At 36.3% G+C, this 144,179-nt stretch overlaps 1 pseudogene; it reads right to left on the reverse strand.

Annotated features, from left to right (window-relative positions):
- Nucleotides 1-45,005: 45,005 nt before the first annotated feature.
- On the reverse strand, nucleotides 45,006-117,558 carry LOC131873621 (1-phosphatidylinositol-3-phosphate 5-kinase FAB1B-like; annotated as a pseudogene).
- Nucleotides 117,559-144,179: the final 26,621 nt, after the last annotated feature.

A 144,179-nucleotide genomic window follows, 5' to 3' on the forward strand; every position in this document is an offset into this window, starting at 1 on the left:
AGTCAGACACACTATCAACTACTTCAAGTCTGTGTTAGGTCTTAAGGGTTTAGGGTTTTAATTTTAAGTTGCTCACTGTCTGAAAAAAAAAAAAAAAAAACCCTATGGTTTCTATTCTTGCGTTACTTTATCCACTTAAGTAATGGGTCTTGGGGTCGTTTGAGGTGTTCCCCCATGTAATTTTTCTAGGTGGTTGTTGAATTAATTGTAAAAATCTATGCCCTATGTCTTTTCTTCCTAATGTTGTCGGGCCCAGTAAGTTGCACGCAGCTCTCAGAGGGATCTATGGTTTTCGCTATTTCATTAGGCAAAGTTGCGCGTGGTTTAAGACTCACGAAATGGCGAAAGGGAAAAGTGTTCTCAATGGTGTGCATTTGGTCCGGTTTAAAAGGGTTCCATCTCATTCAAAATCTAACGGCTGGCGTTATTTCACAGCCGAAACTTGCAAGTGAAATACCTTTCTCGAAATGGTGAAAGCATTTGGTGGGACCCTGCAGCGAAGACTTTCCAAGTGACTAAAAGGTGATCAAGTCCAATTTGATTCGATGGTTCGCATTGTTTCATGGCCGATAGATGCCCGAAGGTTATACCCCGCGAAATAGCAAAAAGGTTTTTCAGCCTACGAAAAGGGAGTTTTAATAAGAGCATAACAGATGCGCAAGTCTCATTTGATCTGATGGTTAGCGCAGCTTCGCAGGATGAAGATGCTCGACAGTTAGCTTTTGCAAAGTAGCAAAATGACATGGCGCTCCAAGTAGGAAGTCTAGTTGGTCGAGATGGCGAGTAAGATGATGGCACGTGGCAAAAGATCAAAATAGTCAACAAGTCGGGTCTAAGGATTAAAAGGTGGGTCCTAGAGGTGAGTCATGTCGCAGGTTAAGAAGTGACCTGGCAGATGTAGGTGGTAAAGGATAAGGTGGAATCCAATGTGTCCTCTTAGTGAATAAAAGGTGAACATGTCAGTTTAAAGGTGACTAGATGCCAAGTGGATGGAGTTGAGTCAGAGGGCCCACGTCTGCCGAATTCAGTTAAGTTGTTAAGCATCGAGCAAGTCAAATATAATCTAATGGCCTGCGTGAATTCGCAATGGTAAAGTGCTTGTGTTTTATGCCCTGCAAAATAGCGAAAAGGTTTTTTGACCCCGAAGACAGATAAAGCATGAAGTTAAAAGGGGATCAACTCCATTTTGATCCAAGGGCTCACATTGTTTCATGGTTGCGAACCAACCGAAGGATACGCTTCGCGAAATAGCGAAAGGAAGAGAAGGTTCATCCAGGTGTAATGCTAGATGGTGATGTGTCAATTGACACATGGTTTTAGAAGAAGGAAAGGGCCCACCAAGGTGTAACTGGCGGTTATAAGGGAAAGACACGTGGCTGATGTTGAACTAAACTCAAAGAGTTTTCCAAAGCTAATAGTTGAATGCCACATGGTATTCGATAACCAATGAAAGAGTGGTGTAAGTGAAGCAAGCATAAAGGTATCCCTTAAAGTATGGTTATCTCTGATTTGATCCAATGCTTTGCATTGTTTCATGGTCTGAAGTTGAAAGCAGTTTAAGCTATGCAAAATAGTGAAAGATCGCTAGCCGTCGAGATAAAGGCGCGGTTAGCGAAGAAGCTAACGGTCCCAGTGAGAATTAAACTCTAAGCAGTTAAAGTTCCATCCAACGCCCGGTGCAGCTTCATGAAGGAAAAGTGCTCGGAAGATAAAGCCCGCGAAATGGCGAAAAGGAGGTAGGGCCCGGTGCTAAGGAAAAGTTGTTAAGTTAGTGTAAATGTCGATCAAGTTTCATTTGATCGGACAATTGGCGTGATTTTGTTTAACGAATTTGCCCGAAGGTTATGCTATGCAAAATAGTGAAAGAGCGAAAGGGAAAAATGTGCAGGTATGTTGTGACCCGTTGGAGCGAAAAATTCAAATTCTCTCATGAATTCAATTCTAAAGGGATGGCCAAAGCATGCAGTATCAATGTCGCAGTTAAGAGCCTGAGTACCATATATGATCTCGTATCAATTAAGTGAAGGTATCATTCCAAAGAATTGTTGCAGAGGAGTGGTTGCAGAGCTATTTTCTTCAGATACAGAGCAAATTCATTCAGTTGCAAAGCAGATTCCTGCAAGCTAAAAATAGGTTTTCTTGCACTCTTGTTTGGCAATTTCTTACCAGTGTGTTTTAATTGAGGTCTTGATTTGTCACAGAACTAGTTGGGGGTAATAGTGTAATTGCTTGCATATCTTAAGATGGCACCTAAGAGAGAGTTCTCAGGGAAAGTTAATTACCAGGAAAAGGCCATTTGTGATGATTTTCTTGAATAGTTGACATTGTCAACTAATCAGGCATCGAAAGTGAAAGAATTAGTGCCAAGAGCTCCTCGTTTGAAAATAGGAGGGGTTATATGATAAGGGTAATTGGTTGAGAGATCCATAGGTTGGGTTGTCTAGGTTGGGGTTGTTCAAAGTTGGATTTGGCATGAGAAATTTCCCTGCCCCATAGAATAGCATCTGGGAGTTAGATGTGGGAAAATTGGTAGTTCCAGGAGTATTCATGGATATGGATCTCCTGACTCAGATTGCACATAATTATGATCTAGTCACAAGGAGCATTAGGGATATAAATGGGAAAGCCCTCATTGAAATAAATAATGAGGAATTCAGAAGTGCTTTTGGGCTTAATGAGTTTACCAATTTCCTAGAGCCTATTAATTTCAAATCACTAGCTCAAGTATATAGTGCACAGAGGAACCACCTTAGAAATGGGCCTCTTAAGGAATTTTTTGTGAAGATAGGTGGGTTGACAATTGTAGGACCCAACACTAAAGAGCCCTTCTCATTGAATCTGTTCACCCTTAGGGCTAAGGGATTGTACTGGTCACTTTGCTATATTTTAGGAGAGGATGCTGAGGCAAATATGTCCAATCATTACATGCTAATGATTGCTCAGATTTTGAATCCTTCTCTTGCAGTAACCTTTGATTATGCTTCCTTTATTACTGATGCTATCCATGAAGGGTTGATAGGAATAAAGAATGGGAAGGTTGATAGGCCTTTTGGATGGTATTCCCTCCTCATGCATCTATTTTCATTCAAAGGTGGTGATTATTTTGCAAGTGGAATGGACCTTATAAAAGAGAAAGATGGAGAAAAGATGCCAGTGCAATTATGGAGTACAGTTTTGTCATGGGACAGAGATGATGCTAGTTTTTAAAATTTGATAAGTGTTTTGCATCAAAGATTGGGACTCTCCTCTGTTCAGAAAATCCAAGAGTCCCCAAGGTTCTTTTGGAATTCATTAGACCAAAAGAATTTACAGAAAATATAAAAATTATCCATAATTGGGGTGATATTTACTTGTACCCTATCTCCACAGTTTTTAGAGTATTTGGTTTCAGAGGCACTCCATTTTTATTGCCCTATCAGGTCCCTCTGAAAGTAGGAACTGCAGAAATCCTCAGACAAATTGGTAGTGTGCAGGAAGTAGAGCTAACAAGTAGGGGTAAAGGGACTATTTTCCCTATGGTTACCATAGCCCACCAATTTGTAATAACCAAGGGAGGTTGGAATTGTTTTGAGGATTTTCTTAAACCTTATCAATTGTCAACTATAGTGTCTAGGTGTGCTAATCCTAAAGATTTCTTTAATGGCATATTTAGAAAGAGAGCAGTGTGCAGAGGTAGACCCCATCAGTTCCAGTTTCCTAAAGACCTCATTAGAAATGAGTTTGATCTAAATGGGTGGCTTATAAAAAGGCCTTAGATTTTGTACATCAATTTGATACCAGCTATGACCCATTGTCTAGCTTTTTCCCTTTTGAGGAGAAAATAAAATTCCTAATTCTTTGCTTTGAGGATGTAATGCACACTCTGAAAGAAAAGAGGGAGGTTGTGGTTAAAAACAACCCTGAAAAGGCAAGAATGGTTCTAATTAGGTTTGCCCCCACTAGAGTAATCCCTCCTAGTGACTACACGTTGCACAAGAAGTCTAATTATAGTGTGTTGATGCCTACAACAGGGGAGCCCTCTACCTCCAAAGGAAAGAGGAAGATACAAGATGTCATTGACATCCAAGAGAGCCCAAAGAAGCAGAGAGTAGGAAAAGAAATACAATCTGATACACCCTTGTACTCTCCATCCCAATCCCCTATTCATATAGGAGATGAACAGGCAGCAGCTGAGCAGTTGATACAGTTAGGTAGCCTAGGAGAAATAGCCTACACATATGATGAAGTAGAAGAGGGAATGCCAGAAGAGCCCCTTGCTGCTGAGATGAACATCACTACCAATGAGTTAAAGGGCCAGAAGTGGGATCCTAAGATCAAACAGGCCAGTGAGGACTTCTTGGCTGACAATAACTTTGTTACATCAAGATCATTCATGCAGTTTGTATGGAAGCAAAACATTGACAAATACAATGCAAGATGTGAGAAGAGAAAAGGTGAGCAGCCTCATAAAGATCTAGCTGTGGTTGAGGAGGAAATAAAGAAAGAAATGATGGATGAGTTTAAGACCATCAATCCTGAGCAAGGAAGAGATATGGTGGCACAAGTTGGAGTACTCATTCTCCCTGAGTGGGAAATAGCAGATGCCTTGGTATTGGAGGCAGTGAGAAAAGAAACTAAACCCATGGAGGGAATCACTTTTAGCAAAGGAAATGCTGCATTGGTCATGTGGTCCCTCAAAAGAGATGAAAATAGGAGAAATAAGGACACTCCAGGGTCAAGTTACCTTGGTGGAATGATAGTAAAAAGAGTGCAAAACATAGGGGTGGTGGAAGCTCCTAGCACTATGCTAGAAACTACAAAGTTTAGTGTTGCAGTAGTAGAGAGGGAAGCTAAGGAAAAAGCAGACCTCCAAGTCAAGTTGGAGATAATTCTGAAGGCTTACAATAGTGTTAAAGAAGAGGTAAGGGGTAAAGATAGCATCATTGCTAAGCTGCAAAGCCAGTTGATAGGACAGTACCATCAAGGTGAGTCTTCAACACTGATGATCTCCTCTTCTCCTGCGAGACCTCCACCTACCAGTCCCATTATTGATTTCTCACCATCTCCAGTACCTTCTAGTTCTCAGATGGTTGAAATCACTCCCCAAGAATTAGAGAATTTAAAACAGGCTCGGGCCTTGTATGCCAAGAAGTATGAAGAAAGAGTAAGGGCTATCATTTCAAGTTTTGCAGACACCATGAGTGTCTCACTATTGTACAACAACATAAGCAAGATTTTAGATATGTGGAATGAGCTTAATGGAGATAAGGCCATTTTTTATGCCTATTTTTGACAAGTGGAAGCCTCGAGAGAAGGATTTGGAGCTTATTTGTGTATCTTATGATGAAGCAGGGGTCGATCCTATCATCAAATCCACTTGTGACATCACAAAGGATCTGATAAAATTAGCAGAAGGGATAGACAATGCTAACAGGAAGATCAACTTGTACAAAAAGGAGTACATTGATCAGGTTTTTGAATTGCTCCCAGGAGTTTTTGTCAGCCCGAATTAATTAAAGGACAAACAAGTGTGGCTTAAGGAATTAGAGGCCAAATTGTCAGCCAGAATAAAAGGAATTGTTGACTTAGATGATGCTTCCTTTTTGTTGTAACAATTCAGGAGATAGAGAGAATCAAATCTCATTATGGTTTTCTCAATTCAAAGGTCAACAAGATGAGAAATTCCTGGAAAAGTTTAACCAAGGCTAAAGAAAAAGTGATTAATTTCACATGGCCAGCTGATGATGTATACAACGCATGGATGAGAAAATATGCCATCCAGGATGTAGAGCAGTTAGAAGGTGCTCCTGAACAGTTAGAAGAGGTTGCAACCAGACAACAAGTAGAAGATGCTGTGGAGGTCAAAAAGGACTTGTAACCATTTTTGTAAAAGATCTTTGTAACTTCTTCTTGAGAAGAAATGATTGTAATAAATTCTCCTAGGAAAGTCCAAAGCTTTGTGCATCCATATTGTTATAAATGGATACCAGGACTAGTAGAAAAAGGATCGCAAAGAATTGTAAGAAAACGCTGCAAAAATTTATCTGAGCTTTTCCAAGTTTTAATGGAGAATATTCAAAGGTTTCTTGTAATGATTTTTTCAAGAAAATATCAATAAACAGACCATTGGTTTTGAGTAAAAACTTTGTGTTGTCTTCATATGTGTTTGCATGTGTTTATTGTTTCACTCTAAATAATCCAGGGTTATTTCGTTTGAAATGGGGGTTGTAAGGCATCTTTCAGTAGGTGTGTTTCTTAGCTTTTCTCTTCAGGAGGGAAATTAAATATGTGGGGATCACTTCTTCGAGTAAATTCCTTGTGAGATATTTTGAATCTTGATGAGCATAGTTTACTTTGGTATGCATAAATTCTTATATGTGTTAGGCATATATAGGGATCTACAGAAGCCAAACTAATGGGATACGTATAGATATTTGACTGTGAGAGTGTTGTTTGAAACTTAGATGACTTTGTGACCTTGGATAAGGCACTGGTATAGATCGAGGTTGTCTATTACATGTTTTGTAGGTCAAATACTGAATATGAGTATAGTTTTCATTCCTTTGTTTCAGTAAGTTTTAAGGTGATTAGATCCACTGGTTTTCTGGACTGGTTTGCTATGGATTTATCTTTTTAAAGTGTGAATTTAGTTCACAAAGGTATACCTGCCTGGACTCTGAGTAGGTCCGAAGTGTAGAAGGTTAAATCAAACCTTGTCATATGTTGTCCTAAGAGTTTCCTTCCCTTTAATATCTCTTTTGCACAGAGTTATCATATTATTATAAGGATATTGAAGTGAATCAAATTTCGAGAACAGCAAAACGATCATCATATAGAGTCCATGTCTACATATAGATCATAATAAAACATTAAAAGTCCAAGTATACAATGATATCAGATAAACAATACAAATGCCTCATCAAATCAAGTCATGGTTGTCCTATACCACTACCACCTAACTATGTCTGTCTCTATGGCTGTGGGCGAGAAGATCCTCCAGATGCCTATCTCCTCTGATCACCACTCCTCTTAGGAGGTCCCATGACCCCACCACTGCTTGTATCCATCAACACGGTGGTATGATAACTACCTTCTCTCTGGCTCTCTGCAACTACCTCCATATATCATCGTCACCAGTGAGAAGTCTCCTTCCCAGCCCGAACTAATGCTCTAATAGTATCAGCTAAGAGAGTACCTGATCCAACCTACTCAATATGATCAAGAAGGCCCTAAGTATCCTATTGTCTCCTAACAGCCCTATCCCACTCAGTAATAAGAGTCTACATCTGTGCTCGAAGCTGATCAATCTGTGCTCTCAGACTATTAATGGTAACCTACTCTATCACATCATGCTTTGGTATAACCACATCCGGCATATCATGCACTGGTGCAACCTACTCTGGTACATCCTGTTGTGGTGCATGAACCCCAATCTCCTCACCACCGACTTGTCCAACTGCTGGAATCTCAGTATGAGTAACTCTCTGAATCAATCATCTAATCAGGGGAACATGATCCTCAGGATCCTCATCATCACCACCATGCGCTGCAATAACCCTAGGATCTAGCAAAATTTGTCCAAAATCAATGCCTCTCTTGCAACCCCCATCTAGTCCAATCACTCTACCTCCTGTCAATGGTAATCCTCTCGATGATCTCATGCCTACCCTACCATGATCTCTCCCAATCCGTCCAACATCCCTCCCACCCATAGGACGTGCTCTCTCAATCCTGCCAGCCGATCCAAACGGTCCTCCATAGACTCTCAATCAACCTCCCCTCCATCCAGGTCTCCTCCCATCCCCACCATCATCTCCACCTCCCCCAGCCTCCTGAGCAGCTCTAAGATCTCATCTTTGTCTCCGTCTCCTAGAAACTAGATCAGCTAAATCATCATCCTCATCTCCTAAGCTGGGTGGAGGGTCTACTAGATCAGTAATACAAGGAAATGGATGAGCTAATATTTACTGAGCATAATATGCAGTAACCCCGAGATCAAGAATATGTAATCTCATATCATATGCCACTCTCGGAGTAGCAACAAACTCTGCATGAGCAATCTTAAAAGACAACGAAGGTCCCCAATCTCGCCTATCTCTATACCACTGAGCATATATTGCCACACCAGTAGGCATAGGCTGAGTGATACCAAACTGTCTCAAAATATGACCAATCAACTGTCGCTCAATAATGAAAGGTGTCTAACCAATGGGATATCTACTCTGCATGATACATGGTAAAGTCTGTGCATCATCCATCCATGGCTCACAATCAAGATATGGTCTCCAAGTCACGTTATCCAATGAATCTAATACCCAATGCCAATACTCCATCTTACCCAGCTTATGCTGAGTAAGGATACCTGCATAGAAATATACATATGGCTCTCTCTCTCCACGAACTCTATGATGGATAGGCCGAGTAACAGCAATGTACTCCTAGCACCAGATCTACAATAAAGTACATCCTGTAGATAAACTTGCACTCTCATCATACACTACCTGATGAAGATCATGGTATAAATGTGCCAGCATACAAACACCCCAAGCATATCGAGTATGATGTTGAATCATATTAAGGAGAATCTCACCCCATCCAACAGAAAAACTTCATGATCTCCTATCAGGACATATGAATCCTCCAATCAAACTAGCAAGAATCACAGGAAGAGCCTCATAATACATCACCATATCAACCCATCTGATCTCTCCTCTACCGATCCTCTCATCAGCAAATACAACTCTGCAAGACTTTGTACCAACTCGATCCTAAAAATCATACTGTACAAGCTCACCAGTCACTGGGATATGCAGAATCCTATACACATCCTCAAGAGTCACACTAATTTCACCCATCAGTAGGTGGAAAGTGTTATGCTCGTTGTGCCATCTCTCAGCCAATGTTGTCAACAAACCTCTGTTATGCGTAATCTCAGGCATATACAATAAATGACATAAACCACAGGCATCTATGTGTCTAATCTCTGTCTGTGTCAGCTCTAGCACTAAATGATGCACTGCTGGTAATCTCTCCCGACACTGGAGAACATCAATTTTCTCCTATTTTGTCAAGAGAAATCAATCAAAACTAAATCAATCATCAAATCTATCTATCTATCAAATCAAATTGAAGCAACTTACGCTATCAAATCATCTTAAAACCTATCAATCATGGTTTCTATCAATTACCGAGTTTACTCAAAACTCTGCTAAGCTCTTACATCAGAAACTAAATCGGTTTCTTAGAGATAATCAATCAAATCAAGCTAATCAAAGCTATCTATCAAATCTATCAAAGCAATCTATCAAATCTATCAAATCATGCTAATCAAAGCTATCTATCCAATCTATCAAATCAAGCTAATCAAAGCTATCTATCAATCAATCAATCACGTAATCATGCAAATCAAGCCCTTATTTTCATCATCACTATGTATTAAACACGTTAAATCTAATCATCAAAGTTATTTTTAACTTTTGCACTTATCAAAAATATCAAATTTAAGCAAAAGCGCTAATCTATTGAGCATTTGCGCTAAAACACAACAAAAGCGCTAAATCTAAATGCAAATGCGCTAACTTAGTGCATATACGCTATCCTTTTTAACAAATGCACTAAAACTACAAGCATACACGCTAATCCATGCAAAAGCGCTACCTTTCTGGACATATGCGCTAACAAACAACATATTTGCTCTACCCTATGCATATGCGCTAACATTTTGAACATAAGCACTAGCATACCGAGCATATGCACTAAACTAAGCATTTGCACTAAACCTAGTTGCAAAAGCGCTAAAACAAACTACAAAAGCACTAAAATAATGCCAAAAAAATAAAAAAAATTCAAAAAACCAAAAAAGCACCTAAAAACATGAAAATTTGAACGAAAACTTGAAAACAAGGCTCAGGATAAGCTACATACCGGATACCCATACTCGATAGGCCGCTGATAACGCCGAACTCACTCAAAACGATGGTTCTCCACTGGAATCACCATTTTGCCACCTCAACAAGAATATTTCTCCACAAAGCTGACAAGGATAACAAAGAAGTTAAAATTAGCCTTGGTTAATTTTATATTTACTATTTGAAGAGTTATTAATTTCAAATGGGGCAATTTAATTTGTTTTTTACAAATGAATTTAATTGACTGAATTTTTATCAAATTATCACGAGATTAATCGTTCAAACTAGAATTTTCAACAATTTCACAATTAATCTCCTGAGGGGGCACACAATCAGGATTTTTCAATCTTCATCAGGCATTATCGAGACTTGATTTAATCTTTGAAACAATGTTGTCTCGACATCATTTCAAAGAGGGGCAAAATGTATACACCTAAAATTGGCTATGAGCGATTAAATAAATATTTTATATTTATTTAATGATTTTTCTTCTATTAAATAGTTAATTTGAAAATATTAATTTATTTAATTCATTTTCATGTCTTTCTATTAATTAATATTTTATTAATTAATTCATCTATCTTATTCTTCTAATTAATTAAATATCTAATATTTAATTAATCCTCTAAATAATTAAATATCTAATATTTAATTAATCCTCCAAACAATTAAATATCTAATATTTAATAGTTATTCTCCTATCCTATAGTCTCAAATATTAAATAATTTCCTAAATTATTTAATCTCTTTTCCAACTCACCTTCCATCTCCACTTCATCTTCCCTTTGCCAACTCGTCCAACATGTGGCTAAGGAAATTAATATTTCTTAAATATTAATTCATCATTTATCTTCAACTACCAAAACTTAATGAATATTGTGTACGTACACATATTTCATAACCTCCTTCTATATTCTCTCCAACACCCCCTACATCTTAGGAAGGACTTGAGTCCACTTGTCCTCTCATACCTAAATTTCATCTAACCATCCCTAGATTCCCTCAGTCAGCAACCCAGTCAAGGTGAGATGAGTGACACTTGTCTTCTCCTTCCCCCTTTCTCCCAACCTTCATCTTTGCTCATAGCCATCCAAATCTATAGATCTGATCAGGACTGTTGATCTGAGCCACATCATCTCATCCTCTCAAAGTCTATAAAATCAAGAGCTTCAGTTGAGAGAGAGTTAGACTTCAAGAGACTACAAGTACATTTTGCAAGTCAATCATATGTATCTGTGAGTTTTTGAAGCAAATAGCAAATAGAAATTAGCAATATAGCATTATCATATAAGCATTATCATATAGCCTAATCATGTAGTATTGCATATCATAGTATCAGTTAACTACAAGTTATCAGTCCATTCTTCATATGGCATCTTGGAAGCCAACAGTGCATTGTCTGAGAGCACACCATCTGCAACCAGGGACAGTGGAGTTAGGACACAATGGGACATAATCTATGAAGGTAAAAATAATGTTTTATTTTAATATGTATTTCATGCAGTTTCATTGGTTGAATTTGGATTTCCTATAGTATTTCCATTTGTATTTTGTGAAACTAACTTATTTCAGGTAACATTCTGAGGATGAAATTCAAGCTCACATAGAACTCATATTTGATTTCTACAATAGAACCCAAAAAAAGTTAAGGAAGCACTAAAGGATGATGATTGGGTGGATGCAATGAATGAATAATTAGATCAAATTGAGAAGAATCAGACATGGTCACTTGTTCCTAGACTGGAGGATAAGAATGTAATTGGAACAAAATGGGTCTTTAGGAATAAATTGGATGAAGAAGGAAAAACTGTAAGAAACAAGGTGAGGTTAGTCTGTAAAGGGTATGCTCAAGAAGAAGGTGAGGGTTATGGTGAAACATTTGCATCGGTTGCTAGATTAGAAGGAGTAAGGATGTTGTTGGCGTTTGCTACATATAAGGGATTCAAAGTTTATCAAATGGATGTCAAATCAACCTTTCTGAATGGAATTCTAGAAGAAGAAGTATGCATTGAACAACCAGATGGATTTTCCTTGACTGATGATAAGGACATGGTGTGTAAATTGCATAAATCACTATATGGTCTAAAGCAGGCATCGAGAGCATGGTATGAGAGATTACATGCACACTTGATCAAAATTGGATTCCAATGTACCAGTGAGGACAACAACATTTGTTTGAAGACTGATTGAGACAAGATGTTGATAGCAAAAGTGTTTGTAGATGACATAATTTTTGGTGGAAATGATGATATGTGTATGGAATTTATTGATATAATGTAAAAGGAATTTGAAATATCTCTAATCAATGAAATAAAGTTCTTTATTGGCTTACAGGTCCATAACTAGATGGTGATATTTTTATTTGTCAGACCAAGTATATCAAAGAGGTGTTGAAGACTTTTAGTATGGAAGACTTCAAACCAATAGAAACACCTATGGTGGTAGGCTACAAGTTGTCCAAGCAAGATGATTCCCCTGTTATTAGTGAAAAACAGTATAAATCTATGATTGGCAAGCTACACTATGTTGTTCATAGCAGACCAGACATTTCTCATGATGTTAGATTAGTGGCTAGATTTCAAAAAGAGCCTAAGGAGAGTCACATGGTGGTTGTGAAGAGAATTATTTGATATCTCAAAGGAACAATAGACTATGGTTTATGGTATCCCTATAAAGGAGATTTTACTTTGGATGTCTTTACTGATGTTGATTGGGCAGGTAATGTGGATGATCAAAAAAGCACAACCAGTGCAGCTTTTCTACTTGGTGGAAGATTAGTGGCATGGACGAGAAAGAAACAAGCATGTGTTTCTCAATCTACATATGAAGTAGAGTATGTAGCTACATCCATTAATTGCACATGGGCAATATGGATGAGTCATGTACTAGAAGGATTCAAGATGGATATGTTTGAACCGGTGACTATCTATTATGATAATACAAGTGCAATAAATATTTCTAAGAATCTTGTACTTCATCCTAGAACCAAGAACATTGAACTGAAGTATCATTTCTTAAGGGAAAGAGTTCAAGAAAAATAGGTGAAAATGGAAAATGTGAAGAGTAAAGGTCAGTTATCTGATATCTTTACTAAGACATTACCAAAGGATACCTTTGAGTTTCTTAGAGGTAAACTATGGGTTAGCTCCCTACACCGAAAGAACTAGACTGATGGAGATGCATCAATCCTATGGATTTCATGTTTATCTTTCACTAAGGATTGATGAAGGTGCAGGCTACTCCTTTGAGGGAGCAACTCTGATGTAAAGCTCTGATTTGATTAGCATAGATGATGGAAGAGGCAACAACAGAATTAAAGACAAGTGATGCATTTACACCTTTGGCATTATTTTCAAAGGGGGAGAAGAAAACAAATCATATTTGGGAGAAGTTGAAGATCAGATTGAGAGAAATATTAGTTAAGGGGGAGAAGACAAAAGAAGGAGAACTGAAAGATGATGTGATATCGGCAAGCAAGTTGCAGATGATGATGTTACTCTAATTATATATCTGATTGGTGTTACCATCAATACCAGAGGGGGAGAATGTTGGCATTTGGCATAACTAATGCAGAATGAGATGATGCAAGTGATGCAGTTGAAGGTGGATGACTGCAACGGTGGAGGATAGAAGACTATTTGTGATGAAGAGATAGAGATTTTGCGATTAGATGACTTGATCAGTTATTCATGTTTTCATTGATTGCAACTGATGTCAAATGATGATTACTAATGATCCTAATGTTTTTCTTTGTCATCTAAGTGATTTGGTTTATCGGAAGACAAGGTTTACCGGCAAAGACCTAAAGTCTGTGAAATAGGACTTTAACCAGTAAAGCAGACATGTTTTGATTGAATTGGACGATTGGAAATGATTGGTGATTTGTGGTGTGGAATGTGAGCTTGTATCATGGAAAGGAGTATCCAATAGGAACCAAAAATTGTGATGACTACCGAAAGGCTTGTTTCAATTTTTTTGATGAATTTTTGCTAAGGTTTTAGTAGGGTTTAAGGACCCATGAAGAAATCATCAAACCGGTAATGATTTTTGTTATGGTGGTGATCAACGGCGAGTCTACATGAAGGTGGTAACACAACACAACCCGCGTGAATGATTTGATTATTGTTTTGGCATGATTCAAGGAAGAATTTCTTGGGAAACAATGAAATGCAAAGTGGAGTGTTTTGAGGTTTTGACTTTGGTACAGATCGGATTTTTGTGATGGGTTTCGATCAACCAATGGCTGATATTGCATTGTAATTTTATGTAATGATCTGAGATGATATCTTATAATTTGTATTATAATTTCATGATGTAATTAGGGTTTAGTGGCCGACCTAGTTAAGATGGCTATTTAGGATAGCATAGTTGATGTTTATGGTGTCAGTGGTCTTAAGATAATGTGTTGAGCCATCCAAGAGAAGTGTGAGATCTTCCTGAGAGTTGCAGAGTGTGGAGCATAACTAGATCTGATCTAGCAAGCTGAGAAGTGCAAGTAATAGATCACTTTTTCATTGGTGTTCCCTAAAAGTTACAGCAGGTTAAATCCCTTAACTGAGTAGGTCCTAACAGGCCTTAAACATATAAGTCCCCTAATAGGGAAGCTCTCGAAAGAGTGGTAAATCCTCACATGAGGTTGATCCTAACAGATCATCAAGCTCCTAACTGGGCTGCTAGGCAAATCCCTTAATCGGGTGACTCCTAACAGGGTCTTCTCCTAACTAGGCATATTGTAAGCTCCTAACATGGTGTACTTAAAAGGAGTACAAATTTTTGTGGGTGCCAACTCCCACCATGGTTTTTTCCTATTTGGGTTTTGAAGGTGGTGGTCTAGGTCTTAGAGGAGAAGGCATTTGGTACCCACTTGAGGTACAACTTCCATCAGATTCAAAATCAAAAGCTCCTGTTAAACCAGTCATTGGACTTGATTCTTTAGATTCATCATGGAAAGGTACTACTCATTACCCTTAGGGTCCACCTGCATTTGTTTCAAGTTAAAATCTACAACCACCACCGCATCATGGTATTACCATTGGTGATGAATCAAGTGCCACTGCCACTAGTGGGGAATCTGAGGATAGTATTCCTATTAGTGTTTAGTCAAGTGCCACTGCGATTGGTAGGGTTGTCATGGATACTACTACTGATACTAGTTGTCTTAGTGTTGGACAAGTGTAACAACAAAATATGTCTCACAAGAGGCCACTAGTGGTAGATACTCATACTATTTAGAATCCTATATCAAGTGTCATTGACACTACAAATCTATCATTTGCAGCTTCAGATCAGACCCCTCAAAAGATTATAAAAATTACACATGAAAGTGATAGTGGGATAGGATTAGGAATGGTTGTTGGTACTCCTCATAATGCATTAGTTAAAACCATAGGCATAGGTGAAACAAGAGCCTCTGCTATTTCACCTTTCAAACATTCAATTGCTTCAACAAGCCCATATTTTCAATTTCATGATTACTATGAAAAATTTGAACACACAACAAATGCAAATAAAGAAAAAAAGAGAGCATTGCATAGGGTTGCCCTGACTAAAGTTTTAGATGAACAACCTGCAAGGAACAGGGTATTTCCAACATATGAACCACACAAAGATATGATGGAGTTCATGGTTGTTATGCCCCCAACTAAAGATAAAAATCCACCACACAGTCAAATAGATCCCTCTGAATTTCAAGTTAGCACCCTCCAAATGGATTTTTCCAAAGTACAAAATGTGGACAAAATTAGTGTATCAAAAAGGACTAATGAAGTGGTCTACACTTCACTGCTAAAGGTGGAGAGAGAAAAAAAAAACTGGAGAAAAAAATTGAAAAGTTAAAGGCAGACCTGGCAAACGAAAAATCAAAGAGGAAAGCAGCAGATAACAAGTGCAATGATTTAAGGATAAAAAATCTGGGCTCTGCAATAGAAATTGCATAGCAGGAAAAGATGGATGCAGAATTGAAGGACCTAAGTGAAAAACTGGCTAAAAGCAGTAAAATAATTGATGAGGAAAGAGCAAGTTTTCAAAAATTATGCAAAAGTTATGAGACTGTTGTTTCCGAAATAAGAAAAATATAGGACCTATTAGATCATGAAAAGGAAAAAGTAAAACATTTGGAAGTGGAAGTAGAGGAAGAAAGAAAAAAATGTGCACAAATGAAAGAAGACCTGCACAATGCAAATGATAAAATTAAAACTTTGAAGGATAGATTGAAAAATAATATGAAAAATACAATGAAGTATATACAAGAAAATATTTGGGCGAAAATAATGCAGACGAGTGACAAGTTGTGTGAATGGTTTGAATTGAATGAAAGTCTGATATTAATTTATATGAAAATCAAAGGGCACATTGAGAAGAGCATACATGTTTATTCAAAAGAGGATATGGCAAAATAGATTTTGCAAGTAGTCTACAGTACCAATGACGGCTATTTGGCATCCAAGGTAATTAACAGCCACATTGATGCCACAATTAAGACATCATCTATCCTTCAAAAATGCCAAAAACTAAGGGAAACATCAGAAGTTATGGATAAATGTGGCAAAAAGATATTGAAGCTACAAGAAAAGACAACTACTTTGATTAAACTTGGTTTGCCTAAGATTGTTGACCCATCAAATAAATTCATTGGAAAAGAAGCTTACAAAAAAAACATGGAGATAAAAATGAATTTTTGATTTAGACTTGCTTCCTAAGAACACAACTCCCCAAATCTTTCTGGAATTCATCCAACCATTTACAACTCTAAATGCGGTATTGGGTGAAACAGTGACGTCAAGTCACTCTTCTAAATATGGATTGTTGACGAAGTTGCAGTTGATTTTCCATAGTTTAAAGAATATTGACCTTCCATCAGACAAAGAGTGGAGCACCCTACAAAAACTGGCATAGAAATCTTAAGAATCATAGTATGTATTGCACAGTTTTCTGCTTTTACTCTTAATTTCAAGGTTTTATGTTTTTTCTATTTGGAATTTGGCATCTCTTGAAATAACTCTATTTTATGAACAGGAAAAAACCAGCACTCACTATTGCTAATCCAACCTATGAATCTATGATGCACAGTGCAAACCTTCAACCTATAAATTTGTATTCTCAAATTCTCCCAATTTTTAACATTTCTGCATTTCTCTATTTCTGATCACTAGGTTTTGGGCACTGCTATTATTTATATTTAATTTGTCATGGTAGTTATTAAATTGCTAATTCAACCTGTGATGGCCATGTAAATTTGTGTTGAGTTTGTGATTTTGATGTTGAGTCTTCACATGTTGCAAATCGACCTAAAGCTGTTGTTGCTCCCTTGTTTTTATAAAACGGAATTCAGGGTCATTTGCAAAGGGTTCTGAAACTTTGTATTGACTTTTGCATGGAGAATCACAGAGAGTGGTGTATTGAATGAATTGTATTATATGGCTACATTTTGAAAGAATTAATGAAAATCTAAGTTCTCAACATGTCTAAATAAACATCTTTGTATCAATAAACACATTATGGTCTTTTATTATGCTAATTTAAATCTGGAAATAGAAAGTTAAAAAATACAATTATAAATCAATATTAAATTCTAATTGCAAAAAGTTGATAGACTCATAAAATATCATCAAGTTATCAACCATAATAATATGCTTTTGTAGTATGAATGATGAGATACAGTAATAAGATTAATAAATACCAATCTCTTACAGTTGCCATTCATCCTCATCAAATTCAGAGCTTTCTTGATTGTTGTCAGTTTTTTCTTCACTCTGAGTTTGCATACCTCCGTTGAACTACATCTCAATGCTACCAGTAGGTCCAGTACATGAGTCAACAGTCCCACTGGCACTTTGGTTTGAAGTGTTTCCCAAACCTCTTCTTTCACATTTGGACCTCCCGATTTGCAGTGCCCTATCGTAACGAAAAGTGTGGACATCATACCTAGATGTATAGAGCCTCAAGAAATTTTCCAAATTTTTGTCTAGTTTGTTTCTTAGCTTTTATTTTTGGAACCCCAAAGCACTAAAAAACTCTTTCATCTTCCACCGAAACAAATATCATGGTAAGACATAAATCAGCAAGCTTCAAATATTCTGGCATTGAATCACGCAATGCTTCGTTCTCGGCTATATATTTCCAAAGCCTTTGTTACTGATCCCTCTTCACGGTGGTTCTCCATTTTTCCATATTGTTCCCTCATAGTGTATGCAAAACAAGATGATTACTCTCTAAGATGATTTTCGTCTAATATTCCATTTATAGTTACTCCATTCAATTCTCTGGCTATGCAAAATTGTTTTATCAAAGTCAGTAGCTTACTTCGAAAATCAGCTGCATTGTTGAGGCTCCAATATTGAGGAAACACAATAGACATGGATTTGAGTAGGTTGTAAGGAGGGAATCTTCTTCTAATTTGTGAGGAAAGATCATAGGCAATTTTCTTCATAGAAGTAGTTACAAACTCAACAATCTTGTCGAAATCTTCCCTTGTAACTCTTGCTAGTTGCTTCCTGCAGCACTTTCCTGGTTCCTTGGGGTCGACCATAGCATATTAGTGCATTGATATCTCAACTCCCCATACATTGGCACATACCTACCCGTTTGCACTGATTTGTAAAAAGTTAACAGGATTGTTCAAATCTGTGAGTGTTTGCCACTTAGCAAATTTTTCATTAAATAGTGTTAGTTGATTTTGATAGAGATTTTCGAGGGTCATGCATGTCATCTTACGCAGCGTAGCATATTCTACAATATACATAGCTCTTTTTTGGGCAGCCTTCATAATATTTCTCATTTCCTCTAGCATGGGCAAAAGAGCTACTAAAGTTAAGAGTGTCTCTAGATTAGTTAACCTCCAAAGAAGGTCAGGAAATTTTGGATGCTCTGATTCGTCACGAGTTGTGTGAAATAGTCCAATCTGTAGACACCTAAAAATGTCTCATTGATCATGTACTAATTATTCGTCTAATTAGTTAAATAATTATTTAATTATTTAATTAATTTAATTAACTATTTCTTCTAATTTCATATTTCCTCATAATCTTACTAATTATTCTATTTTTAATTCTATCATCATTTAATCATTTTAACCATTTTCTAAATATTAATTAAATATTTATTATTTAATTAATTTTGATTAATTCCCCAATTTCGATAATCTTTATTATTTAAATAATTCTATTCTTAATTTCTATCTCTGATCATCTAATCATTTAACCATTTTCTAAATATTAATTAAATATTTATTATTTAATTAATTGTGATTTAATTCCTTTAATTTAAATAATCTTCATTATTTATTTAAATTCCATTTCTACATAATTAAATAGTTTCTTTATATTATTTAATTAACTAATTAATTCTTCATTTCCAAATCCCCAAATTCTAATTTCATTTAATTTCTTATTTCTTCTAATTTCTTCCAGATTCAATTACATGTGCATGATTTCAAAAACCAAATTGAAAATCAAAGTCAAGTTCTAAATATATTCGAATGCTAAATTGAATTAAAATAAATTCAATTATTTGAATAAATTTCATGCAAAGATTAAATTAAAAATCTAAGTCTAAATGCAAGCACATGCTGAATTAATTAATTAAATCATTTTATCTCTCCAATCTCAATTTCCATCTTCTAGTTCTCTTTGTCATCCTCTTTATTTCCTCCAAACATTCTTTTTCTTCTTTCAATTAGCTTTTTCTCAATCAGTTGACTCAATTAATCTATTCAATCTATTTTGTTTCACTCCTACAATCAGCAGTTCAACTATCAATCAGCATGTGAGCTCACCTGAGTTTCACCTCTTGATCAATTTGTTCCACCTTTCAATCAATCTTCTCCAAAAATCTATAAATTGAGCATTCAATCTCCATTTTCAATCCTCCTCCTCCTCAATCTTGGACAATTTATTCAAAAAATCATGAACTTCAAATATTTGTGTCACTTGCAGGTTACCAGCGCAATATCTAAGAGCCATCATACCACAAAGAAGAAAAGAGCAATGGAATCTATATGCGATCTTGGAATAGGGAGTTTTATTGAATGATTTTAACTCCTATCTGTTTGATATTGCATTATTTCATTGTCTGTTTGTTAGAATTCTTTGATTAGATAGGGATTCGTGATTTCCCCTTTCTTCTAATTGATATTTGAATAAGATGAATTTTACTTGCACACATTTTGGTGAACCCGACATGAAGAACAACTAATTTACCTTCTCTCTTCTCTGTGTAATTTTTTGAGGTCGTACGGATCTTTCATTTTTTTTACAGATTTTGCATGGATTTTGAGAACATATTTTTCATCATGCAATCGCACTTACATCATCACAAAATCGCATAGATAGTGCTATGCATGCAACCCCTCGGGGTCACGCATTCGATCTGACAGGGTCACGTAATCGCCCTTTCCAGGTCACGCAATTGCCCTTTCCTTATCACTCATTCGCAGGGAAAATTGTTGTTTGTTTTTTATTTTCATATCCTTTTTGTTCTTTGATCTATTTAATTCTGTCTAAAATTGAGTTAATCTGGAAACAGATTACTTCTATTGCATGATTTGACTATAACACTTTATGGCACAAAAGGTACAATTCAGGATTTCAAGTGCAAGAAGGACAAAGGAACAAAGAAGATAGACCAAACGCTATCAAAGGGTTCTCCCAACAGGAAATCAGCTAAAAGATTCAGAAGATCAACTAGCCTTTGATAGATATAACAACTTAGTGCTTTCATATCAAGTTAAATATGATCTAATCAATATTGAATGGATGATGAGAGATTTGGCTAGGGCCTCACAATTGGTTTTGCAGGTTTCTGATTCGGTTTAGCTTTATTTTATTTTTTATTTTGTTGTCTGCCTATCTGTCATGTAATAGCCCTGTTAGTATTATGCAATTGATTTGTTATCATCATGCATTCAGGTTTTCAGGATTACGCATACAATATGGCATATTCACGCATTTGATCTGTCATCGTCACGCAATCGCACAGGTATTGTCACGCATTAGCTTCTGTCAGATTTTGATTGTTTGTCTTCTGTTGATTTGATTTTACTACTAATCTTATGTTTACAGCGTGTTGTGGATTTACAGAAAGGATCGGATTAGTATTAGATCAATTGCACTCATAATCTCACACTTCATCTTTTGGTGCTTAAAATCAACAACAGTTAAAATGGACATGCATGCATAATCTCACACTTCATCTTTTGGTGCTTAAAATCAACAACAGTTAAAATGGACATGCATGCATAATCTCGCAATTTGTCTTTTGGGGCTTAAAATCAACAATGGTTAAAATTGACATGCATGCCTTCATATTTGAATTTGGTTTTTAAAATGGACATGCACATGCGTATTCAACACTTCAATTTGGGCTATAAAACGAACATGAATCAAGTTGCATTAGATTAAATCATTTTTATTTTTTTTAAGGAAAAGAATTTTTATCGTGTTTGGGGTGGACCTACTGTTGCATTAACTAACTTTCCACCCGCCTTCAGGTTCTTGGGAGAAAGGAAGGAGGTGACAATGACATCCAATTTTATTTTATTCCATGTAGTGAGGGGTATCTTTGACTAGGGATTTCATCACCCCACAGAGGTACTTTGAATTGGGATGCGTTGGGGATATCATCTCTCCCAGCGTACTCTCGAGCAGGTTTTTTGAGCCGCTATATAAATATATTGGTCAGGTGGCTAGAGTGTTGAGTGAATTCGATGTATGTGGGAGCCTTCCCTGCACTGATAAGCTCAACTAAAGTCTTAAGTGGCTTGCTCTGAGAATCTGTCGTTGGATCAGGACCCCTCAAAACCTTATACTATGAACCAATTTAGTTGCCCAAAATCCTACATTCAGTGATTCTGGGATTCCGGATCATACCCCATAGATACCCCTCATGTACCTTACATTATGAGACAGAAATCCCTCAGTGATAAGATCTTCAGATATTTGGGGTAAGAGAGACTGGCATGCCCGAGAAGTGTGTGCTGTGGAGTGGAGATAGTGCTTCCAGACTCTCTATATGTCCATCTTGTTTCGGTATTTTGCTGCGGAGGCCTCATTAAATGGTGTCCACTTTCCAGCCTAAGATTGTATTCTATGCTTTTTTATGTATCGTTGTGTCAAACCAATATTGAGTCAGTCCTTTGGGCTGTTTTAGGCCCTATCCTACGTATCTCTAAATTTTTTGAGATTGTGTGAAAATTGAGTCAATCATCTATACACCTTCAAGCAATTGTTCTCAGATTTGGAAAACTACAAAACTTGTCCCACACATGGAATTACTGAAAACAAAGTCCATTTTGAAACCAAAAACTCAAAGTTTAACATACTTGTGACCCTAGGAAGTCCTTGCATAGTCCCCACTTACGTCCTCATTATCATCCTAAGTCCTTGCATAGTCTGCACTTAAGTCCTCATTATCATCCTAAAGTCCTTGCATAGTCCTCATTCACGTCTTCATTATCATCCATAGTCATTCCATAGTCCTCATTTTACATTCGTATTATCATCCTCATATACGTCTTCATCTAGATCTCATATACGTCTATCTTAGTCCATTATCATTTGCAAAGTCATAGCATGCATCGTAATGGGTCTACCTAATCTCATCTCATACCAAACAACGGTCAATGAGAAATCATTGACGATCTAGCTAACTTAGCCTGGGATTCAAGGAGAAACGGACCTCAGTATATAGGAGTTGAGTACGAGATAAGTATCGAGTCTAGGATTGCCCATAGAATTGATAGAGAGATTTAGATAGAACATCTAAGACAAGAAATGGAAAAACTTGCATTAGAGAAATCCAAAACTACTCAACAGGTCTCGCATCAAAATCCTTAATAGAGAGTCTAGTCTAGTTTTGCATACCGCATACCTACATCTACAGTCTAGCATTAGTCATCATCTTGTATAGAACCAACCTCATATAGTAGTCTTAAATGCCCATCACAAGGTCACAAAAGGCAAAAGGTATAATGGACCCAAACAACGCCCACTCTGTAAACCCAACTTGGAATATGGACATATCAACTAGTCAACAATCAGGTTCTCAGACAATGTCTACCCTAAACAAATTACAACAACATTTAACAAAAGAAGGAATTGAGTCAACTCAACAAGATCCACATGTCCTTATGATCTTAGATGCATTTATACATAGTGATAGGGACAAATATCTATCGTTGTTATTACAAAATGGGGCGAAACTACTTGAAGATTTTGATGTCACAAAGATATTACCACTGGGAAAAAATTTAGGTCAAGATAACAGTCAAACACCGCCCATAACACAAATGCAAGCAACAACCTCCAATTTTCCTCAAAACATACCTATCCAAACAAATGTCAACATGAGTGCAAACTTTCAAACAAATGCGTCATCTTCGGCGATCAATGTTAGTATACCAACACAAAGCATACTAATAATATCAAGTGTCTCAGCACCTATTCAAACACAAGCAACAAGTGAAACCCAACCTCCAGTTTCCTATTCTATAGGATCAACATATAGTCATCAAAATGCAAATCTAGGTCTTACCAATACAACATGTACAACTCAACCAAACATGGGTTCGCATCTCACTTATTTCACAGTACCTAGTGGAACGCACAACACAAAAAATTATAATCATGGTACCTTTCAACAAACTCCTAGCTATGAAACCACGAATCCTTTCGTGGGGCATACACAAACACAAGGTCTACCTTTGACTCAAACAGATATTCTGACACAACAAATACAAAATTTGCAACAACAAATGATGACCATGCAGACCAATAACGATAAAAAGAGCTACACAATGCAAGACTTGCGTCCTTATCCATTCGATCACACATTATACATGTCGCCTTTCCCACAACATTTTGAAATGCCTAAATTTGATAGATATCAAGGGAAGGGTGATCCTAGAGATCATATCAGAGAGTTTTTAAAAGCATGTATAGAGGTTGCCACAGAAGATACTTACTTAATGAGACTATTTCCTAAAAGTCTGGGAGGTCCAGCTTTAGAGTGGTTTTCACATTTACCACCAACCATCACATCATGGGGAGAATTAGCTAAACAATTTATTGCAAACTTCTCACATAACATTGACATGTTGGTTAATTTGATGGACTTGTGTGCCACTAAACAATATGAGAATGAAACATTTGCATCCTTCATACAATGATGGGGGGCTCTCTATAGGAGGTGCAAGATGGTTATCCCAGAAACAGAGCAAGTGGACATGTTCACAGAAACCTTGATTCCCAAGATTAAATATCCAACACAAATGCAATGTTTAACCACATTCAAACAAATCATGGAAAAAGCTCTCAAATGTGAGAAGGGACTAGTATAACAAGGTCTTATTAAGTATGGCAACACCAACAACAATGACAAATTTAAGTTTTGGTCGAAAAACAAAAATGTGACCATTGATGGTATTGTAGACACCAAAATGGTAAACAGAACTCAACCGGTTTTATCTTTGGGAATGATTCAGACATCTAATCCACATATAAGGAATAACATGACATCCACAAATGTAAATTCCACACAAAACATGAACACGAGATACCCCAGGGTAAATGCTCCAAGAAGAAATTACACACCTCTAGGAGAACCTATTGAGTCAGCACTCAAAAAGTTAATACAGACAAACATGATCACTTTACCTGAAATAAGAGTGTATGAACTAGGTCCTTTCAAACCCACATGGTGGAATGATAATGATTTTTGTGATTATCATCGGACTAAAGGTCATAAAACAGCAAGTTGCTACAAATTGAAAAACTTGGTCCAAGATATGATAGACCAAGGGAACATCACAATCGATACCGATAAAATCTCAGCAAACACAAATCATACAATTTTTAAGGATCCATTTGTTAAACATGACAAGGGAAAGATACCACATCAGGTACCCAAGACAATACAGCTAACTACACAAAGGTCTCATACGACTACACTATTCATGCCATTAGCTCAGGAGATATAGAAAACAATGATTCATAGGAAACACTTGATCAAGATGAGAAATATCAAGACACTCACACAGATGATAACCAAATTTGTGTGATACCAAAGGCACCAAAGTACGATGATGATAGAAATCTTTGTCTCAGAGACTGGGGGCATGATCAACCATCTCATTCAAGTTGGTTTGAAGATGAACTCATAGAGCACATCATGGATGTCAAACATACACATAAAGACTATGAAGAGAGATTTAACATAAATCTTGATAAAATAGCATATGATATCGATAAAACCTGTAAGTCAAATGATACAGTTGCTACGATCACCATAACTCCTAGAGATAGAGACTGTGCAGTAGTTACTCACAGATCAAAGGTAACTTTACAAGGAATACCACAAAATCATCCACCAGCAGTAGGGACCTATAATGTTGTTGAGCAACTTAAGAAAACTCCGGCACAGATATCATTATTCAAACTTTTGCATATTTCACCCACTCATAGAGCTATACTGGACAAAGCACTTCAAGATTCAGTAGTGGACAGAGATATAGATGAAAATGCCTTCCAATCTATGGTAGGAAATTTGACACAAGGCACACGTATTGCATTCATAGAACAAGATATTCCTAGTGATAGACTACTTCATAATGACCCACTACATCTGGAAGATTACATTCATAAGAGAAGAATTAGAAGTGTACTCATAGATGGAGGAGTCGGTCTCAACATTTGTACTTTAAAACTGGTTAAGGCACTAGGATATTCTAAACTTCATATTGATTTGTCCAAGAGGATAAATATCAAGGCATACGATGATGAAGAATGTCCATCAAAAGGCATTGTAACATTACCCATACAAGTGGGACCTATAACAACAGAAGTCACTTTTCAAGTCTTGGACAAAGAACTGGGATATAACATGTTAGTGGGCCGACCATGGATCCACACCATGCAAGCAGTACCATCCACATTTCATTAGTTATTGAAATCACCATAAGGGGTGATCCAAATCCCTTCCAACATTGCAATTACTTGAAAGAAAGTGTGGATAATCAGGTACCTATTAATCAAGTAGCACCTCTCACTACACAACTGGAGACATTAAAAATCACAGAAATAAAAAAGGATATTGCCTACAACATCCTCCTTAAAAATAAAAGATATGGGTTGTGGAGAGTATTCTATTGCAAATACTTTAAGTGGGAAACAATTGTCTCTTTCTCCTAAGTCTTTTGGGAAACCTCACAATATAGTACAAAAACAAGACAAAGAAAAAGAAATTGTCGGATACACAGACTCATGCTCTTTCATTAGATGGGGTAACTTACAAGAAGAATCCATGAATGAAGATCTTAACCATTGGATATATAGAGAAGAAGATCATATGAAAATACCCAAAATACCCACAAATCAGTATGCAATGGATTCAAAATGCTCCAAAGACATGGATATGATGGTACCACAGGCCTGGGGTTACAGAAATAAGGAAGACTAGAACCTATTGTTCCTAATGATAACCTAGGGAATCAAGGATTGGTATATAAGCATGTACAACATATCACAGAAGCAAGACAGTGTACCCTTGATATACTAAATCAACCAACAAAACCGTCAGACTACATACCACAAAGGGATTTGTCCATGCAGGTGCTTCCATCTCCATCTTAAACAAGTAATCAAGTACCCACGTCACCTAGTGCGGCATTAGATGGAGAAGACATGAGACAAAACCTGCAAGAACCTAGCACTGGGTCACAAAATGATGCAATTGTTGATACAACAGTACAGGCTAATGTTGCAACAGATGCAGATTTACCACCACCAACTGAATCTCATCCATGGTTATTGTCACTACTTATTCCACGAGAAATGACTCATGCTCAACCTAACGAATCAGATGAAGAAAGATTACAAAGGCTTATACCAGGCTTAAGAAGGGTAACTAATGTCCAAAGAAGGCTAGTCAATCTACACCAGAATCAGCGGCAGGAACAAGAAGAAATAAGTGATGATAGCTCACATGATGAAACATATATTAAAAGTGAGATAGACTCTCATGACTACAAGTTCTTATCACTCCATGATTCTATCCCACCAGCAAGTGTAATATTAAGGTATCAAATAAAGCCTATACAAGATGAAAATACACAAAGTCATTCAAACAATCAAGTCTTCATGTTATCGGAGTCTACTATAGAAGGGAGTGATGATTTACCCTTGGTACATTCACACTTGATTGATTGGGGCAAGAAGCAAAACCAATGCTGGATTGGTTTGAAAACGACGAAGCAGTTACAGAATTTCTCAGAGTCAGAGAGGGATTTCCACAAGGCGATCACAAAGCAGGATTTGCTGTAGACCTGGATAGAACAACATACTTTGGAGAAGAAAGTGCTTCTGGAATAGAAGATAAGGATAAAACTACCCATAATGGCAAGAGCGAGCTGGGAAACTTTCCTATTGAAAGAGAAAGTTCAGCATTGCTTATAGAGGAAACAGAAGAAGTAAACATAGCAGAAGAGGAGGTTGTACATAACATCCATCTGACAAAATCACTAAGAAAAGAAGAAAAAGACAAATTCATTCATTTTTTCAAGCAACGACCTATCAACTTTGCTTGGTCCTATGCAGATATGTCAAGCTTGGACTCTGAGTTAGTGTTGCATCATTTACCTTTGATACCAGGAGTTAAACCTTACAAGCAAAAATTGAGAAAAATGCATCCAAGTATTGCATTACTGGTTAAAATAGAACTACAAAAGTTGTTGGATGTAGGTTTCATTAGACCTATTTATTATGTGGAATGGATATCCAGCTTGGTACCTGTGACTAAGCCCACATGAGGAATAAGAATCTATACTGATTTCTGGGATCTAAATAAAGCTTGTCCTAAGGATGACTTCTTGCTACCCAATATCGATATGATAGTTGACCTAACAACTGGAAATGAAATGCTATCCTTAATGGATGGTTTTTCAGGATACAACCAAATTAAAATTGCACCAGAAGATCAACATAAAACGGCCTTTACATGCCCATGGGGAACATATTGCTGGAATGTGATGCAATTTGGCCTCAAAAACATCGGGGCAACATACCAAAGAGCCATGACAACGTTGTTTCATGAAATGATCCACAACATAATGGAAGATTATGTGGATAACATATTGGATAAATCACAAACAAGAGAAGGTCACCTTACGGTCCTTGCACAGATATTTGATCGGTTGGAGCAGTATAATGTCAGAATAAACCCAAAGAAGTGTGTGTTTGGTGTAACAGCAGGTAAACTATTAGGGTTTATAGTGTCAAACAGAGGAATTGAAGTAGACACTGCCAAGGTCAAGGCAATCATTGATATGCAACCTCTATCAACACTTAAACAACTCAGAGGGTTACAAGGAAGACTACAATCCATAAGGAGATTCATAGCACAGTTAGCAGATAAGTGTCACCCATTCCAGCATTTACTCAGGAAAGGAGTTCCTTTTAAATGGACAAAACAATGCCAAACACACCAGTGTTAGTATCACCTACTCCAGCAAAACCTCTATTGTTATACATATCAGCAACAAACTCAGCTCTAGGAGCTCTATTGGCATAGCATGATGAAAAAGGAAAAGAAAGAGCCATTTATTATATAAGTAGGACTTTGATTTGCTATGAGCTTAACTATACCCCTATAGAGCAAGCATGCTTAGCAGTAATCTTTGCATCCCAAAATCTCAGACATTACATGCTAAGTCATAAGGTACAACTCATTGCATGCTTTGACCCACTCAAGTACCTATTGAGCAGAGCAACATTGACCGGGCGATTGGCTAAGTGGGTCATGATCTTGAGTGAGTTTGATATAGAGTACATAGACATAAAGGCCATTAAAGGACAAATTATAGCAGATCAGTTAGCAGAGGCTCCTTTACAAGACAATCATCCATTACTCATAGACTTTCCAGATGAATCAGTGTTTACATTGATAGCATCTTTAATGTGGAAATTATACTTTGATGGGTCGTATACAAGTCATGGATCTGGAGTAGGGATTCTCTTCATTACTCTTCAAGGGGATTCCATACCTAAATCATTTAGGATAAATTTTCCATGCACAAACAATATAGCTGAATATGAAGCTCTTCTCATAGGGCTTCGTATAGCTATACAGTGGAGAATACAAGAATTATAGGTCTATGGTGATTCACAATTGATTGTAAACCAGGTCAATGATGATTACAACATGAAGGATGACAAACTCATGCCTTATAAGAAGCTAGTAGAATATTACAAAGAACACTTCAGAAAAATCACCTTCGAACAGATCCCAAAGATACAAAACAAGGTAGCAGATGCAAAGGCTACCATAGGATCTCTTCTGAATATGCCTACTAACGAAACTCAATTCGAGTTTATCATAGAACAGTTGATGCTACCGGCATATGAGACTCACCCAAAAGAATATGTATGTACAATTGTGGGTCTAGAATCACCTTGGTACAATGAAATATATACATATTTACATACTCAATACATGTCACCAGATCTATCCAGAAATCAAAAGAAGACCTTTATTCGTCAGACATCTAGATACACCATTATAGTTGATACTTTGTATAGAAAGGGCTTCGATGGAACTCTTCTCCGATGTCTTGATGAGAATGAAGCACACCTTTCTTTAAAGGAAGTCCATGATGGAATTTGCGGGGCTCACCAAAGTGGTCCACCATTGTCAAAGAAATTGTTGAGAACAGGTTATTACTGGCCAACTATGGAAAAGGACGCTTATAAGTATGTACAAAAATGTAAACAATGCCAAATGCATGGAGACCTCATTCATGCACCGGCACAAGATCTTCAACCCATTACATCACCATGGCCATTTTCACAATGGGGATTAGATCTAGTGGGTAAAATCAACCCTACTTCTTCCAATGGGCACAAGTTCATCTTAACAACCACTGAGTACTTTACCAAATGGGTTGAGGCAATTCCTCTTACATACACCACTGGAAAGCAGATATCAAAATTCATGTTCAACTACATTATATGTAGATACGGGATTCCACTGTGCTTCGTGACAGATAATGGACATTTAAAAACCAGGAAGTGAAAGAGTTGTGTGACAAATTTCACATACAATAGATTTTTTCCACGCCATATTATCCACAAAGCAATGGACAAGCGGAGGCTACAAATAAAACAATATTGAAAATTCTTAAGAAAGTTGTCACTGACACAGGATGGGACTGGCATCTCCAGTTAAATCCCGCTCTTTGGGCTTACAAAACAGGAGTACGCACACCTACATGAGCAACACCGTATTCCTTGGTCTATGGTACAGAAGCAATAATCCCCATTGAAATAGAAATACCTTCTCTAAGAGTTTCCTTATAGAACGTCATATTAGAGGAAGACTATAAGGTAGTAGGTTACAAGAACTAGAAACCCTTGATGAAAAAAGACAAACAACGTTCAACCATCTACAAGGATATCAAAACACAGTGAGACGGAGTTATAACAAAAGAGTCTGCCAACGAACTTTTCAATTGGGAGATATAGTTTTTAAAGAGAATCAAAGGAACCTAGCAAGAACAAGAAAAGCTAGGGAAATTCGAACCTAACTAGCTAGGTCCTTTCATCATAACAAGGGTTATAGGCAATGGAGCATATAATTTGGCTACCATGGAGGGAGATCCACTCTCTGACCCTATGAACAACATGCACCTTAAACGATATTATACCTAAGGGTTGTGTAGTTTAGGTTTTGTTTTCCGCATTGCATATCATATTATTCAAAGCACTGCATCACATATAGTTTCTTTCCAAGCACCATCATATTCAGAAATAGCATTCAGAAAGTCTCATATTTTCATATAATAGCATCAATAAAACAAGGTAACTGTCAAGATTATCATTTGTTGGTATTTAAGAGAAGCAAGGGTCACCTCCTTTCTTATATATTCAGACATGAAGTCTTTGAGATCCTAAGGTCATTCATTTTAAACATTACCCTGTGATGATGCTTTACTTATGGTTGGGTAGTGATTTCACTATTTGAGACTTGTTAACCCAAAATCTCTCAATTGCTATATCTCAAACACATTAACAAAATCTCTAATTCATTCTAGACACCTAGTTGATCATATGACAAGTGAAAAATCTAAAATTCTACTTCAGCGCCACTGTAATTGTCACACCCAAGTAGGTTTCATTACTTACAAGTCAAGGCAAGAAAAGAAAAAGAAAAAGAGCTATGCCAAATATCCATCTCAAGGCAAAAAGAGCAATGATATATAACTGAAATATCATGTATACAAATGCGATAAAAAGATTGACTATGAGAACATGCAAGTAACTCCATCAAGGCTATGGACGCCTACTGGCAATGGAGCAATATTTGAGAAATTATAGTCTATAACCTCGTCGGAGCTCTCAAGGCTTGCTGGTAGCGAGCCTCTATTTAAGATGTTTTTGAAGTTAGGATAATGCATGTAGCTAGTCATATAGGATGTTAAGGATCTTTAGTGAACACAAGAGCAGGAATTAGCTCATCTGCACACACATGGGCAAAAGAAGATCAAAGTTTCAAGAACCAATGGAGTAGTTTTCCGCATCTCCATTTGTAAATCCTAGTCACTAAGTGTGTTGAGTTGAATGTTCCAAAAGGTCTTAGGGATCGATTGACTACTTATCTATGAAATGTTTTGCACCTCCATTTCAATTGGTGTATTACAAATGTTAAAACAAACACACTCAACCTTGTTTGAATAGGAAATGCATCTTCATCATGCATATTGCATTCACATAGGTCATGTCAAAAATTCATTGTCTCCACATACATTCTGCATAGCATCATGTCATACAAGTCTGCACACTAGGGGCATAACTGAAAAAATCCTAAAAATCGGATAAAGTCTTGAAAAAATCCAAAAACATTGAAAAACTCAAAATCCAAAAACATTGGAAAACTCAAAATCCAAAAACATTGAAAAACTCAAAATCCAAAAACATTGAAAAACTTAAAATCCAAAAACATTGAAAAAACCATAAAATACCAAAAACATCTACAAAATGTCCTAAAAAATCAACCAAAAACATTCAAATATCAATCCACATAATCCAAAAAAAGTGAAAAAGCTCTTGGAAAAAATCTAAAAACCAATCAACCAAAAAACTTGCAATAAAATGTCTTGTGAGAAACAAATACCCTAGAAATATCTAGCAAACACTTCGCATGAAGTTAACAAAGGATATGACTATCCAGTCAAACATCTGCAATCAACTGATCAAACTGTCTTATCAATCGTAACATATCCATATCAAGTGATCATTATCTTGTCTTAAACATAAGAGGATACACTCGAAATCAGACAAGTCGGTCTTAAACGGGGTCCGCAACTTTCTGAGATTAGACATTATCAACCATCACATCAAGCAACTGAGAATGAAAGCACAAGGTTAGTATAGCTGTTGAATTTTGTCTAGGTCAGTCTTTATCTTTTATCATTTGGCGACAGATTATGTTCCTATGCTACTCAAAGATGTCCACAAGTGACTAGAGGAGCCATGATGGGCATTATCTTTTTCTTTGTTTGTTACTTGTCTACTACGTGTTTGTTTCTTCAATGAGATATCTTTACATCTTGGTTCCTTATACCCTGATGTGCTAAGCTTCATTGTTCAATAATAAGGCTCAGTGGTGAATATATATTGCCCAATAAATAATGACACAGGTTCGTGATTCATTCAATTTCATTCTCATCTTCATCTTATTTGCTTCTTGCTAGTTTGCTAATTCTTCTCTCATCATCTCTTTCTTAATTGTTTTCTATCATCTAACATTGTTCTATTTCATTCTAAGGTTCATTCTCTCATATTCTATCTCAATATCATCTTCACATCACCTATCTCTATCTATAATCAACTAACTATTCTTTCATCTCACATTCTTCTTTTTTTCGAGAGATCATTCATGTCTTTAATGCACAAACAATCTCTCGAGGGGACATTACACCCTAAGTATCACCAAGGCATACTGGGGCAGGAAATTTTTTTGTTTTCTTTGAAACAATATCGTTTTGACATTGTCTCAAAGAGGGGAAAATTTAGACACCTAAAAATGTCTCATTGATCATGTACTAATTATTCGTCTAATTAGTTAAATAATTCTTTAAATATTTAATTAATTTAATTAACTATTTCTTCTAATTTCATATTTCCTCATAATCTTACTAATTATTCTATTTTTAATTCTATCATCATTTAATCATTTTAACCATTTTCTAAATATTAATTAAATATTTATTATATAATTAATTTTGATTAATTCCCCAATTTAAATAATCTTTATTATTTAAATAATTCTATTCTTAATTTCTCTCTCTGATCATCTAATCATTTAACCATTTTCTAAATATTAATTAAATATTTATTATTTAATTAATTATGATTTAATTCCTTTAATTTAAATAATCTTCATTATTTAATTAAATTCCATTTCTACATAATTAAATAGTTTCTTTAAATTATTTAATTAACTAATTAATTCTTCATTTCCAAATCCCCAAATTCTAATTTCATTTAATTTCTTATTTCTTCTAATTTCTTCCAAATTCAATTACATGTGCATGATTTCAAAAACCAAATTGAAAATCAAAGTCAAGTTCTAAATATATTCAAATGCTAAATTGAATTACAATAAATTCAATTATTTGAATAAATTTCATGCAAATATTAAATTAAAAATCTAAGTCTAAATGCAAACACATGCTAAATTAATTAATTAAATCATTTATCTCTCCAGTCTCTATTTCCATCTTCTAGTTCTCTTTGTCATCCTCTTTATTTCCTCCAATCATTCTTTTTCTTCTTTCAATTAGCTTTTTCTCAATCAGTTGACTCAATTAATCTATTCAATCTATTTTGTTTCTTCTATAATCAGCAGTTCAACTATCAATTAGCATGTGAGCTCACCTGAGTTTCACCCTTGATCAATCTGTTCCACCTTTCAATCAATCTTCTCCAAAAATCTATAAATTGAGCATTCAATCTCCATTTTCAATCCTCCTCCTCCTCAATCTTGGACAATTTATTCAAAAAATCACGAACTTTGAATCTTTGTGTCACTTGCAGGTTACCAGCACAATATCTGAGAGTCGTCATACCACAGAGAAGAGAAGAGCAATGGAAGCTATATGGGATCTTGGAATAGGGAGTTTTATTGAATGATTTTAATTCCTATTTGTTTGATATTGCATTATTTCATTGTTTGTTTGTTAGAATTCTTTGATTAGATAGGGATTCATGATTTCCCTTTTCTTCTAATTGATATTTGAATAAGATGAATTTTACTTGCACACACAATCAAGGATGGATATTCTGAAAAAAATCGATCCGTTGGACCATCCAAAGAGATCCACTTGGTATCATTATCCTTGAGAAGTTTGTTCCCGTCAATTATTCCATCAACAAAGTGTTGAAATTCCATAAATCGCTTGGGACTTCGACAAAAGTGTGAGTAGAGCTCTCTGATTAAAATTTTAATTTTTTTTACTGAAGCATACTTGCTCACAATTCCAAAAGCGAGATTCATTATGTGAGTCATGCAGTGAATTGCAGTAATGTACGGTGCAAATGAAGTTTCAATCTTTGTACAAAGACCGTTCTTGTGACCTTGCATTACTGAAGCTCCATTTGCTCCAACACACACCAATTTTTTGGCAACTGTCATGTCATCCATACCTCCATATTCAGTTAAATTTCTCTTTACTAGTTGAAATAAATTTTTCCCTGTCGCACTCTCCTTCATTTTAGCAACAGATAGTAGATGAGGTTGGCGGGCATGATTCTGTATAGTATAAACACGCATGCATACCCATGAAGTATTTGTCTACTGTCATAACTTCGTCTAAAGAAAATGCAATAAAGTTTGATTCTCTTATTTTTTCCTTTACATCTTCTTTTTCAACCTCAACAAGACAGCTTGCCCATTCCCATCCATTGTTTGTTGACCTATGTCTATTAGGATAGTTAGGAACTTTCAAAAATTGTAATAAACCACTAATTGATGGGAAATCTATCATAGGATGCCCTTTGCTCAAAATATTAAAAAACAACGCTTAACTAAACAACTTTTCCCAGTTGTTCTATTTGCATTGTTTTTCCAAAACTAGCTTCAATAGAACTTTTAACTTCAGCAGGCTTCATTTGTATTTTCTCATGAAAATAATACTCTTCAGCATTCCTCACATGCTTACATTCTTCCTTTGTTTTCCATCTTATCATTGATTTTTCAACTCCTTCTATCATTTGTTTTTCATAAACTTTACCCATATGCTTTTCTATGGTGTCAAATTTTAGCTGCAACCGAATTTCCTTGTTATGTTTCCAAGTGCAAATCTTACACCTGCATTCTAGTGGAGGCTCGCCTTCAATTGGATTCTCCACTAGTTCAATGAATGGATACTTTGATGCCCAATTAATTTGAAAATTCCTCACTGACATATCCCACTCCCAATCTTTTTTTGATTGTGATTGATCCTTTTTTTATCTGGCTTTTCTTTTCCCCTTTCGTGCATTATCATCAATGGAAGTATCACCCAAGTCGATTATGTCATTCCGGTTAACTTGGGCATCTACTAGATAATCTTCTTCAAGATCATCTTGATCTAAGATATCAAGTTCGTCGTCATCTTCAACATGCAGTGTAGGTTGTGAATTTTGCACTTGTACTTGTGATGATGTATCTTCCTTTTTTTCACCACAATCTTTTCCAAAGCCAAAGTATGAAGACAACGTTCTGCGTTTTGTTGGCCTCTCATGGCCTTCCCCACATTCAGGTTTCCTACCCTTCTTCCTGTTCGACATATCCAACGAAATAAAGGCTGCCAAAATAATATCAATTTGTTGAAGAAGCAATAATAGACTATAAAGTATAATATATGTTTCATTGGCCCTATGACATACAATCTAGATGTCTGAGGTCTGAATCTCCCGACTGACCACTTGGCACTGACGGGTCCCCACTGAATAAGAACGAACTCAACACTGCAAACAGATATAGATAAATTCATAATAATATTATAACACTTCAAAAATATGACCGCTCACCTTTAGGTCACTAGTAGTCAACAGCAATGATTTTCCTTGGTCTGAAACTTTGCTATTGATCTGAATTCAAAGCCTAGAACCCTCTAGATTGTGTAGAGATAGATCTAATCTTTGAATGAATTTATGCCAATCCTTATATGGTGAATTCCGCGGGAATTTTATATGATATACAAATGTTTGGTGAATCCCGCATAACTATAACACAACTTATGTAATTTTCGAGGCGATTATGGGTCGTCCAAATAATTGGCAAATACAATATAGTTGGCAAAAGTTGGGGTGAATAGAGACACGCGTCGGCAAAATGTTGGGTGAATTGGGTCCTCCTGGCTAACAAATCTTCATATGCCTATAGGCAAATTATGGTCGTCTATTAAGGCAACCTCGGAGAGTGTAGGCGAAAAAATTAAATTTACCGTGTGTCCACCGTATATTTTATTGGCGAAATCCTCGCATAGAAACATTTAATTACATAAAACATATGGTGATCAGGCCATGAATTTGACGAAAATTGATAATGTTATGGAGACATGGCCACCCCTAGTCGGTACAAAATATTCGCCATTTCCCAAGTCGCCAACGTGAAAAATTCACCATTGATGAATATTCGCCTCTAAAGTAATCTCTTCTCAATACCCTATGAGGACAATATTGATTAATCATATGAGGTGTTTGTCCCACTAGCCTACATTGGGTCTGCACAAATGACAAGTAGTATGCATTGCCCTCCCATGTTTCGCATGTCCTGTAACGGCGCCAAGTAAAATCTTGCATCTTGTCCGAGAACCATCTCCAGTAACCCAAGGCTCATACCCATGTGTAGTGTAGCAAGCTGCCATATTAGTGGACATATGCATATCCTCGCTCTTTGTCTCGCACTCCCAATGATCAACATAGTACTATGTGCTCGAATGCCCATATGTGCAAGAGTGTCACCCCTATCCCTAGGCTGTTGCACATGTGATATACACACGTGTATATCATGATACAACTGCCCAAGCATAACATACGCCTAGCAAAATGTGATGTTGTCCTCCAACATTATATACAGACATCTAGCCCATCCAATTGAAAATCCATGCCCACTCAAATTTGGCATCAACTGTCCACTAATAAGTCCCACCAAGTATAATGCTAAACGTGGCATCTGTCGCTATCTAGCCATCATCGACTCCAACCATATCCTCGTCTGGTCCATTGGTAGGTCAACTATATAGAACACCCACCGCATGTACTCCTCCTTGTGATCTAGGATATACTTTGGGATCACTCCTCGAATCGGGATCCATAGTATCCTCCAAACATCCTCTAGTGTGATGTTGACTCCCCTATCGCTAAATTGGAGATCAATGTCTCATTGTGACATCTCTCTAATAGTGTCATCATCATCGTGTTGTGTACTCACACGCACGACCATCTCCCTACATGCTCCATCCCCACAGTATGCAGCACCATCTGATCTGTCTGAACCAGTTGGTCTCACAACCACATTGTCGACAGGCGCTGCTCTCATGACTCAATCAGTCCTAAGTAGACCTACATCCATGCTAGCATTAAGTCAACCCTTTTCTTCTTCCCACAGTGGAGACGTCGTTTCTAATGCTCCTTCACTAAACAACGTAGATGTCAAAGTTCAAACACATGCACCAATAGATGGAGATGTTGATCCTCAATCCCTCCTGCTAGCCCTCTTTTTCCCTCAAACACAAAAGTCAATCCATCGATCGATGCTTGCACATGCATCTCGCCGTCTATGCAGACGCCACTTTAGCAGAACAGACGACATCTGATGGGCAGAGACACTAAATTGGCGATTGGCGTCTCCACTCTGCTTTCCTTCCCCAACTAATTGTCATGATAAATGCATCCTACTAAATTGACTACTCGATTTAGGGTACATACCGAGTCCCAGTACTCAGGTGATCCCTGGTACCTCCTCACTCACTCGCCTCACTGCTTGTGTCACGAGATGTTCACCATTTTGCTCATTGTGTTTCTCTGGGCTCCTCCTCGTTGTTGTAATTGAGAGTGCACAAATGACTTCCCATGAGCCGCACGTAGCTTGTACATACCCCTTCTCCATCGCTTCTCTTCCATTGATCCTCTCTCTTTTTTCCTCGTCCTTTTGCTTTTCTTCTTTTTAAGAATTTAGTCCAAAGATTTAATTTCCAATTCAAAATCTCGAGGGGACATCACCCTTCCATCTACCCTTCTATCCTCCCTTACTGGGGCATCTTTTTCTTTAACACAATGTTGTTTCACAACACAGCATTAAAGAGGTCAAAATGTAGACACCTAAAAATTAATTAAATTTTATTTAATTAATTCCACTCGTAACATAAATAATTAAGTTAGCCTCTTTAGCTTTCCAAATAATTAATTAAATTTTATTTAATTAATTATCCCCTCATCCAATATAATCAATTTATTAATTATATTCCTTCTTAACCAAAGTTTGATTTATTTTAATAAATTGAACTATACATTAGCCCATTCATTAATTAATTCTTCTAAACCACAGTAGTTAATTAACTATCATCCTAGATTCCTACAAATCCTCCTATTAATCCCTCCCATTAAGCTAATTAACCAAAGCCTAATCCTCACCATTTTCCCTAATTTTTAATTCACCTCACCTATCCCTAGGTCCACATGTGACACCCCTCTTAAATGACTTGCATGTACAAGTCATTTTCAAGCCTCCACCTCAATCTTTGACCAAGGGTGCTCACACATGTGTGAGGATGTTCTTCCCTATGGAGCCACCCTACACTTTCTCTTTTCACCCATTTGTTATTTCCCTCTTCCTACACCTCTTCTATTTTGCAACTTTTGCCTCCACTTGTCACTCTCTTGTTCTTCCCAAGATGTGCTCACACCTTGCTCTCTTCCCCATGACAAGTGTTCTTCCCAAAATCCTCTACCTTGTGATACTTGTCACAAGACTATGAACCAAGCCACCTCGTCTCCTCACAATCAATCCTAGCCCTCCATCAACTTTTAACCCTAACTGTCCAGTTCAAATAAAAAAATCTATAAATTGGAGTCTCCTCCATTCATCATCCAACAATTTATACTAACCTTGTGCTACCAATATGACTTCTTGTTGTGCAACAAAGAGAGTAATCCACATATCTAGCTATTAAGAGCAAATCAAGTGACTTAGGGTGCACCACTTCAGGCTCAATCTATGGGATATATGAAAGGTATAATGCATGTTTAAGCTATAAGTTTTATGTTTGAACATATATTTAGCATTACACTTTTTGTTGTCTTCACATAATATATCGAAATAGATGCCACAATATGTATAACAAGATTAAAGAAGAGCTAAGGCTATTGCATTATTGCCACATGTTCTATGTTTGATGACAAAGATTCAAATATAATCATGAAAATCAAGTGTTAATGTAATAAGAATTATACACTCATGAGTCTCCTAGATATCAATCCTCCCATGTCATGAGAATAATATATGAAGTTTTAATTCAAGAGTTAATTTGCTGTTTTATATTATATTTAGATCAAAATCGCCATAAATAAAACATAAAGTACATCAGCAATATCGAAGATAAAGGCAATACACGTAGCATAATCACAGCTCTAATTTACCCTAGAAAGTACCCATATGAAATCAATACTATTCACTCTATTATTAGAAAAATAAGTATAAAAAATAAGCAAGTTAATTTGTATTTACCAATCTTTTCTCCAATATCTAGTGAAATTCCAACATTGCAACTTCACCTCTTACTCCAAAAACAATTATATCAAACTGTTGTCCCAAACTATTATTTATAGAGTTGGGAGATGCATGAAACCACAAATAGTATCTACGAAAACCCTGGTTACACCTCTCATGGGCTGTCACATGCTCCTATTACCCTTCACCTATCCACTTACAGAAGAGCACCAACTTTGATCCACACTCTTCACATTTCAAGGCCTAATTGATCCACTTAGAGAATAGCACCACTTAGAGAAGAGCACCAACTTTGATCCACACTCTTCACATTTCAAGGCCTAATTGATCCACTTAGAGAATAGCGTCAACTTTGTGACAGTTTGGTATTTCGTCTTAAAGTGGTCCTTTTCTATTTTATTGTACATTCTGTACGAGCCCCTCACCTATCCAATATGACTCCACATTTCATGGCCTAATTGATCCACTTAGAGAATGGCACAAACTTTGTGACACTTAGGTATTTCATCTTAAGGTGGTCTTTTTATATTTTATTGTACATTCTGTACGTACCCCTTCCTTGCAGACTTACAATATTACATACAACAATTATATTAAAAAATATGAATCATTCATCCCAAAATAAGCATTTTTAACCATAACATTAATTATACAAAATATACACCCTAAACTAACCTGACCGGTGCCTTTCCCTCCTACACTACTTGCTTTCCATCACTTTTTCATAACTTCTGTACTCGCAACAGCCACTAAGATGTCTATATTTCCCCCACACCCGCCTTGTACCGTTCTCATAATTGTTGCTATCAAGTATCAACACGACCTTCCTCTTCCTTGGACACGGTTGGGGTACCTAGGTAGTGCTCTTTTGAATTTGGACCGGTTCCATTTACCTCCTCAATCTGGAAGAAATACGTGCATGTTCATCTTATTTTATGTCCACAATACAAAATGGAGTCCAAAAGATTTAAAAGATGCGTAGCATTCTCTTCCAACTCAAGTTCAATATGGTACAAACAAATTTACTCTATTACCATCCACTGACAACTAAGTTACAGATCACAACCAGATTAAACTTCAAAATAAATGGATAGGTAGCCTCCACTCTTCAAACCAACTCCTGTTCTGCAAACACTGTAATTACTAATTGGGGATGTATTTTCCACCTACTTTGCCACGGCTATTACCACTTTCGAATTTACATGACAGTGACTTCAACAGATTCCACATTTTCCTTAATTAAATACTGTGCACACATAGCCGCCCAAATTAATGCTAAACCTGATACTTCGCCAAAAAAATCTCATTCCTAATATGCAATAAAACTCACTGAATAATTCTGCACACTTTTGAAGCACCAAAATTAGAATTCCGCAAAGTAGGATAGCTACCTCCAGGTTGATGCCTTGAGGTATTTGATGACCATATGTATTTCAGATATCTGAGCTAGTAGCTTATCATTATAAATGTTTGTTCACGGTGAATATCATTTTGTATTGAATTGTTTAATGTTGGTTTTTTTAGATTTGGTATCCTTTGGCATACCGTAAGAATGCAAAAGAATACCAAACTAAACAAAACCAAATATGTTGCTTCCCCATATGCCATATCTCAAAAGTTCAAACAAAACAAAGACAAAAAAGTACTTATAAATTATACAATGTAAATCCTACTAACCAACCAAATAATAGGAAAAATAGTAACAAAACACTTGAATGAGAGGTAAAATCAAAACAAAAATTGAAGCATTTCAAATGTTGCCAAATAAAAATCATTAAACAAATCCAAAATAATGCAAAATCAGATGAAAACACCCCTACAAATGCATTGAATGTTGTCACAACATATCAAAAGAGTGAACCTAATGAAATAATGATGGGTTTTGATGTCTTTTTGGCTACTGACAGTCACCATGCAGCAACAGGCAAGTTTTCCCACAGGCTAATGAGTTTTGGCAAGCAACTTGTCCAAACTCACCAAAAAATTGCTAGTCAGTGACTCGTTCAAGGGTTTTGCATTGCAATTACTCATGGTACAGCGAGTTTTTCCACAATCTTTCAAGCTATAGTTTAATTTGTGCAATTTCCATTAACTGTTAATAGAGCTAATTAATATAGCATGGAACTGAAAAGGAAACCACCATATTTGCACGAGCAGTCTTATGCTTGCCTTGCTCAGGATAAGCTGTTGTGATCAACACGTAGCACAAACAGTTAATGGCTTTGGTCTGGGTTATTCCCAGCTTTGTGACTGTTGTGGTATAATGGTCTCAATCACAGTGTTTGTAGAACTGAAAATGTTTTGACAAGAAGAGGCTGCATTACATTTATGTTTGAGTTCGATCTAGTTGCAAATAATAAGCTAATAACATATGGAACTGAAAAGAAATGGATGCAGTTCACTGTGAGACGATGGTGATGAATAACTTTGTTTGATCCATATTATAATGAATGGTGCTGAATAGATTCATTTGATCCATATTCACACCTGCCAGATAATTAAAAAGAGAGAGAATATTTGCACCCATCAGGAAAGAAAGAGAACAATATGCATATTTTTAATCTGCTCTTGATAATGTATTCTGAGCAAAAACCTGGTGGAATGTTCATGTACATATTCAAGAAATTGAGCTGGAGCATAAACGAAGCAGACTCAAATTCATAACAGCAAATGCCCAAACAATACAAGAAAAAGGGAGTTGGAAGGGATGGCTACATGATTATTCAAGAGGGAGAGAGCAGATGTATGAGAAATTCAAGCAGAAGGTACCAGCAGTTTGGAGAATGCAGATCCTGGTAGAATTTAGGAAAGCAAAGAGTTGCATATAGTGCCCCTGGTACGATAAGATGGATTTCCTTTTTACTTTTTTATTTTTATCCGAGGGAGATAAATTTTTATCCACCTAACAAAACAAAACTGCTACATCTTTCACCTTCCCTTTCCCTCCTACCTTCTACCTCCTCCCTCCTCTACCCACTAACTTCCCCACCTCAGCTCAGCTCCCACTGTAAAACAGCTCTCGGCATAACAAAGTTTGCCAAATGAATAAATACAGATTACTTTTAAATTCAATTCCTAGGTTTTGCTAGCACACTTGAGATCAATATTCAAGATTTCCTCAGCCCCATATCATTTTACAGTTTACCAACAATAGTCTTTTTGTAAAACTAAGTACATAAAAGGATAAAAATGGTGTTCAAAGAAGCAGAACTGTTCTGCTATTACATTAATGAGATACATTTTTTATCACTCAATTAAATGAAACAACAAATAAAAGAGACGGACAAGACAAAGTACCTAGGAAGTTTGAAAATTAGAGCATTATGGCATACAAGACACTACTTACACTGCATAAACTGATTATTAAAAACAGAATATAATTACAACTAATGTAGTAGCTATTATTGATTCATCTAAGAAGGTGATGAGTAATAAGCATTCAAGTCCTTTATTATCTTCATCTTGAGCATTACCTTTGACTGTTGTGTACTCCAGTTATTCTTAACAGATGCATGATTCATCTTTACAATGCAAGATGCGTTGCTAGAGAAACCAACAGCAAGATGTGATTAAACTAGAAAGGAACCTGTGGACAAATTATGTCAGTTTCCAACAGAATGCTTGCCTGCGAGATTTGGATCCTCATTAATTTTTCTAAAACAATTTCTATTTCTTCGTATTGCTAGATCAATAGTGTCCTCTTTGATGCTAGTCATGAGAAAAGTATTAAATTAAAGTTAGGTAAATGTAGGCAAGACAACTAATAATCAGGTACCTGAAGCTTTGGAAACCTGTTCCACTAAATGGAAAACAAATGTTTTTGGAATGTTCAAGGCAGGTTCTTTTGAGCAAGAGACCAAACAAATGGTATCTGTAACATTAGCGCTCATAAATATTTGACATAGGAAGCGTAAGAATATAAGTTGGATTGATTTAGCACAACGGATTTTTGAGCTGTTGTTCATGGTACATGGAATGGGCTGGAAAAGGCATGGGGGATGCCACAAATAGCTTGTGCGATGGGTGCTATTGCTGGCAATAAATATTCAGTTTTGGTGGCTGTATAACAACATATCTGCAGAGGCTTGTTTAAGAATCCAGCACGGCAAATAAGTCAGCTGCTGAACGGAAGAATTTTCAGACATACATTTGAGTTTGTATATGGCTCAAAGAGATGGTTGTTCTCGTTCTTTGGGAATGAGAAAGATAGGCATTGCACTGACAAAAACATGAAGATGGAGATGAGCCTTGTAACAAGTGTTGCTTGTTGGTGGCAGCTGATGATTGTTGGCCTGGAGAATTTTCTACATCTTCAGAAAGTTCCAGGGATTCCAGAACCTCCTGAGCTTAATTGGATTACACAACACCTGTTCAGACTCGAACAATAATGCTTCTCCATGGTAGTCAAATCATGTTGCAGAAAATGCTGACTAGAATATAGAATTCGTTGTAGTACCTTTTTCTTCAGATCAAGATCAAGTGGAGATTCCAGAACTTCTTCTTGACAAACATATATCACTTTCAAATTATTCGGTGGATCAAAAATATACAATTAGCAGTGAGTCATAAACAACAGTTGCTCTGAATATACAAACACACTAACCAGCAAAATACAACAAATACTTGTTAGTCAAAGCACACTGATGCCATTTGTTACTTAAAATGCCTGTTAAAAGGTTTGTCAACCAAAATCCCTGTTAAAAGGCTACAAGCTGCCTTTTCTTTGGACTAATATATTACTCAACAATTATTGGAAGGGCATACATGTGATTTTAGTAGAAACAATTTGAACTGAATACAATGAATGGTTGCTCTATCTAGGACACGCTTTATGCAAACCAAGTGATTCGTGCGAATACTGGAGCTACTGGAAGTATGCATCAACTCCAAGATTTGACACGAGTTTTGGTAAAAATGGCAGTATAGAAGGTATGACATAAATAGAAGTATATTATCCCTCCAAACCATACACAAGAATCATCACATATCAGCACCAGTCTAGTAGCTAATTTGTTTTAACATTTTTGGCAATATGTCACATATCCAGAAACCAAACTATCGCCTGCACGGGGTTAAACAGTAATTCCTGTCAGCAAACAAGATTATTTGTAAGCCCATAACTGTATTCATATGTTCAGCAATACTTTTGTGGTGACAATCTCAGGATATAATTGAAGCAGTGTAGCAATTTTCAGTTGAAGTTGTGATACATAGCATATCATGAAATTACCCAAAAATGGCCACAGTAATCTACCAGTTCCTACAACAAGACATAATAGAAGATATGCAGTTTCATTAGAAAGCCCATCACAAAATGTTCCTGCTGAGTGAGATGAGTTGGTATGAAAACTTCAAGGATAAATCACAAATAAAATTAAAGAATATCAATATCTCTAACAAATATGTTACACAGCTTCAGACCATACATATGGATGGATCTGAAATCAGCTGATATGATAAAGGAACACTGTTTCATCTTAAACAACTTAGGCATCAGATAACACAGCCTTCTCGTTACCATATGCTATGTCATCCAATTCAAGCACAAGTTTTGAGAGATTCACAAAATGGAATGACTGGAAGTTCTTATTGACAAACAAGGCGTAAGAATACATGGACTATTAAAAGCTAAACTTAATCAACATAATAGTCCAAAGAAGACCTCACATTTTTAAAATACATTGAGCATAAAGAATGGACAAAGACAAAAAAGCCAGCCTTCTAGAATAACGCAATATGCCTTGAAATTTAGAAACTAAGATAGATCTCCTTGTACAAGGGTTGGAGCAACATCCTCACAGATATCAGAATGAGAAATGCTAGAGTCTACAGTGGGTGGAGTCCATTGATCAGGAACCATTAGAAAGTACAGACATTTCTTTTCGAAAACACTTCTTGTACGGTTTTGGAGGAATTACAGTTGGTGGTGTATTTTTCGGACCACCAAGAATACCTGAGGCTTTCACCTGCGTTTCAATATGCTTATCCCAGGTATATTGCCTCAAAAAATCAATAATGCCCAAAACCAATTCACGGCGCTCTTCATCAACTCCAACCAGCAATGAATAATCCATTACATCAATCAACTGCAAATTCAACATCCCGTCAAACATGTTACTGATATAATGTTTTCTTTTTCTTTTCTTTTTTAAAGTAAAAAATAGAATGGGGCAGCTAACACACAGGGTGCTACCCATCCCCATACTCCACCCAAAAGAAAGAAAAAAGAAGAAACAAATTAGAATCTTACAGCCAGAAATGCAGTATCGTTCCAGACAGCTCTCTCCAACAAGCGTTTGGCCTTGTTCCCAACAAAAATTGGTGAAGTCAGCATAGCTTCTAAAAGATTCTGATCTAGAAGAACCTTGTTACTTCCTGTTGAATCTGGATTGTAGCGTGACCGAACAGATCCCTTTAGGTCATATAAACGAGTCACATTCCTCCCATACAAAAGGTTCTCCATTAACATCAAATCCATCTTGACCTCCCTTCCACCTTTCGCATGCTTTGTAGTAACCTGTCATCAATGAACTATTTATGAAGCATCGAAACAGTTGCAAAGAAACACAGCAATAAGCATCATGAAGCAACATCTAATTGCTATCTTAGTAAAATAATATCCTACGCATGCAATCAAAATTTGATGCTAACCTGATAAATACCGAGAATCTTTGCAAGACAGGTTGGGCTCCCTGTACTAAGAGAGTCTGAAAGATATTTAAAATATTCAGGTGCAAACTTCATAAAAGATTCCAATTCTGTCTTGGTAACCTGCTTGGCAATGAATCTATCTTCCATAGTTTTTGCAAAAAACACATTGCTCTTTCCACCTTTTGCTCCCCATTTTCTGCAGCGGCAGAGGGAATGAATGAAGTCCAACTCTGTTGGGCAACATTTTTTCCTGAGTGCTTCAAACTGCACTGCATAATAACAAGTTACCATGTATTTAACCTTCCAACCAAGGCTTTCATCATCAAAAGAAACTTTTACATGCATAGCCTTATCAAAAAGAAAGGGATCTGAAATTACAGCAACTTTGCTTCCAGAAGTAAAGCTGTCATCAGATCCATAGCTTTTTTCTCTATGAATGACTTCAGATAGCTCAGATCCTTCAGATGCCTGAAGGTAATAGAAATGAGCTGCATCTATACCAAATGAATCACCAATTTCCTTTTCTTTCTCCATTTCTTTTTCCTTTTGCTTATTTGTATCAGATATGTGGGCGTGATAATCATGAGAGGTGAGGGAATAAGCTATTATGCTTGTAGGCTCATCATCATAAATTACAATAATTATATCATCAACACCAGGAACAAGGGATAACCTTGCTCCTCCTTGATCACCAAGTTGACTGACTGATGATACAAAAGATGGAATATGGTTATCAAGGGAATCAAAACGGGGAGGAAACCCAGATAGAGATCCCTGAAAACTCTTACTGTAGACCTTGTACAAATCAGAAAAGGAAGCTCCAATCCAACTACCAAAGTCCTCCAAAATGTCAGATTTCACTGGTGAGGTAGGTGCACTAACTTGTAATCATTCTTGTTCACTTTTATCTTGTACATTTGCAATACAATCCATACTGTCTGCTTTCACTGCAGTTGGAGAGAGATTTTTTTCACCTTGCAAAGGATCATGCTCATTTCTAAAAGAGGATTCAGTGTCAGCACTAGCATTTTCAATAGCTGGGCCAGGACCAACCTCCTGCCCCTGATATGTTATTTTCACAACCTGAGCTTCAATTGACTGACCCTCACCAGTCCATGCTGTATCTAATGTATCAGAGAGATTTACAGATTTTCGAACATTTCCTTCAGACTGTGTTTTGTTAAATTCAAAATCCCCTACAAAACAATCTTTTCTGTCCCCACCATCAACTGTGTCAGTAAGTTTATTTTCTTGGAATAATCTGGACATGCCATTTCCGTTACAATCTGTGCTAAGTGGATGATATGTCAAAGCTTGCTTAACTGTGCTTGAATCATTAAAGGAGACATTTATATTAGTTTCATCATGTTGCACTAACTTCAGCTTGTCAGTTTCCATAGACTTGTTCATTTTATCAACTGCACCTAATCCATTATCAGTGTTCTCAGTGCACATGAAACTGTCATTCAAAAAATGATGCTGAAAGTTATCTTCTATGCTTGAAGATTGGGTAATACCTTGTGTCTTGATAATAAAAGTGTCCCTAGACTTCAACTTTTCAGAAATACCACAATTGTCCTCAGCATTTTCCCCTGATATGCAGCCATTGCCCTCAGCTTCTGGCGCTACAATTTTACAAGCATCTCTGTCATACTTTTCTATTCTGTTCCTCTGTAAAGTCTTTTCACATACACTCAAATTGTCAACCTTGTCATCTTTGTTTTTCTCCTTTTGCACAAACAGATTTAATTCTTCTGGTATAGTAGAAGTTGAACTACCAGGAGGCCTCTTAAGAAAATAAGCTAAGAACTGGAGGCCATTTTTCCACTCATGTGATTGACAATTACGCCTGAACCTCACACGATTCAACTCCAAAATATCAGCAATGGACTGCCCTGGTTTATGGTCTTTTGCTATTGACTTCTGTATCATGTCCTGTTGCACAAATATGAATCAAACAAAGACTCCCTTTCTCACAAATATAAACAAAAAATGGATTTCTTGTTTCACAAATATGAATCAAACATGGATTTCCTGTTTCACAAATATATGTAAAACTAGAATTCCCTATTTTCTTACCCAGTTGATACAGTTGAATTAAAAAAACAACGCTAAACAAGAAAAGACATTTTTATTGATTCAAAACTGTAATAATCACCTCAAGATAAGTTTTCTCTTTCTGCAAGATCCCTTCAAACTCTGCAATTTTTCTCCTTGATTCTGGAACCTTGGTTTTGTTGTGACCATTTCACACATCGCCCCATTAAAATGGGGACCCCCTCTTTTTGCTCGTTTTGCTCGTCCTTCTCTCTGCTTTTTTAGGGTTTTGGGTTAGTGAGTCAGTCGTCTGGACTAGGGACAAGCCTTAGGGTTTCCGTTTTTGTTGTTTTCATGCCAGAGTCCAGTCCAATTTTGAGAGCTATTGAGCATCCTCGCGTAGGATGCAATTTTGAAATAGGGTGAATTTGTCAGCGATCAAGAAAGTTTATCTAGGTTCAGTCGGAATTTTGAATGCAAGTCCAAATTTTGCCTAAGTGTTACTGATGGAATTGTGAATTTTGTCCGAGTGAATTTTTGACCAAATTTTGAAAATTTTGATAATTGATCCTAGGCATTGGAAAAGTCTTATTTTTGCCTTGTGAAGTGACTGAAGCCTTAAAATCTTGATATTTTGGCCTGTGGAAACAAGTTCGCTCCTGTCCCTCAGCCAGGGACCAGGGCGAAAATCATAATTTTATGCATCTTGGTTGTTAATTTGTTTCATTTGTCTTGTGCAGGGTCGCCAAGAGATGCAGTTGAACGCGAATCGAAAGTTTAGATGAGTTTTGAGATTCAAAATGGCAAGTTTTTTGAAGTTTGAAGACAAACCGCTCCTGTCCCTCACTGAAGGACCGGAGCTTGTTTCTCAAAATTTCACTATCTTTGCAGGATCAAGACGATTTTCGAATTGGAAGAGATAAAAGAGGGCATGTTTTGTCCATTGAATATAATTTGAAGAAATTTGCAAACAAGGAAATGTGCCAGGAGCAAAAATCACTCCTGTCCCTCACTGAAGGACTGGAGCTTAAAATCCAAAATTGCCTTGTCCTTGAAAGATTTGAACGATTTCGCGATTTGAGAAGAACAAAGGAGGTACATTTTATCAATTGAATATAACTTGAAAGTGCCATCATAAGGAAAATTGGCCCTAGAAGCAAAATCGCTCCTGTCCCTCAACCAGGGACTAGGGCAAATTTTAGTGATAGCTCCCGTCCCTCTCCTAGGGACTAGAGCGATTTTCTTTATAGGACAAGTTTTGGGCAAAAGATCAAGTGAGTGTTAAGTTTGAGGCAAGCAAAGGAGGCGTAACGAATCCATTGAAGATAATTTGAAGATTACAAAACGCCAAGTGAGGTCCATGTTGTCCTAGGCGCTCCTGTCCCTCAGCCAGGGACCAAAGCGATTTCTTCCTAAGGAGAATTTCTCACCAAGTTGAAACGAATTCCATGTCAAAGGTGAATGAAGGAGAACATAATGAGTCCGTTGAAAACAAGTTTGAAAGTTGGCAAAGCAAGAATGAGCCTACAAGTGCAAGTTCGCTCCTGTCCCTCAACCAGGGACCAGGGCGAAATCTTGGTTATTTTGCCTTCCCTCCAAGTTTAAACCACTCCAAACCAAGGTACAAGGGGGCAATGATGTTTTGAAGATGCTTCGAGAGAAATAAAGTTGTAAGGACCGCAAAAAGGGATGGAAATGCCCAAGTTCGCTCCTGTCCCTCTCCAAGGGACCAGAGCGAAATAGTCAAATATACTTAAACTTTGAAGGCCACGTTCGTTTCAAATGTTCAAGAAGGAATAAAGGACATCATTTTACGCCTTGAAGACAATTTGATATCAATATGATGGAGGATTTGCACCATAGACTAAAATTCGCTCCTGTCCTTCAGTCAAGGACCAGGGCGATATTCACAAAATCCATCATTTTTCTTCCTAGATCACATCAAAGCAAGGTTACACAAGATCCGAAATGTCATTTGAAAGGTGCTGAATGAGAAGTGAAGGTTAAAAGATGACAAATTTGAGCTAGAATTCAAAGTTCGCTCCTGTCCTTCAATTAAGGACCAGGGCGAAAATCACTTGAATGACAAGTTTGCTTTGCAAAAATGAAGTTTGGCGTGTGTGAAACAAACAAGGGGATCATTGCCTACCTCACGAATCAATTTGGCAACTTGGAAGACAAAGGCCAAGGAGTAAATGCAAAGTTCGCTCCTGTCCCTCAGCCAGGGACCAGGGCGATAATGATCTTAAGAGGCATTCATCTACAACATTGATCGATCAAGCTCAGGATTCCCAATGAAGATGCCAGTTTCAACGTAGAGGAAGTGGTTTTGAATGTAAAAGGCGAGAAATTCAAGAGCAAAGTGCAAAATTCGCTCCTGTCCCTCAGTCAGGGACCAGGGCGATGTGGTTTGTACCCCTTATATCTCCCATGTTTTGGCGCCAATAAAATTTTCAAATTATATTAAATGCTAAAATTCGATAAACCTTGAAATATTTAATTAAAATTAGCATTTAAAATTGCGCATGAAACATTTAATTAATTAATTTTGCCTTTTAAAAAATCGAATTAATTAATTACGAAGGCATTAAATTAATTAATTATTAATTTAAATAAAAATTGGAGCGCTTGGGCTTTATTTTCATATTATTTAAAGGATCGGCCTTCATTTTTATTTTATTATTTGTCTTTTTTTTTTAAAAAGTCGGCCTATGGGGATTGAAGAGGTAAGCGCTTATACAAAGGGGGTGTGATATGGTTTTTAAAACATCATTCAATCATCCTTTGCATGCGATTTGGAGAAGACAATTACAAGGTGCGAATTCCATCAAGAAGACAAGGAGAGTGCGAATTTGGTTTGAAGAGGTGCGATTCCCTTTATCAAGACGTTGGAGGCCCCCAAAAGTTGGCGAAGTTGATAAGGAAGACGCCTTTGCTAGAGGAGGACCACATTGATACTTCAAACTTCGATTTTTGCCTAGGCGAATTTCCTTATTTTGCTTTTTAGAGTTATCTCTCAAGTGAGGTATGGCGAAGTCTTCCCTTATCTTGAATCTTTGAAATTTTGAAATTTCAGTAGCTAGATCGTATTTAGGAAATGATAACTCAAAGACTTATCATGAAGTTTCCTAAATTTAATCTCTAATCTATAGTTATACATTGCAAAATCTATTACTTATTATGAAATGTTGTGTAGGGGTTACAATGGCGACCCCGAAGGCGAGAGCATCCACCAGTCGTCCAGCTCTCATGAAGGAAGATCAAAAGAACGAAGAATTGGAGACCAAGATCGTGTCTAAGTGGAGCAACATTGGAGATACCAACTTGGGCAACTTCAGTACGAAGAAGTTTCGAGAGGTCCCTTACATTGGCAAGCCATCACCTGTCGCCAGGAGGATAATTGAAAGTGGCATCATTAAGGCGACCGGCTTCCCTCCAACAGTCCAATGCCATGAGTTGATGATCGAGTGTGCTCGCCATTATGATCCACAGTCCAGAACGATCGTGTCCAAGGAAGGAAACACTTTGGCCTATCTTTCAGAGGAAGCTATAAGTGAGGCTTTTCATCTTCCAGAGCACAGAGATATGGTCTACAAAAGCATAGAAGGAGCCAGGTCCATGTACAAAGATGATCCAGATGCTTGCCTAAGCATCATCAATAAGAACTGGTTACTCAAAAGTCGTCCTCGCCTGAGCAAGATTCCGAACACACCACATAGGATCGATTTCCAGGAGGAGTACAAAGATTTGATAACACTGCTCAACCGAGTCACAGGAGCCCCTCAAGCCTTCTATTTTGAGAAGTGGATGTTCTACTTCATCCAAGTGATAGTTCAGGGAAAAGGAACAATTCATTGGGCTAGAATGATTAGCCATTGCTTGGACGTACAGTTAAGGAGATTAAAGGCTACCAAGTCCTTCCACATGAGTTCATACGTCATATATGCCTTGATTAGGAGCTTTGAGTACGCAGGACTACCTCACAGAGGAGTGATTGGAAGAGGACCCGGCGAGGTCAGAGTTTGTGATTCCTATGTTCACTTGCATCATCCGCCAAGAAGTAACTACAAGTTAGTTAATGATACCTTCACGATGAACATCACCAGGACGTTGCAAGGCGGGATTCACAATAGACTATCTCAGGATGCACAATAGCTAGTAAAGAGGTACGGTGCTTGGTTTATCCAATTTCCGAAATTTACTTATATTAGAATCCATGGATGTCCTTCACCTCCATACATGTTGCCGAAATATCCGATAGACAGAATAGTGTTACTTGAAGTAACAAGACAATTGGCAGCTTATGCGAAGGCATTCAGACACAGACATGGAAATGGAGTTCATGTACCTATCATATTAGGCAATTCAGTTGAGGTATGTCCTAATGCTCTAGCCATGGATGATGCAGAGAAGGAGTTAGCTCTGTATTCTTTTTCATTCTTTGCCTTGAGAGAGAGCTTTGATCCATATGGGTATATAGAGGAGACAGTCGGTAGAAAATATAAGCATGAGTTTCAGATAGAAGATTTTATGATGAATCTCTTAGATGATCTTGAAGTGAAAAGAAAGATGCATTCTAGATTGCCTTTGGATTTCATCAGGAAATGCAAGATTTACAGAGTGGCCGACCAAGCTCGGGATAGTGGCAGACATCTCCAATCATCCTATGATCGAGAAAGCAAAGCAGTAAGGTTAGATTGGAATGAGCCCGAGGTTGTGGATCTAGATGCTTTGATGGCTCCAGTCTTGTCTTGTACTCGCAGATGGGTTGATGTCCAGCATCAGAAGTTGAGAGAACAGGGCATAGCTATGACTTTCACCTTGGAGGAGAAACCAGCTGAAGGTGGAGCAAGTGTAAGCGAAGGTAATCCTAATCCCAGAAATGCAAGTGAAGGCAACCTTCGAAGTGTAAGCGAAGGCAATCTCCATCCTAGAGGCTCGAAGAGGAAAGAGAGACCTGAAAAAAGAGAATCTTCCAAGAAGAAGCAAGAGGCCAACCGAGATCGTTCATCCGGCACATCTTCTCGACAAGAGAAGAGGACATTTGAGATAGAGGAGTCTATGGAATCAATGGTACAGAACGATAAAGAAGGACAGGCACCTCGAAGGTCACCAGGTGGATCTCTCCAAGATAATGAGTTGCATGAAGATAAAGAAGATAACGAAGTAACATCTCCTCCCAGAGAAGAAGAATTGCCTAAGGAGATACAGGTTAAAGAAACAAGATCTGCCATCCCAGATTGGTTAAAGGAAAGACTAACAAGGGTGATTGTGATCGAAGACGAAGACAATGTGATTGATTTAGAGAGCCTTGTTGGGAATTCTCAAGATGTGACAGAGAAGAGGAAGGCCACTAAGATGTCCAAGATGATCAGAGATGAGACTGGATCCAGGAAATTGCAGATAGCTACACCGGCAGTGGACAAGTATGAAGGTGAGATCCTCGCAGAGGAATATGATGTAGAAACATTTGAGCTTGGTCCACTTACAGCCGAGCAGACACTAGATGAGGCCACCGATTCATTTGAGGCATTGAAAGACAAGCTTAGGGAAGAAATGGAGAAAAATAGAAAGCTTGAGAGAGAGAGAGGTGCGTGGAGAACATATTTCAGCCATCTCAATCAGCCTTTAGGACGTCAGGATCCCGCAAGATCACCCGTACAGGCACTTCCCCTTCAATCAATTGGTGAGGCAGAGAGAGTCAGGAGTTTGGTCCAGCTGATGAGCTCATGGATTGACAAATCTCATACAGTTGCCATGGAATTTGCAACGAGGATGATGCAGACCATTCATAGGGCTATCCAGGTTCTTGAGATCATCCACAATTTGATGATAACGGTAGCCGCGTTTGCTCATACTAAAGATGTTATCATTCCTGTCTTGCAAGTAATCAGACAAACATCAAGGAAGGTCCTAGTGCAGGAAAAGATAATGGATGGAGGACCTCATAGTTTACTTCAATGGTCAACCTTACTCCAAATGAAGGAAGTTCTCTTCGAGGACATCAGTACTAGATGCAATCATGTTGACGAGGTTATCCACCCGATCCAGGACAGAGTGTTTGAGGTACTACGTACCATTCTTGGCAGGAGGATCGAAGTTGAGACAGATGTGGATTTGCAGGAATTGGAGGAAAGAGTTAAGGTCATCTTTTGCAAGGATGCTAATGTTATCACTGATGAGCAACGAGACCAGATGTTTGCTACCATGCTCCTGATTGAGAAGACCAAAGAACTTGAACCTGGATGGGACGCTGCTCTTCTCAAGGCATTTGATCAGGTCATCCACTAAGAAGAAAGAATGAGGAATCTTCCCGAGATTCCAATTGCTGAGATCGAAGGAATCGTATCTAGATTCATTGCATATGCTAAAAAGGAACATTGGAAAGGGAATAAGATTCTAGATGAGAGGTTGTTATAGATGACATGGCACCTTAATTGTCATTGGTCTATGTCTCCTAGATTTTTGTGCCAAATTTAATATTTGGCTATGCATTTAATATTGTTCAGTAACAAGGGGGCTATTTGTAATAAACCCTAATTAGGGTTTAGGTGTCATAATCTTGGCCATTGATCTTCTTTCGATCTGGACCGTTCATTGTAATTGAGGATGCTATTTATACCATCACTTCTTTCATTTTGTCATAATGATGTATTAGAGAATTAGAGAGAGATTAGAGATTAGCAATTTGACTTGTAGCAAGATTGAGCTTTGAGGAAGGAATTTCAAACAATTGTTGTACATGATGGCTTTGAGATCAATAAAATATTGAAGTTATGGTGTTTTATTGCAATTCTTGTGGTTATTTTCATGGTTGTTCATTTTCTTGAATCATTCTCAATCAAAGTAGTTTTAGTTTGAAGGACAAAGTGTTGGACTTGATCTTTGGTAGGATTCACTTTCCAAACCACTAGCTTCTTGCTGATTGTAGGAACGCCTTGTGTGGTCAACTAGAGAAATTTGAATCACTTAAACCTTCAATCATTGTTGTATCTTGGATATGTGCCTTTGTGGTAGTGTCTTTGATCTTTGATGAATTGAAAAAATCATTTGTTACCTTAGAAGATCGCATCAATTTCAATTGAGTTGTTATTTTATGGCAATATTGAAGTTGGTAGAATCTTGCCAAGTCTCGTCCACATTGAGTCGTTCTTAGGGTTAGGCTAGACTAGATCTCTTGTGAACCCTACTCTTTTGATTTTTTTTAAAGAACTTGTTAGTTTAGGAAATTCTACTTCGGAAACGTAAGGCCCCTGGATGACACAGCAATCACAACGACCACTGGTGCTTATCCACACGTAGAGACCCTACTAAAAAGAACATTGGAGTCACCCTAACTGATCCTTCTTGCGATATCTTCAGCAGTTAGAGACTTTATTCAAGAGAGGATAAGATGCCTTTGGGTATTTTATTCTGTGTATGATTGTGTACAAAATACACGTCAACAGGTTCCTGCATAGAAAGATCCAGAGCTTGCAATTTTCTCTCCAATCTCTTGTAGTGAATCAAATACTTCAGCAAAAAGCAATTCAGCCTTATCTTCAACCTGCTTAGTAGCATAGTTATAGTCAATTTTGGTAGCCAAACATTGAACCACATGCATGCAAAGCTTTACATCAAGCAGAAATATGTATTCAAAATCACTTACATCTGATACTTCATTACTCAGCCACTCTTGTTGGTTTGGGTCATTAAACTCCAACTTTGGAGGTGGCAAATGCACAGAATGGACATGTATAGGAGCGTAACGAAAACATGCAACCATTCTTCCAAACCTGTTTATATGTTTTTATGAGACAAATCTAATTTAAACACAAAATCCACAAGGATGATCTCTTAAAAAATAAAAAATGAAACATGTTCACGGAATTGCAATCAAGCAATTAAAGCATTGAGTTCTCATTGTGGAGACCAAATTTCAAATCCCCAAAAAGACATCTAAGGTGGAATCTAAGTGGTGACTCTTGGTCTTCCACTGTTTTGCTTCTAGTAGTAACTTCCAAGTTGTTGCTTTTAAGAAATTAAGAATTTGCATCAGATGGCTCAGTTGCTCGTTTGAGCTTTATTTGTAGACTATAAGACAATACTACTATAAGCCAAACAACGGAAGACCAAGAGTCATCACTTTAAATTCCACCTTAGATGTCACTCTGGGGATTAGAACATGGGGACAAGGATGCTTTTTTAAGCTATATTTGTATACTGTCATTTAGAGGAAGAAATATTAGTTATTACATATGGCAGGAAACTGTTGCTCCATAGAGAAAAGGTAACAGCAGTAATACCCATAGAAACGTAGGCAGTCCCTATGTAAAGAACGGCCACAGTTGGCAGCCCCACTCGCTGCAGCATGATTGGAGAAACTAAGCTCCAGAAATTTTCCAAAGGATAATGCACATGCAGCATCCGACATGACCACTCTTCATGTTGGAAGTGGTTTTCTAGTTTTGCATGCACATTTTACACAAAGGTGCCACATCCATATTTTCCCTTCTCTTTCACCTGGTAAGATAGTCACATCAAGACGTTTGACAGCTATTGTAAGGCTTCCTTGCTGATGAGTATAGCAATGCACATGGGCCTCGGTTGGGGCATCACAGGAATTACATCTGTAATTCTGTTGTTTGCAAGCTAAAGTGTTAATGCATAAACACTTTTATGAGTCAAAAACAACATTACCTCAAGTTGATAGAAACAATCCAGATAAAAAAGCTATATATAAACAAAATGAAAAAATGATAAAATGAGCAATCCCCCACCTGATTAAATAAATCATCCCTTAAGAATCTTCCCAAAGGCTTGTCAAAACTTCCATAGTATTTGATACGAAACAGATGAGCACGTTCACATATTGTTCCTTTCCACACACGAGTTGATAAGGAAACCAATATACTTTATTGATCAGGAGGTGGAGAATCTTCTTTAGAAGGCCGTTGTCCCTCAGAATGCATGTTATTGTGGTTATCATGCCCTGTTATTTTATGATCCATAAATAATGTGGCCTTCGGTTGATTTTCCATATTCTCCTGGTTCTCCAATTGCAGTTCATGAGAATTTTCCTCCACAGGAAACTGATGCCCAACAGATCCAGGAGTATATGTAACTAAGCTGCTATCTATTATAGAACTATTTGACCTTTGATCTGCAGAATTAAAATAAGTAGTGACTCCTTCATGTGACTTTGAACTTGAAAAGCGAACTGCTTCTTCAAAAGTTTTCTTTATTGAAGAAGACAACTCAGATATTAAATTCCCAGAGGGAGGTAAACTCGAAAAGTTTTCAGGAATTGCATGCATATCTTTTTGTTGCACCACACTGTTTTCAGTCAAAGCTCCTTTTGGAGGAAATTGCATATCTGCTTTGTTTATCTGTACCGAAGTAGGAATCATAAATTCAGGTATTGTAGAAATGGACCTATCAAAATTTGATATCTTGTCTGGTAGAGCAACAGTTATTGGAGACTTGAGGGAAAGTTCAGGAAGAGTGGCACCTTCATCTGCAAGGAAAGAGGTCTCTACAGCTAAATGATAGGCTGCAAATACAGCAAATTGAACAACACGTTTCACCTTCTTCAACTCATCACTGTTTGAACCCTTAAGCAATACCTGGCAAGAAATAAAGAATATAAAACTTATCTTTAGCTAAATAATAAAGCAAAAACATATTCATGCATAGTACAAATACATTTATTTCATCAATATTAAACAACTATATCAAAATAAAAATTAACTTTAATCTCCCATTTACATCATCCAAAATATACAGGTAACATTGTGCTTCCTTAATCAGTTTAGCGGCCAATACAGTGTTACACTAGTTTCTCAAGAGTCAAATTCCCAAACTATTCTGTTACAATAAACATACCTCAATCAAAACCCATAAGGAAATGTTCCAATCAAAGCAGTACAGGTGTGCATTCTTGTCAAACACTGTCATACTAAAGCTTCATGTAATGGATCAATTTAGCCTGGACTCAATTAATGTACTATTCTTCTAATGTCGTTCACTCCAGGAAACAACTCAAAATGATTGGATTTTGTAAGAATCCTGATCCACCCCCGACTCTGAGGCATCTGATAGCAAAGATGATCAGGAAATTAGCATATGAAGCACCCAGTAGCATAAGAAATGATAAGCCAATTCATTTGTAGATGTTCTAGAAGACATAAAGTTTGCCTCAAAAAATCAGATGGATACATTGCAAGCGTATAAAAATCAAAATGACATTTTACCTATGTTGTAGGAAACAAGAAGGATGCATAACAAGAAATGCAGTAATAAAGACCAAAACCTGGGCAGTATGAGCAGAGACTACAGACAGATAAAACAAATCTTGCAACAACTGCTGTTGATCATGAAGGATACATCCTTTTCTGTGCTAGAACCAAAACAGAGCATCCTTATGAGTCACAACAATGGAAGTCAAGCTCAAGAAGTTGTAGCACAAATACATTGAATGGGGATAAATTATAGAAAAGATGCAAAATTAAAAACAGAGAGTTATTACTTGGTTTTGGAAAAAATTCGCTCAGTAAATTTATTTCCTTTCCCTTCTCATAACTCTATATTTCAAGATTAGAAAATTTTCTTTGCAAATTTCAGTTCCTTATTTTTAACAATTAGTCAAGAATTCTCCAGTTTCAAAACATTGATAATGACAGAGAAGGTATTCTATAGAGGGGCTGTATAGCAGAGCTACTAGAAGTGACAGTCACTGCTTCTGATTTTTATAAAGCAAAGGCAATTTAGATGCTTACAATGAGTTTGATGATTACTTCATATAGTTCTTGACTGATAATAGTTTGACAATTAATGTGATATGAACATAAGATATAAAAAATATTATCAATTTTGTGCTTTTTGTTTAATTTTTATTTTAGTCCTCATTCTGCACATCAAATTGATATTCTGTTTATTAATATTTATATTTTCATATTTGTTCTATTTTATGTATGGATGTTTTCATGCCATATGATACTATGGTTTCCCAAGCCTGTACCAATACCCAGACCTGGGCCTATTTGATGGTAACATGGCAATTTGCCAATACGGGATTAGAACTTTTCTACCTCTAAAAAGATCCAGATGTGGGTGGCTATGTTCACCAGCACAGACACAACAAAAGTTCCATCTCAAATTGCCTAGCAAATTTAATTTGTGAAAATGGCTAGCTTGTACCACCATAAGTAAAGAGGGCATTTGTCACGATATAAATAGCATTAGCCACCACCTTCAATGGTACTTGGTGATTTGTTTATTTAATGACCTTACTGCAGGTTGCCGGCAAGTCCTCTTCGCTTCAATCTATGTTACTCTTGTTTTATTGTTCTTGATTCTGTAATGCTATTGACTATGTAAATAAGCAAAAGAATATAATGAAACTTCTATTTGCGTACATAACTAGCACAGTTCCTGCTTTGAAGAATTTTGTAGTCGGGATGGTTTACAGGCTTCTAGCTTAATTCCAAGAGTGAAGTTGAAAACTAGAACTCTTATGCCTGGGCAAATCAATTGTGATCATCATAGGTCATCTCTTTGTACTTCTCCAATAATGAATATCTGTATTACTTTCTTTTACCATAGAATAAAAGAAATCTCCAATCTCACATAAAATTGAAATTTCTTTCATGGGGATCTTCTATATAATTGCATACACCCATACAATGGGAGTGATTTTATGCATTGCATTATTTATCATTTTGGACATATTCAATCTTTTGGTCTTCTATCTCTGCCTCATTGTATAGCATCTTTAAGCATAAAATGTTTTAATTGACTATAATTCCTTTCATAAGACACTATTTTCTGTATCCAATTCAACAAACACATGGGAATAACAAATGGCTTTTGTACTTGCAACCTCATATCAAATTCTGAGAATTAGATTAAGCTATAACCAAGGTCACAGTTGAATTTTTTTAAAAATCTGATTTCAAGATTAAAACAACTTAGTTCGAACTTCAAACAAATGATGCAAGACATCAAATCTAACTTAAGAATAAGCACACAACCCACACCAACAAGATACAGTTAAATCTAGAAAGTAAACAAATCAAGAACATCCGTTAACACCATATTTAAGCTGTGGGGCAATTTTGGATCTTCGGATGACAAATGCTCAACATTAAACACAACATGGAATAATTAATTCTGAAGTCTGTGACGGTAGACAAAATAGCATAGTAATTACTAATCTGGAACAGTCTTGCAAAATTTCCACCAATTTTTAGAAGTTCACAATTAACACGCTATGGGTGAATGACATAAATCCAACACTAACTTTTGACAGCACTAATATTTCATTTCATTTCAACATTTCAAAACTATAGAGCTCACCAAAGCAACAAAATTATGCCCCAAGAGATGTGAATACAACATATTAAAAAAGAGACCTTATTCAAAGGATAACAGATGTTTGATGTTTTGACTCAGGGTTTTTAATCATACTATTTTAGCCTAACTTCCATTTAGCTTTTTGCATTTTTTTAAAATATCTTCCATCTCATCATTTTATTTTATAAATAAAATCAACTGCTTCCATTCTCAAAATCAGGTCATCATTCATATTTAAATTATTCAGATTATTTACTATTTCAAGGATCTGCCTTCACATTTTCAACATAAACATGTATTTTATTAAGCTCTCCCATGCAATTGCAGATCCTAGGGTTAATTAAGCTCTATCGAGCAAACTTTTTGTGGTGCTCTATATGTAAGCGAGGCTTACTTATACATAGTCATAAGCTGAATTTGCTGCCCAACCCCTTCACTTCAAGTGTATCTTTAGACTCAATTGGGTTATAGTCTTAGATCCATGGGTGATTCTACATCAAAAAGGTGGGAGGCATCCTTTCTTGGCTCTCTACTTCTCAAAGTAGATTGCTTCTTTCCCTTCATACACTAGCAATGTTGGTTCTCCAAGAGCCATTTTCTCTTCGAATCTATCAACATTTCTTTGGAAAACTACCTTCTTTCAAGTACTCCTTATGTGAACCTCACCACCTCCTTCCAAGGAAAGACATGCTCAATCAAAACATTCAAGATGATATCACCATCAATACATCCAAGTTACTTGAACCTCCCACATGAACTCTCCCAGCCCCAAACTAGCTTTCTACATTGAACACTTCTTCCAAGTCATTGATGGGACAATTGTTCTGCCCAACTATCTTTAGCATCATAGGTCTCATTGCTTGAGGATTCCCCTTCACTAGTTGTAGATGTGCTCCCATCAACTTTAAGCTAAGATATACCACCATATTTTAATGTCCATGGATGACAAGTAGGTCAATGGGATTCAAGAGTAGAGCAGTTTATAGTAGAAAATTTGGGGAGAAAAAACTAGAAAGCTCCCATTAAGGGGAAGGACAAAAGAAAAGAAATACAAACCAAGGGACCATTCACATTTAGAGGTCAAAAGACTAGTATATATAGCCAAGAAGGGGGAACAAAAAACCCTAAAGAGCAAATGCTGAGGAAAACTATAGATCATCAAGCATCACTACCTAGACTAGAAATGGGAGGTCACCAATGCTATCATCAATCACCGTGGAGGGACCAATACAAGATCTAATAATTCTCATTGTGGATTGTCAAGAGTTGGGAGGCTCAAGCAAGCGACATAGGAAAACCCACAGGTAAGCCCTCAGTGTGATAAAAAAAACTCTTACTTGAAGAGTAAAAAATATTGTATCTCGCCAACTTCATTATCTCTCCTCTAATATTCCCAAAATTTTGAATTGCTTCCTTACAAGGATTCTAGTAAATAATCAGACCACCAATTCCAAATCCACCCTTAGTAACATTATATGATTCCATATCCAATGAAGATAACATATCCTACCAAAATAAGACAATTCTATATTTGTGGCAATTTTTAAAATTAAAGTCACGCTCCCTGAGGCTTTATTAATCTAAAATTCTTAAACAACCAATCCTAACAAAATTTTGACTTACCATGGTGGAAAACAATTAGTTTCTTTAGGCCCCTCGAATATATTCATTTTAGCCTTTGCTTCTCAATGGAAATAAAAAATAGAATAAGGTTCACTATTATCTAACAAATTGAGGGTACATGTTACATGGGCGCATATGACATAAATTCAACAACCAATCCCCAACCACGAGAACACAACTTCACATAAACATTGTTGTTGCAAAGACACCCAAGTTGCTCAACTTGGTACCATGAATTACCTTAATATTTGTTGTTTGAAAATCTTGAACATAACTAGGAGGTTTGTTCTTTTTATGTGCAATCTTTTATGATTTGCCTAGTGTATAAACACTTCATTGTAAAGCATGAGCTTTGACTTCATATTTTTGCAAGGCTTTGCCTTAACTATTCAAACAATGCCTTGTAGGCAGGAATTGGTGAACTCCACTTTATTCAACTATTAATAAGCAAACTCTCAAAGTAACAACCATTGATTGTGTTTAATCCTAAGGCTAGTGAATCTCAATAATGATAAAAGAAAGGTGCAATGCAATGTATGTTTAATGGAGGATTGAGAAAATAAGACAATTCTATATTTGTAGCAATTTTTAAAATTAAGGTCAAGCTCTCTAAGGCTTTATTAATCTAAAATTCTTAAACAACCAAACCTAACAAAATATTGAATTACCATGATGGGAAACAATTAGTTTCTTTATGCCCTGTTGGTGTTTGTTTTATCATTCACCAAACTTGGAATAAAATGTCCAAAGACACTCTATCCTCTCTTGAAAAATCACCGCTTATGCTAAGATTGCAAGAAGATCATATAGCGATTCCAAGGTTTCTTTTGTCAAGTCTTGACGTGTGGATAAGCTCAATGGGCATTGTGATATGTTGGTAATACACAAAGGGACTTACGCTTGGATTGTTCATAATCTTAGGACTTAGGACAAATTTAACAATTGATGCTCTTCTCTTTTTGGGGAGATTTTCAGATTTAGACTTTCAAAAAACGGGGAAAAAGGATAAGGGTTTAGAAGGTCTATTCTACTCCTCAGAATTCAAGAGACAGTATTGACTAGGTGAACTCAATAACCACACTTTGCTTCGCCTCGCTTAGGACAACTACACAAAGTGGATGCAATCCTCAAGGGATATGCTTATGATTGGAAGTTAAGCATACACAAAGGAAAGCTCAAACTAACTTTACACAATGAACAAAAATCATATGTTTATCAGAAGTATGAGCGGAGATACAACACAAATCAATACTTATCAAATCTTGCATTCAATCTAACATACATTAAATAAAATCTAATCTATTGTGTTGAAGAAATTGAAAACCTTGCTAATCATTCAAATAATAGAGATTACAAAGCCTAAAAAGCACAGAAGCAATATATTATCCAAAAATGACCTCTCACAACAATATTTCAAAAATCTCACTCTCCAAATGAGAGGATGTCATAACCCCTCTTTGGACATGGGATTAAATAAAGACGATAATTAAAACATTTATTAGTTAACATTTAATAATATTGGAAAATCGTCTCATTTATGAGACTTCACGATTTTTCCTCATATATGATTATTAATGTTTATTATTTGTTATGATTATTATTTAATATAACGTTCATATTTCAATTATTAATATTATATTAACTATTAAAGAAGTTTTACCATAAAATACTATTAAAACATAAAATAGATATATTGAATATATTACACTTACCATATAACGTGTTATTTAATAAATATAAAATATAAACATGAATTGTCAAAATACATTATAAGTATTATTTGAAATAATATCGAATTAATACAATGCCATTAATAGAACCGATATACAATATAAATTATTTATGCTCTCCTTAAACCACACTTAAGGTGAGCGAATATAAAACCTGAATTAAATAATTATTATTAATTTAATATTTATTAATGAAAGATTAATTGAAATTATTAAATAGTTGTTTATCTATTAGATATCATTATTTAATTAATATTCATTAATAATAATATTCTGAAAATACTCAAATAGAGCAAAACAATATTATCATTATAAACATTACATAGCATCATTTTGGACAGCCATAAGGTGATTGATGGCTTCTATATTGTTGGCATAGGAGTTACTAACATGGTGTTGGGGGTAAAATGTCTTGGATAATTAGAACTATCAAACCATGGAGCTGAAGTTCCTCTTAGAGGGGAAGGAGGTAGTGCTTTGTGAAATAACAAATGGATCTCCTAGAATTGTTTATACAAAACGAATAGAGAGAACTTTCCATTGACAGTGTCATGTCCCTATGATAATTGTACTAAATATGTATTTATGTTATTCAACTTTCTGTTATTTATGTAATAGTCATTCAATTTCATATGATGTTAAGTTGATCACCTACGATTGAATATTAATTTAATATTAATTAGTATTACACTAATTAATGTCCTATTATTTATTATACTAAAATTATTTATTACATTAATCAATACCTTACTATTTAGCAAACTAAGATGGATGTATTACCGAATATAAAATTGTTGACTATGAAATTAATATATAAACTTAGCCACCGCATGGAAAGCACCTTTTCAGTCAAGCACGACCCAGGCTGGGTAGTTGGACAATCGACATGTCTCAAATAAGAGCCACATCCCTTCTACCATAGGCGTGACCATTAAGACCAGCCCTGATTACTATATCATGGGCAGGAGTCTCATACGGAGGTGAAGGAAAAATAAGTTTTAATATTTTTCGGGAAAGGAACCATTTGCATCGTTCTGTTTACCAGTCTGTAAGGTGATATCCCAGCATTTAGATTCAGGGTTATAATATACGACGATAATTTGCATCAATGCCAAATTCACACGTTCTGGTGTTAACCCGTAAATATCCACCACTCAACTTGTACATCATTGCCTGTATCCCAGACATATTAAAAGATAGTCTATCATAACACATGGGAAGAAGGAGAGACTCGGTGAAGGAAAAATACCACAGTCACGAACTTCTGGAAACCCAAGGCGGAAGTCTCAGGTACGTATGCACACTCAGGAAGTTAGTGAATCCGTTCAGAGGTTTAATTACTCAGTCGGTCACTGCATCCTATTAATACAATAATACTATGATTACAATTTACCAAATCCATATATTATGATAATAATATGAACTACATAAAGATGTGAATCGTTTTATCTAATCCATACCATACGATAACGAAACAAGAAGGAACATTATCGGCACATACGTAGAAACCATATGAGGGTTTTCCGGACAGGTAAGAGCCCATCCGCTTAAAGATTCAATTCAATTATTGTGTGAAATCAGTATTTATAATTCTACAAAATCAGTACGTTTTCAAATGTTCATAGTTTAATTCTCTGATAATAAGACAGATAAGGGTCTGTAAGAAACAGACCATATTACTTAAATCCTTAACACGCATGGATAGTTAACAGCGAAATGAAATTCAATATCTAAAAGAATTGTATTAACTTAATGATCTGTGAATGATATGATATTAATAAAAGGGAAACCATAATTAAGAAGGGAAGAATATACTGGTTAATTATTCACAAAATTAATATACATCACGGAATTAAATAGATGAAAATGTTTTATAACAATTGATTATAAAATGAGCCTCTAAACTGTATGTAGGAAACTACTGAAAATGAACACCTGTCTGGGAGGACAGCAGACGTGTAGGAGGGATAGTGACCACCCAAGTAGACCACCTACTGGTTCATGTAAGATCAGTAGGCCAGTTGGGCATGTGACTGCTACTGGATTTGGGCCTGGCGGAATTAAGCCCCTTCTACCATCTGCTGCCACCTTGACATAATTTAACAAGTTAAGTTGTGGGACAAGGGATGATCAAGGGGATAAGACCTACGCCACAATAAGTAAGCCAAAAGGGCATGATGACTTCTTTTGGATCCAGAGTGGGACGGATGGGCTAACCAGATCATACCCTATGTCTTCCCAATTTAAGTAATCAAGGAATAATATTCACAAACTGTTTAAGAAGTAATTAATTCAAGACTCCACTGCATATGTATAACTTATAAGAAAATACTTTCTGTATGAATTAGTAGGTTTTCCTTGGAGGAGAGTTACTTTTTGTTCCATTTCTGATTTATCTTTTTAATCTGAAATTCAGGCAAACATCTTTGTGCTTATACAATGAGTAAGGGACATTATAGAGGAGGAAACCTTATATAGTCGCACAAAAAATTTCAATGGTCGAGATCAAACAGTGATCAAGGGCCCAGATTGAAATATCAAAACCCTAATTAGGGTTTACTAAAATCCTATTAGTTTGAACAAGAGAAAACAAGACAAGTGGCACAGCTACTAATTTCAGTGAAGCGGATGTCTAGTTTCCTTTCTGGAAGCTGCAAATTCAATGTATCTAGACACGAGCAGTCGAACTTCCTCCATGGTGAAATGTGGCAAGCTGCCAATTTGGTAATCAACCATGTCCACGTTATCGGTACATGTGGTGAGAGTGTTCTCCCAGTCAGCTGCCTATGCTAGGAAGTTCTCATCAATGAGCAAGAATCTCGAAATCCTAGTGAGATCATCCTTGAGAATTGGCCCTGAAACTTTGAAGAAGTTCCCTTGTATCTTGGCCCTCAGATTCTCTGCACGTAAATGTTTCTCTCGCAATTCATCTTGCTGCAATATCTCAGCTGCTACGAAGAAGACCTTATCCTGAATACCTCTGATAGTCTTTTCTATCTCCAAACACTTAGCCTCTGATTTTCTCAAAGATTCAACTCTAGTTGTCAAAGCGAAGTACCAAGTTCCGAAGTCATATATGTCACCAAGTTGAATAACCTTTCCATCTACTAGATCCTACTAGGAAAGCCCTTTGATGGTTTTCAAGCATGGGACTATTTTGTTCTATATATCTTCAATATCCTCCCAAGCTTCAGCTATGTCCTGGATTCTGCTCAATAAGGAAGAGGTGGAGTCATATGTCGATACTAGGTTCTCAACAAGTATGTCAACACACTCTGAGGCATCAGAAGTTCATCCTTTGACTTCTCCAAAAGTTGTCCTCATAGTCTTTCATTGATACCTATGGAAGGGGCATGGGTGGGGTAACTGGTACCTCCTCATGATTAATAGGGTTTGTCAAGTGTTGAACATACTTCTTCCACTGCTCATTTTCAGCCTCTAACTTCTTTCTCTTCTCAACTTCTTTGTTTAACCTCCCCTTCATGGTATTGCAGGAATCATCAAATTCCTAAACCTCTTGGATCTTAGTGGTTTTACCCAAATTTATGGTAGTAGCCTCATATTCCTCATGAGTGACATCGTCCTAAGTTTTACCTGCTTTCAGTATTGCTACCTGAACTGACCTGAATCCTGCATTGTTTCTTTGAATCAAAGAAAACTTCTTGGCTGGCTTGGGTGGTCTCATTTCACTTGGTTTATTCAATTCAAACAAGAGTCCTATTGTGTTATCTTCCTAGTGAACTTTCTCAGGAACCTTAGCTTTGATCCTCTCCTTCAACCAATCATGGATAGTTGATTGTTCCATACCATTTTCATCAAAATTATCTTCAATTCCATTAGGCACAGAATTTATGTCATCTAGGAATTATGTCTCAAGTTCAGGGTTCTCAACTTCTACAACCTTAGTGAAAATGGGCTCTTGAATTGGTTCCCGAATTGGTTTCTCAATTATGGGAGAAGGAACCCTCATCTCGTTGCCTCCCATTTCACTATCTAACTCTTGCTCATCAATCAAAATTCTAACTGGAGTAGTGGATGAAGCGCTTATAGTTGAATGACCTTCATTTGACTTCTACCGTCTACTCATATCTACCTCTCCAGTAATCTTCTTTCCCTTTTCCCTTATTGAGTTCTTAGTGGGCTCCTTCCTCTTCCTCGATCCAACACTTTTTGGATTCCTTGGACCGCTAGATGTCACACAGGTGATTAGAAGACATGGACTCATCAGTCCCCATGAGATCATAAGTGAGGGTGATATTCTTTTCTTTGAGCTCTTTTGTTCTCTGAGCTGCCCACCATTTGGAGTATTTGATCACAGGCCTCATTAGATCTCCTAGGTTAGATCTTTCAGAATCTATCCAATCAACTAGAGCAAGAGGCTCGTTTTTCAAATTAGCAAAATGTGGTTGTTCATATTCATTTTCTTCCTCAAGTTGGTCTGCCACTCGGAAGACTTCAGATGCCCTGATCAAGTTCAATGGGATTCTAGACCAGAATCTCTTTCTTATCTCGAAGTTATTAGTGGCATTGGCCCAATAGTCCTCAAGGTTTAGCCTGTGCTCAAACTTCTCTCCATTAACCTATCCCATCCGATGAAAAGGATCGAAATGACTCCTTGCTTGATATTGGAAGAATGGGTACCATCGAATCTCTTTGTCGGCATGTGTTGCAGCTTGGGCTAATGGACAAGTCTCCAACCCTTTTTCCGATACTAAGAGGAAAAAACACTCCTGTCTTTTGTTTCCCTCTTTGCATAATCATAAAGTTTTCCAGCTGTCTTACTACCTCAAGTAGCACCATTCTGTTTGTAGGAAACATGGGCAATTTGTACAGGGGTCTAGAAAATCTTTGGATCCTCAAGTAGGTGCACCTGGGATATTGGATAAACCAATGCCCAAACCTGCTGATCAAATCTTTTAACTCTTAAGATAGTCGCTGATGAAGACCTCCTTGAAGAGTTCTTGTGATATGCATAAGGAATGCATCATTGACCCTTTTTAAATGAAACTTCTCCTCCAGGTGTAGTTGTGGATAACAATCATAGACAGAGAATTAGTTCTCTTTATTTCCAACAGCTCCTCTACACACTAGGCCTTTATATTTGTATGTTTTGGCTAAGGAGTAGAACAAATAGGAACTCATATTAAATGTTCCATTCTTTTCTAGTTTTCTCAACTAATCATCTAAATCATAGATGGAGCACTCGACAAGTTTTTGAGCTCTGCGAGTTTTTACGACTTTAACTCGCAGCAAAAACTCGGCTAGACTAAAAAAAGAGGCCCAAACATGTCAAAAAATTATTAATTTTTGTTTTTTCAGGTCAATTTCATTCTCTTCATCAGAATATACACATGAAATATAACATTTAAGTATAAGTGGCATTTCAATATGTCTTTTTCCTTTCTTATACTTTATAAAACCCGACGCCTTGACCCCAACTTGGGGGCGCTGCCCCCAAACCCCTGTCGAAAAATATAGGGGAAAACTACGCTAATGAAAGTAGGAAAAATTTAACCTCCGAGTCTAATTAGGCTCCATATAACAACATAATTAGCATTGAAGAAATCCTAGTATTATACATTTTAAGGTTGAAAGTTTGAAACTATGAGTATGAATGATGAAATTTCAAATATTGCGCATTTGTAGATCTCCACCAAGATCTAGACCTATCTCTCTACCCCTCTTTTTCTCACTCTCAGACCCTGGCGAGGGGTGCTACTTTCAACCTAATTTTAATTTGCAAATGCTTGGTGGCAAAGATGGGGTGGAAATACCCCAAATCTCAAAAAATTTGCCCTCAGAATCTTATGTCAACCTTGTAGTTCATCCAGTTGTGAGCACAATTAGAGCTTGTTTGAAGCCATCGACACGAAGAAGAGGAGCAAGCTAGCTCAAAAACACCTCAACGACCTTGTCTTTGTGCAATATAATCTTTGATTGCCCATAAGGAAGGTAGAGGAAGTAGCAGATGGTCCACTTGGCTTGGATGATATAGATCCTTACAGTGATTGGACATCACAGGAGCAGCCTCCATTGTTTTCTGAGGATGACAACACTGATTTGGAGAGGCAAGCTATGGAGGAGGAGTGGGGTGGATTTGGTTTCACGCTAGATGACATTGAGGAGGAAGAGAATGAGGATGAGGAGTCATTGTCAGTGCCACAAGCAAGTGGAGACATAGCTTCATCCAGGATGGAGGATGAGCCAGCTATACCGAGCGAGGAGGCACAGTCACGCCTACTGCAGACTTCTAGGACTAGACCCTCTAGTTTTACCTCTCCCCTAGTTTTAGCTAGAGCTGGGAAGAGGAAGTTGTAATTGTAATTTGTAATGATGTATTTACTTTTGGTTTTACAAAAACTATTTTTTTAAAACTAGCTTTAGCTAGAGCTGGGAAGAGGAAGTTGTATTTGTAATTGTAATTTGTAATGATGTATTTACTTTTGGTTTTACAAAAACTATTTACTATTTTGCTTCCATCCATCAGCATTTCTCATGAGGATGCAATTTTGTAGACACTTTGCATTTAACTATATCTAGAATCAGCTTGTTTCTTTTGTGTTATCATTTATTGACTCATTGGATGCATCTTCTCATTAAATTTTGCAAAAAAAATGCATTTTTTATTAAAATTAAGCGTGTTTTTACGTTGCCGAGTTTTTCCGGAGTTTTTGCCGAGTTTTTTTCTCAAGGGCTTGGCGAGTCGAGCTGAGTCGCGAGTAGTCCAACTATGATCTAAATTGTCACTTATGATCTTTGCCCAATTTATCATCTTAACACCAGCAGTCACTTAATGGATAAAGTAGTACATCCATGGTTTGAAAGGAGCACCTTGTTGGCTGCCCATAACCTTGTTAATAGGACAATGAGGTCTCCATAGTCCTCTTTCAAATAAGGCCTGAGAAGGGTCTTAGGCATCTTTGAAACACTTTTTCTAGGCTTCTCCAACCATGAATGGTTGATGTTAGCCTCATACTCCTCCATATTATCCTTGTATAATTGGGTTGCTTCATCCCTGGTCATATAGACCGTGTTGTGGTATTCAAGGATGCGGAAGGCCTCTCTGATTGCTACTTCACCGATATTTGCAAGCACTCTACCATTAGGAGCAACTATTTCTCTATTCTTCAGGTTATAATGTTTGAAGCATTCTGCAATCAATTTAGTACACTAAACTGCTGGAAGGAAACCAGCAACCTGCACTATCCCATTTCACATCATTTTCCATGCAATTGGAGTGGGTAACTGTGTATCTGTGCCAAGCATCCTCTTCTTGAACTCCCGATGATTGATGTGTCCAAGGTTGGTATCTCCAACCTACTTCCATTTGGAGTTCATTTTCGATTCCGAAGGGGAATCCTTATCAACCTGGAACTTCATCTGGACTTTGCGTGATGGTCCAACTTCCGAGGTCATCCAAATCTGCAAAGATTGAACAAAATTAAGTTAGAATCTACGTTTTAAGTGTGAATTTGGAGTTTTAGCAGCTAAATGTGTTCTGGTTTTTACTCTCTTTTTTTCAACACTTGGCATTTAAAACGGGTTTTAATGCTTAGATATCCTTGAAAACCTCTAAACAACCCTTGAATATGACCAAACTTGGGGACTTGCATGTCTGATTTTTATCAAAAATCAAAACTGAGAATAAAAACTAAGTCCAAGAAATTCGATTAAGTGCGCATCAATACTGGTTTATAGGACTGATTCAGAAAAAATAGAAGGAGAATATGTTGTATTAGTTCTTTCTCTTGAAAAAACCTTGAAAAAAACAAGTTAGGAAACCTGATATCCTGCCTATGAAACCAAATTCACCTTCAAAAGAATGAGAAAGAAGAGAGAAATGCTGTTCGTGATGGAAAATTAGAGGTTGTGCTTCAAAATGCTATGAAAATACTCTTCGAAACAGTCAAAATCCTTCTCCAAACTGTGTATAAATCCTTGAAATCTCACTAGAAACCTTCAAACCTGCACAAAACCTCTCTCAAAACCTTCTCCACTTGCTCTCTCAAGTTTGAACTCCTTATGAAAGAATGAAAGAATGAATAGGTATTTGTAATGAAACCTCATAGAGTTCGAACTTCTCAATTAGAAACATAGTAGATCTCCTTTAACTTGTTTCCAATTACTCTTTAGTACTTTGGTTTACAAAAGAAAGTTTCTAAATTGAGTTTCAGTTGAGTTATAATCCTTTTAGTAAGTTCGAACCATGAATTTCAATCTAAATGAAAGTTTATATTCTGATTTTCAGTCTATAAATCGAACTCAATCTTCATTCTTCCAATTTCAAAAACTTTCTAAATTTGCACTTAGTTTGAACTTGGGCAAAATATCTTGCTGACAACCTATGAGAACATTCTTTCATTCCAAATTTAGCAAGTTTCCTATGAGACAGACTTGGTGAATTTCATTCTTTTGCACTTAGGCGGACTTCATTGAAGTTATTTCCATTTGCAAGTGAGGTAAGGCGGACTTGGCTGAAGTTGTGCACCTTATGCTAGTGGACTTCACTTGTTCTCTTCCCTTAGGAGGGTGGACTTCATCATCTCCCTACACCACTTACCATCTCCTTAGGGCAGACTTGGTTAGTTCAATGCACCTTCTCCATGGGCGGTGTTCAAGAGACTCATGCATCTTATACTCAATCAAGGGCGGAGTTCATTGGCTTTATGCACCACATCATGGGCAGACTTCCTTGCTTGCTTGACCAAATCAAGTCCCCTTCAAGGTGGACTTCATGACATACTTGCACCATTTCAAGGCGGAATTGAGGGATCTTGTGACCAAGTCAAGGTGGACTTGGTGAATGTTGTGCACCATGAGAGCAGACTTCATGTGACCCTTGACCTTGTGAACATCCTTGCTGGGCGAACTTGGAGATAGAGGATCTCCATGAAAACCAGATTCAAAATCTTCATAACTTATGCAATTCAACTCGAATCTTCTTCAAATTTGAAAATCACATGTGTTTTCATCCCCGAATCCCTCTGGATCCCTAAAATCTAGGAACTTAGCTTTTTCGAACAAAACTTGAATTTTGGAGGAATTTGTCGATCATTTTCAATGTAACACAGAGCCAATAATGCAAACCCTAGATCCCCTTTCCAAAAATAGAAAAAGCAAGCATCCCTAAAAATAGGAAAACTTTCTAAAAATAGCCATTTCGAGGATCGTGTTTATAGTGCCAAAACGTAACTTCCTAAAAACTAGGAAAAAGTGAAAAAGCAAAACTTTCCAAAAATAGAAAGTTGTCCAAATTCACTCAAATCAATTGCAACCTTCGTCCTTCAAACTTTCTGGGCACCCTGACATTGTCTAGAGTATGTTTTGACCATGGTTTGCACAAACTGAATTATGACTTCTTCAAAACTCAGACCATTCAAAACTAACAAAATTGGTGCCGAGAGGGGTCACAAGGCTCTAACAAAAACCCTAGAAAGCAATAAACAAGGAGGGTCCCCATTCTCAATGGGGTGATGTGTGAAAAGGTCACAACAGGCAAGTGCAATAAGAATATTCATTTTGGCTTTTTCTTCTCAGTGGAAATAAAAATAGGATAAGGCTCACCATTATCTAACAAATTGAGGGTACATGTTACATGGACGCATATGCCATAAACTCAACAACCAATCCCCAACCAAGAGAACATAGCATCACATAAGCATTGTTGTTGCTAAGACACCCAAGTTGCTCAACTTGGTACCATGAATTACCTTAATGATTGTTCTTTGAAAATCTTGAACTTAACTAGGTTTGTTCGTTTTATGTGAGATCTTTATGGTTTGTCTAGTGTATAAACACTTCATTGTAAAGCATGAGCTTTGACTTCATATTTTTGAGAGGCTTTGCCTTAACTATTCAAACAATGCCTTGTAGGCGAGAATTGGTGAACTCCACTTAATTCAACTATTAATAAGCAAGCTCTCAAAGTAGCAACCATTGATAGTGTTTAATCGTAAGGCTAGTGAACCTCAATAATGATAAAAGAAATGAACAATGCATTATATGTTTAATGGAGGATTGAGTGGTCCTATTGTGACCTTTTTCACACATTGCCCCATTGCAAATGGGGACCCCTTGTTTTTGCTTTTTAGGGTTTTGCTTTGGCATTGCAACTACTAATCACCAATCTTTTTTGAGAATTCATCCCAAGCCAAGTTTAGAAATCATGCTCAAAATCATGTATGAATGTTGTCAAAGTGCTTAGAAGGTCTGGAGGACGAGGATCGCAATTGCTTTGTGAAATTTTTGTTTTTTTTTTGAGACTAGGGTTTTGTTCTTTAGGTCATATCAGTCCTGCCCATGTCTTCAAATTCTTAAAATTTTGCTCCTAAGTATAAAAAGAAAGGGTTTGAAATTTTTTCTTTTTTTCGAGATTAGGGTTTTGATCTTCATGCCATAATATTACTACCCATGTTCTCAGATTTTGAAAATTATGTCTCTAAAGGTAAAAAGAAAAATGCAAACCCTAATTAGGGTTTTGTTCCAAAAGATTAGCCATATTATCAATGCCCATGTGCTCAGATTTCGAAAATAAGGTCTCCAAGTGCAAAAAGCAGAGTGGAAACCCTAATTAGGGTTTTGTTCTAGATGAACCAGCATGGTATCAACATGGCATGAACGTTGTTGATCAAGTATAGAGGAGGTTTGGGTATGGCACATTGAAAATTTTGCCTAAGTAGGAGAAGTAAAAATGGCAAATGCTTAGACAGGCTCGTCAAGGCTCAAAGTCAGAGCAATGGAATGGCAGATGATCAGTCAAATTCACCCAAGGATGTCAAGTATGGAAGATGTTTAGGCAGGATCAATGTTCGCCAAAGCATAAGAAAGTTGTCCAAGACTCAGTCGGGCTCACCTTATGATCAAGTAAAATTGTTTGACAGATGGTAAACTCCTACCAATGGTTAATTAACTATTGGTAAGAGTTAGTTAAACTCCAACTTGATATTAGATAAAAATAAAATGAAATAATAAATAAACTGAGGCATGGAAGTGTAAAGTAAGTTGGAAAATAAATTTGGCACATAAAAATAAATTAAAATTATTTTCAAGGATTATTTTTCAACACTAGAATTATTTCAAAAAAATTAAAAAACAAGAATTTTGGAAATTAGAAGAAAGTTCTAGAAGATTCCTTGATAAAGATGAATTTGAGAGATAAAATAAAACTTTCCATTTTGGAAAAATTAAAACAAAAAAAAAACACAAAAAAATTTTAAAAAAACAATAAAACAAAAATAAAACTTCTAAGTTAAGGAATCCTAGACTATATATATTTTCAACCAACTCATTTTCACAATTCATTATTCAAGTCGAGAATTTGGAGAGCAATTGAGAATAAGTTCTCTCAAAATTTGCGAATTTTGAATTTTTGAAGAGAAATTTTCCAGAACAAAATTCTTAGAAGTGTTGAAATCAAGAAATCAGGTGCTTTTTTTAGATTTTAAGACAGAATTCAAGAATTGAAGGTAAATTTCAGTCATTCAAAGATTCAATCCGGCTGAATTTTCATACCTTTCTGTCTTATTTCTTTCAATTTTATCAATTTCTTGACTAAATCCTTCACTTTCAGTCTATTTGTTCGCAGAAATTTAACCTTTTGACAGGCTAAAAGTGAAATTTTCAAAAAAGAGGATTAAAAATCAGAATTGAAATCTGAAAATAATATTAAATTTTCATGTGTTTTTGCAGGTTAAGGCAGCAAAGTACCAATGAAGTTTGCTAGCCATAAAGAAAAGCATAATGGGAATTGATCAGAATATGGCGATCAGACTTCTTCCAAATCCGCCATGATGAAGACAAATTAAAGTTGGCAAGAGGTTTTCAAACTTCACCCAACCTAAGGAAAATATGAAGAAGGTCACAACAAAGAGCAAACACAAATTGACAAAGCCTTTGCCAAGTCCACCATGTCTAAGAACTATCCAAGTCCACCTTGAACATGTCCGACAATCTTCCAAGTCCACCTTAGCATGGAGTCTTCCAAGTTGGCATGACAAGGAGAAGATGAATTCCTTCCAAGCATGATCAAAGCCCACCTAGGCAAGTAAAATTGTCAGACACATGGTAAACTCCTACCATTGGTTAATTAACTCTTGTCAAGAGTTAGTCAAACTCCTACATGAGGTCAAGCAAGCAAATTTAAGTTGAAAATAAACTAAGGCATGGACGAGGTCAAGAAAGTTCGAAGGTGATCGTCAGAAGTTTGTCCAAGGCAACAAAGCATGAGCACTTGGCAAAGTCTTTTGCCAAGTCTGCCTAGACATGTTCAAATTCTCATCCAAATCCGCCTTCCAAGTTGGCAATGAACATGTCAAGACTCATCCAAGTTCATCATAGACAGTGAATTAAAAGATAGCAGATTGGAAGTTTGATGGGCACAAAGACAAAGTAATATGTCTTAGCATATTCCAATTCGCCTACAAAGAAGAACATCACTTGTCTTCTAAGTCTGCCTGAGAAGGAATGACTAATGATCTTCCAAGAACAAATCATTCATGTCCAAGATTCAAGAAAGTCTGCCCTACCAGGATTAAGGAAGAATGTTATCCAAATTCGCTAAGGAATAAAGCAAAACAAACTGTCTAAACTTCCAAGCAATCAGGTTGGATAATAAAAAGAGAAGGCTTGGAGAATGATCTTCCAAGCACATGACATGGAAAGAATAAATAAAGCCTAGTGATCAGGCCTCCAAATCTGATCCATGAAGACAAGGTAATCCAAGTTCGCCTTGGAAGGAAAAGAAAAGCCAAGGTTTGTCAAATAAAATAAGACACAAATTGAAACTTGTCCAAGGATGTGTAAATTCCGCCTTGCCAAGAGGAAATTTGCTAAGCAAGCATAAGGATGGCATGTATTCTTCCAAGATCGCCATAAATCAAGATCAAGGAAAATTGGAAAACAAATTGTCTGATCGTTCCAAATCTGCCAAAGACAAGAAGGCTCATGACTGTCCAAACTTTTCCAAATCCACTAAGCACAAGGAGATGATTGTCCGAACTCTTTCCAAGGCATAAAATTGATTAAGGCAAACTGAAGGGGATGATTGTCCAAGAACATTCCAAGTCCAAGGGCAAACAAATTGACACGAAGCATGCCAAGGCATGGAAGAAAGATTAAAGCATAAACAAAGGTTGGCTGGACTTCATCCAAGTCTGCCATGCCAAGAAGAAAAAAAATTGAGAAGACAAGCACATGAATCAAATTCTTCTCCAAATTCAAGGCACCCGAAAGAGTCTCCAGGCATCAAGAAGGAAAAGTCTTCAGACTTGGCGAAAGAATGGAAAGAAATTCCAGATTTCTTGAAGGATTTCATTTCTGAAGAGTCAAAGACAAGCTCCCACATGCAACATAAATTGGTGACAAAAAGAGTATTCCAGACAAATTTCCATAATCAGGCAATTTTTTTCAGCACAAATTGGGGAATTCAAGTCAACATGTCCAGGTTCATTGAACACACTGCCTCTCAGCAGGAAAAGGGGGTGCAATCCTAAATTATAGCATCTTGTGCCACTTGTCTCTCATCCGACGGATATTACACCTATTTTGGGAAACTTTGATTAGGGTTAAGTTGTTATAATCTCGGTCGTTGATTGGAAATCAATCCAAGCCATTGAATTGTAATTGGGGAACCTATAAATTGAACTCATGCCTCATTTGTAAATCATGGGAGCATGTTGCAAAACATGTTGAGATAAGCAATTGTTGCTTAGGATTGCCAAAATAATAAGTAATACATTGTTTGAATTGATGGTGATTATTTCCCTAATTTTGGAGTCTACATGGTTTTTATCCCTCATCATAGATTAGATTTCATTTCATGTATGTTAGATGAATGAAGGATTTGATAATTTAGATTGGTGAAACTTTTTTTTCTCATACTTTTGTTGGATGGATGATTTTCATTCAATGTGTAAAGTTAGCCTGAGCTTTTGATGTGGATGCTTAACTTCTACTTTGAGTAATATTGTTCAATTGTTGGTATTATTCATAAGTGTGAAAATCTTGAGCACAACCTTAGAAGATTGCACATACTTTGCGTAGTTGTCCTAAGTGTGGCAAAACAAAGTGTTGTTATTAGTTTCACCCAGTCTTTACTGTCTCCTGAATTCTTAGGAATAGATTAGAATTTCTAAACCTTATCTCCTTTTTAGTTTTCTTGAAGTCCACAATCCAAAACCCAAAAACAATAAATCTCCACTATGAATTGAACGTGCCAAGCGTAAGTCCCTTTGTGTATTACCAGCATATCACAACACCCATTGAGCTTATCCACATGTCAATACCTGACCAAAGAAACCTTGGAATTGCCATATAGTCTTCTTGCAATCTTAGCATAAGTGGTGGATTTTCAAGAGAGGATAGAGTATCCTTCGGTATTTTATTCTAATGTTCGGTATATGATAAAACAGACACCAACAGGTCCCTACTACAAGTTCGACAATCAAAGATCTTGGAAAGATCGTGGATTCAAAAGCCATGATCTAAAGTAAAGTATACAAGGTGCCCAATAGTTTCATGGAAAATTTGAGGTTGTCAGTCTCAAAAATCAATACTTCTCATTGATCATTCAAAATTTTAATTTTGTGCAATGATTCATGATAAATAAAATTAAAAAAAGCAATTGTAATAGAAAGGGAAAGTGAAAATCCTTCCAAAAACTAAAATCACTAATTATTTGTGTCAAGCAGCTACTTGCTCTTAAATCTTGTTGACACTTGCGCTATAGAATGAAGTGGGCAGGCTTTCAGCCCTTAAAGCAATAATAGCACATCACACCTCAAGAAATATCTTAAGAGTGTCGTATCGTAAAAATACCCGTAGACTAGTTTGGAGCTGCAATATTAATGCCCATTATGATGCTAGCAAATTAGTGATAGCTACAAAGGAAAGTTTCTAGTTAATTTGTTTGAATTCAAAACTCATCTTGTAGCTAATTGACTATGAGGGGCTGTTGCCCACCACAAACTCTATATATAGTTTATTCCACCTTGGAAACAAAGATGGAAAATTCCTATAGCATTGCTTACCTCATACAATCTTGATAAAGAGATTAGTTATAAGATGATTTGTTTCATAGTATCTTGAACATTAGTTATAAGATACTTTACTTCATATTATCTTGATGAAGGGAGCAGTCAAGTTCTACAAATCTTACTTGGAAAATTCCAATTTCTTGTGTCAAATTGTTTATAAAACAAAAGATTAGTGTGTGATTACTAGGAGTGAACTTATGGTATTTTGATTTTTATAAAAAAAGCTCCTTATAGATTTAATTGTCATTTAAGTTGTAGAATTTATGTGCTTAGGATTTTACTATTAACCTATCGAATTTATGAATACTCTAAAGAGACCCTAAAACCTAATGATCAATCTAGGCGACTTGAGTCTCATTCTTCCTTAGAAACTTCTGCAATGAAGAAACAAGTGTTTATCCTTGGGAAATTGTGATGGAGCTTGAGGAATTTGTCATCAATGAATGGCATCCTTTGGTGTTATGAAGATGAAACCCCAACTCTGCCATGCAAAGTCCTTTTCAACCTTCACTTATGTCTTCTAGTTGATTTTTCACATCCAACCCCTCTCAATTGTGCCTAGGACATTTGAAAGCACTTTTCCTTCTATTTCTTTATCAACAACTTAACACACAAGTGTCTAGGGGTGCACTTGAGATCAAGGTGGTCATTTTGTCTAATTTCATCTTGGCTTTTTTATTTCAAGTGGTCTATGGGTGCACTCGAGATCATCAATGCACTTTTACATTATGATTTTCAATTGAAAATGGGACATTCAAGTTACTATGAGCGTCATCCTTGTTTAAGTGTGCATTTGACATTTTTAAGCTGTCACTTTAACATCTAGGGTCTCATGGGAGCACCCAAGATGTTTGGAGCACTTTTTGTTCTAATCTTGCATTGGCAATGACCCTTAAGTCATTTTGGCTGCTAAAGAGAGGTAGCACATCAATTTTTCATGTTTGCACTTTGACATTTTGACATTTACGTCATGGGAGGGATGCCTAAGCTTCTTGGAGTCACTTTATGATCTAATTTCACTTTGAAAATTTAATACTTTGACACTTAACTTTTTAAGTCATTCAAGGCACCCTTTTTCACTTAAATGTAAAGAAGTCATTTTTTCATTATAATTTGATGTTGAGTTGGCTTGAGTGATAAAGTTTACTTTTACTCTAATTCTTCATTAACATTTTCCACTCACTGAAAAAGTGATTTTTGAATCAATTAAGTGATCTAATTCTTCAACAACATTGAAGAGTGCAAGCACTTTATCATTTAAATGATTTTATGCTTGCTAAATGACACTAGATCCCCCCTAGGGGTACATCCAAATGTTTGAAGTCATTTTCACATGATTTTTTTACCTTTTGCGTGCTTCAGATCACATATATGCCTTTGCTAGGCCGAAAATAACCACCAGATACCTTTGCCAGTGCCTCATTGAAACATGCCTTAAGAGCTCTATTGTTCATTTGCTTGTCTTTTCTCCTCACTACTTTTCACTATACCCAAGTTGACATGGCCACCTTCCTTGGTGTGCTTGAAAATTTGATATCCTCTTTGTGTCCTGCAAAGGTGTTGACTAGAATTGAAGATGACAGCATTGGTGACTATTGGCAACAAGGACAACAAACAAGTTTTAAACATAGAATTTAGCTTAGCATGAAAAAAAATTCTTGATCACCAAACATGTTACCAGGTCTCCATTTTCCTTTACCATGGATTCCTTGTTCCAGTTTGTAGGGGGGCTATATATGTGAGAGAAGGAAGCATAAGATCCTTCATACCTGACAAACGAGACTAGATTTAGGGCTACTTCCAAAAAACTGAATAAATGCAAAACTTGTCATGACTATAAGCATTTTTTAAGAAACAGCCCCTTTTAAGCAAGCAAATCTTCCCAAACTCAAATTGAAAACATGGCTTCTAAAATCTTCCTTTGATCAACAATTCAACATGCTGTTTAAAAAAAAGAAACCCAAGAGAAAAATGCAACAGAAAGGGACCTCAGATATGCTTTTCTCTTCCTTTAAATTAGAAAATCAACAGACCAATAACAAATCAAGAAAAAGGTTAGTGACAAAAATATGTAATAAAGCAGAGATCAATCCCTGTAAGCTTTGACATGAAAAATTAAGAGCGCCACCTCTAACTTAATCCACAAAGACAGAAAAGCCCTTTCAGACCAACTGCCTATTCTTTGAAAAATAATCCCACTGGCAAGAGGTGGAATGGCCCTTTCAAATAAAAGAACGTATAGCAGAACTTGCATGACTTCAAGAGAATTGCTTAAGAATGGTCGAAAGAGAAAATCCACTGGACACGGATCTAGAGTCATTTGGCTTAAGGAGAGTAACCGGATGTCTAAATAGTTGTACAGGTTCACAGGGTGCTAAGGGATTGTGAGATAGGAAAGGGTCAAGGGGTATGGCCCCTATTGGTTCCCAAACTAACACTCCTCGAGTCCTAGAGGAATTGCCACTAACTCATTGACAGACTCGAGGAAGGATTTGGCCAACTTGACAAGACTCGGTCACAAGACTAAGATCTCCTACTCTTTTGGCTCTGCGAGACCAAGGCGGGTGAACCTATGCAGTGTCCTATAACTTTCAGCTTCAAAATACTCTTGACATTAAATGTTACAGCAGATCATCTCAATGAAAGATACTAGGGAAGATGGATAAACTCCTGGTTATGGCTTTAACCTTAGTTTGTAAGCATCTAAGCACTTATTGAAGAAGGGGGTTTTTCTACACTAATCCTACTCCTAATGCTGAAAGGAAATGCTGAAAGTAAAAAGATTTTAATTAAAAGAATGGTTCTCAAAACTGGAAACAACAACAATGACCAGTGCCTTGTATGGGCAGCAGAGTCCTTTCTCAGTATGCAACCTTACAGCTTAGTAACTTGAACTGTAACCACAGAAATCTCAACATTAATGCATGACATTAACACCCATTAGCTTGGTTCTTCCTGCAATCATACTTAGAGATCCTATATACAAAATACATATTTCATCATTCTACTCAAGCATCTTAGTCTCTTCCTGAAGAGAAGCAAAGATAGAACAAAATAGCATACTTGCTGGGGCAAAGTAAATAATTCTTGATTATTTACTTCATAAAAGATGTTGTTACATATTGGAGACAACACTAAGGAAGACCAATATTCATTAAAAATGTTTGTCTGGTTACAACTACTCAAACCATAAAGCAACTACAAACTGAAGAATAACACTAACAGTCATGAAAATTTTGCACTCTATACATGGAAGTCTTGCTTCCAGAATCAAGAAGAAATTACAATCAGAATCCCTCAAAACTAAAAGAAAGAAAGAAAGATATACATCCAAGAGAGAAAACCCTAAAGAAAAACCCTAAAAGAATCTCAGAAAGAGACCTCTCTTCATCTTGGAATCTGTAATTTTGAAAATCTGCTCTTTTCTTCTTTCAAAATTTGCCAAAAATGTGCACTTGCATACCCTACTGGAAAATCTGTCAAAAGTGTGAAAATTGCCATCTCAAGCACTTGTCAACTCAAGACCTGCACCCTTGACCAATGATTTCTACTTTTGGTTCGTTGTCCACAACTAACTGAAAAAGGCTTACCCTTCTCTACCTTCAAATCTGAAAAATTTGCTATTTGAGTGAAAGTCAAAAAATTGACTTTATCTCTGTATACCCTTTTGGCTCAGAAATAGCAAAATGTATCTCTCAAATGAAAATGACCCTATGATTCTTATTTTCTACATTATTTTACTCTCAGATTTCAAAAATACCCCCTCTTTGACAGAAAAACTTCCATATGTTGCATTCATCTTCCTTTCTGACTTTGGAGCATTTTACTTCCCCTATGACTGGAAAATGAAATTTTTCCCCTTTGTGTATATTCATTATTATCTGAAAAAGTAAAACACTCTCCTTTTGTTGAATGTGAGTTATCACTTTCAAATTCTACACATTTACCATTTTGATTTTCATAAGTAACCCCTCATACTTATTTCATTCACCTCTTCATTTGGTATTTCTTGATAAAAATTTATGCCCTTGCACTCTCGTGACAATAGCCTTCATCACATAACAGTGATTACCCTGTTGAGGTATCCAAGTGATTTCCTTTACTACTCTCTACACTTTGCTTCCCAATGAAAAATGTAATACCATACCGCTTACTAGTGAAAATTAGTTACCTTTTATCGCCATAAAACATCTTTTGTATGTTGAAGGAATGTCCCACCTTGCTAGGCCATATCTAAGTCATAATGATTCATGTGAAATAACCCCATGATGTCGCAACTGCACCCATCAACGAAATCCTTCTATTCCATGGTGATTCAATCCCTAAATAGTGCTTTGCATTGAACCTGTCGGTTTTTGAATTCAGCATCACATTTTGCCTAAGAGCTTCCAGGCATCACCTTTATTTGGGTATACAAACAGCCCTCATGGCTGCTCATGCATTTCGTGTGACATCTCTTCGAGGCCTTCATTTCACACCTTGTTTATGCTTGGATGGATGCCTATTAGCCAAATCAACAATCTTCATTGTACTTTCATGGTATTGGTACCCGGACGTTGAATAAGGTCATGTCCCTCCTGGGCATTAAAGCAATTCACCTACCGCTTCTGTGCATAGCCATTCTCAGAAGAGAAAACTACATTTCAGATCTCTCTAATTTCTTTAGTATCAGCACCTAATTCGTGAGCATCGATATTTTGGAGAACTCCATCAATACATGTGCTCCTTATTAGATTCTCCAAACGCCACTCATTTCATTTTACTACAGTCATCGTGAGAAAAGAAAAGCAGCAAAGATCGCTTTCCTCTGTTATAAAGTTTGCATATACTAGAATCATGCTAGGAATTGATGTCTCTCCGTTTGGCAAAGAGTTCTATAGATGAACCGTACATATTTCCTGCACCTTCGCTTTCCTTGATTCTGCTTTCTTGTGCCTTGCTCATGTAGATGCCTAACTCAGCACGACCCTATGGTCTACACTTAAGCATCCTTCCCTAAATAGGTCGTGGGAAGAGACACTCACACTGCTCTCTATCATTTGCCATCCACTCTCTCCTTCTATGGCACGGATGTTCCAAGCGGTGATTCCTTTGTACGCACCATCATTTTGCTTTGGACACATTTGAATATATCATTAAGGCAATGCAGAACCCTAACATTTGCCCTGAGATCTCATTGTCTCCCCAATATTGTCGGCTTCCATGAACGGATTCAACAAACCGTATATGCATCATTACCTCAAACTCTTGCATCGATATCAACCAGTGTATCCACATACTACTCCTATACTTGAATATTGTTGTGTGCGCCATGTGAAATGATTTCTTCATTTCCAGACCTGTGCATGTTCTAGTTCGATCACTGTCAGGCCATCAACACAAACCCTAAACTTTGGGCCACATGCGTTCATTTTCCTCTTCGTGCCCTAAAATCATTTTCTCGCGGGCCTTCATTCCTATTTTGCCTTGTGTTTTACCTTTCCTGTTTGAATCTTATCTCATGTTGTTATTTGTGGTTGGCCTGAGGGGTGCGGGATAACTATATTGTTACCCACTTGCTTTGCTTCTTGCCCCACTTATCCTGCGAGTGTTTTGGGAAGCCCCTCTGAGCACGCGGGATAAGAATCACATCCTCCCCGCCTCAACATCTTGTCCCTCGCGATGTTCACATGCTTATCCCGCACCTCCTGTGGATGTATGCTTACAACCCACGGGATAAGAACAATAAAAACTTTCCCCCTTTGAAATCCTTGTGCTTGCATGGGCTTATCCCGCCCCAATCTGTTTCATGCTATGAGGCAAGAAAAATTTTAAAAACTTTACACAGTCTTAAAATTTATTTTGCCTTTTCCCTTGGTGACCTTTGAAAGGGGGGCCCACCATTTGTTATTCGTGAGAAACCAAAGATTTAAATCATTAAAATGATTTAAACATTGTATGCCCTATAGAGGTATTAAATAAACAGTGTTTGCCTGATGTGTAATTAAATCATCATAGGACGATTTAATAAACCCTACCTCCTAGTTACTTCTAATTTTCTAGCCAAATCACTAAATTGATTTAAATATTATTCCTCCCCTTTTCATAAGGAAAAAAATTTAAGATTAATCAAATGGCTCTCCACATATTCAAATATAATATTATTTTAATCAAGATGATTAAAGTTAATTAATATTTAACCATTTAAGCCCCATTAGTCACACTACGCATCAGCCTTAGTCGGGCCCCAAAGTGGGCCTGGCTAAAAAAATAAATCGTTTCTGAACCATTAACTTGGTGAAAATGCTCTGATTGACTGACCTAAAGTGTCCAGGTTCTGAGAAATTGACTGAGCAGTCATTAAACTGATGTTTTTTGCAACCTTGACTTTTGCTCAAACCACCTAAGTAGCTCCTGAAACGAGCTTTAAAAACTGAGCAAAACATCTGATCAGACCATGAGAGCTGGCACACTGGTAGACTGCAAAATATAGAATCTAGGGCATCTGGCGGATCGTCGATATGACATCCAAGTCAAAAGTTATTCACTGTCAAAGTTGCCTACTCAGGCTTTTCTGAATTTGAAGCTGTTGAATCAACCTGAGCAGCCTTCTAACCCTGATTTGAAAAAATATCAAATCATCATTTTGGGAGCTGCCACTTGACACACTGGTAGATCAACATACTCTGAATGGTGCAAGAAGGTTTGACCTGATTAGGTCACATGTGAAAATTATTCACCCTCAAATTTGGCTCTTCTGAAACTTCTGAATATGCTGCTGCTGAAACCTTGAAAATGTCCATTTAGAATGGGCTTCAAAAAGTAGTCAAATGAAGAGCTGGGGGGCTACAAATCTAGGACATGGTAGAGAATTTTACAGAGAATCACGGGGTACAATTGATTTAAAGTGCAGGTCAACTGAGTCATGAAATATGAATTTTCAAAGTGGCCCTCAAACTGCTATTTGACAATGTTCAGTTGCAGAACTGAACTCTTTGCAAATGGAATCAACTTGGGAAACTTGTCAAACAGATTCATGGGACTGAGCCACTTGGCATAGGGCTTCAAAAAATAGCAAAGAATCATAGACAACTCTCTGTTTGGCTTGAAAATCAACCAGTGCAAAGTTATAATGCCTCAAACAGGGCTACTCAGAAAAGTGGAATACTGTAAATCAGCAACCCTTACTTCAGGACCTCCAAAGGAGACCTCACAAACGCATCATAACTGATTTAGGGAAGCTGCAAACAGGCATATGGCATCTCTACAAGGTGTATAACAATCCCCCAAAGAGATTTCTCTTGACAATTCTCTAGTGCAAAAATATGAGCTCACCAAATGAGCTACAAAGGCCTATACTTTGAAAGGCGATTCTAAATGCAATATACAAAATTTTGAGCTGGGGTCTTCAAAATTAGACAAAATTTTTGAAGTCCCAACAGTCCCTACCGCCAAGAAGAAATTAAGGCCTTCAAATTCAAAACTGCACAAACCTTCATGGTGATGGCCATTTCCACAATTCTATCACTTGCTTTTTGCGACAACAAATCTTTACTAATTCTAAAGCTTATAGAGTGATTAGAAATGAGGTTTAGAAGTTAGATGCCTATTTATCAAGGTTACCAAGAGACGGGGGGTACTTGGAGACACCATAATTAAAAATAATAAAATCATATTTTAAATATATAAAACATAATAAAAATAATATTAAAAATATAATATAATAAATATTATATATATTAAAAATATTCATATATGAATATAATGTATTTTATACAATAAAAAAAATGAATATATGCATAGGTTTTTAAAATTTTAAAAGTAATATATCCACAAAAGTATCAAAATAGTTTAATTTAAATATTTAAATTTGTATATTAAAAATAAAATATTATATTAAATTTAAACAAATAATAAATTAAAACAATAATAAATTTAAAATTTAATTAAAATGTTTAAAATTGTTAATTTTAAAATGAAATAATATATTATATTATATTTGTTTTTTTTTAATAAATTTATTAAATTTATAGATTAATAATTTAAATATAAATTCAATATTTATAATATTTAATTGTAATTTATTAAATGTTAATGATATTTTTAAAATGAAATAATAAAAATTTAATTTATTACATGTTAAATTTTCAATAAAAATCTAATGTTAATAATGTAATTTTTTATTTTTATAAACGTCCAGTATGATTAAAATTTAAAATGTATATTTAAAATTGTATGGAAGACAAACAAAAAAAGGGAAATGAAAGAAAACCCTAAAAATAAACAGAAGTAAGGGAGTCGCACATTGTCACGCAGTTTATATGGGAGTCGGGCAATATTTTTAAGAATATAAACACAGTATATGCAGCACAACATCATGTATATGTGCAGATTCAGATACTATTTTCCAGGCTCTATGAGACTACATGGGAGACTTCATTTGTTTGCTTGTAATGTCCCCTTTTGTAAAATGCCCTAGTTTACCCTAGATTACAATTCAGATAATAAGGGAGGGTTACAGAGAAGGTACCTTTATCTTCTAAAAGGAAAATCCTGCAATAAGTTAGAAAGCAGCATACAGTCATAATATAAAAGTAAATGACAATTACAAATTAAACTATACATGCAGATTTCATGAACACAAATCGCAACTTGCTATTTGATTGTAAGATTCTCTATTCTAATTAAAGCAACCTCTAATCATAGTAAGCTAGGATGGGTAATATGATAGGGTGTCCTTGCAACCCTCAACCCTAGGCCCAAAGGCAGTGCACCTACACCCCCCTTTCGCCTCATGTGGCCCATGCCATACATATGAGGTGGCATACCTAGTGAGGCATCCTTATAACCATTCCCCCTCAATCATGTCATCTTCTCCTACTAACATGATTCCATCCATCACCATGGTAGAGAAGATAAGGGTTTACCCCAATAGGGTGCCCTAAGTCTAACCCTCCTAAGCCCAAAGGCAGAGCACCTTCGCCCCACTTTGGCCTCATGTGGACCCAGCCATACATATGAGGTGGCATGCTTAGGGGTGACCCCAACACCATTCCCCCTACTGGTAAGCTCCTCATCCTCTGTCATGGCTGAGAAGCACTCAGATTATAAGAAGATATACACAAGTCTCAGGTAAAGCCAGTTAACTACAGAATATCCATAATCAGGTCTGCATTCAGAATATATATAGACAATCTTATTAGCAGCATATAATTTGTCATAAATATGCAGGAGTAGATATAGATAGTAATACTATGCTATGTTTGAGAATCGTAAACAGCAGTATGTATAAATATGAAGAATGCAGATATAAACAGTCACTATGTATGTAGATCATACCAAAAAAAGAACGTATAATCGCACAGCTGTGTGTCAATTGCAGAAGTAATCCAGTCTCTATCTTCTGATGGATTGCTGATTGATGAATAATTGATTTATTGAATGAATTCCTTTGATTGTATGATTTGAGGTATTGGTGAGTGATAATGTAATGAAGGCTGGTTTGATATATTGGTGAATGATGATCGAATGTAAGCTGATTTGATAGAATGATTTGCTACTTGATTGTTGCTTGATTTGAATGGTTGGAATGATGAATGATAAGTGATCATTGAATAATTGGAATGATCTCTTTATACTTCATTGGTACAGGGTCACCACTTCTCATAAGACTTGGGTCACCACCCTTCAATAGAATTGGGTCATCACCCTTCATTGCTACCTTTTAACATTATATATTCTTTCCCCAATTGTTCTCTCTTCCTCCCCTCAAATGAGACCTCCTTCCCTTTATATCTTCCATTGTGAAGGAGAAGTCACACCCCTTCACAATCACCACCCTTCGTGATAGTCACAACCTTCCACAATCGCCACCCTTTGAAAGAGCCACGACCTTTAACAATCACCACCCTTTGAAAGAGTCAAAACCTTCCACAAATCACCACTTTTCGAAAGGGTCACAACCTTTCACAATCACCACCCTTCGAAATAGGCACATCCTTTCACAATCACAACCCTTTGAAAGGGTCACAACCTTTCACAATCACCACCCTTCAAAAGAGTCGCAACCTTTCATGATTTCTGCCCTCTTTTGGAAAAGTCACTTCCTTATTTACTTCCCATTCCTTCCTTCTTCCATTGACTCTCCCTTGATTTACATGCTCCCTTCTTTCTTTTCTCCTCCCTCCCCCTCTCAAATGAGGCTCTCTTCTCCCTTTTATATCTCATGTTTGAGGGAGTCCCAACTTTTTGTTTTATGCCTTTTGATCATTCATTAACTTAGTTAAATTTTAATTATATTTAATTTTATATTTTAATTTAATGTTATTTTTATTCTTTGGTATTTTAATTTTATTACTATTATATATTATTAAATCCTATTTCAAAGTGGGGACATTACATTATTGTTCATGTTTTTAACATTGTCGGAGATGCGTCTCTCGGTAACCCTGCTATTTATAAGGTTTTTGTGAGTGCTTCAAGTTTGGGGGGAGCCCATAGACAGAAATTTTGATTTTTAAAAACTATTGAACTTTTTATTTTACTGCCATTGGGGATACCTAAAAATCCTAGAGATGGATGGGAAACTCCTTCGAGTCCCTTGGACGTCTCGAGGACCTTCTGGAGTTCCCAAGACATCCCCAAACCAAGGGGCAACCTGGAAACCTTCCCGACTCTTGAGCGGTGGTGGTGGGACAACAAGGGACATTTTCTCCAAGTACCCACATCCCAAAGACGTCATCCTGAAAATGTGGAGATTTTTGGGGGATGCATCCCCGTGGAACACTAAGATTCTTATTCCATAATCCTACTCTTAACAATATTGCTTTCCATTAATGTGATCTTTAGGTGTAGGAGTTATAGCTATTCATTGTTTTCTTAGGGCAAGAAATTGATGGGATAATTGCCCTTAACAACTAATTATGTATGCATGGATATGTATGCATGGATATGTATGCATGGACCCCATAAAAGTACACAACAAGGAGGATTCATTTGAAATGTATTGTACTTTGCATGTTTTACACCCCTTAAAGATTTTACACCTTGCCACAATTAGGAGGGTTCGAAGCATAATCTTGACTTGAGCATATGGGGAGCCAATGACCCCCATATAGAGAGTTCGAATTCAAAGCTCCCAAGAAAAAGGTTTTGGCCCCTTATAGGTAGTTTTTTGGCCCATGTTTTTATATCCATTGTATTGTAATACTACTCAACAATTTCCTATATTGATCTGCCTAAAGTTTTAGTACTTTCCAAGTACTAGTGAGTGGAAAGGGTGGTTGTGTAAGTTATACTCAAATAAGCCTACACTACTACTCACAAGGGATCCCATGGCAGGTAATCACCAAGTTTTCTTATGTACCATGTAAATAGCTATCATGGACTTGCCTACACATAGCATAGACATCCAAATGCACCATAAACACTACAAATGCACTAAAAGCATGCAAGAAACACTGAAAAAATGTTGAAACTCGCCTACTTAACTACATTCACCTCTCTTTAGTCATTCCCAACTACACTTGATTTCTTTGGGCTCTTGATTTAGTGGAGTGAAGAATAAAAATTTCTGCAAACTGCTTCAAGTATGTTTTCCAACATTAGCAGTAGATTTCTGATTTTTTGTTCATTTCTTATAATGAGAGAATCCCAATTCAAGATCTTTTTCACATTCATTCCAATTGAACTAATGTATGGAAGCATTGTGTACCAAGACAAATCGTGGGAGAACTCATTCATAACTATGGTGGACTGAAGATGAGTGGAGGCATCAATTGCCTCAAATACCACCTTGCACGAATCTCCAACCATTATGTGCAATTGTGCTCAAATGTTCAACTAAAAGTTAAGTGGGATAGAAACATGCCCCCCTATATTTAATAGTGCAAAAAAGATTAGAAAAGGAAAGGACACAAGTAGCCATTTCATCCATAATGAATTCCAATATACCACAAGAATCAAGGTATGGGTATAGAGATTGTGGGTTACTGTCATGGTCTGCAAATTCGCAGCTCATCCACTTCATCAAGCTACAGCTGTATGCCAAAAAGGAATTTACCAAAAAACACACCAAGTTTAAGCCTTCATTGGAAAGTACATTTTTGAACAAGGACAAGCATGAGATAAGAGTAAATTTTTGGTATCACATCCTTCTATTCAACATGGTAAGAATCCCATATTAGGGCAATTTGGTCATAGTCATGACAATTGCAGGGAAAGAGTACATGGGTTGCTCCAAACAGCAAATGGAAAATATGGAGTTAGTTATGGAAGAGCAGAATAAATTATGGTGCAAGTATGGATGCAACATATGGGTGGACAAATAGAAGGAACTACAAACTCATCAACTTTCTAGTTGCCTAATGTGGTCAGCTGATGTTTTTTGTAATGTCCCCTTCCTTAAAAACCCTAAAAGCATAATTATAACAATTTAGCACTAGAGTTACCCTTAACTAAGGTTTATCAACCCATTTATTATGCTTAGATTCAATAATTAAGGAGCCTTTAGCATCCATAATACATCTGATAACCATTATATTTAAGCCCCAATCCTTAGCTCTAACCTAATCCTCTACCCTACAAAGGATAGGAATAATCACTTTAGGGTGCTAGTAACTATCCTACACAAATAGTGCCTCTGTATGATGTAACCCATGCCCATTCCACCGCAGGTCTTATCTAATGCCTTTGTATGATGTAGCATGGTCCATTCCACCACGGGACTTACCCATCTTGTGAGGTATCCGTCCTGCCTCTCCCTAACATTCCTACCTTCTTCGGGGCAATAGGAAAGATTAAAGATTAGGCTACCATACAACAGTTCTCTATGTATTATGCATGTAAATGTCATATTCCATTTACCTATTTAGATAGATTTATAATCTTTGACAAATTATATAATTCCATCTTATAAATGTATATGCATATTCTTCTATTTACATTAAATTCACTAATAAATTGTTATGCTCTCATACATCTATTTCTAATTTTCTATTATGTATTATAACTGTTATTCATACTCATAATTCTGCTTTAATTCTAAATTATAAATTGATATTAATGCTTAGATAATTCTGTGTTTATTATGTATTATAATTTAGCCCTTTTTTTCTTTGATTATTATCTTCTGAATCTATAATAGTAATTACTTAAATTATCAAATAAATGCCACATACCTGGCTGTATTCTGTTTGTTGTCTATAAACTAATTTTATTAAAGCTTGAGAGCCAAACTCTTTCGCTGCTCCTCTTACCTCCTGCCAGGAGTGCAAGGGGAGATATTTAAAATTTTAAATATCCTCCTTGACCGCTTCAAGGTGCATGTCCAATTGGTGGTGGCAACCTTCTAATGAAACGTTGTTTCCCTCTCTTGGTCGCTGCTGATGTCTTTTTAATGTGATCTTAATTTATTGGATATATATTAATTTTTGTATACCTAACTTATTATATCCATTAAAATAATTATTATATAGATGTGTGAATAATGATAATATATATAAACAAGGAAAAATAACATCAATTAAATTTAGAATGTGAATTATTGAAGAGATAGTAAATTAGAATGTAAACTCAGATGGCAGAATACAAAGTAAAATCAAAAAAGTAATAATTATGTTGGGATATGACATTCTTGAAGTCCATCGGTGCTTCACACATAGTCAAGAGTGTAGCAAACTTTAAAAAAAATGTTTGAGTAAAGTGGTTGTGTGTTTAATTTGTTTGATGGAGCAATCATTATGTGTTTAATTTGTTTGGTGGAGCAATCAGTTGGATAAACATCAAGCAAGCAATAGTTGCATTCTCAACTACAAAAGTCAAACACATGGTAACCAGTTATGCATGCAAGGAAGTCGTATGGTTATAGAGGTTGTGTTTAGATGTTTTCTTCTGACAAATAGCTGTAAGGGTATAGTGAGACAAATTAATGGGTGGGCAGATGGAAGTATGTGCGTGCTCATCAACTTTCCAGTTGCTTCAAGTTATCAGCCGATGTTCTCAAAGTCCATTGATGCCTCAAACATAGTCAAAAATGTAAAGAAACTGAGTAAAATGTTGAAAGTTGTAATATAGGTTGTCATAAGGAGTGTAGTTCAAGTAGTGCGAGTTAATGCTACAATATGTGAGTCCCAAGGAAACTACTTCGAGATAAACACCCATCATTTTTTTTGGACCCTTGTGCTCCACATTTCCTTGATCTTTTCTTAAAGGACATAGGCAAACTTGATTGGCTGTCCAGGAACATCACCAAAATGTATCTACAAGCACCCTTGAGTACTCAACTTGACAAGAGAGCACACTTAAGGGAAGGAGCTTGTGCAAGTAAGTACCACAAGGTTTGCGACTAACTTTATCACCATGCAAAGCGTTTAGAGTTTGATAACAGCTCTCAAACAAATGTTTGTGAGAAAAGCACAAATGAATTCTGCTTATTCAAAGAAGGTCTTGACGACAATTTTTGATGATGTCTTTGCAAAGAGCACTAATGAGATCATGAAGGTAACATGAAGCTTCTATTTAAATTTTAAACTCCTCCTTTAAATTCACATTTTCTAAATTGTAATTACTCCATATTCTTCAAGTTTTTAAGTATTATTTTTAAATGCAACTTTAGTTTTCTTGTATATGTTGGAGCCTTTAGTTGGGGTTTTGCACTTGGTGGGTGGAATGCAAAAGTTAATGGGTTAGCTAAATAAAGCCATGGACAAGGCCAAGGAAGCCACCCAACAATACTACAAGGGAGATCATGGTTGAGGATAAGGAGGGTCCTAAGGAATCATTATCTTGAATTTCAAGGATAGAGCTAGCAAGGCAATCAACAAGAAAAAATAGGACCCCAACCATTTGTCGAATGTATGAAACGAAGAGAGAAATGTAAACTGTTGTAGCTTAAATGAAATTGTACTTTCTGAAGATGATTCAATCATCATACGATTCATATCATATTATTAGCTATTGTATTCACATGCTGATGTCATCATACGAATCATATCATAATATTAGCCACTATATTCACGTGATGATGTCATCATACGATGTATACCAATTTAAAAGGAGGCACTTCCTCAACATTCTATAGGCTCATCTCATATATTGTGTGATTATGTTTTGCACAATATCCATATTTTTTAATGAACTTAAGTATTTTTTAATTCATTGAGTCTTTGCCAAATCATAAGTTTTGAAACCATGGATCGCCCTATAAATACTTGCACATATATTAGGGTTAAGCACAAGTCCAGAATATCTTATTGTAATGTGAACAAATAAGTTCCGAAATATCTTATTGCAATATCATACTATGTATACAAATTTAAAAGGAGGCACTTCCCCAACAATCCATAGGCTCATCTCATATATTATGTAATTGTGTTTTGCACAATATCCATATTTTTTAATGAACTTGAGTGTTTTTTAATTCATTGAGTCTTTGCCAAATCGTAAGTTTTGAAACCATGGATCACCCTATAAATACTTGCACATATATTAGGGTTGAGCACAAGTCCAAAATATCTTATTGTAATGTGAACAAATAAGTTCATGCAATAAGTGAATGATGTTTTTGTTGGCCTTTTTCCTCAAAGGGTTTTACAAGGTATATTACCTTGTTATGTTGTGAGGTGTGCCATTATTTCTTTCTAATACATTTAGAAGATTATATTCATATTGCTTCTCTTGTATGGATTTCTCATGTACTGTTGTGATTGCTATTATTTCTTTCTCCCACATATAATATTTTGTCAAAATTGTTTCTCATGCATAGATTTTGTTGTGAGTCCACCATTATTTCTTTCTACTACATTTAAGACTATGTTAGTATTGTTTTCCCTATGAAGGTTTATCCATATTATTTCAATTCATGTGGAATCAGTCATTTGAGAGCAAGGGCATATTGTCCGAATGATAATCCTTTTCTTGGGTGGAAGTTACGTATAGGCAAATTTCAAGTGTAAAAAGAAGAATGGCTAGTAATTCAAGGATAGAGGTACAGAAATTTAATGGCCAAAATTTTGGGTAATGAAAGTTTACAATGAAAGAAATCCTTGTGGATAGAGGTTCATGAGTTGTGTCCAAGAAGATGCTCTTGAATATCTCAAGGTAAGCCAACACTAAAAAGCTATAGGATGATAAAAAGTAACGTTGCGTCCCTCAATTGATGTTGAAATGGATGTAGAAGATAAATGTATTGCTTTCTCATGTTAAATTGTCATGGGATAATCTTATGAATAAATAATCCAAATTAAAGCTTGCAGAGGTGGTCACTTTCTAGTTATCTGAAGAAATGAGGTGAAAATATATGGAGGAAAGCCTTATTTGTGAGAGGTGGTTCCCAAGGGAGAAATGAAAACAAGGGGGCAGACATTTGAAATGTAAATCTAAATTTCCAAAAGACTTGTGATGAAATGTTGGAACTATGGTAAAACTGAACATTTTAAAAAGCAATACAAATTTAAAAACTTATACTTATGTGATGAAGCTTGGATATGAACAAAGCAATGCTGAACACTATGTATATTTCAAATAGATTGGTAACTATTTTATTATTGTAATATTATATGTTAATGACATGTTGCTGATTGGAAACAATAAGGAAATAATCAAGAATATTCAATCTCAACTTTCTCGTGATCATCTTGGGAATCATCTTGAATACTCAATGATCATTGCTTGAGGACAAGCAATCTTGGGCGGGATGGACTGTAATGTCCCTTTTCTGAAGTAGGATTAAATAATAAAATTAAAATATAACAAAAATAAATAATAATAATAATAATATAATATAATTACAAGTTAACTAAGTTTAATGAAAGGTCAAGAGGCATGCCATGAAGAGTTATGACTCCCTCAAACATGAGATATAAAAGGGGGAAGAATTCATTTGAGAAAAGGATAAGGGGGAAGGGGGAAAAAGAGTGGAGCACAGGAATTAAGGAAAGATAAATGGAAGAAGGAATGGGAAGAAAATGAGGAAATGACTCTCTCAAAGGGGCAGAAATGATGATGGGTCGACTCTTTCGAAGAGTGAGAAATATGAAAGGTTGTGACTATTTTCATGAGTGATAATTATGAAAGATTGTGATCCTTGCAAATGGCAAACATGATGTCGAGGTGTGACTCTCTCTCACATTGGAAGATATAAAGGGTACAAGGTTTCATTTGAGGAGGACATCCATAGGAGATCAACTTGGGGAATGATTTATTATTCTCAAAGGTGGCAATGAAGGGTGGTGTCTATGTTAATGCATTAGTAGCTTCTGCAAGATAAGACTCTCCTAACTCATTAATCTCCTCTATTCTGTTATTGGCTTATTCATCTATGCTATTAGATTATCTGATTCATGCTTTATGTTTATCAGACTGTAACATTGATCATAATTATGATATTGACATTGGATAAAGATGGATTAGATCGACGACTTGCTTAACATAGTTAAGCGTCGATCTAAATGCTATTGGGGTATTAATCCGATAGCATATGAAACGCAATTAGTTATCGGGCTTATTTACTTTGACACCGATTCACTATCGGATGTGTTTATCGATCTGTTATCATTTACAATGATACCGATTCATTATTGGGTATGTTTATAGATCTGTCATCATTTACACTAGCACCGATTAGTTATCACCGAGTGGATCGGTTGATGTTGGTAAGAGTCACGACCAAGTGACATCTTGGTTGGACATGTCTAAAAGACATGTCTGATCAAGGTGCCACTTGATCGTGACAACCTTACTATATATACATCATTCAAAAGAAAGGAGATGACATTGAAATCGATACATGTTTATCCTCCATACCTGCAGCAAACGAAAGGAAAAATATTATTGTCATAGTCATAATACCAAAACTTGAAATACACCATCAAACATATAACTTGTTTATTAAATTGGAAATTGCAATAACATTTACATGGTATCAGAACCAAGTTGATCGAACTTTAGGCTATTCAATTTCGTGAAACAAATTTAAGAACAAGATTATATACTACATCACATTTCTCCAATGGCCAGCGCTATCAGATTCGAAGACAGACTCGGAGGTGGCAATGATTTTTCAGCTTGGAAATTCAGAATTCAGATGATCTTAAAGGAGAACAAAATGGATTCATTTGTTCAAACTAAAAATGACCAACTTGAAAATGAACCTGACAAAATAGCATGGATTGAGGGAAATGAAAAGGCAATAAAAATAATAGTTGATGGGGTGAGAAACAACATAATGCCCATCATAAGAAAACATCAGATAGCCTATAAAATGTTCAAAGCACTTGAAAGCACATTTGAGATATCAAATGCAAGTCGAACTCTAGCATTAAAACGAGAAATAAATCATATCACCATGAACAAGGGGGAGACAATCAACGCCTACTTTATGCGGATATCAATTCTAAGAGATGAATTAGCAACTCTGGATTACGAGATCCAAAGCAAAGAGTTAACACTCATTGCTCTAGATGGGTTGCCTAGTGGATGGAGCACATTCGTCCAAGGCATCAGTGCAAGGTCCAAGTATCCTAAGTTTGAAAGATTAAGGGATGATTGTCTCCAAGAAGAATCAAGATTGAACAAAATGGGAATGAAATATAAGAATATAGATGAAGACCTACAAGTCCTAAACACTAACTCCACCAAACAAAACAAGAAAAGGCAGTTTAGAAAGAGAAAGGGTCGTCAAGGCAAGAATATTTCAAAGGACTTATCTCACATTCAATGTTACAGATGTTATTAGTTCGGACACTATGTTGCAAAGTGCCCGGAAAGAACCAAGAAACATGCTACATTTGCCAAAGTAGGAAAGACTAAAGGGGAAGATGACTCCAGAAAATTTGTATTCTACTCAGCACTCACAAGCCAAGCTTCTAACAAGATCAACTCATGGGTGATTGACAGTGGTTCATCCAGGCACATCATAGGGTTTAGAGAAGTACTTGACTCCATGACAGAGGAGAGTGATGAGGACGTAACCATCGGAGATGACTCCACACATCCAGTCAGAGGAATAAGAACCTGCACCATCAAATTGAAGACAGGCATATCCTTGCGGCTCGAAGGAGTACTATATGTCCCCGACATCAAAAGGAATCTAGTCTCTATATCAGCACTAGAAGATAACAGATATAGAGTGACATTCATGGACAACAAAGTATTGGCTTGGCCAAAGAACTTTTCCATCAAGAAGGCAAAGACCATTGGACAGAGACGGGGCTATTTGTATGAGCTGTGCACAGAACCCAACCTAGCCCTAATCCATGAAGCCACTAATGCAAATGAAGTTTGGCATAGAAGATTAGGCCATCTGAATTTTAGGGCTTTATCTTCAATGGGAAACCTTGTCACAGGTCTACCCAAGTTAAAGCAAGATCATTCAGGGGCATGCAAAGGATGTGCCCTAGGTAAAAATACCAAAGGTACATTCCAAAATACTACTAGGAAAACTAGTAAAATTCTAGAGTTAGTTCATTCTGATGTATGCGGACCTATGTCTGTATCCTCTCTAGGGGGATTCTTGTATTATGTAATATTTGTTGATGACTACTCTAGGAAGACTTGGATCTACTTTCTAAAAAGTAAAGAATCAGAAGAGATCCTCTCTAGGTTTAAAGAATTTAAATCACTAACTGAAAACCACTCAGGAAACAAAGTTAAAACCCTAAGAACCGACAATGGGGGAGAATACACATCAGATTTGTTTAAAGAATTTTTGTAGAGATAATGGGATTAAGAGGGAGCTCACTATACCCTATAACCCCCAACAATATGGGGTAGCTGAAAGGAAAAATAGGACTATAGTCGAAGCTGCCAAGGCCATGATTCTAGATCAAAACCTTCACACAAATCTCTGGGCAGAAGCATCCAGCACCGCTGTATATATATAGAACAGATGCCCTCACTCCCATCTTAAAGACAAAACTCCTGAGGAAGTATTCACTAGAATTAAGCCAGATATCAGCCACCTTAGGATATTTGGATGTCCTGTCTATATCCATGTACCTAAAGAAAAAAGACTAAAACTAGAGCCTTCTGGAAAAAGAGGATTGCTTGTAGGATATAGTGAAACCTCCAGAGCCTACAGAATCTATGTACCTGGTCAAAGAAATATTGAACTAAGTAGGGATGTAATCTTTGAGGAGGACCTAGCCTTCAAAAGAGCTCAGAGCTTCATAGAACCTGAAATCCCTATCTCTAACTTAGATGAAGATCCTGCTCCTGAGTTTCAAAGGGAGAATCTAGATGAAACCGAAAATGAAAATGAACACTCACCTAGAAATCTCAAGAAAAGACCACTATGGGCCACCAAAACAGTAGAAGAAGCTCAGAGTTTTGCTGCTCCTTCAAGAACCTTCAGAGAAAGCAAAAGGGCTAATAAATTTACTAGCTATGTTGCTCTTATGAATGATCTATCTAAAAACGAACCTGACAATGTAAGAGATGCCCTTAACATCAAGTATGGAAGGATGCTATGTCTGAAGAGTATCAATCCATAATGAAAAATGATGTATGGGAGATTGTTCCTAGGCCAACTAAGAAATCTATTGTTTCTTCTAAATGGCTTTTTAAGATCAAACATGCAGCAGATGGCAGTATTGAAAAACATAAGGCAAGATTTGTAGCCAGAGGGTTCTCTCAAAAGGAAGGAATAGACTATGAAGAAACATTTGCTCCTGTAGCCAAATATACCTCAATAAGGACTGTGCTAGCCATTGCAGCAACAAAGGGATGGAAGATACATCAAATGGATGTAAAGACAGCTTTTCTCAATGGAGAGATATCTGAAGAAGTATACCTAGAGCAACCTGAAGGGTTTGAGATTCATCATGCAGAGTCTCATGTGTGTGTTGTGACCATTTCACACATCGCCCCATTGCAAATGGGGACCCCCTCTTTTTGCTTGTCTTTCGTTCGTTTTCGCTTTGCTTTTTTAGGGTTTTGTTAGTCAGTTAGTCGTCTGGATTTAGGGTCAACCCCTGGGGTTTGTATTTTCTGTCTTGTCAGGCCAGAATCCAGTCGTTTCGAGAGCTTTTGAGCTTCCTTTTCTAGGATGCAAATTTTGAATGCAATGAATTCGCCAGAATGGTCTAATGTTCAATTGGAATGTTGATGCAGAGCTTAGATTTGTCTAAGTGTTGAAGTGAAATGTGAATTTTTGTCCGATTGAATATTTTGACCAAATTTTGACCTTTTTTGATTTTGATCCTAGGCATTGGAAATGATTTGTTTCCGCCTTGTAAAGTGTTAAAATGTGAAAAATCATGTTATTTTGGCCTGTAGGAGCAAAATCGCTCCTGTCCCTCAGTGAAGGACGGGAGCTCGTTTTCAAATATCTCATTATTCCTGCAGAGTCCAGACAAGTTTCGAGTTGGAAGTGATGGAGAACGGCGAGATCTTTCCATTGAATATAAATTGAAGATTTTCATGAGCACCGAAACGCCTACAGGAAGAAAATCGCTCCTGTCCCTCAGTGAAGGACCGGAGCTACAAATCTAATTTTGCCTTGTCCTTGCGAGATTTCGACGACTCGATGATTTGAAGACGTCCAAAGGGAGATGCTTTACCAAATGAATATAATTTGAGATGCAAAAATGAAGGAGAATGGTCCAGAATGCAAAGTTCGCTCCTGTCCCTCTCCAAGGGACCAGGGCGAAGTACCTTACAGCTCCCGTCCCTCTCCCAGGGACCAGAGCGATGTCCTTCATTGGGCAAAATCCAGGCAAAAATCAAGGCAAGTTTACGTTCAAGGGCAAGGAAAAGCATGAGATGAACTCATTGAATGCAAATTGAAGATTTTTAAACGTCCACAAAGGTCCCAAAAGGCCTAGTTCGCTCCTGTCCCTCAGGAAGGGACCAGAGCGATTTTTGTTATAATTGATTTTCTTGCCAAGATGCAAACGATGTCAGGGCATGGATGAATGGAGTAGAGCATGACGAGTCCGTTGAATATAAATTTGGAACCTGACAAAATGAAATGAAGGCCACAAGGGAAGGATCGCTCCTGTCCCTCTCCAAGGGACCAGGGCGATACAGTGGTGATGTTGCTTCTTATGCGAGTTCAAGGTCGTTCCTCCAAGTTCAAAACCGATCTAAGTCAAGACGAAGGTGGCCAGGACATTTCAAGGCATTTTCAATCAAGCACAAGTTACAAAGGTCGTTATAATGAAGAAATTTGCGCCCTAAGACCTAGTTCGCTCCTGTCCCTCAGGAAGGGACCAGAGCGATGTTGGATATATTGGTCATTTCATGCAAGATTTACGTAAGGTCAAGGTTTCGCAGCGTCTTAGAGGGTCCATGGAAGGATAAGAAGGTGATTCACAAAGATTTCAAACGTTAAATAATCACCAAAATGAACATAGGGACCATATCGCTCCTGTCCCTCTCCAAGGGACCAGGGCGATTTGCTTTGGACTCTCAATTTTGCTTCAAGTGCGTGCTAAGTTAAGACTTCACAAGGTTATACAAGGTCCAAGGCGTTCTTTGAAGATCACATGCCAAAGTTTTGAACGTCCAAACGTTGCTAGTCAAGCTAAATGCTCACATCGCTCCTGTCCTTTGGACAAGGACCAAGGTGATCCTATCAAGAACACTTATGTTCCTTCAAAAACGAGACAAGGCGAGGATAGACAAGGCAAAGGACGGCATTTTGAAGACATCGCAATGAAGATCAAAGTCTAAAGTTGCTAAGGTTAAGGAGAAAGACATGGATCGCTCCTGTCCCTCTTCAAGGGACAAGGGCGATGACCCCTTTTGAACGTCCAAACACCTCATGCAAACAAATGGAACAAGCGCAAAAGGAACGAACAAGGATGTTACTCACTTTACAATGAAAGAATGAGGTCGAAGATGCATAGTGAACGTGAAAATATGAAGATCGCTCCTGTCCTTTGGACAAGGACCAAGGCGATGAACACTCAAAGGCACTTAAGCACACATGCAAAGCAATCAAATTCGAAAGACTCATCAAAATGATCGATATTGAACGTGGAAAGGAAGGAGATGAACGTTGAAAACATGACGAAATCATGGATCGCTCCTGTCCCTCTCCAAGGGACCAGGGCGATGAGGTACGTCCCTTTCATTTTCATAATTTTGGCGCCAAATAAACATTTCAAATTTTCCTTAAATGCTAAAATCGATAAGTTTTGAAAATCCAATCAAATTAGCATTTAATATGGCGTTGATCATTTATTAATTATTTTGCCTTTATTAAAATCGAAATTTGCAAATTAAAAAACGAAAGGCATTTAATTAATTATTAATTAATTAATAAAAATCGCATGGAGCGCTTGATTTAAGTGAGTCGGCCTTGTTATTTTTTAAAATCATTTAAAATCATTTAAAAAATTGTTTCATATCTCCAAGTCGGCCTAAGGGTAAGTTGCAATACAAGCGCTATATATGGAGGGTGAAAGATATCATTTTCACATAATCATTTTTAGCCTTCTACATGCGAATTGAGGAGCGAATTTCAAAGGGAAGGTGCAAGCATTATCAAAGGAGTGCGAGCTTAGTCTCAAGTTAGGCGAACTTGCCAAGGACATTGAGGAACACATCAAAGATATCCCCAAGGGTGGCGAATGGACAAAGAGGACGTTCCTTATCCTTCAAGATCACGTCGAAGCCATCAAATTTTGATTTTTGCCTAGGCAAATTCCTCATTTTGCATTCTAGGGTTAAGCTCTCAAGTAAGGCATCAAATGAAGATCTCATCAAGAAAAATCAAGCCGGATCAAGGACGGTCTTCGCCAAGACGATCAAGCAAGGACAGGGGCGACCTCATCCAGTCTAGCATCGGCAAGGACGACCTTCTTTGGACTGACATCATCAGGGGCAATCCAGCGTTCCAAGGCGAGGTACATCATCATCCTGCACATCAAGGACACATGGAGTTAGAACCAGAGTTAATTAAAGATAGCCTCTCAACGACATCAAATTGAATATCTAGCAAATTACAAGCGTCAAATGAGGTGGCATCCCAGTCATCACTCCTCCAGTCAGTGCGGTCCACCTCAGCATGTCCAGATTCAATGTACTTAACTCATGGAAGGTGGCACAAACTCCGATGTACCTACCCCGACTATCCATTGGTCGATTTTTCTAGAGAGGACATGTGTCCAAGCAATACAATTTTGTCATTGGTCAAGCATTAAATGTTATGTAATGGTTGTAACAAACCCTAATTAGGGTTTTCATTGTAAAATCTTGGCCATTGATCTTGAATTGATCTAAGCCATCAAATTGTATTGTGGGCACTATATAAGCCCATGCATTTCATTTGTAAAGGCTAATTAGCAATAAGTTAGAGATAGCATGTAAATAGTTGGAAGAGTTAGAATATAGTTGATAGAATAGTAATTAGAATAGAATAGGAGGACAAGGCAAGAAATTGTTGCCATTGATTGTAAACAAACTCCATTTTCATTGAAGTAATGGTGAAATATGTCGTTTTCTTGCAATTTGCATGGTTTCTTGTTTAGTCTTCAATCTTAGATGGTAGATGATTAGATGAATGGAGGAAATGTGATTGATTGATGGTGGAATTCGTATATCCATACTACTAGCAGTTTGTTGATTGCAGACTTGCCTTGTGTAGTCAACTGGAATAGTTCAGCTTAAGCTCAATTTCAATTTGTTGCCTCTTCATTGATATGCATCAACTTGGATGGTATCTATGCCTGCGGTGATGATTTGAACATCATAAAGCTTCCCTTAGAAGATCGCACTAGCCTTGTGTAGATGTTCCATTGATGTCAAAACAAGACCTAGTTAGAGTTTCATCAAAAAATCAAATCATTGTTCCTACATTCTTAGTATTAGGATTAGATCCTCTCTTCGCCCTTATCTTTTTTCCATTTCTTCAAATCTAAGTTAGTCAGAACCTGTGTCCAGCAAAGCAAATCGGAAGTTCAATGTAAGTCCCCTTGTGATTCCAGCAAATCACATCGTACCACGAAGAGCTTATCCACACGTAGAGACCCTACATTAAGGAACCTTGGAGTCATCCTAACTGATCCTTCATGCGAATCTTCAGCAGTTAGCGACTTTATTCAAGAGAGGATAAGATGCCCTTAGGTATTTTATTCTGTGTATGATGGTGTACAAAATACACGTCAACAGTGTGTAGACTCAAGAAAGCTCTATATGGGCTTAAACAGGCTCCCAGGGCCTGGTATGAAAGAATTGACACATATCTATCAAAACTAGGCTTCTCTAAAAATGATGCAGATCCTAATCTCTACTACAAACAGAATAAAGGTGATATGCTAATATTGATTTTATATGTTGATGACTTATTAATCACAGGAGAAGATCACCTTATAGATCAATGCAAGAAAGAGCTATCCAAAGAATTTGATATGAAGGACTTGAGATTTCTTCACTATTTCCTAGGGTTGGAAGTATGGCAGAATTCTGATAACATTGTTCTAAACCAAGGCAAGTATACCTTGGACATCCTAAAGAGATTTGGAATGCTAAACTGCAGACCCATGACCACTCCAATGGAAACCAATCTTCATAAACTTAAAGAAGCAGCAGCAGAATCACCTTCTACTGACCCCACTCTATACAGGCAAATGATTGGGTCTCTTATGTATCTGGTAAATACAAGGCTAGATATCTGCTATGCAGTAAATGCCTTGAGTTAGTTTATGTGTGAGCCAAAGGAGATACACCTAGTTGCAGTAAAACACATTATGAGATATTTACAAGGCACCTTAAATCTTGGTCTCAAGTATGAGAAAGTTGATCTTAATCTACACGGATTCACAGATTCAGATTAGGCTGGAAGTGTGACTGATCGGAAAAGCACCTCTGGGTGCTGCTTCAGTTTGGGATCAGCCATGATATCCTGGATCAGCAAAAAGCAGTCTTTTGTAGCGCAAAGTTCCACCGAGGCCAAATACATTGCAGCCTCCATGGCTGCCCGAGAAGCAGTGTGGCTTAGAAAGTTACTTGTGGGATTGTTTGGTGATCCTATGAAACCTACTATCATCCATTGCGACAATCAAAGCTGCATAAAACTTTCAGTGAATCCAGTGTTCCATGATAGATCCAAACATATTGAGATCCCATACCATTATGTACGAGACATGGTAGACAAAAATGTGATCAAATTGGAATATGTTAGTACAGGAGATCAGACTGCGGATATTCTGACCAAACCACTTTCCAGAGTGAAGGTTGATCACTTCAAAAAGGGTTTAGGTATGATAGAAAGGTAATCTGCTTTGTAAATAAGATGTTTAATGTGTAAACTTCTTTTGTCATGTTGAGACATTCTGGGTTTTACCCCCTGCGTTCATATCTAAGAGGTGACGATCTCTCAGATTATGAACACTTGTATGCAGACATCATAAGGTGACGATCTTATGATTCTCAAACTAGTTATCATGTTGGATCTCTGGTATGTCATGGATGTGCCATGATGGTGTTGTGATAAAACATTTGAATAAAATGTTTGTGCACATATCACAACCTGGATAAGATGAAGATTTAACCATCCTCATATGTTTATCCTTAGTATTGCATGTTTAGGCAATACTAATATCACGTGTTCAGGTGATATCTTGTCATAATAAAATGATGAATCATTTATATCACATGGTTAGGTGATACTCTGTCACATACTTAGAGTGATGTTTTATATTTGTATCTTATGTCCTGATGGTACCTCATATCATATGTATAGATGATATATATTCTTGGAGACTGACATTATGGAAAAGAAATGTGATGCAGGTTACTTTATCTATCTTCCAAAGCTAAGAGGGAGTGTTAATGCATTAGTAGCTTCTGCAAGATAAGACTCCCCTAACTCATTAATCTCCTCTATTCTGTTATTGGCTTATTCATCTATGCTATTAGATTATCTGATTCATGCTTTATGTTTATCAAACTATAACATTGATCATAATTATGATATTGACATTGGATAAAGATGGATTAGATCGACGACTTGCTTAAAATAGTTAAGCATCGATCTAAATGCTATCGGGCTAGTAACCCGATAGCATATTAATGTCGATTCATTTATGAATTGGCATTAATATACTATCGGGGTATTAATCCGATAGCATATGAAATGCAATTAGTTATCGGGCTTATTTACTTTGACACCGATTCACTATCGGATGTGTTTATCGATCTGTTATCATTTACAATGATACCGATTCATTATCGGGTATGTTTATAGATCTGTTATCATTTACACTAGCACCGATTAGTTATCACCGAGTGGATCGGTTGATGTTGGTAAGAGTCACGACCAAGTGACATCTTGGTTGGACATGTCTAAAAGACATGTCCGATCAAGGTGCCACTTGATCGTGACAACCTTACTATATATACATCATTCAAAAGAAAGGAGATGACATTGAAATCGATACATGTTCATCCTCCATACCTGCAGCAAACGAAAGGAAAAATATTATTGTCATAGTCATAATACCAAAACTTGAAATACACCATCAAACATATAACTTGTTTATTAAATTGGAAATTGCAATAACATTTACAGTCTAGTCTTATGAAAGGTGGTGACCCTTTCACCAATGAAGTATAAAAGAGATCATTCCAAATCATTCAAGGATCACTTATCAATCATCATTCCAACAAGAAAATAAGCAATCAACAAATCATTCTATCAGATCAGCATTCATTCAATCACCATTCTCCAATATATCAAACCAGCATGTCATTACATTATCACTCGCCAATAATCATACAATCAAAGGAATTCATTCAATTGATCTGGCTCTGGATATATTGGATAAAGCATTAAGCATATAGCAGAGAAATTAACTAAAACAGTGTGGTATGAGTTCTATATGCATACATATTGAGCACCATGACTGTGTATTTATATTTCTGCCTATTTGTTATTATTATTAATATACTGCTGTCATAATTGATTATACATACTCCAATAGATACCAGTCTGATTTAATAACATTCTGCAGTTAATTGTGTTACTGTATTCCTTCATATTTTTTGAGTGTTTCTAGCCATGAGGGAAATGGATCTGCAAGAGGGGTACGGTGAAGGGGCATTCCTCTATGTTGATTTTAAGGTAGTGCTCGTTAACCACAAGCAAACATCAGATCTGTTGCCTTCCCAACCATAGACGATAAGCTCTTATCGTCACCCCCGAGCACGCTACATAAATTTCTCACCATCAATTGATCTGCTTGTATATGAATTCGATCTGCCTGATTATGATTGAACTTGTTGTCTGGTCTCAGTTCCATAGAGGGAAGACCACGTCCATATATATCTGTTGAAAGGAGATATCCAAGAGTCACCTCTCATCAAGGAGGCACGACCTTCATGAAGCATCGCATGCCTTCAAATGAGGGGTGGCGGACTTTAACCAAAAATCGGCCCTTTTGAAACAAATCTGATAAGTCAAACTCGATAATGTATGTTTAATCATTAAACCTGATAATGCATATGTGACTTAATAAAGATATTAAAGGATTAATATAAGTTGATAGATTCATCAAATGTGTAAGGCCAATAGGCCATTCACACATTTGATCTTGCTGAGTCGGCCTGTAGGATTTCTACCGACGCTATATCATCAACACTCCCTCTTAGCTAGGGAGGAATCCTTCTTAATCTCTACAAGTCACATCACCTCATCGATGACTAGCATAATGACTACACTCATGTGAATGAAAGAAGCTTATCACCTCATCGTGATGTTTGACCACAATGGCTACTTCCAGAGGGTGAATACACACAAATGCTAAGTCATGGAGTCTCTCACATGACATCCACCATACCTACTCGCAAAGGGTGGAACAAGGGCTGGAACCTCAAACTTCTCTCACAGAGAAGAATGCACAACAAGGGCTGATACCTCAAACTTCTCTCACAGAGAAGAATGCATAACAAGGGTTGATACCTCAAACTTCTCTCACGGAGAAGAATGCATAACAAGGGCTGAAACCTCAAACTTCTCTCACAGAGAAGAATGCATCTCCACCATGCCTACTCGCAGAGGGTGGATCCACCATACCTACTTGCAGAGGGTGGAACGAGGGCTGGAACCTCAAACTTCTCTCACAGAGAAGAATGCATAACAAGGACTGATACCTCAAACTTCTCTCCCAGAGAAGAATGCATAACAAGGGCTGAAACCTCAAACTTCTCTCACAGAGAAGAATGCATCTCCACCATGCCTACTCACAAAGGGTGGATCCACCATACCTACTTGCAGAGGCGGAACGAGGGCTGGAACCTCAAACTTCTCTCACAAGGAAGAATGCACAACAAGGCCTAATACCTCAAACTTCTCTCACAGAGAAGATTGCATAACAAGGGCTGAAACCTCAAACTTGTCTCACAAAGAAGAATGCATCTCCACCATGCCTACTCACAGAGAGTGGATCCACCATACCTACTTGCAAAGGGTGGAACGAGGGCTTTCACCTCAAACTTCTCCCAAAGAAGAATGCATTAACAAGGGATTGCACCAAGAACTTATGACAAGAAAAGAACTCATTAACAAGGGATTGCACCTCGAACTTCTCTCTCACAAAGAAGAACTCATTAACAAGGGATTGCACCTCAAACTTCTCTCTCAAAGAAGAACTCATTAACAAGGGCTTTCACCTCAAATTTCTCCATCACAAAGAAAAATGCATTAACCAAATCTTCATGATGACATGGCTCCCTCTAAAGCTGAAATGTCAAGCTCCCTCTGAAGCAAATATCAACCTTCTGATCTCTTCGTCCAAGGTTACTTCTGGCGATATGTCAGACTGCCTCTGAATGTTGATTCTTCCTCTGCGAAGAAATGCAAGCAATCTTCCTACCTTGAATAGAAATTCGTCAATGCTTGAACCTTGGGTAGAGGGACCGCCAATGAAAAGCATAATTCTGGCAGCAGTGCCAGGCACACAAGCCCCAACCAGCCCCGCAGCCACGCTGAGAGCAGTGCCAGTGCAACGTGCAGCTCTTGCATCCGTCTGCGCCGCCCACGAATCCTTCTGCAACTCTTCCAAAACCAAATTCAAAGTGAATTCACACTGGGAAGCTAGCAACAAGAATCAAACGATGCCCTGAGCAGAGAGGTCATCCTTGACGTTGATTACGTCATCAATAAACTTGCAGATAGCGTCAAGCGTTCTATCAATCTACTACAGCAAATTAGGATTGGGAGCAATACTAGACTTACTGAGCCAATAATACCCGACCATGCGGCCCTCGTCCGGATTGGCAATCGAACCAGCCTCAAGTTCTTCCAAGGCCTTAAAAATGCTTTGAAACTTGGGTTCCATCGCCTCCACGAATTCATCCGTAAACTTGATTCGACTGACATCGATATACAATCCGAGCTCCTTGTGCTGATAAAGCCAATCCAAGTACCGATTCCACAGGGTTGCGGACTCCGTCTCTAGTCCTTTCTTCTTCTTCAAAGAATTTGTATCGACCACAGAAACCTCTCCAACCACAACAGCCCGAGTTCGAGTCACAAGCCGACATCTTTCAACGCTGACAATGCCGAGCTTTGAAATCTTGGGCGAAATCCTGTGACTGGGCAGCAGGCAACATTTTGCACAGGTTGTTGTCTACGTTCCCCCATGGAACTTCAAACGAAAAGGATTTTGGGCCATCATACTTGTTCTCGAGGCATGGGGAGACTCGATCCCCTGATTGCCCCCTGATTTGTTTAAATGCCTGACCAACGCCACTGTGAAGGGCGGAGGTCAGCGAGTGTAATCACTGCATTATCCTCTGTAGTCGCCTTTCGATCTAGAAGAGATCATAAATCTGCAATTGTTTCTGATTGAATTTCCCTTGAGAGCACAAGATCTACCTTCAAGCGGTTAGGCTCTATAGAAGGAACCTGTCTCTGATACCATGTTGATTTTAAGGCAGTGCTCGTTAACCACAGGCAAACATCAGATCTGTTGCCTTCCCAACCATAGACGATAAGCTCTTATCATCACCCCTGAGCACGCTACATAAATTTCTCACCATCAATTGATCTGCTTGTATATGAATTCAATCTGCCTGATTATGATTGAACTTGCTGCCTGATCTCAGTTCCATAGAGGGAAGACCACGTCCATATATATCCGTTGAAAGGAGATATCCAAGAGGTGGCTCTCATCAAGGAGGCACGACCTTCATGAAGCATTGCATGCCTTCAAATGAGGGGTGGCGGACTTTAACCAAAAGTCGGCCCCTTTGAAACAAATCCGTTAAGTCAAACTCGATAATGTATGTTTAATCATTAAACCTGATAATGCATATGTGACTTAATAAAGATATTAAAGGATTAATATAAGTTGATAGATTCATCAAATGTGTAAGGCCAATAGGCCATTCACACATTTGATCTTGTTGAGTCGGCCTATAGGATTTCTACTGACACTATATCATCAACACTCTAGGTATGCCACCTCTGAGGGGACTAGATGGTTCTACGAGGCTAGGGGGTTACAGAGGGTACTGCCCTTGGGCCTAGAGGAGATGGTTTCCAGGCACCCTGTTGCAACCTCTTTTTCCTATCATGGTGCATTAATACAAGGAGACCAATCATAGATAGAAGGAGAGGGTTGGCAAGATGAGGGTATAACAGAAAGGGGACACCTCACTGGGTAGACCACCTCATCTGGATGGCATGGGCCACATGAGGCCATGAGGAATGGTATATCCACTCTTGGGCCTAGGGTAGAGGGTCTGAGACACCCCATCGAAGTCACATTCTCCCATGCTCTCCTATGGTTGAGCCCTTCAAGACATTTAGAATGTTTAATGATTGAGTCGATAATTCTGCTACTGATTATGATAATCTGATTTACTGTTCTGAGATGAATTTATTAATCCAATTTACTGTTCTAATCTGATTTCCTGTTCTGATATGAACTCACTAATCTGTTTACAGGGACTATTGTTGTAAGAGATTTTCTAATCTGCTTGCAGGGCTTCAGTCAGGTGAAAGGTATTCTCTAAATCCACTAATTAAGAAATACCCAATTACGGGACATTACAGATCTTAGTGCTTCAAACTTTATTTTGGATAAGGAAATTAAAATATATTGTTTAAACAAAAAACTCTAGTTGAATCAAAGTAGATATGTCAAGACTATATTGAGAGATTAAGAATACAAGAATGCAAACCTATTAACATTCCTATACTTATTGATTTAAAGTCATCTACAAGATAGTGTCCAAGGAGAAAAGAGGATATTGAGGACATGGGTCTAGTTCCTTACGCAAGTGTTGTTGGAGACTTTATATATACTATGGTCCATACCAAACTAGACATTGTCCATGTAGTGGGAGTTTGAGAAGATATCAGTCAAAACTAGGGAAGGGACATTGGAATACATCAAAGGGTCTTTAGAAAAAAATTTGGCTTGTCAGATTACATCAAATTATGCACTCCAATAGCAAAGAAGATCTAAGGTGAACATTAGTAGACATAATAAGTTTCATTGATGTTGACAAGGCTGTAGATACTGACTACCAAAGATCTACAAGTGCTTGTGTGTTCAATTTCTTTGGTGGAGCAATCAGTTGGAAAAACAACAGGCGGGCAATTGTTGCACTCTCAACTGCAAATGCCAAAGTACATGCCAGCCAGTTGTGCATGCAAAGTAGTGTAGTTATAGGGCTTCTGTTCATATTTTTTTCTTACAAACAGCTGTAAGGATATATTGAGATAATCAAGTGCAATATGTTTGGTAATTAAGCCTATTTATTAAGCTCAGATGAAGCATACTGATGTTCCATGTTATTTTGTTGGACATGGTTTAACACAAAAAAGGTGTTGCTGGAGAAGGCTGTTGACTCATTGATAAAGTTCATGAACATTGGGAAGTTTTCTTGGTGCAAGAAACCAGTAGGCATAGCTACCCATAGCAGCTAATTATGTACACATGACCCCCTATGCAAAGCATTCAACAACTGGAAGTGTACCCATACAAAGGTTCAAGGACAAAAGGACCAAGAAAAAAAACATTTAGGCCCTTATAGATGGTTTTTTGGTCCATGGCTTTATACCCATTCTCTTGTCCTTACTAATGTGACTATAAATACTCGCACATGGATTAGGATTAAGTAAAAATACAAAATATCTTATTCTATTGTGAACAGTTGAATTAATATGGCAAATCTTAGTTTTTCTTAAGTTTATCCCCAAAAAAGTTTCCTATCTCGTTATATTGTGAAAGTAAAGTTAATATTTTCTACTGCATTTAAGATTCTTATAGCATTTGCTTCTCCAGCATTGGTTTAATACTTCACATAGAATTGTTAAAGACCAAGGCAAACAGAAACCAGTTTACAACATGAGCAACATTCTTTTGCACTAAAATAGTGGCTAATCCTAACAGCCAATCAAATTTCAAGGAGAAGACACGTACAGTAATACAGTTCTACAAAAATACACAAGAGTCACTTTGGTAATTTGACTTATTACCCAACAGATGCATCAATATCTATTCATCACTTCTTCATTCACTAGAGTTAGGATTGAGATTAGAAAAATTGTAGACATGGGAGATAAAAAAGAAACCTCCAAGGAAATCTTTTTAGGATGCCCAAACGGGTTCCAACAATTCTTAGTGAGAAAATGTCACCTCAATTGTTGCTTGTGTTTCTTGTGTTCATGCTGTAAGCTATCAAGATGATCCTGGATAATTTGATTGAGTCTGATCTTCCTTGTAAGCATAGGAAGATATATTAAGGATCAATAGACCTTGCCAACTCTCTTCACAATTCTACAAATGGCTTCCCAAATATATGCATGAACAAGGTGGAGATCTCCTCCAAATATACTCTAAATATTTCACAAACAAACCAAGAATTTAACTTATCTTTCTATTTAATCTATTCTGAAAGTTGAATGAATCATTTCAGAATGGGTTGAACATACAATAAGGCTTCTAGAAAACTTGGAAACTTTGTTGGCAAGAAGTTATCAGTTATAGTTATACCTCTGCTTGTGAAAACGTTACTTTTTATAATTAAGATACTTTAACAATGCCTATGGTCTTGTGGAATGTCAGTCAATACATGACCTACAGTTACTCAAAATTGAATCCAAGATCTATAGCCTTCGTCACAAGGTTTATGTTTGTTCAATTTCAGTGAAGAAAATTCAGCACAAATTCGTCATTGATAAAAATCAAGAAAAAATTGTAATTAAATTCAAATAATACAAAGGTAATATTAAAATATTAAAGTCTAACTATAAGTATATTAAATTTATAAGTATTTAAGTTTAAATATATCATATTAAAACTAAAAATATTAAAATTTAATATAATATACTAAATATAAAAAATTAAACTATATAAACTTATATACTATAATTAAAATACATTAAAAATAAAATCTAATATATTAATAAAATTTAAATTTAATAATGAAAATGAAATTTTATATAATAATAAAATTATAAATAAAGTTAGGATGGGAGGGAAGTATGGCATCAGTTTATTCTGGAAGTGGGATCCCAGCATGTCCTCATCAGTTGATATCTTAAGGAGACCCTTCGAAGAAGTGGCCCTTCACTTCAGATCAGAACCTGATTCATAAAGGGCATGATAACTGCATTCAAGGAGAAGATATGGGGCCCCTATCAAATCTAATTTTTCATTTCAGCTTTTTACAGTTCAATGGAGCACAAGGAACCCTTTGTCCTGTAAATATTTTTGCAGATGGAGACATGCTTTTATACCAAAAAATGCAAAATCCTGATTTAATACTGTCTTTTTAACAGATATTCCTTCAAAACTTTATACATCTGTATTTCGTAATGAAAGATGTTTGTTGAATAGTCCAAAGGATATGAATATCAAATTGTCAGTACAGAGATGCAGAAGAGTTACCATGCAACCAAGTGGCTTTGGACAGCCTTCAAAGAACATCAAGGTTTTTGGCGGGTTTCTTCCTGTTTGTCCAGCACTGTCATGCTCCTCCACAAATTTGTCCACGTGGAAGGACTCACAGTGACCCACTTTTGCTGCAGTGAGATTATCAACTGAGGGAACAATCTGTGCACCAGTGCACCGAGCTATACGCTCCAGAAGAGGCCTTTTAATATTCAACACCAAAGATATTTCTTTTGACAACAGATAGTCTTGTGCTGGACGAGACACAGATTTCTCAACCAGCAGCACATTAGGACGATGAGCTTCTACCTTTGCTACAGTCATCTTGAGATGTTCTTTTTCCTAAAGTAGGCGAGTTGTCACAACAGAATACAGATCTAGATCCACATTTGTATCAAACAAACAAAATGAAAGGGAAGCTTAGTTTTACCTGTTGAATCAAGGTATCAAGTGATGACAGAACATTTGAAACCCGCTGATATTCAAGAGCACCTCCCAAAATTAGCAACCGGGGGTTCTTGTAACTTTTGGTCATCCGCCTATTTGCAATATTTTTCTTGCATACAACTCCCTTAATCACTTCACTGTCAAAAGGGTTATAGCCTGATAAATGTTGTGGCCAAAAAATGAAAGTTGACACCCATGCCTGAAATATATGAGCTAAAGAGAGATATACAATAAGGGTGCAGTTAAAAAAGAAAAGATTTGTTACTGGCTTCTTCAACCTATACAAAACTGTGGAGTGATAGCTACCTTTGATATGGATGACCACAGGCAAGGCACTTACCCTTCACATATCCCCCTGGATCCATTCCTCCTCCTCCCTTACTAGTATCTGGCTTTACAAGACTTGCTGCTTGCCATGACAATGAGATAACTATTTCCAACCAGCTCTCCTTGTTGTTCTCTTCACCTACAGGAACATTTTCTGCTTTAAGAAGCTGTGCTACAAGAGCCCTAAAGTGTCCATCCAAGACCGCTCTCATAGCCTTCCTATGCTCCTCACTTACCCTATCCTTGCTCTTGTATTCACTGTCAGAAAAGCTGCCTGTGGAGTGGGACAAAGCCCAACCACCTCCATCATCATCATCATCATCATCAAATACACTAGTCTCTTTCTCATCCTCTTCATCTTCTGGCTCTGGAGGAATCCATAGAATCCCGTTGTTCTCAATATCCATTGGCTGTTCTGACTCAGGACTTGTTGACTCAAACATAGGTGATTCATCGTTGCATTCATCACCATTGTCTGTGCTCTCTGATTCTTCTCCAGACCTTTCTTGCATAACTGAAAATTGATTCTCTGTTCCCGGGGCACCAATTTGGGATGAACCAGGCATCTTTTCCTCAATGAACTGCTCCCCAGATGTTTGAGTTTTGCTCAAGAAATCTTGGTCCATTGAAATTTTAAAACTCAGATCTAAAGAATTGGCTTTATTAAAACTGTATACAGAGGGACAATTTAAAGAACAGCCCTGATAATGTTCTTGTGCCTTCCTCGAAATGCATTGCGCCACTCAGGATCCTGAAACAGTTTAGTATATTTGTCATCCTCATCCTCACTCCTGCATAACATTGCTGATAAATATGCATTTCATGTGTTTTGGGTGCAACAAATTCTGACTGGTACAGATTTTTACAGTGAAAATTATTTTCTTATGTTTTTTGGGTGCAACAAATTCTGACTGCTACGGATTTTTTCAGTGAAAATTGTTTTCTTTTTTTTTTTCTTGCCAACTCTAAAGATAACAAATCCATAGGCAATCTGCATGCAGACAAGAAAGCTTTAAAATAGAGAAGATTAATAGTTACCTGTTAGTGGGAATTCCAAAAGCACTGGATGTAGGTCCTTCACTTTCCAGAGTGGAAACCAAATCGGTATTATCACTATTTCTTTCCTGATCCAATTCATTAGCTTCTACCAGATTGAGACAAGAGCTGTAAGTGATATGGTGATAAGGAACAGCCGAGTGGGCCATAATGGATCTGATGCTGCTACTAATAGTACTATTACTATTACCAGAGGATTCACTACTAGCCAAGCTTGTATAGGAAAGCGAAGGGCTGATCGCTGGAGACAGTAACTCCAAGCCATTACACTTTGCAGGTATAGTTTCCTGTTCCCATTGCTTGTAACAAAATATGCAAACCCTTATGCGCTCCCTGTCTTCCTGTTGATAATTTCGGCCCTCTGCAAAAGCTGCAGGGATTGTGTTCACTGTGCACCTTCCACAGAAAACCCTTCCACATACCCGAAAATGGTGTCTTCTATTGAATATTGTAAACGGCAAGTCACACTCATAGCAGACCCTGCAGCTTTGATCGGGCATCCAGAAAACCCTTGATGTATCGGATGTCTCTGTTCTACGAGGAATCCATGATCGAAACTTATCAACTATGCAATGCAATTTGGCTTCCACAGGTCCCATCTACCATGACGCAGTGCTCTTATCGTGATTTCATAGATTCCACATCAGTTTTGTTTTCGAACACTCTACAATTATATCCTTACAACAAAGTAAGAATTGCAGTTATTTTCCTATAACCCTGCCAAAATCAAAGCTTACTGAATTTTTTGCCAAAGCTTCCTACAGTTTTGTCCATTCGAATCCCAAATTCTACCTGTAATCACACGGCCCCTACCACTTAGGAACTGCAACCAAAAACATTAAAAACAAACTATTAGCCAACGGCTCAAATTCTGTACACAAATCAGTAAATTGTTCAACTTCCACCAAAAAATACTCCAATTTTGGTTTAAAGCCCCTCCACTTCTATCAGTGCAATAAACCCCAAACTCCCGCTGCTTTCACACAACACAGTAACTCCGTATCCCTAACGCAACATGTCGAAACTGTATTACCTACTGACGGCTTAAATTCAGTACAAAGATCATAGCTTGTTCAATTTCCACAATAATAGTCTAAGTTTGCCAAAAGATCCCCTATGAAAGCTACCTATATAGAACATTAACAACTAAATTTCATAAATTTGTCCAGTTCACTATAAAAACAGTCCAAACTTTCGTTGCAAACCGTTCACAACAATATCGACCTATAAACATACTCAAAATTTCAGAACCCTAACGTGCAAACATCAAAACTAGCGCATCGTCTCGCTAATTTATTCAATTCGCTATTAAAATTAAATATGGATAAGAAATTATGACCCACTCACTAAATCAGTGCACCACCGTGGCTGGAAGTCGCCAAGGCCTCAATCTCCGGTGAATTCTGCAAAAACCTCGCGGTTGCACAGTTGAAAGGAAGTTTCCGAACCCTGCATCGCCTAATTTCACCTGGTGCAGGTGATAACAAAAACTAAAACGATAATAATAGAAGAAGCAATAATGATCCGAGATTCCAAAAGCGTTGCTACCTCATCACTGCTCCATCTATCGCCACCTACGTCGGTCAGATGAAGTTGAAAACCCAATGTAAATCTATGTAAGAACGAAGTTCGAGGGAATCGAACCGGGCATCCGTGGGACCTCGAACGAATGAATGAAAATCTCGTATGATTGACAAGAATCTATATCTCCAACCAAATTTGGTATTTTTCCTTGCGGCCTAAATAATTTAAACAAAACTCCGAGTGGGATTTTTGGAAGATTTTTTTTTACGGGCGCCCAAGAGAGTGCCAACAAAGCGGCTTTGCTGGCAAGGAGCGTCCCAATTCCCGTGTATTGGGGAAATGATTGGTGGCTTAAAAGAGACGGGAAAGCAGGCCTGAAATTTGACGGTCACCCCTACCTGTCATATGAATTTTTGATGACGGTTTAGTCATTTCAATGTCTTTCATTTAACGTTTTAAGAAAAATTTTAACTGTCAAAAAATATAAAAGTAGAAGATTGAAGCAATGAAATGAAAATCAATGCACATCTTTCTTGGGAAGAAATGAAAATCATTATCTTAATGAGAAAATAATGATAAATTAGTAATATATGCAAAAATCTTAAATTTACGAAATAAGTTTATAAATTAATACACTAATATATATTATATATTAACATTAAATGATAATCAATTAATAATTACTAATTTAGTAATAATAAGCATTTAAATTTTAAAATTATATATATTAAGACAAGTTTCTATAACAATCTTATTAAATATATTTAAAAAATTAAATTGAATAAGTTTGTAAATTCATATATAAAAAAATAGAATATATTATAAAAATTCATATTAAAATATTTTATCAATTATATTCTATCATTTGAATTATGACAAGTTTCTAAATTCATATGAAAAAATAAAACTATTCTAAAAAATCATATTAAAATATTATAAAATTAGAAACAACTACATCCTTCCATATTCTAAATCCTTCCATTTCAAAATATTCTAAATAAATTTGTATTTTTATAATAAACATTCTAAACTAATATATATATTACCTACTATATTTTTTTACGGTTTATTTATAATTTGAAGTGTGATCTATACGGTTTTAGAAAAAAATAGCATGTCAATGCATACGTTCTACTAATTTTTTAAGCTGTCAAATACGATTCAAAAGTGAAAAAACGGCCATTTTACCTGTCAAATTCCAGGCCTGCGGGAAAGTACCCAAATCGTTTGCTGTCGTAATGACTTTCTGTTTCTATGGCGGGATGGTGCTTAACCCAGGATAACCAAACACGCGTCCATGTTATCTTCTGGGAAGAAATCTAAATTAAAGTAGATGTCGATTTCGATGGACTGGATTTTTATTTGTGACAGTTTAATTGGAGGATGACTTTTGATGTAGCTGCCGATATTTATGTAATTCAGTTTTTTGTTTTTTGTTTTTTGTTTTTAAATTGACTGATTTAAGTAGAAGTAAAGCATCCAAATCATTTGTAATTTTGGGGAGCTTTTTTTTAATCCACTCAATACGCTCATAAAGATCTTATTTTTATAGTTTCAAATTACACTCAAGCTAAGTGAATCATGAAGAGAGATCTTTCTTCAAGGATTGTTCATTTAATCTTAATATTTAATGGTTGTATAAATGGCATGCATGGACGAGAGGAAATCTTTTTAAAAAATTATAAAGTGTGCATAGATATGTATTATGACAAGATCTCATGATGTGCTTGTATCGTCCTCTATTTGAAAATATAATTTGTTAGTCTTTACATTGGAATCTTATCTTTCTCTTTAGTAGGGAGAGTTATGTCATCATATGTCTTTGTAATAAATATGTCTTGTAATAACATTGGTTAGTTTTTAAAATGTATTATGTTGGGATTTGAATTGGATAAGAGATTGGGTAAACTTTGTATCATTGGATTCATATTGTTTATAAATCAAAAAGATATTTTCTAAATCATATGTACCCATTGAGATCTATGATGGAGAATTCTTTAAGTCCATGGAATTACATTAATCTTAGTATGACCATTATACCAACCCACATTAGGAATAGCAATGGTTTAAATTGAGAATCTAATAATTGAGTTACTAAAATGTCCCAACTAATATTAAATACAATTAAGATATTATTTAATACAAGTATAATGCAAATTTTCAAGTTTCTGTACTTTTCTAATTTAATGTGAATAATTTTTTGTTATAAATATTTCACTCAAATCTAGGGGAGAGGATCAATAGTTGAATGTGTTCCGATTGTTATGATAGAAGTTGTTGATTTAATACTCATACTCGTTGATTTAATCTCCAATTTTTTTTGACAACATTGCATCAATAATTATGACTTTAAAGTTGTTATTGTTGATGATGACTACCTAAAATTGAATCAAATGTACGGGCTTAGTTGTAAAAAGCAACCAATCATGTGATGTTACATCAATTGCACAATTATTGGAGCCCCTTTTGCACAACTATTGGTCTCACCTTTTATTTTAACTGTTTTAGACACCTTAGCAAAAAGCATGATGATGTGGCCCTGAAACCTTAGTTATAAGTAGGGGACTTGCCAAGTAAGTTGTTGTAAAAAATTGGACTGATTTGAAATTTCCACATAGGATTTTGAGAAGCGCAAAGTTAGGGTGCACAACTGCTAGGTCCTCTCCCTTGCACATTAATGTTGAATACCCAAAAAAAGTTTCCCTTCATGGATTATACATTAATAGCACAATTTTACACATCAGCATTCAAGACTATTTTAAACTCTTATAAGTAGTTTTTTAATTTTAAATACTTAAAACGTATTTGGAAAAAATATTAATTCTTCATGATTTATGCATGCATTCATAACCTTGATTCCAGTTGGCCCACAATGGAAAGAAAGTACAAAACCTTTACTTATATTAAATGAGATACAAATACAATACCAAAATATTGCTATAACAATCACTATAGCATGTAAATACAGTGTGTAACTCTATACTAAATGAGTTAAAAGTACATTGTAGTACACTATAATTATAATAGAGAGAACACTCAAGTAACACTACTTGGATTCCCAACAAACTATGGCTCATACAAAGAAAATATGTTATAGTAATAATAGTAGTAACAACTATAACTAACAAGAACACCAAATTGAAAGTGCCACAATTAATTTGGACAACAATCATTGCAACTTGTTTAACTAACTAAAATTTTATTTCTACAACCATAAAGTTCACATGTGACCTCTAGGTGAGATTTCTCTTCTAGACCAAAGTGGTTTCATCCTTTGGCTTGCAAAATCAAAAGGATTCCCATCATTTAGTTCCCTACAAATATGAGGGTTTTCATCCTCAAATCTAACTATTTGAATACAGGTGCTTAGAACTATATTGACCAAGGTATCAACGTATAAACTGATGCATATACCTACGATAATAATAATCTAAAAAGTTTATATCCTTTAGCATATTTGAACAACCTAGGAAAAAAAGCTACAATCATGTATCCATGACATCATATCCTTTATTCTAAGCATGTAGGGCAAATATTATCCTAAAAAAACCTTTAAAATAGTAACCAACTTTAACAATTATATTAATGATATATGGTCATTATCATTATTCAAGTTGCATGCATACATAAATCCATTCCCTTCATTTTTAACAATACTTTCTAGTAGGAGAATCCTTTATAGAGATGTATTGACATCCACCTAGTCTTTACTAATGCTCTCAATCATGTAGGTGGTAGGTAGGAGTGACAAAGAAAAAAGGTGGGGGAATTAGAGTTTAGGAGTTGGAGGTACCTCATGATTCTTACTACTTGTCAAGGATTAGAGTGTTTAAGCATGAGAAATATCAATTGGGACAAGTCTAAAGCTCTAAGAAAGTAAGGAAGAAAAGTGGGGTTTGGGAGAGAGATATGTGGGTGAGATGTAATATGACAACCCAAAAGAGAAATGGAGAGTAGATGGTAGAGGAAAGGCATGTAAGGATGAATAATTTTGAACATTTGATGAGGACCAAAGAAAGATCAAACTTAGGTGGAAGGCATGTTGAGATAATCAACTTTGAAACTTTAAAAGTTTGCCAATCAAAAAACACTTAGAGATATGACTAAAAAACACCCCACAATTAGAATTTAAAGACCTTTGTAGCTTCTAAAATACTAAAAAGCATTTGGGGAATGATGATGAACCATACTTAGGCCTTGTCTTAACTTGTTGAACATAGGATGAGTTTTGTTCCACAAACACAACTTGATTGAAAAGGGGACATTACAAGTTAAGATATTTAAGCCTTAAGAACCACTCTCAATTTTATTGTGTATGTATGCTTACATTTAATAAATGTAGAAGAAAAAAAAAATAATTACGAGATGGATTGTTTGAGAATGGATACAAAAATGAGCTAAATCACACTATGACACCATGACAATGAGGGTCACAACTCATGGATTTTTTTTTATGAAGGAAGTAGATGTTTCAATCATCTATAGGGGTCTTTATCAGTAGAAGATTTTTAAGAAACTATCAACATCTAAAAATACTTGATTTAGTTCAAAGAACAAAAACATTGGTCCATGCAGAAAGAGTCATGAAAATTACTAATTCCCCTAAAGTGGTAGTTTCTGAATTATTGTGATGAATTAAAAGCCACAACATATGTGAATCATCAATTTCATCCTAATATGATATTTATAGAATTCAAAATGAATACTCTAATGTTTCTCATTCCAAATCTACTTTTGAGTTCTTCTAGTGCATGAGAGGAATGTTCTAGCATATGTATAAAAGCGTCATGAAAATTACTAATTTCCCTAAAGTGGTAGTTTCTTAATTATTGTGATGAATTAAAAATCACAACATATATGAATCATCAATTTCTTCCTAATATGATATTTATAGAATTCAAAATGAATACTCTATTGTTTCTCATTCCAAATATACTTTTGTGTTCTTCTAATGCATGAGAGGAATGTTCTAGCATATGTATAAAGGCATGAATCAACATGTTGGAGCCTCTGTCTAGTTTTCTATTTTATGTCATGGTTGAATTTTTAAACCAGTCAATGAATGTGACATCCTAATGTGTAAAACCTTTGGTGTCAATAACAAAAAAATTATTTGTGTCAAAAATATTCAACAACAATATTATTGATCCAATAAATTGTAATATATGCATAATTTAAGGTTTTCTAAAATAATCTAGCAAGGTCAAATTTTATTTGTCTAAAAATAGTAACATATTTTTTTTAGAAGTATTGTTAGATGAGCATGTATTGACTTAAAATTTTGTCTATAGATTTGGAATTGTAAAGTCATCGTGTGGTAAAAAATCAACCAAAGATTAGTTGTGACATGGTGAGATATTAAAGTTTCAAAATATTGAAATCAGTTTAAAAAAAACCAGCTTTAAATAATTGATTTTTATCTTGAAAGTTTCCCAAAAAAGGTATAGCATTTTTTTAGCATTAAAAACTTTAAAATATTCAATTGAAAAAAAATGGGAGGTCAATTGGATACCCAAATCAAAAGTTATGACTTTTGAAAGTCGTGCATATTTTTCAAAATTACACATAAAGAAAAAAAAAAGATGTCAAAGTTGCAAATTCAAAATAGTAGCTATTTTTTAATATAAAATCATTTTGAAAAGAAGAATGTTAACATAATATAGTAGAGAAGAAAAATCAACATGATTTTTTATTTTTATTTTTATAATGATTCTTAAACTTGAGCATCAAATTCTAAGAAATGTATAATAAGAGTGAATTTTATAGAGAAATAAGCATTGCAATGAATAATTGTATTGAAGGTTGTAATTTTGTTTAAGAAAGATAATAAAATCTACAATTCTATTTGAGTATGCATATGTTGTATCAAATATTCTCTATAATAATATTATGAATGCATGCTTATAAATTTGATTGTCTCCTACACTATATTGCATGTTCTTTGATAGAAGAATTCAAGGAAGGAAAAAAAAATCTACTAGTACATTTATCATTTTTTATTGTAATAATTTGTATATATATATATATTAACTTGGTATCAAAGTAATTTTTTACAATTTGAGAATTATGGATAAGAGGTGTCTCATGTGGTTGTTACTAAATAATCAAAGGACAAAGAGTTGCTTCCTTGAAATCTATAAATTAATTTAGATTCCAGTTGAATTGTTAATAAGGGAAACCTAATCCAAAGTCTAACATTTATGCTATGTTCTAGGTGTTAAACCTTGTTAAGATGTAGTAAAAAAAGAGAAGTTAGACATTCACAAATTGAAAACTAATTTTAAAGAAATTATATACACCAATATACATAAGATTATATATTAATATACTATAATGGCATATAATTTATTCTACTCGTAATATTGTCTTCTTCATTCTTCTATTCATATCACTCATATATCACCTAGTCTGTTACTACTTACTAAGATTGCCATTAGTCTTATGTTCAAAGTTATTCTATATATTCTAGTCGGTTACTACTACCGAAATATTCAGTCGGTATGCACAGAGCAGTCGGTAATAGAAGAAACTAGTCTCAGAGCCCAGTATACACCGAGTTGTCTACCGAGTATCATTCTATGTCTATCGAGTAGCAAAGATGATACACTAAGTGAAACGTGTTACCAGATTCATTGAACCTGGACACACATATGAAAACTTGTTACAAGATCGAGGAACATGTAACCGTTATCACATTGGAAATTGTACTTAAAGATTGTGTATGATTTTGAGGTCATTTAACCAATGAAACTAGTAATATTGGCATATAATTTATTCTACTCGTAATATTGTCTTCTTCATTCTTCTATTCATATCACTCATATATCACCTAGTTTGTTACTACTTACTAAGATTGCCATTAGTCTTATGTTCAAAGTTATTCTATATATTCTAGTCGGTTACTACTACCGAAATATTCAGTCGGTATGCACAGAGCAGTCGGTAATAGAAGAAACTAGTCTCAGAGCCCAGTATACACCGAGTTGTCTACCGAGTATCATTCTATGTCTATCGAGCAGCAAAGATGATACACTAAGTGAAACGTGTTACCAGATTCATTGAACCTGGACACACATATGAAAACTTGTTACAAGATCGAGGAACATGTAACCGTTATCACATTGGAAATTGTACTTAAAGATTGTGTATGATTTTGAGGTCACTTAACCAATGAAATATTTTGTATAGTTATTCATTCGAGAAATCTTGTTTGTAAGATCGAAGCATGAACCAAATCACCGGCATAAGAGATCTATTTATACAACATGGATTAAGGATAAAAGAATGAGACGGAGATATACATAAGTGTATGAAGCAAGACATGTGTGATACATGAGAAAGCACTAAGTGTTATGACTTAACAGAGACACAGAGGTCACCGAGAAGGATTTCAGAGAACAGTCAAAGAACAGAGTAAACAGAAGGGTTTACCGAGTTACTTTATGAGTTATCGAGGCATGCTATAAGCAAGGTAATCTTATTTTGAGCACATAGAATCTGCTATAACATTCCAGATGTAAAGTTGCAGATAGTTGTAAAGATTTTATTGAAAATTTTGAAGTTGTAAGAGAAACTTTTGACAGGGTAAAAGACTCTAACCAAGTCTATAAATTGTAAAGCCTTTAACCAGATGCAGCATTTAGATTAAGTGTTATAAAATCCTTTAGCAAGGTAGATCTAACAGATCTTGATACTCCTAACAGGGTAAGCTATCAGAAATAGCTAAACATATAGCTCTAACCGAGCAACCTTTATTATTGCAGTAGTGAAGTTGTGGGTGCCATCCCCACCGCAGTTTTTCTCTCTAACCAAGAGTTTATGCGTAACCAAAATATATGTGTTATGGAGTGAATCATGTATGATTCTTATTTATTTGTTTTAGCTTTATGTTATGTTACAGCAGTTTTTGGTTTATGCATAACAGTAAAGATATTGTTGATAAAAGGATTTGAAGTACTGATTCACCCCTCCCCTCTTAGTACATTAGTTTTCCATATTGGGCCTAACAATTGGTATCAGAGCTTGAATCTTGGAAAAGGGTTTAACTGCCTAAAGAGAAAGATCTTATCAATGGAAGGCTATAAACAATCTCAGAGGATTGCGTATCTGCAAGAAGAATTGGATCGTGCTAATCAAGTGATTGCAGACATGCAAAGACAAATGCAAAAATCTCTAAAAGTGAGAAGAAGATTATCTGATGATTTGTAGGACTCTCAAGAGTTAGTGGAACAAATTGAGACATCATCTGAGAATAGTATATCTGAAGAGACTAAAGAAATGATTGGAGTATTGAAAGAAAAGGACAAAGCAGTGGCTGATCAACTAAAAGCAATGAAAAGGGAACATGAACATTTCAGCACACAGATGACTAAAAATCTTGATGCATTGAGGATAGCCAAGGATAAAGTAAGAGATCTAGAAAAAGAGAAACAACAGCTTGAAGCATTAGCATCTAAAAAGAATGATGAAATCATAAGATTGACTGGGATTCAACAAAATCTGTCAGATCAATTAGGTTATGCACATCATGAAGCAAATCTGAAAGATGATGAGAATCAAGCATTGAAACTTGAAGTATCAAGGTTGACCGATGAACTTGAAATAGAAAAGAAATCCAAAGAAACACTGAAGAAGAGTTATGAAGCATCAAAGGTGTTGGATGAGCAACTGAATACAAGAAGACCCAACAAAGATGCAGGACTCGATTACAAAGGAAAAGACTCTACCGAGAAAGGAATTCATACTACCGAGAGAGGAGAATCATCAAAGCAAGCTGGAATCAAGAAGAACATCAAAAGAAAGAAGCCTATTTGCAACTACTGTGGAAATCAAGGTCATACTGCCAACATGTGCCAAATAAGAAAAGGTAAGCAACCGAATGTCACTAAGTCTAATGGTTATTGTTACAATTGCAATAAATATGGTCACACATTTAACCAATGTAGGACAAAGTCTGCTAGCAATTATAAGAAGGCAAAATTCAAAGGGTTTTTTAAAAATTGCGATAGATATGGACACAGTACCGAGAAGTGTTGGTTTAAGCAAAAGAACTATATGTGGTCTGCACACCGAGCAAATACTAGAGGTTATCGAACTCACACAGATTCTTACCGACAATATATTTGTAGTACCATGGGATTACAATACAAGAATATGGTGTGAATGTTGTGGAAGATATGGACACATAAGTGCCAACTGCTTTATAAGGTTTGGGATGAACAACCAAAGATCATGGAGAAATCCTAGTATGGCATGTTTTCATTGTCACAAAGTTGGACACTTGGCTAGAGATTGCAGAGATCAACCTAGAGAAGACACTAAGGAAATAAAAGAAAAATTAAAGATGATTTGGAAAAAGAAGGAAATTGTGTCAAATAAAGAAAGCACCTTACCTACCGAGTTAGGTGCACCTATTCCAAATTAATCGGTAAAGGTATGAAGGGACTGCATTCTCTCAAAGGTTAAATCTTAAACAGTTCCTACTTTAGTATGTACTTAATTCAAAATTTGCATAGCTAAGATGTATTAGTAAGTTTGAAATTCTATCAAAGTCTTTTTGAAGCACTATACAGGAAGACTGTCAAGTCGGTGAATACAGGAAGCCTGTCAAATCGGTAAATGAAGGAAGTTTGGTTACTCGGTTAAAGCACAAAAAAGGAAAGAAGGTTTAGTGGAACCGAGTGCATTTAATGTTTTTTACCTAACCTACATGGAGCCCAATAAGGTATATTGTGTACTTAAAGAATTTACGCGGTCATTTTTCACTCACCAAGTTTTCAAGAGAGCAGAGCAAAGCGATTCAAAGGCGATCAAACCTCCTCCAAAGCAAAATTCAAGGTATTTACATCAATCTCAACACATTGTTAAGCTGGTTTACCGATCATATCAAGTTGTTATTATCTGCTAAGTGTGAAGCATCTGCCGTTTGAAAATCTTCAAACCCTAAGGATCTTTTGTTAGTTTTTATCTGAAATCTACAAATGGCACCTAAGATCCAAGATCCCGTTGTTGTTAAGAACATCGAAAAGCCCTCACGGAAATACTCTTTAACTCCCAAAATTGCATCTGAACCGGATGACAAAACCGCATTTTCACTCATCCCGGATTGAGTTTTATTAATCAAAGATGTGAGATTCTTCACCAAATGTCGTGTTAAAGAACTCGGTCACGTTGAAATCAAAGACACCTATGATGAATTGTGCACCGATGGTAAAATGGATAGCAAGTATGAGCACATTAAGATCAAGGGATTGACTGAAGCCCTAACCTATCCCCGTGTGTTCAAACCCCAGTGGGTCAAGTTTTTTCTGAGCAGAGTTCATGATGACTTCATGTGGCTAGAAGAGCAACCATTCAAAATCACCAAGGAAATCATTCATCTGATCATCGGTTACCCTATTTTTGATCATGACCGAGCTCAGAAAATGATATCACAGAAGGAATTGATCAGTTTAACCGGAGTAGAATCAGATTATAGAGGACTAAAATTGAACAATGTCACTGATGCAAGGGAAAATAGTGTACCCTGTGCAGCAGTAGACTTAGCATATAAAATTGTGAAGAAAGGCATGATAATTGATTTATGTGAGGTGTTGCTAAAAAACCTGTTTGAGAATCTGAACACAATAAGGAAGCCAAAGAAGAACAACTCGGCTAATACACTAAAGTTTGGATCACTACTTGTATGCATGTTTTTCTATTTTGAAAAATTCTTTCCATTAGTCGGTAAAGTTGTTTGGGAACTACACTGACCAATCACCCATCAAATCAATGACTTCATCAAGAAGCTAGGTGATAATTTTAATGATATTATGGATGATTATTTCAGCAAGTTTCAGGAAAGGATGCATAACAGGTACCGAATTCCACCCAAGCTAGTGGAGAAATACAAAGATGACATATGTTTTGAAGTGGACACTAATTACTGTTATGTGAATGTTGTGGAACCAAGAACTCAATCTTTGCCACCTATGGGTTACGAGATTGATTTTGACATAACACAACAACAAATAGATGCATTTCTTACATTACCAAGGCATGCTACCGAGCTGAGGTATGGAACATATGAAGAAGTGAAGGAAAAAGTAAAATGAGCATTGTAGTACCCAAAGCTACAAGGAAGGCAACAAAGATGATAAAGGCATTAACAAAGAAATTTGGAGAAGATTCTTCCTCCACACCTATCAAAGGCACTATAGCCATTACCGAAGAGGAATATGAAGCCCAAGAGGCAGCTATAACACTAAGCACCGAATTGCCTAAGGGAAAAGTGTTGAAAAGAAAGAAATAGGATACATCAAAGGCCTCACCGACTCCTCCTGCAAAGTGACCTAACACAAGAGCATCTGCAGCTTCACCGAGTAAGAAAACAAAGAGTGTTGCCGCACCCAAGGTAACAAAAACTTACAAGAAATCTACTCGGAGACTCATTTTGGCAAAAGAGTCTAGTGACATCGAATCTAAGGATGCAAGCAAATTTCAGATTGTCAAGAGCAAGAAGGTAAATGTACATAGTGTTGAAAATTTTTGTGCTAATTTGAAGCAATATGTTGGATTTGGAGGATTCAGATATGTTAAGTATGAATCCAGATTTGCTGATGAAAAGAGACAAATAGAAGAAGCTGTCATCTGCACACTTCTAAAATTCCGATTGGTCCCATTGGAAGTATCTAACTCTCTTCCAAAAGAATTGTATTTGCATATTGATAACAGGTGGAAATATGCAATGGAATTGGAAAAACAAATCAGAGAAAGAAGTTCGGTACATCTCTTTCCTGATATGTTAGTAGATGAGATCAAGGAACATCTAAAAAACTGCCAGACACAATTCTTAGTCAAGAAAAAGGCCTTGAAACTAATGAATGGCCTATATATTGAAGTGGAGAAGGAAACAAAAGAACAGTGGTAGGAAATCTTTCGACTCAAGAATGCTAGTGAGCAAGGTGAAGTTGAAATAGTAGATGTCACCGAACAAGATCTTGATGTCACCGAGAAAGACCCTGCTGACACCATACAAGTAGATCAAGATATCATGGATATAGAGGCACCTGAATAGGAAATGATAGAAGGGAATGCTTATGCCCAACTTGTATCCAGTGAATCAGTTTTGGAACAAGTTCAGCCCTATCCTCCAGTCAATCAACCTGTCTCAACCGAGGCCCCTCAGGATACGGAGCAAGGCACCAAAGGTCACAAGTCTACAGCAAGAGAAGGTACTTCTCAGGAACAGACCTCTCAAGCACCTTCTAGCACTGAAAATGTTGCAACCAAGACACTGAGTACCGAGACACCAAAGGACGCTGCAGAGGCTAAAGTAACTAACCAAAGTGTTGCCTCTATCAAGCAACCTACCGAGGGTCATCAAGCCTCACAAGCCATTGTCTTAGTTCAATCGGTAAAAGGTAAAGAAAAGAAGATGAAAAAGCATAGTTTCAAAGTAGATTTGTCAAAACCAATAGTGTTGCCCAATGTTGATATATCCAAATTAAAGGGGCAAGCACTTATTGATTTCGGTGAACTATGCAAAGCCAAAGCCGAACAAGAGAAGCAAATGGCTATTCAAAAGAAAAATAAAGTACTTCAGAAGGTAAAAGCACTCTTAACTGATATGCTACCTGAAGCTACAATAACCAAAGATGCAGCCATCCACATTCAACTGGATGAACTCCTAACCAAGATAGAGACATTTGGAGTAGATGCATCTGAATATTTGAGCAAGCTAAAAGACAAGGAGCTCACTGCTAAAATGATTGAAGAGGTACATAAATCTATTGCTATTGGCAAAGTTAAACTTGTCAAATTTATTGCTGAGTTGTCCCCTCAACTCAAGCACATTCTTTATTTATTTCAGAAACTCTGTACATTCTCTTTATTCATTAAAGATAGAAAAAAAAAAATAGAAGCAATTGAGAAAGAGATCACCAATCTCTCAAATAAGTTGACCCTAGAGCCCAATTTAGTTCAGAATTTTTATACAAAGTTACAACAGCTCATGGCTCAACAATTGGACCTAAGAAATGAAGAACACAAGATAAGGATGGACATAATGACACTTCAGACATTATTCCTTCCTCATCTTTCCTCCGTCCAAGAACAGATCAACCGAGTCACATACCTATCTACTACACAAGAGGGAAGCACATTAGATGGCTCAATATCATTATTGGTTGATATTCAAGCATAGAATTATTTAATGGACAGTGTAAAGGATGCCCTCTCTATCACTCTCATCGAAGCAAGGACAAAGTACAAATCCATTTTTGACCAGTTGCCACCACCGAATGGTAACTAAATTTTGATGTTTGTCAAAAAGGGGGAGTGATATAGTATTCAAAGCATCAAAGTATCAAACAAAAGGAGTGTAGTACATAGGGGGAGTATACTGAGCAGAGTATCCAAGAGTAGTATACCGAGTAGTGAACAAAGCAGTAAGCAAAGAACAAGTGCAACACACAGAACATTGATCACCGAGCATGCAAAATCAGAGTTATATACAATATATTGATAAGGGGAGTATATCTGAATATACTATTTCATTGACAAATGTATATATTGTCAGTGTAGTCAAAATTTTGCAAGTATATAGATTTTTAAGTTGTAACTTTGAAAGTAGTTTTTGTCAAACATCTCAACTAATGTCAAAAGGGGAGATTGTAACTACTTACTAAGATTGCCATTAGTCTTATGTTCAAAGTTATTCTATATATTCTAGTCAGTTACTACTACCGAAATATTCAGTCGGTATGCACAGAGCAGTCGGTAATAGAAGAAACTAGTCTCAGAGCCTAGTATACACCGAGTTGTCTACCGAGTATCATACTATGTCTACCGAGCAACAAAGATGATACATCGAGTTGATATACACCGAGTGAAACGTGTTACCAGATTCATTGAACCTGGACACACATATGAAAACGTGTTACAAGATCGAGGAACATGTAATCATTATCACATTGGAAATTGCACTTAAAGATTGTGTATGATTTTGAGGTCATTTAACCAATGAAATATTTTGTATAGTTATTCATTCAAGAAATCATGTTTGTAAGATCGAAGCATGAACCAGATCACCGACATAAGAGATCTATATATACAACATGGTTTAAGGATAAAAGAATGAGACAAAGATATACATAAGTGTATGAAGCAAGACATGTGTGATACATGAGAAAGTACTAAGTGTTATGACTGTTACAGAGATAGAGGTCACCAAGAAGGATTTTAGAGAACAGTCAAAGAACAGAGTAAACAAAAGGGTTTACCGAGTTACTTTATGAGTTACTAAGGTATGCTATAAGCAAGGTAATCTTATTTTGAGCACATAGAATCTGCTATAACATTCCAGATGTAAAGTTGCAGATAGTTGTAAAGATTTTATTGAAAAATTTGAAGTTGTAAGAGAAACCTTTAACAGGGTAAAAGACTCTAACCAAGTCTATAAATTGTAAAGCCTTTAACCAGGTGCAGCATTTAGATTAAATGTTGTCAAATCCTTTAGCAAGGTAGATCTAACAGATCTTGATACTCCTAATAGGGTAAGCTATCAGAAATAGCTAAACATGTAGCTCTAATCGAGCAACCTTTATTATTGCAGTAGTGAAGTTGTGGATGCCATCCCCACCGCAATTTTTCTCTCTAACCAAGAGTTTCTGCGTAACCAAAATATATGTGTTATGGAGTGAATCATGTATTATTGTTATTTATTTGTTTTAGCTTTATGTTATGTTACAACAGTTTTTGGTTTATGCATAATAGTAAAGATATTGTTGATAAAAGGATTTGAAGTACTGATTCACCCCTCACCTCTCAGTACATTAGCTTTCCATAATGGGCCTAACACTAGTCATGTATTATATTGTATCATATATATTCCACACTTCTCTATTCTCATGCATACATAATTCAATTCATTCTCTTATCACCCATTTTCCCTTCTTTATATAGCCTCTTTATGCCTTTTCATAATGATTTTTCATCCATCCATTTTATGTGTGTGTGTGTGTGTGTGTGTGTGTGTGTGTGTGTGTGTAATGGTATGGTTAAGGCTATTTAAGTGTTATATAATGAAAATGTGGGTCTAAAAAGACCCTATGTGTGGTACCACACAACTTCTTGTATCCTACTAACATTCACTACTTGACAATATCACGCATAATATGTATGTTCATAAGTGTCAATCATGGTGGCCTTTCTATTTCTAGATCTTCATTTGTGTGGGTGAAAATTTTCACTAGGCTTCTTTATTATTAGTTCCTGTCGATAGGCAGGATAACTAATGCATTCATTGAATGCATTTCATTTTTTGAGGTAGCCAATCATGTGCTAGTATTTTTATATTTTCTATGCATTTCTATAGTCAAAAGTGAGGCACAATTTCTCTTAAATTTTTAATTACTATTTTCCTTTTTTCCTATTGGTCCTTTCTACAAAATGTCAGTGCAGAAAATGTATTTTGAATTCTTTTTGTTTAGTTATTAGACAATATTTTCAATCACCCAAAAAAACAATAATTTTCTTCCTCCTCCATAATGTTCAAATGTTCTTTCATTGAATGTGTTCTACTGTTAGTAGAGCAGAAAACCATATGCACATTCAATGCATATTAAATTGATTTTTTTGGCAAATGTGTATAGATTGATTGTATTTTACTATTCATATACCGTAGTATTCATACATTTAACTTTTGCAACATCGGCAATAATATTATTCACATGTCTGTCCATTCATTCTATTATTGAATGAAGAAGATTTTTAAAGCTATTGTTGGAAGTATTTATTACCCATTTCTGGAATGATCTTTTCCATTCTCCTAGGTTCATTACTTTGACCGGGTAGTGTATTCAAGCTCTCTCATTCTTCAGTTTTGCAAAATATATTGCAGGTTTCATGCTCTGACAACTGCTTTTCAGTTATTGTGTTTTTGTAGGTTTTTGTGTTAGATTCATGTTTCTTCGCTCTGCTAAACAATATTCCTATCTTTTGTAGACTTGTTGAAGAGCGTACTTGCTATTTGAAGTGGTGTTCGCGCATAAACAGACAAAAAAGAGGTATGCCATTATTTCAAAAAGGTTTTAAATTTCATATTTGAATCTCCTGTTCTTGGCCTATGGAGGCTTCAAAATAACCCTTAGGCTATTGTTCTTGGCCTGTAGGAACGTCTCCAGACTGATCACATTGTGGATAGATTTGCAAAGTCTATGTCTTCCATAAAATTTAGTTTTCTCCATCATCTCATGGGAAGATAAGATAGAGCATATGAAGCTTGTATAGTTAACCATGGAGGATAGGGAGCTTGAGGTATGGTTTTAGGCTAGACCAGTAATGGGTCTTCTTTTTGGTCTTTCGAAAGAGCTACTCCCAGATACCCTTTCCAAATGCTTCAATGTACTCTACCACTGTCCAATTATTTGTTGGTGTTTACATAGGCTTAGCAATCATGTATGTGAGGTGCCTTAGCCACTTCCCCAACCACCTTAGAAACGCATGAACTCCCATTCTTTAGATTGGCATAATGTGCTTCCCATAGAGACTGTAATAATTGTATCTTCTTCTCTTCCCGCCTGCCTTTCTCATTATGTGGCCTTGTCATTACATATTCATTCCTCTTCCACTATAGTTGAAAAATTATATAAATTCCATTTGTAAATTTATGTGTGGACTCCCATTGTGCGCCAACTCTCATCGACTCGCAGCTGCAAATTTCATTTAGAAAAAAATATTATACAGATTTTGAATAGTTATGAATAGATTTTGTTTAATCCACACTATGAAAAAGAAATTGATACTGGATTTTTTCGACTCTCGGCTGCAAATTTCATTTAGAAAAAATATTATATATATTTTGAATAGTTAAGAAAAGATTTTGTTTAATCCACGCTATGAGAAATGAATTTTTATGGTCGTATAAGTTCTGGGATATTTATAACTGATTAAATGAAGAGTCTTTTCTATAAAAAAAAACTGGAGTTTTTCAACTCCCAACTGCAAATTTCATTTAGAAAAAATATTATATAGATTTTGAATAGTTATGAATAGATTTTGTTTAATCCATGTTGTGAGAAATAAATTGATACTGGAGGTTTTTATGGTTGGATAAGTTATGGGATATTTATAACTGATTAAATGAAGAGTCTTTTCTATTAAAAAAAAATTAAAAAATTCAAATACATCAAGTTTCAAATTTATTTACTAGAAAATATTTGAAATAAACTAAAACAAAATTTTGTTTAGAGGTTTTATTTGAAAAGTTTCTATTGTACTTTCCCATTTGATTGGAAGTGCAGATGCATTTTTGACTGACAAATTAACAAACAAAAAGAATTTTGAAATTAATGTTGCAGGCTCATTCTTATGAATATTAAATTGATCTCAAAAAAGCAATTTTTGCACCAAAATTTATGTAGCTTCCTCCATTCATCTGAGCAATATTTTTCCTTCATCCTCTTTGGCCTGCAAGACAAAATGAACATCCATTTCCAATGCCAATTTTCTCTGTTGTTGTAGGAATGAACTTGCAGGATTGATGCAGTAATCTTGATGGCTAAATATGATGGAAAAGCAAACAGTAAAACCTGATGGCTAAATATAACAGAAAAGCAAATAGTAAAACCGAATTTTCTCACTTATATGTTTTTAGTTCAATTCCCCTAATTATGAAAAATAAAATCAATATATTTACACTACCTCAAATTATCTTACAATAAAACATTGGTACAAGGTCCCCAGAAACCTTAACAGGTTAAAGGTAAGTCAACATGTACCTTGTTGCAAAGAATAATATACAAAATTGCTTACAATTTGCTTGGTCTTTATCCAATCATATGAACAACCTTTGTCATTTACTGATTGGGAGGTTTAGGATGGTCTCTGACCACCATTGTCATCATAGAAGGACAAGGAGAATGAACAATGACTTGAACCGTGCCTAAAACTGATCCTGAGATTCGATCTACCCAGCTGATAAATCACAACATATGAAAATAAATTTGGTGAGATCATTGGGCTTCTTATAACGTAAAGCTTCTCCCAAAGAAGAGCCACATATATAGAACAAATGGCGGATGTTGAAATTAAGTTATCCTTATTTTGCCACATTCCCACCGATTTGATGTCAAATATTGGGAACGTGTCCCTTGTTTTATTTGCCACACCTACATCATTCATGCATATTCACATATAATAGTTAACATGCACTCATGCATTAAAATTTAAATGTCAAATAAGATGTGAAATTAGCATATTAAAGTTGAAAACGTCTTCATCAATTATAGCATCAGCTTGTAAGTCGGGTATTGAATTGGATAAGACATTTGCCTTTTTGTTTATTTTTCTCTTTGCGTTGAAGTTGTAATTTGCCTAATTTTGTCTTGGTTTGGAAACATATATTAGGTTTATGGGTTGTGCTTTTTGTACCCTAACATAAATTTGAGACATAAATTTGTTTTTACTTCATATTATTTATGATTTTCTCTCCCCAGGTTTCAAATCTGTGAATTTGAAATTTACAACACAATATCCAATTATGCAGATATTTGCAAGACATTGTTAAGCCTTTAAAGTGATAAGCCTCCAAAGCAAGTCCTTGATCTTTCAACTATAAGAGGACTTAACTAAATGTACAAACTCTTTGTAAAGCCCTTCCTATGTAGAGATATTCAATGTGTAATTTTGAAGGGCACAAACTATTTTCATCCAAAACTTTTTTCTAATTGTAAGCTCTATATGTATTATTTGGTCGTACCTTGTGCAGGAATATGTATGCATCCATTGTGTGCAATTTTAGAAAAGCCTTATCTCATTCGGTATAAATAGATAAATATTAAATTTTTGTGTGCAAATAATAATTTGAAAAATTCACAAAATTTATAGAAATCTTATCTACCAACAAGTAACTAATAAATTTTTCTCCTTTTTGCTTTAAATGTTTGGATTGCAAGAAAGGTAAGTAGCTACGTTAACTATTAACAACTACTCTATCCTATAATAATCGTAGGCAGAAACTTGACGCTTTGCATCTCTTGTTGTGACACATGTTTCCATTTTATTTATCTTTTCCCCTATTCTTTACTTATGGGTTTTATGCTCTATGACACCTATTTATTCTACTCCCTATCCTAATTTCAAATTAATTGAAGTATCTTTATCTTTACCTTGACCTTTTTAATGAATCTCAATTTAATTTCTCTTGTCCATGTAGGCATCATTTTTTTTACTTTGATTTTTTCAATAAATTTGAATTGATGTGACCTTGTCCTTGTAGGAATTGTCTTATTTATCTTTATTTTTTGCAATAAACCTTAATGGGTGGACTTGTTCTTTTAGGTATATTCTTAGGAAATTTATATTTTTCTTATTAATATTCTTCCTTATTTTTCCTTATCCACTGTATGGTTCTAGTCTTCACTCTTAGTATTTTTTTGACCTTACTATTTCTTTGTTTATGTGATGGATAGTTGTATGTGATATTACAACCATTCCTTATGCTTTTCCCTTTATTCCTCTTCCTTCACATTCTTTTTTCTCTTTTTCTACCTACTTTTTAACTCTTTTTCTAGGCATTCCCCTTGTCAAGATTAATTCTCACTATATTCAACAATTTATTATAGATTCTGCTTAGGTATTTATATTATTTATTTAGGTCCTTTTATTGCTTTTATTTTCTGACCATGCCTTTATAGCTCCACTATTCTTTTAATCCTTCCACTTTTTCTTATTTTCTTTTCCATCTACGCATGTTATGGAAAGTGGGTCCCTTAATTGATTTATTTTTATGTTTAGGTAACATATTATGAATTTTGTACAAATTTAATTTTTAACTTATCCTAGATCCTCATCTTTCCTAATTCTTCTTGATTTAGATGTACAAAGAATGGAGAGATAATCCCAAAGTTTAATAAAATTGGTAAGTCACTCTTCTAATTTTAGTCTAGTAGTGCTCACAAGTTGCTAAATGAATCTTTAAATTAAAGTTTCATTATAAGTAGGTATTCTACCATAGTGTTTATAATCCTAGTCATATATATTTTATCAAAATCTTTAGTATCTTACATGTTTGGATTCTTGACTTAAGGGCATTCCACCATCCCACAACATCATGTAAAATGGCTTCAATAAAATGTTAGTTACCTTTAAATAACTTCTTCGTTTTATTTTAATACTCCTCAACATCCCAAATTTATCAAATGTAGACCATCTCTTATGGTCAAGCATTTCCTCTACTAAATTGTTTTAGCATCTTCTTTGTTAATAATTTACTTATCTAATTTTGTATGTCTTTGGTGAGATATTGTATTAATGGTTGTGGTACTAATTTTTTTTTAAAACCACATTATTACTTATTTTCTTTCTTTATCTTAACTTGACAAATTGTCTCCTTGAGTGTTAAATTCCATGCATGTATAATAATTATGGTGAGATAACGTAAAAGATAGAAGAAACACAATGTAAGAGATGTTTATTAGCCAAGATGTCCTAATGTTTATTCTATAAATAAATAGAATAAAATCACGAGTTAGGGTAATATTTTGCAATACTCCTATGGAAGAAGTCATTCCACTCTATAGATATCCAAGAGATCTCAAACACAACATCATACGTGTTACCTATCTTACAATTAAATTCACCTCCTTTACATAAACCTCCTCCTCATATCATAATGGGGGGATAAACCACTAAACCCATGATATAGACCTCCTAATTAGTATATGGATGTGTTCCATATGCATTAATATAATATCATATCACTAGGTAGATAACATGTCATCCCTCCTTGACATATTTCCTCCCAAACATATGAATAAGCCAAATAATAAGTGTAACTAGGATATCAGGGGAAAGCATCAAAAGCATTAAATTAGGAAACCACAAAACCTAACAAGCTTATGAAATCACATCCTAATTCAATCAATAGAGCTATGAAGACAAGACAATCAAAATAAATGCAAACCATGATAAAATGTCTCCTCCATGATTCTCCATTGTTATTCTTTCTCCTTCAAATTGGATGTGGATCTCACCTACAATTACAAATGCAAGTGAAAAGAAAGTGGATTACAAGATGAAAATTATAACATAAGGTTACTCAAAGCGTGGTTAGGAATGATCGAAGAAAAGGAATCAATTTATAGATAAATTGATGAAAGCATCAAATTGGAATGAGCAATTTGAAAGCGGCAATTGAATTCTGAATTGGCATGCCTATGACATGATTGGATGACAAATTTGATGACAAATTGATATGTCAAAATAGTGACAAATTGAGATCAAATTATGCTCATCAATTATGACATGATTGGGAGGGAAAATAGTTATTTTGTTATGACAAATTATCCTCAAAATTTTCTCATGAAATAATGACAAATTGAGCATGAAAATAGCCTTCAACTTATGACAAATTAGCCTAAAAAGGTGGAGACAAAAAAGAGGATAAATTAGTGGAAAAATTAGGAGAAAATTAGGTAAAAAAGGAAATAGAAAATTAGGAAAATTAGGTGACATTAATTAGTAAATTTTTATTTATTAATTAACTCACAAAAGGGAAATGAGTTAGCCAATTAAATAAATAATTTAATTGTGACATAGGAGACTTAAGATGAATGAATAAATTCATTAAACCTAAAGAGAAATGTTAGAAAGGATTAAATGAATTAATCATAAACCCTAGAAGATAGACGAGAGAGGAAACACGTTACAATTAGGCGATGACACAATTAATGCAATGGATAAATGACATCGATCGTGATCAGAAGGATGAATGACAAGGGTTTGATATTGATACACCATTGATTGACAAAGAGATCAAATTGATAGAGGACAATTGATGAAGACTTGATCATGATATGGATCCAATATTGATTGATGAAGACCGATGACAAATTGGTCAAGAATGACAAAAAGATTGATTCGATAGATGATAACTAACGAGGATCAATGACTAATGGACCCAAATTTGATGAAAAATGATGATTGATTGAGATCGATGATGAATTAATCAAAGATTGATAAAAAGGTCACTTTGATGAAGGTCAAATGACAAAAGGCTGATGACAAATCAATCGAAATTGAAAAGGATGTTGATAATTGAGAATAGAAAAGGGTTCAAAATGATTTGAAATGATTGATAATTGATCAAGGATGATTGATAATTGATTGAAAAATGATAAAGATCCAAAACAAAACCCTAATTCAATATCGATTAAGGGTTGATGATGTCCAATTGACATGATAAGGTTGATCACGACCAATGATTTCAATTCAAAAATGATATCGACAAGACCTAATTGAAATGCGAGAAAATTTGAATTGAATTAAAGAAAGCAGAAGAATGATACAATGTCAAAAAATGATAAAGATAGAATGTGTGACATAGAAGAAATGTTAATAAGATGTGAAAACCCTAAAATAAGGTCACATAGACATGTTAAAGTATGACATCGCAAGTATTGACCAGTTTTAGATGCCTACATTTTGCCCCTCTTTGAGGCAATGCGATTATGAGCGTTGTTTCAAAGAACAACTAAGAAAAATGCCCTAAACACTATCAAGGATATATGTATGCCCCCTCGATGAATTGGCCAAGAAAATCTAGAAAAGATGTTGATTGATTGACAAGGATGACAGGGATCCACTGGTTCAAACATATTGAAAATCAGAGATCAAATGCACAAGATACAAGAGTTACAAGGTGAAAAAGACCATGACTAGTGCAACTTGCGAAGGGTGCATGTCCATCTAGACATGTGAAAAGGGTATAAAAGGAGATGGGAGGGGTGAAAAGGACTTATTTTGACACTGTAATTCAGAAATTTTAGTGCTCTAGAGAAAGGGAGACTGCAATAGGATGGTGAATATTTCAGTGGCAGATCACCTTGCAGAATGTGTACGCAGCTTGATGACTGGATGACATAGGACGAGTGCCTCAAAAACCCATATTTCAATTTTACTCGATTGTGTGCGCTTCTAGGATATTGGGGGGGTGTTATGGGAGGAAAAGGAAAAATTGCACTTGTGTAGGTGTGATTTGCGCCTATGTTGAGGAATTATGTGCCCATGTTAATGACATAGGCACAATTATCCAATAAGCTAGGTGTTGGAAAAATTGCATGGGTCGAGGGCTAGGCGAGGAAATTGATAGGGGTCCTGGGATAGAGAGGACCTAACTAGGATAGGGTAGGATAGGACACAAATGCACTCAATTTGGCACTCACAACGATGAAATGCAGACACTAGGAAGAAATTCTAAAACTGACAAATTGATGCCCCAATGTTAATGCAGATTCACCATTATCCATTGATAACCCAGGAGAATAGACCAGACTACTTTGATCTATGCCATATATTGAGGACCATAGATAGAAACACATTAGAAGCATTAGGATTGCATCATATTACTTGTATGCCCGAGATTATGGAAAACACAAGACTTCTCACTGCATTAGCAAAGCGGTGGCACTGAGAGACCTCATCATTCCATCTCCCTACCGATGAGGCTATAGTGACTTTAGAGGACGTATGGCATATCCTTTGAATTCCTATTCATGGGGAGAGGGTGATTTATGATCCCTTGATAGGGATATATTCCTTATACAGGCTATTCAAGTGTGATCCAAAGGATCCAGAGGTCATGGCATGAGAAATTTGATGGGAGACCATGGTAGCAGAGTTTAGAGACGATATGCCATGATTGTAGTGGTTATAGAATGTCTATTAGCAATGAAAAGGAGAGGACATGGTTTCCCTATTGGATGTGGAATAGTGCTCAAGCGAATGTGCACAAAGGGCATTGTGTATGCATGGGGACCATGCATGCTCAGGATGTTGTACTTTCAGTTGCATCAAATAGCTTATCAGAGTGTACAAACTCTTAGTTGTGGGGGGACATTGCTCAAGTATGGGCTTTCGATCACACAGAAGTGTTCAGACCGATCAAAAACATGCAAGTGATACCAGACCGACCTTGTGTATATTGCTACAGAGGTGCATTGAGTCAAGGTCCATCTATATATACATTATACTGGCGTCATGAGCTGGATAGACTTAGAAAGTTCATATGGAGACCTTATAGGGACTGTCCCGGATGGCCAAAGGATGAGGAGCATCTCCCATACTTCAAACAAGAGAGATACTTGATAGGGCAATCAATGAACCACCAAAGAGTGATAGAGCTACATTTACCAAAGAGGGTCAAATGATAGTTTGGGGAGTAACAAGATGTACCCTCAGGGACAACATATTTTGCTCAGTCAGTCAAGGAAATCAGACAGTGGGGGAGAGTGATTCAGCCTTACATTGAATATGTAAATTTTGCACAGTTACAACCCAGACAGTGGGATTGGGGATCAGTTGTCAGAGATGCAGACACGATAGAGGAGTATGATCAATGGTTTACACAACATTGTCTGAAACCACTTATAGATTCAGATATTCTTGTACCTAGGAGACAACAAGAGTTCTCGGAAGAGGAAGATGAGGACGAGGATTACAAGGATGAGGAGGATGATGATGGAGATGAGGAAGAGGATGTTGATGGTGATGATGAGGAGGAGGATGGTGATGATGAGGATGAGGAGGCCAAGAGTCCTATGCACTTGTAGATTGATCAAAGAGAGGATGAGCCATTGCAGGATATACCCATTGGGAATGACATAGATCAAATCGAGAATTTGCAAACATACAGGCTACTATGAGCAGTCAACGAGATTACATTACAAGGTTAGAGTGAAAGATTGTTGACCTACGGCTAGAGAGGGATTGGCTGAGGATTGAGCGAGAGAAGTTCAAGACTAAGAGGGATTAGTTAGCAACAGACAAATCAATATACATAGCTGAGAGAGATAGGTATACAACATAGATAGCTAGTCTGATAGATTCTTGAAACACAATTATATCCCAAGCTCAAAGATCAAAGGAGGTCATATAGGGGTACATCAACTTTATGAAAGACGCCAGTGTATGAGACTTAGGTCAAATGCTAGTTGAGTTAGGAGAGTAGGTGAACTACTGGAGGAAATTGTATGAGAGTGCAGTTACACTAGAGTGGAGAGCACCATCTTATCGATCACGGTCTAGGACAAAGAGAAAATCATGCTCTCAAAGGACACAAAGAAACATGGGGGTGATTGGACCAGGGCGACCACCACAGCTAGGACCGGGTATAGGAGGAGCTTCATCCTCAAGACATGACATATATCAGGAGGACAAAGGGAGCACACAGTGACGGGGACATATTTTCTCATTATGATTTAGACATCTTTTTGAGCTCATTATGTACTTATCATATGGGCCATACTAGGACAAACAATTTGATTTTGTACTCTGACACTTTTGAGATATATATGATATGAAGCTATGTTATGATATGATTTTTTTTATATGATATCATGTATGGATGCTTTATGTAAATTGCATGTGATGTAATGAATGAAATATACACTTATGTTTTATTGATGCTTTATGGGATAAAATGAATAATGATATTATGCAAATGATTTATTTTTTTGGTTTTTAATGCAATGCAATAAATGAGTATGATGTGCAAACGTACTAACAAATGAGGTGCAGGATGCAAAAAACTTTGGTGTACCAAAGCACTAGATCGAACTGACTACCAGGAATAATGGAAGAAGTGTTAGTAAGTAAAAATTAGACAAAGAACAGTTAGTGGTGAAGAAAAAATTTCTTTCACAAATGCACAAAAATTAGGTGAGATCATTTATTTGATATGGCAAAACGGATGCGACACATCATAGAAATGAAGGCCAAGGCGATAATGGAATCCCTTTGCATAAAACAAACATGTTTTAGACAAGGAATGAGTCAAAAAATCCTAAGAGATGAAGTGTGTCAAAGGTCGAGCTATGTGCAATAGCCACGATGTGGATGTGACAACACAAACACCCAAGACATACTTTCCCTAGAATTCTACGAAACACTCTACAAACAAAAAACAAAACAAAAGACCACGAGCCATCTTAGCCACTCTAAATTGCTCAGTGACATTATTGAGTAACATAGGAACATGATCCAAGATAAATCAATAAAAGATAAGACTCACAGATTCAAACAAGTCAAATAACCATTTTAATCTTCATTGTAAAAGTGGATGATGTTGTTATAAAAGAATGATCATGCTGTCTAGTTTCAAGGAATCTAGTACCCCATTTAGGACAAGACACGGTCTGGTTTCGAGCATACCACACCCTATATAAGACCCATGATAATATTGACAAAAGGACTAGTGATGATAATGTTGTTTGATTGATTAGACAGGTTGACTAGTTTGAAAGCTTGATTGATTGAAAAGTTCATTTGCTGATGTGTGATTTCGTTAAGAGTAATGTTATTTATTTTCTTTTGGCATTTACTCAGATGTATGTCTGTGTACAAAAGGGACAATTTATTGGCGAAATGAAGTGAAAATGATTGTTTTTGGATTTTGATGTTTTACAATTTTTAATGGTTTTTGAACTTTTTGATTTTTTTTGTGCTTTTTTAGGACATTTTACGCGATTTTTAATTTTTTTCAGGGCATTTTACAATTTTTTTTGGATTATTTTAGGTTATTTTTCAAAATTTTCTGTTGTTTTTTTCAAGGCTTTTTTTATTTTTTAGAACTTTATTTGATTTTTAGGGATTTTTTTAGGACTTTATTTAATTTTTAGGGATTTTTTTATGATTTTACCCCCAATGTCTAGCAAGGCAAGGAATATGACGAGTGGATAAATAGGCTTGCTGAAATATCGGTGGATAGAGGGAATATAGAGGCCATTTATTATGGAGACAAAGCCGATTCAATTTCCAAGGGCTATCACACAATGGGATAAGGGACTAGATATGACAATGTAAAGAAATGGCATGGCATGAGGGACATGACAAGAGATTTTGAAACCATGTTTTGCATCTTATCTCTTTATGTTGGATCAAGATCAATAGATGGAAAATAGTGTA

The sequence above is a fragment of the Cryptomeria japonica genome, chromosome 2 (assembly GCF_030272615.1).
Source record: "Cryptomeria japonica chromosome 2, Sugi_1.0, whole genome shotgun sequence".
Lineage (NCBI taxonomy): Eukaryota > Viridiplantae > Streptophyta > Pinopsida > Cupressales > Cupressaceae > Cryptomeria > Cryptomeria japonica.